The 144179-nt window shown below is 34.2% G+C and overlaps 2 protein-coding genes across 2 annotated transcripts; both read right to left on the minus strand.

The window, feature by feature from the left end:
• Positions 1-10710: 10710 nt before the first annotated feature.
• LOC137402488 (monocarboxylate transporter 3-like) lies at positions 10711-27027 on the minus strand. The gene is made up of 6 exons (XM_068088989.1): positions 26950-27027; positions 20281-20407; positions 15448-15591; positions 14881-15066; positions 12376-12942; positions 10711-10982 (listed from the first exon to the last, which is right to left on the minus strand). Exons 2-6 carry the CDS (start codon positions 20405-20407, stop codon positions 10711-10713), a joined length of 1296 nt encoding a protein of 431 aa, XP_067945090.1. The 5' UTR covers positions 26950-27027.
• A 7086-nt stretch (positions 27028-34113) lies between these two features.
• Positions 34114-78431, minus strand: LOC137402202 (heat shock protein 75 kDa, mitochondrial-like). The gene is made up of 16 exons (XM_068088698.1): positions 78263-78431; positions 70375-70521; positions 67313-67448; positions 65784-65880; positions 58687-58816; positions 57714-57866; positions 56947-57012; positions 56605-56678; positions 55863-56025; positions 50928-51108; positions 48384-48531; positions 46617-46744; positions 43028-43221; positions 42438-42523; positions 40155-40300; positions 34114-34557 (listed from the first exon to the last, which is right to left on the minus strand). The coding sequence occupies exons 1-16, from the start codon at positions 78417-78419 to the stop codon at positions 34383-34385; spliced, it is 2181 nt and encodes a 726-aa protein (XP_067944799.1). The 5' UTR covers positions 78420-78431; the 3' UTR covers positions 34114-34382.
• Positions 78432-144179: the final 65748 nt, after the last annotated feature.

Below are 144179 nucleotides of genomic sequence, written 5' to 3' on the forward strand. Positions count from 1 at the left end.
TGATCGCCTTGTCATATTTATGCGCGGCTACCTATTCTCTGTTTTGTCGACATATTTATCATGGCAAACCAAAATGTTGTGGAAGTTGTATATATAATATATACAACGCTACATGCTCATAATTTTTTCTCTCAATCAAAAGCGTGGCAATATATATATATATAAATATGGTGTATATATATTATATACATGTATATAATACATGTATATATAATATATATTATATATATTATGTATAATATACACTATCAATATACAATATCACATATACAATATCTTTAACACATATTATGTGTTATTATATATATTATATATAATATGCATTATATATAATATATGTTATATATAATATATATTATATATAATATATAGATTACACCTTTGGAGTTTTGTAGCTAATTGTTGTAAAGTTTTCTAAAACAAGCAATGGTAAAAAGACATGAAAATTACAAATTCTCTTTTCACAAGCTTTTCCTGCTCCCACATCTAACCTAAGATGGAGGTTTTAAAGAATAATTCAATCTCATTACACCAGAACGTGAAAACACACCTTTAGATATGGTTTCAAATATAATTTGGTATAATATATCAAATTATATTTGAAACCATATCTAAAGGTGTGTTTTCACGTTCTGGTGTAATGAAATTGAATTATTATTACAGCTACAACCACGAGCTACTGAACTGAACTGGTATAATATACCAGTGAAGGTGTCTGTATCTGAATGCTAATCTAATTTGGTTGAATATTTAACATATTTCTGACTTTTTACACAAGCACCAAATATCTTTAATAATAATTGTATGTTTTGCTTTTGTTTTTACTACAGTTCAGTTCAGTAGCTCGTGGTTGTAGTTTATTTCAACTAACATGTAAAAAGAACCAAATCTGCTGTATTCAGGTTTAAACTAAAAATACTAAACGGACTACTGTTTTACTTGCAAATATCACTAAATGAAGTGAGATCAGAGTTTACCCAAAGTTTTTTGCACCATCAGCATGTCAATTTGGTGCTCCGTCAAGCAAGTTTGGCTGAGCACACCCTAGTTCTGTGTCTGGCAGACAGTTGACTGGCTGGCTACCATGGTAGGACATTGCTACAGGAAAACAGTATTTGTGCTTTGGCTATCCTGAGAGAACCAAGACTAACAGAGTGACCACTCAGAAGAAATAGTCCCTAACCGCATCTACATAAAAAGAGAAGCTAGCCTCGTCTTTCTATTTCTTATACATTAAATTCTGTCGTTTACACATAGTGTAATGTTAGATTTTACTTTGCTTGTGGTTTGTTTGAGATCTGATGTCTGAGTCACCCCTAATCAATCTATGTAAATATGGTAAATTTTATTACTCCTTTAATCATATTTCAAAAATTCCCAAGTTCAAATTCCCCAGTTTTTTTAAGTTGAGTTTAGGCTTTAAGCAGCTCATTAATATTTTTGCTTATCTACTGGTAGTGCCACGTAGAAATTGTTTATTAGGAAATCAAAATTGTTGCTGCATTAGCCTGAATATTTACATAATGTACACGTTGAGGTATTCATTAACATACGGTTTTAAAGTTGCCAAAATTCCATGAATTAATACTGTAATGACTATTTTACCAAAGATCAATGTAGACCTCCTTTCTGTGGAACAAACAGTGTTCTGTTCAATTTATTTTGTAACAACATTTGGAGCAAACTAATGAATTGCTTTTAATATGACCATAATAAATGCTACTTCCTCTATAAACATCCCAACCAAACCACCATGAGAACCACAATCTATTTCATCACTTCATCCACATTCTTACCAACATTATTACCAATGACACCACCCATACTAACACCCTATCACAATGACCACCGCTACCACTACCTGGTGGTAGTAGTAGCGGTGGTCATTGTGATAGTGTGTACATATGATACCTGAGTTTGAAGAACTAGTTTTTGGACCATTTTTAAGGATTTGTACAATTTTAAGGTTAAAAATTGGAACTGGGGGCAGATATTTTTACCCAAATCATCACCAAGGAAATCTAGGTATTTGATGTTAGAGTCAATGACACCAACATGACTCTAAGTCAATGACTCAATGGCGAGTCTCTCAACTAATATTTAACAATATAATACAAAATTAGTATTCAATACTATAATACAAAAGTTAATATTTAATACACTCCTAATTACTACCCCACCCCTACTGTGAAGATGGCCACCAACCCTGTCACCATTATTACTACCACCATCATTACCATTACTAGCTCAAAGAAATCAACTTCATTACCCCATACCAAGTCAAAAATAATCTCCGTTTTTCTGGCCAGAATGTTTTTAGCAGATATAACAACCATAGCAAAGGTTAGATGGCCTGTTAAATGTTTGAAGCTGAAGCAAACACTATTTATAGTTTTCAACTCTTGTTTTAACAATTTAGCTTAATTTACTAGCAGCTAAAAGGCTGCAGCTTTTTCTTTTTGTCTGTGTTTCTGAAGAATATTCTAATTTCAAGAACTTAGTCAGCTCAAAAACTTCATAGTTTTGCCGCTCTCCAAAAAACTGGGTTTGTAATCTGATAACATTGGTGTAAGACAAACAGAGTAGCCTTTATAATAAGATATGATGACTTTACAATGCGTCACCGGAATACTGAAAACAAAATATTCAAAACAAAAGTTTGAAACTAGATAGTCACTAAAAATGTTTTGTTTATCTGTAACATGAAAATTTGCAAGTTTTTGCTAAAAGGAATAACAGTTTAATTTCATAAACATGATCCAATATTTCCTAATTTCATAAATTGTATATGAAAATAATCTAAAATTGTCTATAACATGTTGAATTGCAATACACTGCTAGCTGTGAAAGGTGGGCATTTTGATGATCTGATTGGTTAGCCAGTTTACGGAGTAAACCAATAGGTGATTAGAGAATTGATTTTGAAACTAGTTACTATTTAAAATTATTTGTCAACAGGAAATAAATTTGGAGAATGACTCCGAGCAAGCCACTCGTGTTACCAATCCTGACCATGGGTCATTGTTAGGTTTAAATACCAAGAGTTTCATCCCTTCTTTACCATGTTAAAATATGTAACTGTTAAATAAGATGAGATAGCAATAGATATTAGAATGTATTTTCTACATAAGCAGGAAGAAATTTTAAAGTGAATTTAATTTTATTGGGCTCAAGACACCGTTTTAAATTTTATTTTCTAGTTGTTTATAGCTATTATTCTGTTGTTAAGTTTTATATTTATGAAAAATGGCAAAGATTTATAGCAAAGCAGGTGTAAGAATTCAATAATACGCCATCAAAATTTCAAATATGCTGGCAAGCTGTCAAATATACAACCAAACGGTCAAATATACAACCAAAAAGTCAAATATACTGTCAAACTGTCAAATATACGGACAAACTGAGGAATCAAAAACATTTGAATGTGTCACACTAGATAAACTGGAACATTTTTAGTTAGTTGTTTTGCCATTGCTACATTTTTTTCAGTTAAGTCAGCATCAAAGTCATGACAGCTGTTCATGTAGATTTGCAAGGAAAAATGCTTGTAAACTACTACCCAAATGTTGTTTTTGCACCAAAAATTCTTTATAATTCTTATAATGCAAAAACACCAGATAGTACATGTAAACTCAATTAAAAACTTTAGAATTATCTTAAGAGTAACCTTGTTAATTAAATGCTTAAAAACAGCCAGTTTTGATAAAATTTTGAGCAAAGCTAAGAACGTAAATTTGCCAACTTTGCAGCAAATACATTTTTGAATATACTCTTATTACATCAACTATTATAGACCCGGTGAACAAAAAATTATAACAGTTTTGCGTAATTAAATTTAACAACTCTGAATTTTTCCTAATTACTTTAGTCAGAGAAATGTGAGTATATTTGAATAAAGAAATATAGCAGTGCTGTGGAATATAGTTTAGAAAGAAACTTTAAAAATGCTAAGTACATCCTACAGAAGTTGTAACATTTTTTTCTTTATACACCAAAGCTGGACTGAATAAAGTCTATATAAATAATGATCAAAACGCAAATGATATTAAAAATTTATCTAAGATGGCAGCCGTGGTTCAGTGGTTAGGACACTGGCTTATGACCTGTGGGTTGATGGTTGAGTCACATAAGCACCATTTGTAGGCTTAGGAAAACATGTAGCCACAAATCTCATGAGCAAATGGTCACAAATCCTACCTTTAATAGACCTTTAAAAGACCTTTAATATGTGACCATTAATGGCACACATTAGAAGTGACCTGACAATGGTAGAAACTTATTGATGGTGGGAGCCTGTAACGATGAAGACCCCGTAATAGAAAGTCGGAAGAAAAAGTTGACTTGCATTCACATTGTTTTTGTTCATTGTAAAGCTTCAACATTAAAGTTGAATAAATTTAGGTGTTAGCAACACTCCAAATCCAACCAGAAGAAATTGGGCTCAAACTAAAAGTCTGTTAAACGAGTTACTTGTGTTTTTAATACGCATATATACTAATGTTAACCCTTCTTCTGTTAGGTTACTGTGTACTTTTTCCAAACAGTTTCGCAGCTTTTGAGTATAAAAGGAACTAATGCATGTTTCAGAGAACATATTAACCTTTTAACTCTTAAATTACTGTTTCTAGTCCAACGGTATGTAATGTCAACCATGACAATACTGTTCTCTTTTTTGACATATCACTAGTGTGAGATGCAACCTGTTGCTTGCATAAATTATGCAAATTAGGCAAAGGCTTCATTTAGAAACATGCTATCATATTATGTAGTCACCAACCCGCATCTATGAGCTGTTCAGCTCCTTGTGTAGTGGTTATTATCAGGTGTCATGACACGCGTATAAAGCGTGTGGTCATAATCATCTTACAATAGCTTATTGTGTTTGGAGTGATGATCCACAACCAAGTTGTATGTCTGAGATGCTACCAGAAACAAACTGCTATAGTCTTCACAAAGATGTGCTTTTGATACAAGTCAAAATATTATGTTCTGTGGTTTTCACGGCATTAATATTTATACAGCTAAGCTATTACACAAAACCTATGTTTGAAAGATGTCTAAATGCATTAATTTTAATTTTTGATATATCTGTATGTACTAACTTATAGTTGTGTGTACTAACTTATAGTTGTGTGTAATAACTTATAGTTGTGTGTACTAACTTACAGTTGTGTGTACTAACTTACAGTTGTGTGTACTAACTAATAGTTGTGTGTACTAACTTAGAGCTGCATGTAACCACTTCAATATTTTGTTTATGAGCTTCTCTGTTATGGTATAAAATTTATGTAATGAATATGTAATGTTATCTAGAATTGGTTCTGTTGTCTGCCATTCAACTAAAATATTATAAGTCAAGCAAATTGTATCATCATTTTTCCGAGTAAAGCAGCGTATGTCTGATATACAGCTAAATGTAGTAACATTTTGCACACCTCTTACAACTGACTCAACTTGATTGTAATTAAAACAATTACGGTGACAGTAACATATGATGTCAAACTTACTGGAAGGTCATGCATATCATTTGGGTTAGCCATTGACTAAAACATGCATAACTGAAACTATACTTTATGTTGGCAAGTGAGCCAAGTAATAGCCATTGTTATTAGTGTGAATGCCCTTAGTGACAAGAGATTTGATCATTTTTCTTTGACTTATTTGGGTTTTAAATCTAAGAATACATTTCCTGTGTGTAAGCGAAGTCATGGTGGGGCATGAATAGGGTAAATGTTATTATCCCTTCAATGTGTTCAAACTGGTTATATGCAGAGCAATCATCAATTAAATATTTGGGTTCGATTTTCAATTAGTAATATTTGCTGTGAGAAATCGTAAGGCGATGATATATAAAAAAAGTTATTAGGTGAAAATATATTATTTGTTTAGTGATAGTTTTTGACTGAATAAATACTAGGCACAGAAATACAGTAACACAACATTTTACTACATTTCAATAGCGATTAAACTGTTCAGCGTTCAACTTTACAAATTGGTTTCATTAATACAATTATTCTTAAAGTTTTTTAATTTTACAAAAAAACTTTATAATATGAAGTAATGTTAAGAAAAAATATAAAAAGAGAAAATAAAAAGCAAATGACATTTAAGTTTTAAAGACCTGCATTTCATAGCATCAAACATATGGTCTACTATTATTTCTAAAGTGTTCACAAACAAACAAAATTACAAATGAATTGCGCTAATTGCTGGTAGCAACATAATCACCAAATGTTATTATTCATGAAATGCTAATATTTGGTTTGTGCTAGTCCATCAATCTGTTCAAGCTGGGTATATGCAGTGCAATCATCAATTACTTACATGTGTTATATCTTTCACTAGTATAGTTGTTTTTTAATATTACCCACTACCACCAATAATTTAATTTTCTGTAATAATGGTAAAAACATTATAAAAAGAGTTTCTAAAACTATTATGCCCAATTTATTGAATTTTTTTCAAAGTCAACCTACTGGTAGTAAAAATTATTGTTACCTAAATTGACATTTCAAAATAAGGTGACACTGATATACAAGTACTTATTTGACATGTCATAGTAACCTTTTCATAGCATCAGAGTTATCAGCACTCTGCAAAGAAAGCACAACTTCTACACATGGATTATTTTGATCGGTGTGTGCGTGTCAACTACCGATAATTGGAATTTTTGCTACGATACAAGTAAGAAGCCGTTTTTGTAAGTACTTGAAGTCATTTCAAATAAAATTTTATTCATTTTACTGCCGTAGCATTGCTGCATCATGGCTATCAAAAGAGATTGTAGTTTTACCTCCTTTGACAAAAGAACTTTACTACCTATCACTGGCCATTGGCAACAATCTCACTGCAGAGCCTAGCTATTTCTAGCTATTTATATTTAAATGTGCCTCAACTTGGCAGCATCAGTTTCAGTCAGCATGTGAACAAGGAGGAGTTTATGGATTTGTGTACACTCTTTGCATTGTGCAAAACTTTATTTAACACTTTTGTGATTGATATTTGTTAATCATGGATCTCCGCAAGGTTCAAGGTGATGGGATGTCAAAATGGAAGACAGATGCAGAAAGTTGAAGAAAGGCAATAATAGTGAAATTTAAAAATGGCATACCTTATATTCATTTTTTAAAGTGCTGTTAGTAGTTTATATTGTTGCTATGCATTAATTCATTAATTTTTCTAAAAACATATACATTATATTTATTTCTAGGAATGCATTTTTTGATATATTTTATTGTCTTACAGAGGAAATAGATACGGTATTAAAATAGTACGATCATTAAACAAAAGTCTGAAATGGAGTGTTTTAGAAACTGAGGTACAACTGTAGATCATCATTTTTCAGATAAATAGAGACAACGCAAAGTCTGAAAAAAGTTACGTAAATAATATTTTAAGAGTTTTGCAGCATTTTAAACTTCAGATTAAAATAAAAAATTAAGAAGTCAAGTTTGTTCAGTTTCATAAAGAATAATTTTTTACTGGTTAATTATGATTCAGAAAACAACAGCGTTTTTACATTACTGAAGGCCTATTATGGTTAATATACAGCAATTTTATTTTTTAAAAAATTAAAAGTAAATAAGTAAATTTTTTTGTATGTCAGAACTCCTAGCAGCAAAATGTTTAGTGGGTGTAAATAAATACTACAACAATAGCAGTATTCAGTTGATGTTGGTGAGTATGAAGAGAAACTAGATTCAAATGAATTAAATGATTTGCTAGCCCATTAATTCTGAAGTCCATAAATTAATTACCACATAAGTCTGTCTCTATTGATGGCGCTAGTTTACTGTAGTTAATCAAAAGCAATTACAGTCTCTGATAAAGAAACTGTAGTTGTTTGGTGACTATTGTTAACAAAATAAAACAGTATTTTACTTTGTAATGCAGCTTTGACTGGATAAATACTAATTATTGAAATACAGTAGTACAGCATTCTACTAAACCGTGTAAAAAACTAGAATATTTTAATTACAATTCAATAGCAATTAAACTGTTCAGCTTTCAACTTCACAAGTTGGTTACATCAATGCAATGATTCTGAATGAGTTATCTTACTCTTTAATAAAATATTTGTAATAAAAATTAACATAAAGAAGAAATATAAAACAAGAATGTAAAAAGAAAATAACTCTAAGCTCTTGGGTTTTAATGTCCTACATTTTATAATATCAAAAATATGGTTAGTATTGTTTCTATAATGTTCACAAACCAACACAATTTCAAACGCATGACACTTGACACGCATGGGAAGAAATAATCACCAATAATGGAAGTAGAACAAGTGGTACACTTGCTTATAATGGATGAGCTGAAATATTTTAGATTACTTGAAGTAAAGCAGTGAATTTAATAGTTCCCAGGGATACTTTTTGATAGTTTACAATCCTTTCCCAAAAAAGGATTTATAACAGCACAATATTTAGTCAAGTACAAGCTAAAATTTCTTGTTCCATGAGAATAGCGCGAATTAAAGTGCTTAGATTTCAGTGTTAAAAGGTGACAACTTCTTAACAAACTTTCTGATTGATTGCTCTTGACTCTCAAGGAGCAATTACACAAAAAACACTATTCTAAGTGCTTTCTAGATATGAACACATAAACTTGATAACACAAAAAATATTTTGTAGTATTATTTTAAAAACGTTTCCCTTTCACATCTGGATGCGACTAGCATACCAGATGTGAAAGGTATGCTAACTTCAAAAATGAAAAATTCGGTGTGCGATGGATTTGAACTTGAAACCTCCAGTTCTGCAGGCAGACACTTAATACACACTACTGTCAAAATAGCTATACTATGGAATAAACTGTGCATACTCATCACACATGCCAATGTTTCATGACTTTCATGGCAAAATGTTTTAGCTATTATGCTAAATATTATTATTAAATATCATTTATCTAAATGCTAGGGTCATGCTAGAATTGTTGGCCAGAAGGAAAATACTGATAGGTGAAAAGAAGAAAAAGTGGAACATGGCAGAAAGTTGAACAAGGATGAGTAAAATCATCAAGTGAAAAACCTACCTGGTAGCGCTGAGAAGTGATGGAGACAGAAAGTGTCTGGCAGCTCTGATAAGTGATATTAAGGAGGCAAAAAGTGTCTGGCAGCTCTGAGAAGTGATGAAGGAAACAAAAAGTGTCTGGCAGCTCTGAAAAGTGATTAAGGAGGCAGAAAGTGTCTGGCAGCTCTAAGAAGTGATGGAGACAGAAAGTGTCTGGCAGCTCTGAGAAGTGCTGAAGGAATCAGAATGTATCTGGCAGCTCTGAGAAGTTCTGAAGGATACATATTCTATCTGACAGCTCTGAGAAGTGCTGAAGGATACATATTCTCTCTGACAGCCCTGAGAAGTGCTGAAGGATACATATTCTATCTGGCAGCTCTGAGAAGTGCTGAAGGATACATATTCTATCTGGCAGCTCTGAGAAGTGCTGAAGGATACATATTCTATCTGGCAGCCCTGAGAAGTGCTGAAGGATACATATTCTATCTGGCAGCTCTGAGAAGTGCTGAAGGATACATATTCTATCTGGCAGCTCTGAGAAGTGCTGAAGGATACATATTCTATCTGGCAGCTCTGAGAAGTGCTGAAGGATACATATTCTATCTGGCAGCTCTGAGAAGTGCTGAAGGATACATATTCTCTCTGACAGCCCTGAGAAGTGCCGATAGAAACGGAAAGTATGTTGAAGGAAGTGCCCGAGAAGTGGCTGAAGTGTACATTGCAGAGATGGATGTGTAAGGGCACTATCATTATGGTTAAACTACAAAGAGGGAGAAAAGAGGTGGTGAAGGAGATGAGGAGTTGAAAATCAAGGCAGGAGAAAGAGAGATGCGAGCAGAGGTAAAAAGGGGCAGAGGAGAGAGTGTAAGAGCAGTGAACGAAATTAACCTAGAGCATTATAAGAGAAAAAGTAGCGAGAACGAGAGTGAGAAAGATGAAGAGAAAAGAGGAGATTTAAAAACAGACAGAAAGGGAGGAAAGAAGAACAAAGAGATGGTAAAAAGAGGAAAAAGAAAGCAAGGGAACAAAAAGCATGTGCTGGTATATTGACGGCGCCTTCATCCTGTTAGTAACAACAACGAATGTTCCATAAATCATAAAGCGTAATTAATTAAAATCGTGTAAAAAAAGATGAACCACTCGATATTTGAGAAAATCTCTACAAACTCAAAAGCTCCATTTAAAGAGCAGCATTAGTGACTTATTTGTATCTGTTTTTATGCCATAATATAGTGCTGCTTGCACTAAAGTCATATAACAAATATAACTAAAATACTTATCTATGATAATCAGATGCTTTCTATAACCATTTAAAAATAAGATAAATAATATATTTTATAACATGCCTGCAAACTTGATACTGCATAACGATGAAGCAGGATAGATTTACGCAGCCACATAAATTGCATAGCAAAATGATTGCAAATCTGGAATGAAATTAATAGTGAAATAGGTAAAAGTTATCTCCTCTTGCATGCTAGTCACTTTTGTATCACTCTAGCAAACTAAATAATAACATTGCAAATGAGAAAACAACTTCGGTACGCCTTAAATATGCACAAAAACTTCAAAAACCTATGTACATGAACTTGTGAGGACTTCAAGAATATACGTGTAGTTACTTCAAGTAAAATATTAATTGCATATTTTGAATGAATTTTAACAGCAAAATGATAACACCAATGATCTATTATCCAAATTATGAGTCGGGAAGAACACGATAACTAGCATATTTGCAAGGTATACTTGTCAGTGATCTATGGTAGAGCTCAATGGCACTGCGATGAATAGGAGGTGATTGCACTTCAAGTCTATTGAGGTCAGAAAGGGAGCCAATAGATGTCTTGGTCGAGCTTGCTGAGTTGTCTTGTCCAATCAGCATTGGCAATAGAATTAGACCGGCTAATATCACACTTCCTCCGGCTATATAGAAGGCAGGCTCGAATCGGCCATACACATTGTACATGAGACCTGCGTAGAAACTGCAGGTGATCATTGTATGCTAGCAAATATCATAAAATGAAATGACAGAATAGCTAACATGAAATTGATGAGATCAACGACATCTGAAGCTTATCACATTAACCCTAAGGCTTTGGAAGTCAGTAAAAAATGTGAGCATTATTATTAAATATGCAAGTATATTTTAAAACAATTTAACCTGCTTCCACACGATTCTAACAATATTTAGTCTAATAAGCAGTATTAACCCTGTTTGATGAAATTATATGAATACTAAAAACATAGAAGCTGAAACCGACTCTAAAACCATCTTGAAACACTTTAAATGTGTTTCAGGAAATTGTAGACATGCTTTCCTTTCTAAATGATGACTATTGACCTAGATTTTGTTTTTACAAGTATTTTTGGTGCTTACATCGTGCTTACTGTCGTGCTTGACATCGCACGACAGCGACTCTGACTAATGATCTTATTATATCAGTACAAATACTTGGTATTTCCCAGCATCTTACAGTTGAATCAGTTATTTTAGCATTTTCGCATTGAAAATTTTCCCATAACCTCCACGTATTGAGAAGTTCACAGCTATAACTTTGAAGCTGCGTTTATAAGCATCACCCACAACTTGTAAAATTTTTTTTTAGATTCACAGTTGCGGCATATACCAAAGGATTTACAGTAACTATAAATGAAAGCAGTACATGGAATAGAAGACAACTTCAATTGTGCAGTGCACTAGACTCCAGGATGATTCATGGTCTACTATCAGTGAATAGCCGACACTTGCTCATGCATACCATAGATGAGCGCATGTGAAGAATCTACAAAGCTTGCTGATATCTGCTTCAAAGATTTAAGGTACCTGTAGCAGGTACAACATACCTGCTACAGGAGTACAAGGTACATACCTGCTACAGAAGTGCAAGGTACATACCTGCTACAGGAGTACAAGGTACATACCTGCTACAGGAGTGCAAGGTACATACCTGCTACAGGAGTGCAAGGTACATACCTGCTACAGGAGTACAAGGTACATACCTGCTACAGGAGTGCAAGGTACATACCTGCTACAGGAGTGCAAGGTACATACCTGCTACAGGAGTGCAAGGTACATACCTGCTATAGGAGTGCAAGGTACATACCTGCTACAGGAGTACAAGGTACAAACCTGCTACAGGAGTGCAAGGTACATACCTGCTACAGGAGTGCAAGGTACATACCTGCTACAGGAGTGCAAGGTACATACCTGCTACAGGAGTACAAGGTACAAACCTGCTACAGGAGTGCAAGGTACATACCTGCTACAGGAGTACAAGGTACATACCTGCTACAGGAGTGCAAGGTTAATACCTGCTACAGGAGTGCAAGGTTAATACCTGCTACAGGAGTGCAAGGTTAATACCTGCTACAGGGGGTCCTGATATAGCTCCAACTCCATTCAGCAACATTGAAATTCCAAACGCAGAGTTAAGCCTTTCGACACCGGATATGATATCTGTCACTATAGCCTGGTTTCCTAGCTGTATGCCGAACAGCAAGCCATAAGCAGCGCAGGAAATCGCGAGGTTGAAGAAACACGGGTTAGGGCACGCTAACGGTAGGTTGATGAGGCAGATGCTAATTCCACTCAAGCTACAGGATATAATGTAGAGAATAGTTCTATTCCACGTAAATACACCTAAAAGGGAGTTAGTTGCCCTTCCTAAGCTATTGCTGATTCCAATTACTGAGATAAGACAACTCCCTTGTTTGCGGCTCAACCCTTGTAATTCAGCGAAGTCCGAGATGAAAACGAACAAAATCAGACTGCCAAAATTGAAAAGATAATTGTTAGCGAGAAATAAGTTGAATTTCCAATTGGTAAGGATGGAGAGGGGCTGGACTTTCTTCGAATTAGATGTAATTATGGGAGATGGTTTTGGTAGATCCACCATTATGACTCCACAGACGACCATCTGCAGCATCAAACCTATAATTAGTATCAGCTCAAAGATGAAGGCTGAACAAAATGAACTAGCAAAGACTAATCTTTATTGAGTAACTAAATGTAGGGCTGCATTATTTACATATTATAATATTAGGTATTATATATATTATGTATTACATATTATGTATGATATATTATGTATTATATATTATTTGTTATATATTATGTATTATATATTATTTCTTACATATCATGTATTGCATATTATGTATTATATATTATGTATTACATATTATGTATTATATATATTATGTATTACATATTATGTATTATATATTATGTATTATCTATATTATGTATTACATATTATGTATTATACATATATATATTATGTATTATTTGTGTTACATATAAATATATATATAAAACTTATATATTTTAGTTTCCTATATATTTATATACATAAATTCATATAATATAGGTATATTACTTTATTGGCAACAACTTGATTTCAAACAGAAGAGTTTTTTAAACTACGAGCCATACGAGCATCATGCAACAAAAATATATGTTATAAAACCTTTTATATTTCTTATAACAGATTTATATGAACTTTTGACAACTGATTTAAGAATTCTATTATTTACCGGCTGTACAAATCTCATTCTGATGTAGAGTGATTGGCTCTTTTATAAATGTAAAAATATTGTGGGGCATGATTGTGCTGGCAGCTGTCACAGTGTGTTATTTTTCTGTAAGATTACATGACATTTTCTGTAAGGTGTAACATATTTGTGACACCCTTCATTACGCTTCTCAGATATTCAAAACCCTCATAATCAACTAATGAAAATGAGACAAAGAGGAAAACGGAAAATGAAAGTGCGTACGATTAACAAAAAGTGACTTTAAAAATTCGTTTTTATTTCGCGTAGTTCACTTATTGTTACTTACTGTCATGCTAACTACTGTACAAAGTATGAATGCCTATAGGGACATTATAAACAAATGAATGCACTTTGCCTATGGCAAAGTGCATTCATTTGTTTATAATGTCTGACACATGCATCTTTTCATTGCATGAACAACATTGCATGCAATGCTATCTGTAGGCCAAGCTACAAAAAATCTGTCATCATGATGGGTAATCAATTATGTATCAGTTCTAAGCTATCACTAGTTTGGTTGATTGATTATCCTCTGAATCACAATCTATATGTAAATCTCCATGTTTGTATTTTGGTCATCTGTCTGTGTGTCCAGTTATTGCAACAAAGTTTTAGGAATAAAAAATTCGCTGCGCACGGGATTTGGACTTGGAATCTCCAGATATGCAGACAGAAATTCATCTAATAAATTCTTAGCTACGCTAAGAATAAATTGCGCACACTCATAACACATGCCAATTTTTTATGGCTTTCGTGGATAAATATTTTAGTTAGCATTATGCTAGAATTGTTAGCCCGAAGAAAAATGCTTAAACTCACTTGGGCAGCAAGACTATTGCAATCAGTATAGAGCTGTAGTAGCTGTAGCTGCAGCTGGTACAGCATGAATTACACAGAAACAAACACAGTACACAGAAATAAACCAACACCCTCATTTAAAATTTAGAATGGTGAAAATATGTTGGTTAAAATAAGATTTTCTGTGCAAAGCGTAGCTTATTACCCGTACAACTCCGGGCATTCAGTAGTCTCACTATAATATAAGCTGTGTCCATCTGTCTAAAGTCAAGGTCGAAGGTTAGGTAATAAGTTTCCATGGAACAGAATTTACACTCGCAGCTTTCAGCATTGTAGACCAACACTCTGACACTGCTTCAATTGACCACCCAATCCTTGGTGCTGTCAACTGATTGTAGGTATAGCTCTCACACCAACAATCTCTCACGGCACACTAAACTGCCGGGAAACTAGTCACCATCTCATATGAGTTCTACCACAAAATGAAACATCCTATTGTTAATATACTTTTTACCTCCAGTCAGTAAGTAAGCCCCTCTCCAGCCGTATTCCTCCAACAGCCATTCAATATATTGGGGCATAATCAGTGTGCCCACCCCAACTCCGGTAGATGCGATAGAGAAGGCTACATACTTCCATCTGTGAAAGTAGCTTCCCAGAAGGGTGACGGCTGGAATATAGGTGAAGCAAACGCCGATCCCTGCAGAGAACAACGGTAAATCTTTACTGTAATAAGAAAGACACGGCGGAAAAGCAAAGTTTTTGTATTCTGATAACTAATATATATAAACCTCAGTGTTTGTCTTTTTGTGAAACCCTGTGTCCACGGTTACAATCTAGCAATAAAACATCAGTGTTACAAAGCATTTTAACTGTAATCAAGTTTTGTCGATTTTAATCGTGAAACATCCTGGCAGCCAGATCACATCAAACATTAAAAAAACGTGAATGGTAGAAAATATCGATACTCTTAAATGGAATATAATAAAATTTTGAGCGAGTTCATCTTTTAGTCTTTGAAAAATTAAGTTTTCTCTACACTCTAAAACTACAAAACAGATCAGACAAGTTAGACACTGACCTCCCATGATTCCATATGTAATATAGAGCATCCACAACTTGGTAACACAGGCACTCAAGGCAACACCAGAGCTGGCCAGCACTCCTCCCAGTATGATTGTATTTCTGTATCCAAACCTGTCAGCAAGCACGCCAGACAGAGGCCCTGAAAGAAACCAACTATGAAACCTGTCAGCAAGCATGCCAGACAGAGGCCCTGAAAGAAACCAACTATGAAGCCTGTCAGCAAGCACGACAGACAGAGGCCTGAAAGAAACCAACTATGAAACCTGTCAGCAAGCATGCCGGACAGAGGCCCTGCAAGAAACCAACTATGAAACCTGTCAGCAAGCACGCCGGACAGAGGCCCTGAAAGAAACCAACTATGAAACCTGTCAGCAAGCACGCCGGACAGAGGCCCTGCAAGAAACCAACTATGAAACCTGTCAGCAAGCACGCCAGACAGAGGCCCTGAAAGAAACCAACTATGAAACCTGTCAGCAAGCATGCCGGACAGAGGCCCTGCAAGAAACCAACTATGAAACCTGTCAGCAAGCACGCCAGACAGAGGCCCTGAAAGAAACCAACTATGAAACCTGTCAGCAAGCACGCCAGACAGAGGCCCTGAAAGAAACCAACTATGAAACCTGTCAGCAAGCACGACAGACAGAGGCCCTGAAAGAAACCAACTATGAAACCTGTCAGCAAGCACGCCGGACAGAGGCCCTGCAAGAAACCAACTATAAAGCCTGTCAGCAAGCACGACAGACAGAGGCCCTGAAAGAAACCAACTATGAAACCTGTCAGCAAGCATGCCGGACAGAGGCCCTGCAAGAAACCAACTATGAAACCTGTCAGCAAGCACGCCAGACAGAGGCCCTGAAAGAAACCAACTATGAAACCTGTCAGCAAGCACGCCAGACAGAGGCCCTGAAAGAAACCAACTATGAAACCTGTCAGCAAGCACGCCAGACAGAGGCCCTGAAAGAAACCAACCATGAAACCTGTCAGCAAGCACGCCAGACAGAGGCCCTGAAAGAAACCAGCTATGAAACCTGTCAGCAAGCACGCCGGACAGAGGCCCTGCAAGAAACCAACTATGAAACCTGTCAGCAAGCACGCCAGACAGAGGCCCTGAAAGAAACCAACTATGAAACCTGTCAGCAAGCACGCCAGACAGAGACCCTGAAAGAAACCAACTATGAAACCTGTCAGCACGCACGCCGGACAGAGGCCCTGAAAGAAACCAACTATGAAACCTGTCAGCAAGCACGCCAGACAGAGGCCCTGCAAGAAACCAACTATAAAATATATAGCAAAGAGCAATATCTGTCTACCGCTGACTTTTGAGAATCAAAACTAAAGATAAACATATTTAGTAACCTGACTTCTACAAAAGTCAGGAATATGCTTCTCGCTCAAGCTGAACTCTTTAGCTGCCAAAATAATTTTCTTTAAAATAATGAAATATTTCGTAAAACCTAATATTTGACAAGTGCACACCTACGTTGCCATAACTTTTGAACCACAAGGGCTATGAAAAAGATATCGATACAAAATAGAACAGCATAAAATTTTACATCAGCTGGTGCCATAAAAATGATACAAATGTGTTGCGGAATAAGCTTGGACATTTTTTCGGGTCCCTTTCGCTACAACCGTGAGTAACAAGTTTAAAGCCTGGTTTCCATATGACAGCGCAAGGCGCGCAACAAGGCGCACAACGTCGTGCGTAGGCTGGCTGTGATATGGACACGCCGACACACGACGATCGGGCGACGTGCGTACGCTGATCGCAAAGATCCAACAGAATGGATCCTTGCGACAGGTGCGCCTGATGATGTATCCCACAATACACCGCTCGACCTTTTCAACCTATCCCACAATTCAAACGGGGGGCTGTTTTTCCGAAGAAATCGGTCTCTCCTTCGAAAAAGCAAGGAAATTACCCACCCTGTCCAATGCAAGCAAGGCGCCTACGCGTGATATGGAAACACTGCATCGTAGCCCAAGAAATGCATTGCGCACAATCACTGGGCCGTGCACGATCATTACGCCGTCATATGGAAACCAGGCTTTACATGTTTCGAGTGTATGAGTTATCACTATTACTATAGCTTACGGCATTACTAGTACTGCTGAAAATAATATAATCACTTTCAATAGTACCATTGCTCAATAGATAATCATCCGAAGTTTATTGATCTTCAATTGGTAAAACCTCTGTAGCTGTAATGCGTCTGACACGGTTAGTCATTGCGAAGAAGAAGTTGATATAAAAATTTAAGTTTTTCACAGTAAAGCTAAGCTCAGAGTGGGATGTAATCATGTTTTCCATTAACTCAGCGCAGGCAGATGATTGGCTCCTTTCATTTAAGTACAGACCTGATAGGCTGTACTAGTAACTACTCACTAATCAGACATGTCTGCACGAAGCCAGCTAAAGACGCATCACACGGTTTGTGGCACAGAGTGAGTTGAAATCAGTTCAATCTCCAAAGCTCTATTTTCTAAGCGTTTAGCAAACAGTAAGGTCAGGATCCATAATATATTAAAGTTATGTTACATTCATAATTACATGTTAAAAATATTCATAAAATAAAATAAAATTAGAAAAAATTTATTAAATTCATAAAATATAACTCATAACGGCCTCATGGAACACAAACACAATGAAAAGAAACTATTTAAAAAAGAAGCACTCCACACTCTGTAAAAGTTGTTACGGTCCATTAGGTAGGTCCATTGAGGTTCAATACGCTCATAGCGTTGATAAAACAAAAATGTCTCTCAAGGTAACAAAACTTAAATTTTTACAAAACTACTATTATTGCACTACATATATTGAGATACTAATATGAAAAAGTAACAGCTATAAGCAGGGTGTCTTATCACGTTTTTAACATGGTTAGAAAACCGATTATTCTGTGCATCTGTAATTGGCGCATCTATGATCTGTCCATTGACTAACTGGACCAACCAATGGATACTGTTGAACTATTCCGAGTTTTTGTGTGAATTGCAAATACTCGTAAATATGTCAGAAAACCAAGATTTCAGAGACTGTAACGGCAGAGCATCATGACCGGGGCCGGCTGGATTGACCGCATGACCGACATTGTGGCCGAGCCTCTGTGCGACGACAGAAGACTCGGCTGGTGGTGAGCCAGCTCGGTATGCAAAGATGGAACGAAAAGAGAAGGCAGGAAGCGATAAAAAGGAGGCGGAGCTTATCGCAAGAGCAAGTTAATATAAGGAGAGCGATACGATGGAGCCAGCAGAGCTTGCGCAGCCTCTCTGCTTGATTGTTCAGCGTAACCCACTAACTTTGTGTATACTTATATATATTTAGTAAATATATATTTTTACATTTGATACACTGGGTGTGTTTATCTTTGTTTTGTGGAGAGTAAATGAACAGGCTGTTGCCTTCAAAAGACAATGAACAAGACTAACAAACAGAGGAAGTAAAATAGACCACATTGTAAAATAAAAATGAAAGAACATCTTGATATCAAACATATCAAATGGTTGGCATAAATATCAAGAAAATTTCGTTTTTATCTCTTACGAACAGATACAACACCACTTCAGGTTTGGGAATCAAAGGCTATTTTGTACGTATAAAAAAACATAACATACAAAAGAATAGTTGTCTACTCATGTATGTGTAGAAGATGAGATGAGGAAAACTTTGTGGCACCGAATTTTTAACTGATCACAAAAGAGTGTTCGCTAGTATATATTAGCAGCAGGGAATAAAATATAGCTTTAAGTTTAAGACTTGACCTACAGCAGTGAGGTCATATTGCATTGAACATTCATCACTCTCCATAGGCCTATCATTTTAGTGGCAAACACTTCGTACCAAGTTTTTCCAATTTTTTCACATTATCTTATTAATGATCAATACTGGCCACCCACCTTGTTCATACAATATACTATTTTAGAACTTGCAACTAAATGCGTTGCACAATGTTTAAAAACACAAAACTTATTTATAGCAAAAACCTGACTAACCAGATCCATAAGCTAGAAATGATTAGACTCAAATATGCAGAATGGGTAAACTTAAAGGTCGACTAAAAGCCAACTGCGCAGAACTTCTAAAGTGTTGGTTAGAAGCAGCAGTCAGAGGAAATGCATCCCTAAAGGTTGCAACCTAATAGCTTGTCGTGATTAACTTGGTTTAGCTGAGCATAGCCGGTACTGCCATTTGTTAGGACAGCATTTTGCCGGCGAAGTAATATTTACCTGATTTCTTTACATTTCACAGATTATCAGTGATTCGAAATGCAGAAAATGGAATAGTGCGCCATGAAAACAGAAAAAAGCTTGAAAGAAATTTATTCTCAGAGTTTATATCAAAGTTATGTGAGCATTCTTTGCTAACTTTTGCTGTAACTACCGAGTTATGTGATTTATTAGCTGAAGTTCCGTAATTCCTAATTATAAAGTGAAACTACACTCTTTGAGTGTTGGGATTGAAATAAAACCTCACTGTTTAAGTGTTGAGGTAGAAATGAAACTACACTTTTCAAGTGTGGGAGTTGAAATAAAACCACTTTTTGTTTGTTCGAGTTAAAGTGAAACAACAATTTTTGGTTGTTTCAGAGTTGCTTTACTCAACCATCAAAACAAGTAATTACCTCTATATTGAGCACCATTAATTTTTCCAGAATTATTTTTGCAAATACATGTACTTTTTGAGCGAAATCTCGACAAGTTTACATAGTTTCAACTAAAAACCAAATCAATTCTGCAACACAGAGTAAAATAGTTCACCATTTGTATTAGGCAGAGTGTATGAAAATTATTCTGTAGAAAACTTTCGTAGTGACGATAGAAAACGTACCTGCCATAAAAGCGAGACCAGCGTGTAAGGAGCCGACCCAGGCCACCGCTTCTCTGCTGCCTTCAAATGTTCTTACTAGGGTTGGAGTGAAGGCACCTGCTGACAGTGCCGTGCCAGTCCCGAGCATCTGCATACACCAAAGATACAAAACTACCTTTGCTGCTCTTGTAGAACTGTTGATAAGCAAAGTGAACTCTAGGTAACTGAAGTGAACTCTGGGTAACTAAAGTGAACTCTGGGTAACTGAAGTGAGCTTATGGTAACTGAGGCTAACTTTGGGCAGCTAAAATGAACTCTAGGTAACTAAAGTGAACTCGGGGTAACTAAAGTGAACTCTGGGTAATTTAAGTGAACTCCGGGTATCTAAAGTGAATTCTGGGTAACTGAAGTGAACTCTGGGTAACTAAAGTGAACTCTGGGTAACTGAAGTGAACTCTGGGTAACTGAAGTGAGCTTATGGTAACTGAGGCTAACTTTGGGCAGCTAAAATGAACTCTAGGTAACTAAAGTGAACTCGGGGTAACTAAAGTGAACTCTGGGTAATTTAAGTGAACTCCGGGTATCTAAAGTGAATTCTGGGTAACTGAAGTGAACTCTGGGTAACTAAAGTGAATTCTGGGTAACTGAAGTGAACTCTGGGTAACTAAAGTGAACTCTGGGTAACTGAAGTGAACTCTGGGTAACTGAAGTGAGCTTATGGTAACTGAGGCTAACTTTGGGCAGCTAAAATGAACTCTAGGTAACTAAAGTGAACTCGGGGTAACTAAAGTGAACTCTGGGTAATTTAAGTGAACTCCGGGTATCTAAAGTGAATTCTGGGTAACTGAAGTGAACTCTGGGTAACTAAAGTGAATTCTGGGTAACTGAAGTGAACTCTGGGTAACTAAAGTGAACTCTGGGTAACTGAAGTGATTTTATGGTAACTGAGGCTAACTTTGGGCAGCTAAAATGAACTCTAGGTAACTAAAGTGAACTCGGGGTAACTAAAGTGAACTCTGGGTAATTTAAGTGAACTCCGGGTATCTAAAGTGAATTCTGGGTAACTGAAGTGAACTCTGGGTAACTAAAGTGAACTCTGGGTAACTGAAGTGATTTTATGGTAACTGAGGCTAACTTTGGGCAGCTAAAATGAACTCTAGGTAACTAAAGTGAACTCGGGGTAACTAAAGTGAACTCGGGGTAACTAAAGTGAACTCTGGGTAATTTAAGTGAACTCCGGGTATCTAAAGTGAATTCTGGGTAACTGAAGTAAACTCTGGGTAACTAAAATGAACTCTGGGTAACTAAAGTGAACTCTGGTAATTCAAGTGAACTCTGGGTAACTAAAGTGAACTCAGGGTAACTGAAGTAAACTCTGGGTAACTAAAGTGAACTCTGGGTAACTAAAATGAACTCTGGGTAACTAAAGTACACTCTGGGTAACTAAGGCTAACTGGTGAACTGAGGATAATTGCGGTGAACTGTAGGTGATTATGGTGGATTGTGAGGAACTAATGTAGATTGTGGGTAACCAAGCTGGACTGCAGACAACTAAGGCAAATCATGGGTAGCTACAGTAATCTCCATGAAACTAAGGAGAACTCTATAGAACTAAACATGTATCTATGGAACTAAGTAGAGCTCTATGGAAAGATGGTTAACAGCAGATATTTAAAGTCAACTGCAAGTAACTCCGAAGAAATCTGGGTAAATAATGAGGATTGTAGGCGCCTAAGTTACGCGCGGATTTCGATTTGAGTTTAAAATGATCGAGTTTTCTCATTTTCCCACGACCAAACGAGCGGATGCGAAGTTTGGGAGTTTTTATGATAAATGCATGTGCACACAACTTACGAAAAATATTAATCAACAATGAGACAAACCCTTGTATTAAAATTTCATCAACAAGTTTAACCATCGTTTTGTAGATTAGTTAAAGTATAATAACAATACAAAACACATATAAGCCTATTTAAATATGTTACCAAGTCTTTGTAAATTATCGAAATTCTCTAAAAACTTACCCATCTGATCGGATTATACACAAATAGACAGATTTATTTGGACGAAAATCGTCACAAAACGCTTGAAAAGTTTGTTTAATAAAAATTAAGACCGGAAATTGAAACGCCGGGCGACAGAGAATAGGATGATTAAATCGTGCGCATTTCGCGAAAAAATAACGTGCACATTTCACCAGTCTATGGCATTGTCGACGGTTTCTGTAATTAATGTAAGAGTAATAAAATCGTTTCATTTTTTCCAATTTCAAATTAACTGACATTTCAGACACATTTTAGTACTTTGGTGTTCTAACTGATGTCCAACGCAGTGTAAGTAAAGGAAATGACGATGATATTTTTTTCTAACGATTCTTATGAGATTATTACAATATTTAATTATAAGTTTGGATATTTTTCTTGATACTTATTGATATTGTTAGCTATGACGTTTTGAAATGTAAACCAAATTGCGCATTGGTTTTCTATTATTACTGTATTACTATTACTAAGTTTGGATATTCTTTTTGATACTTCTTAATATTGTTAACTATGACGTTTTTAAATGTAAACAAAATTGTTCATTGGTTTTCTGTTATTACTGTATTACTATATTAATAATATTGGTTATTCTAATAATAGCAGTGCATTTTACTTCTAATATTGCATTTCTCCTATTGCAGGGGGAGAGATATAAACATATAATCTTTTCCTGTCATTTTTGCTGTTTGTCATGACCAAACACTTTTTTAAATAGATTTTCTAAAAATCCATATAAATATCACTTATTGATATTGTTAGCTATGACGTTTTGAAATGTAAACAAAATTGTGCATTGGTTTTATATTATTACTATATTAATAATATTGGTTATTCTAATAATATCAGTGCATTTTACTTATAATATTGGCCAATATTGCGTTTCTCCTATATATATATATATATATATATATATATATATATATATATATATATATATATATATATATATATATATATAGTACTTTATTGGCAATAATTTCATTTCACAAATAGAAATGTTTTTCAAATTAGGCCATACAACAATAGTAAAACAAAACAAAAAAAAGGGAAAAAGCAACAGTTAGCCATTAAAATTGAATAAATAGTCTGACAAATAGTGTTTAAAATGCCTTTCTCTGCTAAGAGAACGGATATTTGGTGGAAGATTGTTATAGCAGCTGGCAATGACATTTTCAAAATGATTGTTAGTGATTGTATGCAATTTGTTCATATCACGTAAGTTGAAAATGTCCCTCCTATTGCAGGGGGAAAGATATAAACATATCTTTTTTTTCATTATTGCTGTTTGTTGCATGTAATAACACCCACACCCAGTACATTACAGCCACCATTGCAGTTACCCTATTGCACTGCAGTGTCATTTGACTGCTAATATTGCATTTCTCAACCATCAGTAAGCCTACCCTTTCTTTTTTCCAATATCACTTTGGTCGTGGGCTGTATGACAGTGGAATTTCTAGTAGTAGTATATATGCAAGACTAGTAGGAAACCCTATGGCTTGATGACCAAACACTCATATAAACAAGTTATTGGAACAATGACTTTTAGATAGGCATTACATCAGGTTAACAAACTGCCATAAGATTCAGCTCGACAAGTTGTCTGCTCTCATTCACAAAAATGGTTGGCATAACGAGATGACAACTCTTGATTCAATTTTTGATAAAATGCTATGCCATTTTTTGCGCACTCTTGTTCAAAATAATATCAAAATAATCATTAGGGTGGAATACTCAGGAATGGGTAAGGAATTGCTATATTATCCAAGTCCAAGATATGAGCAACTAAGACAGGAAAACGGTATTTATTCAGAGCAATCTGTTATAGCCATAAAATAAAACAATTGAGTCCAGCAATTAACACATCAGGTAAGAAAAATTGAAAGAAAACTGTTGTCAGCGTACATAGCTGAAACGATTGGTCAGCAACTGAAAAATACAAATGTTGGACGCTCTAACATGGTGTTGGCTACTTTTTAGAGGCTGTTAGCAAAATATAAACTCAACTCTTGCCACCAAATTAATTTTTCAACTAAGAAATAATTAAATAATCGGTAAAAACTATTATTTAACAAGGGGGCATATAAATTGTCATAGCCTTTGAACCACAAGGTCTGTAAAAAATGTTTTGATACCAAATTAAATTGGTGCATAAACTATTACATCAGCTGAAGCCATAAAGTGTTGCAGAATGAGCTCGGATACTTTTGTGACCCCTCTGTGACCTGAGCATGTCCCGAGTCAAACAAGTTCTCAATAGTATTACAGCTTATGACATTATTGCTGTTGAAAATGAAATAATCAGCCACAGTAGCACTATTGTTCATTAGATATTCATAACTTGTCCATTTATCTACAATTTGTGAAACCTCCATTGCTGTGATGTGTCGAATAGCCATAGCGACGAAGAAATTATAATAAAAACAAAGTTTTTGCAAAGTGAAACCCCGCTCAGAATGGGTTTTAATCATATTTTCTATTGGCTCAATTAAAGCAGATGATTGTTTCCTTTTATTTACATACTGACGCAGTGGGTCAATTAATAAACTACTCACCAATCAGAAACGTGTTATACAAAGCCTACATAACACAGCCTACGCAACTCTTGGCCATATGTAAATGCTGTACTGCAAGCCGTGTAGAGCCGCTGGGTCCTAGTGCGAAAAGTGATAATTATATGGCGACATGACTCTGATGATCGGAATAAAAGGAATTCCTCGACACACCTGCACCTCTATTCACAACTTCAAGTGCGCATCATAAGAAATCAACAAAAGAGTTGATTGTAGAATTATGATAAATACAAATAGCGAGCTCCCAGTTGGCATTTTTTGAAAAAAAAACAGCTTTGTAAAAAGTCACACTTATAACATTTTTGCAACTTTGTATTTGTCTTCTGTACTATTTCTATGTTCTTAAAAAATCAGCTAGCAGATCAGCAAATGCTTCATTAATTAATATTTATCCACAAACAGGGAAACCTGTTAAACTCAAGGATGCCTTAGAAAAAATATTCTACTAAGTAAAACAGTACAGTGCCTCTGAGCATTGAAGTTACACCAAGGCCCACTTGTATTACAAATTAGCAAACAAGCTATTGGTGTTCTCGGTTAGCCAGAAATACAATTATGTTAGTCTGGACTAGCGGACCCGTGAAAATTTCATGAAGTGTTTTCTCTGTTTAGTTAGCGCCCTTCAACACAGGAAATGAACAACATACGGCTTTCGTTTGACCATTTAAAAAGTTGAGAGAAACCCGTGTTGGCCTTTGAACAATTTTTTTATTTTCAGCCATGTTTATTTCTCTGCAAGCCGGTTGAACACGCGAAAATTTCACGGTTGAGTATTCTCTGTTTAATGACAACTCTTCAAAACTGGTATTTGACAGAGGATGTAGTTTTCATTTGACCATTAACAAAGCCGAGTGAAATCCATGTTGATTTTTCTCCATTCCGCCATGTTTACTTCAAGCAAGCAAGCTATTGATGTTCAACATGACCTGGATTTACAAATATACTAGTTTAGACAATATGGTAAAATCAATGTGAGCGAGGGCACAACTCACCCCAACCAAAACTAATTGATTTCCGTTATAATTGGATCAATAACTTGCAGGCCAAAACAAACAATATCTAAATGAAGGCGTATTTGATGACTGGAGAGCCCAGGCCCAAATTAGGACACACAAACTGGGAGGGCAGTTTATAGATTGCTACATGAGATTGCAAAATCAATCAAATACCAGAGCAAGTAGCGCAGAGAAAGTTCAGCCCTGTAGAAAAAAACAGTGATATCATTCTATAACACTATCAAGCTGACACTCCTGCACATTATTGTTTTCCTGAGATAATTATGTATTATAAAAAGGTTCACAATTATTACATTTTTCTGGAAGATGGTCCTGTGGTGTTGTTGGTAGAGTGCTTGATAAACTAATCTGAAGACTTGTGTTCGATTCCTGTGCGGTGACATCTTTTTCTTAATGCTCTTAGAATGGACACGGCTTTTATTATAGTAACAATTACAGCGACAAATGATTATAATTATGTTCATTGCTATGATCGAGTATCCAGCGCTTGTAGTATATTATCATGCACGCCAATTTGATGACACAAATTTATTGCGTACGATTTCCTTAACGTTAACATGCGAAGTGTGATGGAATGCGTCTGTCACGAGTGACAATGCTTGACATTTGTTTCCATCTTTTGGAGACTTCGTCGCCAACCCTTCAGGTTGGCTTCGGTATCATAAAGGTGACCAGCATGAAGTCTTGACCTCCTGTTGCCAAGAAATCTTGACCTCTTGTGTTTCTAGATGTTGAAGTCTTTGAGGGCACGCTTCGTAATATCGATACAATAGGAACAAGAAATAGGAACGAGCAATAGGAACGAGCAATAGGAACGTTTTTATTCTTAAATGATTTATCGTTCTAAAGTTTGTAAATAAGGAACATCGATGTATATAATGGGTAGGATGAGAACAAACTAGAGGAAAAACCATTACATTTAAAGCTTATCATAACATGAAGTGTCCTGCCAAAGCTGTAATAAGGCTAGTCCATTCTGTGCAGCTCCCCATATGACTTAACCTTGACATGCTTTGAGGCAGGTAAAGGATTTTAAATTAAGAAACCGACTATTCTTACCTGACAAAGGAAACTGGCAGCGAGGACAAGCCAAGCATATCCTTTATCCACCGAAGCCCTGCTGCCGTCACTCCAAGTTGTGGAAGAGTCTGCAGAGATGCAAGGTTAGTCTCAGCAAGAGAAAAAAAACAGTAACTATACAATGTGTTAAGTTTTGGTCCAGCCAGCCTCATGTATTTCATGGGCGCCTGTTTAGATTAAGTCTGTGTGTTTATCTGGGACTCTAGCTGATACAGTTGAAAATAAACTCGCACAAAGTTTTGGTAGATTTTATCACAAAATATTCGTATTTTTCTATCATTGCAATCGTTTTAGATGTTTGAGTTGATTTGACAGCCAAAATGTTTCAAAATTAAAATTGACAGAACTTTATGGCGGATAAATCACTCAGAGGAAAATACGAGTGAAAGGACGTCTCTAGTTCATATCATTGCTATAGTTCATATCATTGCTATAGTTCATATCATTGCTATAGTTCATATCAGCTGTTGCATTTATGTTTCAGCGTTACGCGCCTCTATTCCGTCAGGCTTCTTGCAGCTATTGATGTCACACTCGAACTTTCGCTCTCGATCTAAACGTTTCAACTGCAATGAAAATTGTAGATTTCAATCTGATCCTGATAGTCAGACCACCTCAAACATCAACAACAATCAAAAATGATAGAAAAACACCGATACTTTCTGATAAAATCCACAAAAATTTGCCCCAGTTCATCTCTAACTTAGTGATGTTTGCAGGTGCCAAGACGGTTACAAACAGATGTCCCTTCTGATGTACGTATATATATACACGATCAACTGCAACTGCCGATTGAAGACACCAACTTTGTTTAAAGGTAAGGCCACACGTATCGTGTAATTTCAACTAATCTGGGAAATTCCATTCGTACGAAATTTCTGACCTGCCACACGGAGTTTCCCCACCACGGATTCGTACGAAACTAACTTTTAACAAGCCAATCAGAACGCGGTGATAAATTAAAGCCGATTCCGTTTCAATCATTTGCTTCAGTACAAACACGCGCCAAAGAAAACGACCTTCAACATTCAACTAATCTTTTCAACCGACCAATCAAACAACGATTCGTAAAAATTTCTGACGTTTCGTCCAATTCAGGATTCGTTCATCGTGCGCAACCAACGATGGACGAATTTGTCCAAATGTCAATTCGTACGAATCATTTCGTCAAAATTTTGCCGATTTCGTGAGATTTTTGTCTCGTGTGGCCTTACCTTAAGAGTGTCAGAATTATGGTCAGGATTAGCAATGCTTATGAATATGATTCTATGAAATAGGATAAACATAAACACCGCAGCCATACCTGGATGCTGTTTAGTTTGAATTCGCAGGAGAACTACAGGGAAGTTAGTGATAAATTAGATTATTTTGCCTGTCAGACAGGCTAATCAGGTACACATGCAACATGTTGGTATCTTTTGCAAGGAATTTAGACAAAACAAGCAAATCCATAAGCTATATGCATGATCAGTGTCTAACCTAACATTAAATCTTAGGCAATTTGCCAAATCATTGCGCAGAATTCATCAAGGTTGCAATTTTGTATAGAATATAAATTATGTTAGCACAAATTTCCTGTTAGAAGTCAAGGCCATAACTAACGCCATGTCGACAAGGTGGAAATATCCTTTTTGTTTTTCATTGATCGATGTCCAGTCACAATGCTGGTCTTTACTCAATAGCACAAGTAGAGGCAACTTTCAAGCGAATCTTAATGCCTTCGAAATGCTTAAAGATAAACTTACAAAAATATGTTGTTGACTTTATCTGAAAGAATTGATATTTTGCTATCATTTGGGGTTGTGTTTGATGTTTGAGGTGATCTGATTGCCAGGTTATAGTTATAGTTAAGGAAAGTTATAGTTTGTTTTGCCGATTTTAACTTGTTCTGATTTTATCATTGAGAGCACTATGCTCGGATTTTACGCTTTTATTTATATATATAACATGTACATTTTTCAAACGAAGAAACCTGATGAGTGACACCATGAAACAGATTTGTAGTGAAAAGACCTTTTTCCAGATAGGTTTTAGTCTAAACCATTACTCCTTTTATTACTATTAGTGTGGAGTTCGTCTGCAGCTTTGAATTTTACTCTTTTTTTTCTTAATTTTATCTTATTTATGTTTAGTAGCAGAATTAATTTTGAACATAAACTTAAAATAATTAACCACTTATACCTATACACGTACTCAAATATATAAGTACATATATAAATACTTACCATTGCTCCAAGCTCTCTCGCTTACTGAGGAAGTTGAACTTTTTTCAGATGAACAGGACCCCATTATGTTGGCTAGTGTCTCTAAACCCTGCAATAAATCTCTCTGCTACCTGTCCCAGCGTGTCCAATAGCGATGTCATCTGCACAATTACTAGAGCTACCTGCTTACGGCTGTCACTGCGGGCTAGTGAACTTGTTTGATTTAAATCATTAGATAAGCCATCACCTGCATGTAATTGTTCAATCGGTTTACTATAAGAAAGGCGGCTGCTAACACAAGTGCAGAAGTAACACGATATGAGTCGAATAGGAACAAATCTATGGGCCGATGATTAGAGAAATTGGTCGAGCAGAAGCACTGGGCCCCTACAAACCCCAGAAACAATGCTATTTTTTTTAAATGCAGCCAAGTGACCTCCTTTTGCAACTTGTTAGTTAACCAGAAACATGTTAGCATGATATTCCTCTCAAATATATCCGTTAGCTTTGCACTTTTGGCAACCACAATGCAAGTGTGGGGAAGAAGCAGTTGTTACGAGACTATTTATTTAGCCTGAGCTCCCAACAATTTCAGTAACCGGGGCATATAAGAGCCTGTGAAATGTTCAACCAGCCATGAAAGCGAGTTGCCTGTGAAAGGTTTTGCCTGAAGAGGAATTCACACTAAATAGGAAGATTGCTTAGAGAGTCATCCTGTTAAATATGGTACGGGATTCACCCGTCTATGACAGCAATTTGTAGTGGTGATATGGGTTATGTTCTTGAGCTATCGGCAATTTGGCCTTTAGATAGTGATTTTGAAAGAAAACACCAGCTTTAAAAAAAACCTTTTCTGAATCAAAGCAGCAGAACATACAGCTTGGTTCCCTATATAGAGCAGCTCATTAAGTGAGCCACATGGAGACAAACCTTAAAAACCCTCACTTCCTTCCTACATGACATTTTCAGCCACTCACACCTGAGCAAGACGTGTAACAACAGTAAAGTTCTACAACAAAATCTGAACCAGAAAGCAACCAATTCGCTTTGTGGTAAAAACCGAGTTGGTCGATAATAATGCTAGGCAGCCCAAAATTAACACTTGTTTGAAAAGTTAATTTAATAAAACTGCCCTATAAACATGCAAGCAATGTTATAAGCCATAAAAATAGAAGCAGGCAGGTGCAACAGTCGAAGGAAAAGTATTTTGCTGGCGCTTTCTTCCTCTGACACTCATACTGGGCTGTCGGTCTCTGACACTAGTGCTGCAGGTCTCTGACACTAGTACTGTGTGCTGTCTGCCTCTGACATCAGTACAAACATCTTGCAATGTCTCCTAATTCGGCTCATTCCACAGCCTTAATAGTAATTTATTACAATACACTTGTGGATCATCTACTTATAAAATCAATGAAACTCAACAAAGCAGCAACAAAGGCCCGCAGGAAGCCAGTCCATCAGATACGCAACTTTGACGCCTCAGGGTGAGATATTTTTAAAAAACATGAATGAGTGTAAAGATGAATTCCATAGATGAGATAGCCAACAACTCCTCGTTCTTCATGTTGGGTAGATTAAATCAACATACACCTCATGTTAACTCACTGAATGTGAACATGACTTTAGTGTTACTGCTAGTGAGTTTTGTTTTCCAAATGTATAAAATTTGGTTAGATTTTTTATGAATGGAAATAAAAAGAAACACTTCATTTCAATTTTTGTTGCAAGATGGCTAACGAAATTTTATCTGCAGGGTCTATTTTCAAAACATTAAATTTTGATCTATTTTTAAATAATTTAAAAAATTTTTGATAGTAACTTTTTACCCAATGTGCTCATCAATAAACCTTTGTAAATCTGTCACTTAAGTGAATTCACTGTCCTAAAAGATTTAATTGAAAAATCATGAGCCACTGATCGACTAGTCCCACTAGACCGCTGTTTTAGTCAAACAGTAACAGTCTGTAGAAATGTTTGAAAACTACCAACCAACAGTCCACAGTAAATCATTACAAAACTCATGGAAAAACTGCATAAAGCCACTTTAGTAATCTTTTCTATTCATTTTGTGTATAACCATATATAATGTATAATTTCAAAAATGAATTTACACTTAATTTCAGTAGATTCTATCAGAAAGTACAAGTCCTATTTTATCATTTACAATTTTTGTTTGTTTAAGGCGATCTGACTGGCTGGATGTTTCAAGATTAAAATCGACGAAATTTGATTTTTCTTCTGAGCAGTTGAAACGCTCAGGAGAAAACTACGTGCAAAACCATGTCACCAGTTGTTATCATTGTTGTAGTTGATATCGACTAGTGCATTCAAGTTGCAGCATGCAACTATAGAGATCATAATACCTTATTTAACAAGATCTGAGCGTTTTAACTACGATCAAGTTTTCTCAATTTTAATCTTGAAACAACCTCAAACATCAAATACAATCGCAAATTATAGAATGCTGATAATTCTCATAAAATCTACTAATACAGTGAAACACGGATAACTCAAACTTCAAGGGACCTAGCAAAAGTGTTCGAGTTATTAGAACGTTCAAGTTATCAGGACAGTCATAAGTGCACGTATTTATCAGTAGATACATGTACATATACAAACTATATATCAATCAAAAGCATAGGTTGCTTGTTGCAAGTTAAAGGGTCTCTCGTGTGAAGTTTTAAATATTTTTAATCAGAAAGTATAGATATTTTTCTATCACTTGAGATTTGTTTGTTGCTTTAGGTGATGTGACTGCCAGGACGTTTTCAGATTAAAATTGGCAAAACTTGATCGCGGTTAAAACGCTCGGGAAAAAAACATACGTATTTTTCTACCGAGCGTTTTAACCAAGATCAATTTTGCAGTAAGTCGGTTATTACAAAACTGCTTTACTATTAAAAACCCATTATCAATTTTGCCGATATTACTTTAAAGTTATCCAAATTTTACCTCGCTTTTTTTGCTTTCGGAGGGCTTATCGCTAAGCGGATGTTTGGTAAAATTTGATTTTTGCAAACCTTTAGAAAAGTCGTTAATGAAAATATTTGCCGATGTTGGTAATAACGAGGCCTAAGAACTACTAAAAGTCGATGTTTATCTCTATGGCTTGGAATAAAGTGATATTCTAAAGCGATAGTAACAACCGTCTCGGTAGCCGTTTGGAAAAAAACTGTTTGAGTTAACGGAGTTTCGGTCGAGTTATCTAAAGCCATTTATCATTGCGTGGGAACGGACCAAGCAAATCCATTCGAGTTAACCATGTGTTCGATATATCCGAGGGCGATTTATCCTGAGTTTCACTGTATTTTGTGTAAGCTCATTTTTAAACGTAACAAGTTTTAACTCTTCGAAGAAGAAGAAGGGATAAAGACAGGAAGAAGGTGGCTTATATGATGAAAAGAAAGAAATACAAGTGCGCCCATTGAGGTGAGGTTGAAAGGTTGAAGAGGTTGATGAACTAAAAGTACTTGAGAGGATTATTCCTCCATTATCACTATTAGATAACCGACAATCAATGACTGCCCAGCAGCGGTGAGTGCGTGCAACTCTAACTCTGGACGCTGAGTGCATTTCACAATGAAACCCCACATTCCCTAGCCTGGGCTCCCTAATTTCAAATTTCTGCACTGAAGAATAGTCAATTTTGGTTTAGTTGAGTAACAAGTGATTTTCAGTGACATCACGAATTTTGGAGTTACAATATGAACTTATTGGTTAGACTAGATTACATTGTCAAAACTTCGTTATATTCCTGCATCTACAATTGGTGAGCAAATCTGAAGAAGTCATGTGATTTACACACAGAGGGCAACTATATATTATATAAACTTTTATAATTAACTCTCACTTTGTTATTGCGTCTTTTAGACTCGTAAACGCTATACATTTCCTTAAGTTTTGATTATTTCATAAAAATTTCGCAGACATGCTCCGTGCGTTCTGCCCGATCGCCAAAAATTTGTGGCTTAAAGAGTCGTCTGGTTTCTAACAATCGACCTGTTGGACATACCCTCGAGCTATCTGATTTAAAAAAAAGAGTTCTGGGCATCACTGGGCTTTCTGCTAGTATTATAAGCAAGTAGATCTAAAAAAGTGAGTTCAATTCTTGTGCTCTGCAGTTCTTTTTATGAGTGATAATCCATCGTTTTTTTTTACGTCATCAAGCCTTTTGCACATGTGCTCGTTCACGAAAAAGCCGCCAAATTTGTAGAAAACAATCGTTTTCTTTTATTTAATAGTACTTTTTGGTGTTGTTTTGACACTACAATAAAAAAATTGTAAACAAAAGCATCGTTTTCAAAAGTTCATTGCAAAAGCTTCGTGCTTTTAATGATAAAGTTGTCGATAAAGATGGCCGACAACGATAAAATGACGTCACGAAAAAATGAAGGATTGCAGTTAGCAAGAAAGTTAGCGTCTTGCAAGCTAGCATCACAAAAAATAATTACAGTAGATTGGAAAAATATTTCACAGCATAATATCCAGACAAATATAATAGTGTGTAAACAACTCCAATACTTATACAAGTAAAAACAACTAGCTCTGTGCATGCGCGTGTCGAAATCTCTCGAAACGCTATATTGTCGACCAATAAACAGAGTAATGACTCAGAAAGGAACAAGCTGTTTGACAACTGCACGAGCTAAATTATTTCTTCAGCAAGTCGCCCTGCCTGAAACTTTTGCATCATAAATCAGTGTACTCCAGTTTCAAAGCAAAGAGGTGTAATAGATATAGAAATGCTCGAGCAAACATTTTCGTCTGTATCAGACACCTTTGTGTGTCAATGGTGACCGATGTGAAGTAAGCTTTCAATCATATGTCACTAAAGACATCTAGGAAATATTTTCTAGTGATTTCCACAAAAGACTGACTTCCACTTATTTGTCACCAAAGCAATTTTTCGTGAAACAACATGAAACAACCTAGCCAAGTGTATCAATCATAATCTCGTTGTATATTTCATTTCATTGATAATATTACGACAAAAGCTTATGATGAATTCAATACAGATAGCGGATTAGAATTGCGAGTTATGTATAAAAAGTCCACAAGAACTTATCAGCAAAACAAAATCTACTGTACAAAGCAAACAAACTAATAAAATACTTCCACAGCTTCAATTAAGAAGTTTTCTATCAGAGAAAGACAACTTCCTGAAAAAATGTATGCAATCTCTTTAAGATCTCTTTAAACACTTCAAGTTCAATGTTTCTCGAGTACCTTAGCCAGCAGAGAATTCAGTCTATTCACCATAGAACGGGGGTCATCAAGAAGCCCCGCAGACACCATAGCATTGTCAAATAGCTGTTCGGCTAACAAAGATGCTAATTCGGAGTTTTCTGTTCTTAAGGCAGACAATTTCTTCATGATAGGGTGTCTGTAATGACAAGCGTAGAAAAATGTATACATTGAGTTCCACAAATAACGGCATGAGACTCGTTGAATTGTGCAATGAGCAGCTGAAAGAAAACCAAATTACTAACCATGAAATCGAAAGTCGTGTAGATGACTAAATATATTCTATATTCATCGATAAGACAATTCTAAAGAAGGTGCAATGGAATCTTATCTAGCAGGGGCAGTGTAGAAACATTGGATACAACAGTGTGTTAGAATGGAATTATCCTTTGCTTCTGTTAAAGATACTTCTTAAAGATATATATATACTTATATTATACATACTCATATAATATATATATGTATAAATAATGTAGACTATCGTCAACAGTATTTATATATAGCCTATATATACAATATATTTATATATATATATAAATACATGAATATATATTTATATATATATATATATATATAACCCCCTATAATGTACATTTTTCCGGAAAATCCAAAGAGGTCTGTTGTACTGCCTATTCTAAGCCATCTCAGTGTAGCGTAGCTTTTACTTCAAGCTCTGTTGGTATTTCTCAACTTTTTATGGGATTACTAGCACATGGATAGGATGTATAAATAGGAATTACATGTAGAATACCTTTGTATAAGTATAAACATATAATTTAAATTCTAAAACAAACAGAGATGAATGTTTACTTAATTACATGCACACTCAGAGGTGGGTAAAATAGATTTACAAAAAAATTTCACATGTCATGGAATGTCACTTGAATATGAATACAGTCGACTAGCGTGAGTAGCATCGATACCATCATAAATCATAGGTAATTTGTACAGGAAAATTTATCTTATTTTCCATAACAATGACATGAAATCATTATTATTCCTGGGTTATTAGTAACTTTAAACCCAATCTTTTAATGATATGGGCAAACAAAAATAGTTACTAGAGCGTGAATAAAAAAGCCTTCTAACCAAGCGAGCAGGGACACAAACTAATTCTCTTTGTTACATGGAATGAGCAACTTGTAGCTTGCCTATTTTGGCATCTACCATATGGCCACTGTTTACCATATAAGTTAATTTGTGGTTAAATATAGCAAGTGTAACCTCGATGCATGCAGATAGGACCGTACCCCTACTCAATAATAAATACTTATGCAATGTGTCATCCTGCATAACCCTCTAGGACAGTGGTTCTCTACCTAGGTTCAATTGACCCTATGGGGTTTGGTGAGTCAGTCCAGGGGTTCTATGGAGGTCCCTCAAAGGCAACAAAAAGTCACACTGATTTGCATGATGATGTCATCATGAGAAGATATGTAATTTGTTGCGAGTTCATGCATTGTATTGGGTTTGTTCTTTAAACACAGTGATGTACGGTTCATTTTGTGTACCAATAAAACATAATATTACGTCTTGAATGTAAAAATCATATAGTATTTTTTTAATAAGAAAGGTTCGATGAAAGCGTATATGAAGCTGGTGGGTTCAGTAAGACCGACAAGGTTTAGAAACACTCTTCTAGGATATATTAAAGGAATTCAGAAGAACCTTTACACACTGGTGACAAGCTAGCCAATCCAAATGTAGCCATAAACATACATGTATACCCTGTACTTTTTAACACACATGAAGACACTAGCCTTGAAATCTAGTGGTAAAGACAGTGTGAACATTTGCAAATTGGCTACAAAATTAACTAGATGTTTTTCCAGCGTGCTTCAGATTTTTCCTCCATGGCATGCGCAATGGCTGGCAACACGATGAGACAAAGCCAATAATATCCAATACAGTGAACCCTCGCCGCACGATTTTAATTTGATCAAGTGTTGCCATCGTAAAGCGAAAATTCTGTATAGAAGGGAATAGAAACCTATAGTAAACATCCAATAGAAACATTGGCCTCGTAAAAACATCAAAATTTTATATACTGTTAATTTATAGTACATGTTGAAAATTAGTTAAAAAAATAACTGTTAAGATTAGTAACTATAGTTACCTACAGTAACTATAGTGTATTTAGTGGTTGTGATCTGCAATAAAATGTAACATTACAATGTACTACATGCAGTACGCGCCGTAGGGAGTTTTTACTTTCGAGACAGACGTTTAACATCAACATTTAATTTAACTTTCGAGACAGACATATAGGCTAACATAAACGGTGAATTTAACTTAAATCGGTTTAGCTTACTAAACACATACTTCAAGCTAAATTTTAGTATGTATTCTTAATTATTTACCGAGCTTCCATCTTTTCATCGCTAAAATTTTATCACTTATCTGTTTCAGGTTTCGTTTTCACAATAACGAATAACACTGAACTGAGCCAGATCGAGCATCATATCTCTTTCATTCGTCGTTAGAGGGATTTTGGCGAATAGCACATCAGCGTATTTGTTATACCGACGTAACTAGCACACCGACTTCTGAGTTTAAATTTAAAGAGATATTTTTGTGGATTATGTATGGCGAAAAATATTGCATTTGGAGGGCGAAAAATCGTCAGGTTGAAAAATCGTATAGCAGGGTTATCGTAATGTGAGGGCGCACTGTAAGTAGTATTTTGAGTAACTATAGCAGGACTGGTTTTCATCCTCACAGCTAAGCGAATGCCCACAATACTGATCAGTAGCCAAGCAACACGAATGACAACTTGTGACAAGTGAACACGCAACAGATAGGAACTGGTGAATATCAAAACTTGGTCGACACGCAAAGATGTACATATACAATATTTACTATAGTGAGTGTGGTGGCAGTCTGCCCCAAGCCACGGTGAGATGTTAGGAGAAAATATTGTATCGTCTGAAGTTCGTACTCGGATATTTGTCTTAGCAGTCAAACACGCTACCCTCTGCGCCACTCCACCACCTTGCTGCACTTAGGAATAATTGTGCACATAGTCATTACACCCGATGATATCTCACAGTACACTAGACTACCAGGTACTAGTATTAATAATAACAACCATCTTGTTACATAGTGGAATAATTGTATACATAGTTATTACACATGATGATCTCTCACAGCACACTAGACTACCAGGTACTAGTTTTAATAATAACAACCATCTTGTTACATAGTGGAATAATTGTATAGATAGTTATTACACATGATGATCTCTCACAGCACACTAGACTACCAGGTACTAGTTTTAATAATAACAACCATCTTGTTACATAGTGGAATAATTGTATAGATAGTTAGTACACATGATGATCTCTCACAGTACACGAGACTACCAGTGTATTAGTATTAATAATAACAACCATCTTGTTACAAAGAGGAATAATTGTATGTATAGTTATTACACCCGATGATCTCTCACAGCACACTAGACTACCAGTGTATTAGTATTAATAATAACAACCATCTTGTTACAAAGAGGAATAATTGTATGTATAGTTATTACACATGATGATCTCTCACAGCACACTAGACTACCAGGTACTAGTATTAATAATAACAACCATCTTGTTACATAGTGGAATAATTGTATACATAGTTATTACACATGATGATCTCTCACAGTACACTAGACTACCAGGGTACTAGTATTAATAATAACATCCATCTTGTTACATAGTGGAATAATTGTATACATAGTTATTACACATGATGATCTCTCACAGTCCACTAAACTACCAGGGTACTAGTATTAATAATAACAGCCATCTTGTTACATTGTGGAATAATTGTATAGATAGTTATTACACATGATGATCTCTTACAGCACACTAGACTGCCAGGGTACTAGTATTAATAATAACAGCCATCTTGTTACATAGTGGAATAATTGTATATATAGTTATTACACATGATGACCTCTCACAGCACACTAGACTACCAGGGTACTAGTATTAATAATAACAGCCATCTTGTTACATAGTGGAATAATTGTATAGATAGTTATTACACATGATGATCTCTCACGGCACACTAGACTACCAGGGTATTAGTATTAATAATAACAACCATCTTGTTACATAGTGGAATAATTGTATAGATAGTTATTACACATGATGATCTCTCACGGCACACTAGACTACCAGGGTACTAGTATTAATAATAACAACCATCTTGTTACATAGTGGAATAATTGTATACATAGTTATTACACATGATGATCTCTCACAGCACACTAGACTACCAGTGTATTAGTATTAATAATAACAACCATCTTGTTACATAGTGGAATAATTGTATACATAGTTATTACACATGATGATCTCTCACAGCACACTAGACTACCAGGGTACTAGTATTAATAATAACAACCATCTTGTTACATAGTGGAACAATTGTATAGATAGTTATTACACATGATGATCTCTCACAGCACACTAGACTACCAGGGTACTAGTATTAATAATAACAACCATCTTGTTACAAAGAGGAATAATTGTATGTATAGTTATTACACATGATGATCTCTCACAGCACACTAGACTACCAGGTACTAGTTTTAATAATAACAACCATCTTGTTACATAGTGGAATAATTGTATAGATAGTTATTACACATGATGATCTCTCACAGTACACGAGACTACCAGTGTATTAGTATTAATAATAACAACCATCTAGTTACAAAGAGGAATAATTGTATGTATAGTTATTACACCCGATGATCTCTCACAGCACACTAGACTACCAGTGTATTAGTATTAATAATAACAACCATCTTGTTACAAAGAGGAATAATTGTATGTATAGTTATTACACCCGATGATCTCTCACAGCACACTAGACTACCAGTGTATTAGTATTAATAATAACAACCATCTTGTTACATAGTGGAATAATTGTATAGATAATTATTACACATGATGATCTCTCAAAGCACACGAGACTACCAGTGTACTAGTTTAGATCAACTTTGCTAGGCACAGCTGCCAGTTCTGTGTAAAACGCTTGTCTTCGACAATGAAGAGGGAGATACCACATGATTTTCAAGAGTCTATCTGTGAATAGACCAGATGTAACTATTATGAGGTATCTGATCAGATAGTTAAAGTAGATGTCACACAGGTCATCAAAACTGGCAATATTAATACTGATTGTTAGACCCACAAATTTGGGCAAATACTTCATTATCTACAATAAAAATCAAGCAGGGTAGCTCTTCGTTGAGAACATTGGTCTTACTCGACCTTGACGTGACCTCCTTTACAGATTTGACATGATAGCCAAATCGTCAGCAGGTTTGTCAAATATTTTTTCAAATGAGTAGGACAGAAAGCCTGAGTTTAGCAATGATTCAAGAAACGAGTAAAGTAATATTCATGGATTTCAGGCTATCTTTCTTGTAAACCCGCAAGTTTGCTTGCACTGCTAAGCAGTTGTATTAAAACAAATAAACTGGCAGCACCTACATGTCTCTATTAAATGACCTAGATATTTCAGAGCTACTGGCAGCACTTGTCAGTCTCCACCATATGACCTAGACATTTCAGAGCTACTGGCAGCACTGGCCAGTCTCCACCATATCACCTAGATATTTCAGAGCTACTGGCAGCACTTGTCAGTCTCCACCATATGACCTAGACATTTCAGAGCTACTGGCAGCACTTGTCAGTCTCCACCGTATGACCTAGACATTTCAGAGCTACTCACGTAGGGTTGATTTCAAGGGTGGCATTCAGCAATCGATACTTGTCCTCCATCTTTTGATCAGCTATATTTGTACGTAGGAAGTGACGCACGGCTCCCATCTCTGCCACTGTGATGACACACGGATGGCTAGCCAGTTTGTTGGTTACCTACAATACAAAACTAACTAGAGATACTGAGAAGAGAAGCAAATAAATTGCGAATATTTCTAAAAATAAGCTCAGACTAAGCTAAAGATGTGCATATTCTAATAGAGATGTCCAGATACCAAAAGTTGATCATTTCTATGAATTCAAACATGTAAGCAGCCTAAAACTTTTATTATTTATTAATATTCAGAAATAATATCCAAATTTATTTCATAATGTTACTAAATAGGACATTAAAGGCAGCAACTGGTTGTAATAAATTTAATTCTATAAATGGGAAATACAACACATTGAAATCTATACTGAAACTAAAAAAATATTCACAGATTTTCAGCTAGAGTACTCAAAGTAAAAATAAAAGTTATTAGATCTGCTATTCTGAGAGAAGTTACTACTATGACCAACGTTGAACTAGTAGGAGACTTCACATTTAATGATGAAAAGATGAGCCTATACTGACCAAGGTATTTAATCAATACCAAGATCGGACATCTCTAAATATAATTTTAATATATCCAATGCATCAAGTTAGATACAACATATAATGGTAATGTACAAAATAAGATACGTACTTCTACAAACCTTTTTACAAAACTATATATCTACCAACTGTCTGCACAAAGTTAAACTACCTCCAGTTTAAAATAGAGTAAGTTACACAACATATATCTGTATGACTTACTCTACCCCTGAATCTACATATTGCCAAGCTTACGCTTTTATTAGCCTCTCTAGGGTAAAGTAACAGAAATTATTTTTACTATTAAACCATAACAGCCACGAACAGCGTTTATTGTTTGTTCATAGGTAAATCAGACACGCGGATTCCGATTTTATCACAAGCTAGCATTGATATCGTGTTTTTTTGAGCTCAATGTTCTCGGCGTTCAGCCTGTTAAACATCATGTAACAAGCTACGAGCAATGTTAAACAGCTTATCCACATTTCAGAAAAGACTGAGATTATTTTGAAGGCTGAATTTAGAGAATAATGGGTTTTAAGACACCCATCACGATAATTCTAGATCGAACTAAACATCCCCAACTTCCATCTCTAAAAATGTAGGTTACGTCACATATTTATGGGCGGGGCTTGCAGTGTCGATTGTGACACCGATATTGAGTCGCTGTAGAAAAGCCTTCAAAAACAAAAACGGCTTTGAAAGTTAGTGGAACAATCTTTATTTTGAGTACAAAATCGGAATCAGCGTGTTCGATTTACCTGTGAACAAACATTGAAAAGATGTTCGCGGCAGTTATGGTTTAATTTATCTACTAATATAAATAATTAGACATACAAGGCACAAGTAATCTAGGTATAATGTAGGCATCAACATTTAGCTGGTTGCTTAGTTCTGCATGTATCCATTTTAACCTCCTAATGGACTGACTCGAAAGAATTCGACGGCGGCGCTCTCAAAATATTGGGCTACAGACGAGATATCTCATAATTGTTGCTAGGCGACAATTAAACTACTCACTTGTATCTTGGTAATTCATGCTACTAAGATGAAACTAACCTGAAATATCTTATAAAGGGGAACTGGACATACCTAGTTCCCCTTTACTAGCAACTCAAGAGAGTTATTATTTACCCTTGGAACAGCGAACTAGTTTTCTACTAAGGTTTATCATGTGTAAAATTTGCACGAAACACTTAATTTCTATTGTTTTATTCACTTTTGTTGACGATTCGCTTACAATACTATTATTACTGTTGTTCTGGTTTCATTATTGACTGCTTTTTACTTTTACAACTAATATGAGCATATTTTATTGTTTTATTCTCGATTAGTTTGAGTTACTGTTATTTATACTATAGTTTCATGACTTTTCTTTTTATAACTAATAAATAATTGCTGATTTTAGTTCAAATTAGCATATTGAAACTAATTAGAAACAATAACTGGGATCATTCTGAAACACTTCGCCAAAACATGGGTTCTTTAAAGGGTTAATGCTGTAGGTGGTTACATTAGGTATTCTTATTTTGTTGAAGGAGTTTAGAAAAACAAAAATGTATTATCTGAAGAACAAAAAAAAAAGATTGCTCTAAAAAAGATTGCTTCAAATATCACAACGAATCAACCTCATAGGTCAATAAAGAGGTAAAAGGATGAAAGGAAAAGTAAACATACCTTACACTCCTTGATCTTGAGCCCGAGTGTTGCTTGCAGCCAGTCAGTCAGTTTGGTTGCCTCCTCAGGGCTGAGGCTGTCAGGGTCTACATGCAGAGGAACATAAATGTAGGTGTTTAGACTGACTGGAAGGAGTGAACAGACATGCATATCACCCCCACGAAGCTGTATGCTGTTGCAGCACATGAATGATGTAGTTATAAACAGAAAAATAGCAATGATAGTCAGTAGTTGAAAGGAATTTGATGTCCGATGAGCTATTAGGAGCAAAGGAAGATGTCCTTGATATCTAGAGTTATAATCTTGGTATCAATGCAATAGAGGAAAAGTTCTTGCTTATGACTCTAAGTTGTGGACATGTGGACTTGTTAATTTCTACATAAGCCACGACTGAGAAATAAAGGAGAGATGAAACTACAAAAAGGTGAGAAAAAACCAATCAATGTATTTCAGTTTCACTTCATCACCGTGACTCTAGCAATTACAATACGGAACAAGACAGTCGAGGCACATTTATGTCACGTGAATAAACGCTACAGCGACCTCATAGACTTAGATGGAAGAACAAGACAAGACTGAAGAACACTCACTGTCGGGGTCTATTTTACTAGAGTCCTTCCCACTACTGCTCTGCAGCTCACTCTCTATAGATCGAAGGGTTTTCTTGTCAAACTGTTGGAGGTTGATGAGTACAAGTTCATCGTAGCCTTCATATGCAAACAACACTTCAACGTTTCTCTCAGCCATTGCCTCAAAGTACGGGGAGCTCTCAGCCAGCTCTCGACTACAACCATTCGGAAAATGTTAGACATGTCTTTTCTATAGCATTGCCTTGAATAAAAGATGAGTTCTCACTCAGAGATTATTAGTCAAATGCGTGATGTCATGAATGGCAGCGCTGACTGCTGACTTTGACAAGACGTGATGGAGAGTTCCGATCAATGGAGAAAAACATGAGATAGCCTCAGTACTGTTCAGCTTCGTTTATTGTCCTGATGACTATATCATGACCACGTGTAACATTTATGCAGCCAACATTCCAGTACATGTGTAACTAGTGCTGCACAATAAAATGATATAATTTGATGTGGCGATATGTTTCAGTGGATGATTTTATATTTGGTCAGTTTTCAAGTCGATATGAATATTGAAGCCAATATTTTATCGAAATATCGGCTTATTTTATTTTTCAAAACTGGAGTTGTCTATTCTCCTTATTGTAAAGAGGTGACAACTCCTGTTTTCAACCGATATCAACCAATACAGTCATACTTCAACTTACGAGCTTAATGCGTTCCGAGACTGAGCTCGTATGTCAATTTACTCGCATGTTGGTGCAATTCATTTATATATAGAACAATTAAATATATATTGATTGGTTTCCATACTCTAAAAAAAGCAAATAAAACACTCAAAACAAGATATTGTAACAGAAAGAACATGTTGGTTATTGTCCTTACGTACTACATGCTTTCAAAAAGCAACAAAGAAAAATAATGCAAGGAAATGTGATTAATTAAAATGTAAAATTAAATTCATACAATAGCAGTTAACACTCGCATTTGCCAGGGAAGGAGATATAAGTTATCCTTCGTTACAACAGTTGTCCTTGATAAATTTGGATTTTATCAAAGTGTTAAAAGACAAACTTAGAAGCAAAGCTAAAAGCAAACTTTCATTTTCAACTAAACGTAATTAAAATTTCTTCGGCGTTCATAGTTTGAAATTTCTCGCTAGTTAGCGAGATATTTTTCCTTTTTTCCGCTTTCACGACTAGCCGGCCGTTTTAAGATAAACCTATCTAAGGACGTTTGCCTTTGTCGCCCTTGCAACATGTTGCGATTAGGACGAACACAGGTGTCGTCATCACAAATGGTTAACGCACGACCACTAGCCAACTTGTCCAAATGTCTATTAAACAGTTTGGATAGATAGCGCCGGCCTTTACACATAGCATCGTTTCAGTTACGCTGTCACCGGCCAATTGTTTGTCCAATGCCATCAGCGGTCGTGAAGATAGCTGCACCGTTTAGAAACTATGGTTAGTCCTTTTGCGAACTAAATGCCCTGAATATAATCCTTCTGTTTGATAATTATGAATGTATTTCTGTCATATTGCCGAGCTAGCTGAATCCCGCATACACATTTCGCATATTTTTCAATATTTTTCCGTTTAATATCGACTGTTATCATTTGCTTTGAATTTGTATTATCGTTCATTTTACTGGCAAACTTTCGGTCTACGCACAGTACTTTTAATTCACATAATTCTGCACAGAAAATCGTGCACAAAAAACACGGTACAACAGTATAACCTGAGCAGTTGAAAAATACAGAGTGATGCTGTTCTCATAAAACACCTCCGGCATACTTGGCAACTGACTCAAGTGCTCGTATCTCAAACATGGCTCGTATGTTAGTGCTAAAACTTGCTTGAAAGCTGGCTCGTATCTCAAGTTTCTCGTACGTTGGAGCACTCGTAAGTTGAAGTATTACTGTACTTTTTCATATTGTTCATGTTAAAGCCTAACACTATATAACGAAAGAAGACAACTCCAATGTTCAATATCTTTCGATATTCAATATACAGTGAAACATGGATAACTCGCCCACGGATAGCTCGAACACATGGTTAATTCGAATGGTTTCTTTAGTCCGTTCCCACGTAATGATAAATTGCTATAGATAACTCGAACTCAACACTGTTAATTCGAACTGTTTTTTGCCCAACGGCTACCGAAACGGTTGTTATCGCTTTAGAAAATCACTTTATTCCAAGCCATAGAGGTAAACCTCAACTTTTCATAATTCATAAGCGTCGTTATTACCACCATCGGCAAAATATTTTTGTCAACGACTTTTTTAAAGGTTTGGTAAAATTTGATTTATACCAAACATCCGCGTAGCGGTCGCGCTTTGGAAGCGAGGTAAAGTGAGGTAATCTTTGCATAAACTTCAAGAAAAATTGGCAAAATTGATCGTGGGTAAAACGCTCAAAAGAAAAAGATGTCTTTTCTTTTGAGCATTTCAACAACGATCAAGTTTTGCCAATGTCAATCTAAAAAACGTCCTGGCAATAACATCACCTCAAACAACGAACCAATCTCAAGTGATAGAAAAATCTCTATACAGACGGTTCCCAACCTACGAACGAGTTACGTTCCGAACGATTGTTCGTAAGGTGAATTTGTTCGTAAGTTGCTTCAGTGCTATATTAGTAGGGTAACCAATAAAGTAAAGGCCGGCAAATTCCTTTACAATACGTACAGTAAAAATAAAAAAGTTCTTTGCGCACTGGAGATACGTTCACGCACTTATGCGCTGCAACGAACTGGGCAGAGAAAGGTGGATGCTGGATTGGGCTTCTGAGTAGTGCCTATTTCCGCCGCTAATACGTCGGTAATACCGTCGGACATACGCGCAGACCTGTTCGTATGTACGGGTTGTTCGTAACTCGAATGTTCGTAAGTAGGGAACCGTCTGTACTTTTTGATAAAAACGTTTTAAACTTTACTTTAGAAGCTTTTAATTTGAAACAAGCCATTTGTGCTTTTGCTTTATATAATAGTTTGTATATGTACTGATGTCTTCTCTTTTGAGCATTTCAACAACGATCAAGTTTTGCCAATGTCAATCTACAAAACGTCCTGGCAATAACATCACCTTAAACAACAAACCAATCTCAAGTGATAGAAAAATCTCTATACTTTTTGTTAAAAACGTTTTAAACTTTACATTAGAAGCATTTAATTTGAAACAAGCCATTTGTGCTTTTGATTTATATTATAGATTGTATATGTACATGTATCTACTAATAAATAAGTAAATACATGGACTTGTGACAGTACTCTGATAACTTGAACGCTCTGATAATTCGAACACTTTCGCTCGGTCCTGTGAAGTTCGAGTTATCCATGTTTGACTGTACTTAGAGACCAAATAATCAAATGTACATGCAAAGATATCGTGCAGCACTATGTGTAACCTTGCTTTGGCCTTATATATAAGTACATGTACAACCTTTCTTTAGCGTTATTTTCCAGAAATATCTCCAATCTTGCTGTAGCTTAATATCCAAAGAAATGGATCGACAGAACACAACACCTCACAATTCTCAAGTCTGCCTATTCAGCTTTCCACTAGTAGTTCATTGTACTCACATAACAGAACATTACGTACTTTGGAGCAGATAGATAGTAGATATTCCTATCCCCGGCTTTCATTCTGGTGGTATACTCAGAAAGGGATGTCACCTCACCAGCCGGCAACTTTGATGACTCAAACCGTAACAATTTAGCTATCTCTTCCTGAAAAATTGGCATACATCACCACAGATTTAATAGGAAATTGTCTCTTTACTTCCTGTAGAGCATAGTAGCGCTAGCAGTTTTTAACAGCAACACCTATCACACTCATATAGCTGATACAAGTAAGCAATTTGTGTTTTACATGTTGTGATAAACAAGACAACACAAGTATTTACCTAATACCATTGATTAATAAGGAATCAGTGAAGCCCGCTAAGTGACATTGAACTATGGGAAGTTTCAATTGATACTCCCATCAGTCAGTAAATTGAGTGACCTTCCCCCCACGCTTAGTACACAACTTGAGACTGAGTCAATACCATACAAACACAGAACCCATGCTAGTTTTAGTCTTGCAACAAACGCTTAACAAAGTACACGTTAAGTAAACACTTCCACTATATTTTATTTTTCGTTGTTATTTATTTTATTCTATGAACATCTTTTATTCTGAATGGCGCTATATTATTTTAGAGCGACACACTGCAAGTTAAACTATTTGATTTCAGATAACTTCTGGTCTACTTGAAAAACTAAGCATTTACAGATTCTGAAAGCGTAGAGGACACGCAATTTGGCTAATAATTTGGCTAATAATTTGGCTAAAAGTGAGGTTTTCAAATTTTACTTCAGTACTTTTCACAAATATAGAAAATGTGTGGAAGCTTTTGCATCAATCGGAGTACATCAGGGTACACTGACTATGAAAAAGTTCATGCCGGTCGGTAAACCATTAAAAACCATGACTCAAGATCTTTATAGAAAATTTCATATTTGTAGGGCATGATAATCAAACACTTGCATTAGAGGAAATATATTTAGCGTATTCTAAAATGTTGCGTTGGAATCGTGGGAGTTTATTGCCAGTGAATTCGGATGCTGGTCAAATATAACAAACATAACTCCCCAGGTTTACAGCGGCTCAGACTAAATGAAAGTCTATTGCGTACCATATTCAAAGTAAGACATTAATTCATTATTTTGCTCAATGTTCGATGAACAAACGGATTCTGGAAGAAGCCCGAAAGCTTACACACCAATTAAATCTAGCCAATAACAACATAACCATGAAAGTAAATATCATCTACTCCTAATACACACAATGAAACTAACCTTGAACTCTAGTGGGAAAGTCAACGTTCGTCGACCAATTCAGGCGATGTTTTTTGAACTTTCAGATTTTATTCAAAATTACGCTCAATATCGATAAGCAGACCTCCTTAGCCAAAAACCTCAACTAGGATATAGGAACGAACAACCTCCAAGTACAGGCTATGTTCATGATGGATCGAAGTTCTGTATTATAGAAACGATGAACGTATTTTATAAGATATGTAGATAAAAGTAAAGTGACCCCATCTCTGGTGTAATTTCTCTGACTCTCTACTCCAACTACATAGACAGACACAACAGCTTGTATGACAACTAGAAAACTGAGGACCGATGTGTCTGGAGTTGCATTTACCATCACCAGTTGGTACGATGTTTGTTCAGAGGACAGCAACAAGAACCTAACTATGGGAATCCAAGTTTGTGGAGGAGATGAAGATGCCATCAAACATAGTTAAACCTTGACAACCCTACTATCTATTTTATATGCGCATTTACATCCCTCAGTCAGGCTAGCCTATAAACTTACTCTCATCTCTTGTTCATGGGTGGTCACGATACCCTCTCGGAAGAACATACCATAGTCTTCATAAAACTGCATGTACTTTGCCGGCTCCTTCTTCGCCTTCTCATTAAGAAACTTGAGAAGACGGTTTGTTAGTACCCATGTGAGCTTCCTGTAACAGTGCATGATTGGAGATTGTTAACTTCCTGTAACAGTACATGATTGTGGATTGTTAGTTTCCTGTAAAAGGACATCATTGTGGATGGTTAACTTCCTGTAACAGCACATGATTGTGGATAGTGAACTTCCGGTAACAGGACATGATTGTGGATTGTTAACTTCCTGTAACAGGACATAATTGTGGATGGTTAACTTCCTGTAACAGTACATGATTGTGGATTGTTAACTTCCTGTAACAGTACATGATTGAGGATGGTTAACTTCCTGTAACAAAACATGATTGTGGATGGTTAACTTCCTGTAACAGTACATGATTGTGGATGGTTAACTTCCTGTAACAGTACATGATTGTGGATTGTTAGTTTCCTGTAAAAGGACATCATTGTGGATGGTTAACTTCCTGTAACAGGACATGATTGTGGATAGTGAACTTCCTGTAACAGGACATGATTGTGGATTGTTAACTTTCTGTAACAGGACATAATTGTGGATGGTTAACTTCCTGTAACAGTACATGATTGTGGATTGTTAACTTCCTGTAACAGGATATGATTGTGGATGGTTAACTTCCTTGACAGTACATGATTGTGGATGGTTAACTTCCTGTAACAGTACATGATTGTGGATTGTTAGTTTCCTGTAAAAGGACATCATTGTGGATGGTTAACTTCCTGTAACAGGACATGATTGTGGATAGTGAACTTCCTGTAACAGGACATGATTGTGGATTGTTAACTTTCTGTAACAGGACATAATTGTGGATGGTTAACTTCCTGTAACAGTACATAATTGTGGATGGTTAACTTCCTGTAACAGTACATGATTGTGGATTGTTAACTTCCTGTAACAGGATATGATTGTGGATGGTTAACTTCCTTGACAGTACATGATTGTGGATAGTGAACTTCCTGTAACAGGACATGATTGTGGATTGTTAACTTTCTGTAACAGGACATAATTGTGGATGGTTAACTTCCTGTAACAGTACATGATTGTGGATTGTTAACTTCCTGTAACAGGATATGATTGTGGATGGTTAACTTCCTTGACAGTACATGATTGTGGATGGTTAACTTCCTGTAACAGGACATGATTGTGGATGGTTAACTTCCTTGACAGTACATGATTGTGGATAGTGAACTTCCTGTAACAGGACATGATTGTGGATTGTTAACTTTCTGTAACAGGACATAATTGTGGATGGTTAACTTCCTGTAACAGTACATGATTGTGGATTGTTAACTTCCTGTAACAGGATATGATTGTGGATGGTTAACTTCCTTGACAGTACATGATTGTGGATGGTTAACTTCCTGTAACAGGACATGATTGTGGATAGTGAACTTCCTGTAACAGGACATGATTGTGGATTGTTAACTTTCTGTAACAGGACATAATTGTGGATGGTTAACTTCCTGTAACAGTACATAATTGTGGATGGTTAACTTCCTGTAACAGTACATGATTGTGGATTGTTAACTTCCTGTAACAGGATATGATTGTGGATGGTTAACTTCCTTGACAGTACATGATTGTGGATAGTGAACTTCCTGTAACAGGACATGATTGTGGATTGTTAACTTTCTGTAACAGGACATAATTGTGGATGGTTAACTTCCTGTAACAGTACATGATTGTGGATTGTTAACTTCCTGTAACAGGATATGATTGTGGATGGTTAACTTCCTTGACAGTACATGATTGTGGATTGTTAACTTCCTGTAACAGGATATGATTGTGGATGGTTAACTTCCTTGACAGTACATGATTGTGGATGGTTAACTTCCTGTAACAGTACATGATTGTGGATTGTTAGTTTCCTGTAAAAGGACATCATTGTGGATGGTTAACTTCCTGTAACAGGACATGATTGTGGATAGTGAACTTCCTGTAACAGGACATGATTGTGGATTGTTAACTTTCTGTAACAGGACATAATTGTGGATGGTTAACTTCCTGTAACAGTACATAATTGTGGATGGTTAACTTCCTGTAACAGTACATGATTGTGGATTGTTAACTTCCTGTAACAGGATATGATTGTGGATGGTTAACTTCCTTGACAGTACATGATTGTGGATGGTTAACTTCCTGTAACAGGACATGAGTGGGAATGGTTAGTTTCCCACAACTTGCAGTAACTGTAAATGACCAGGATCAAAAAAGTCATTAAAGTTCAATGTCTAGAGAGGAAAATAGCCAAATGTTGACAAATTTGAATCGAAAGAAACAAGCCGCTACAGTTGCAAAAAACTACAACAGCCATAGAAACTGTCATAACCAGCCAGTGAATTGATATAACCAATAAAAATTGAACAAATAAAATTCATCTAGCTTGGCACATTAAATTGAATAATGCATTGGTATTGGTAAAATCGTATTGGGTACCTAATTAGCTGATGGTCTTGCATGAATTCTCGACTAAGATTGAGAGGCACATCCTCCGAATCCACCACACCTTTAAGAAACCTCAGCCACTTTGGAAGAATTGGAGCATGTGGAGTTATCATCACCTTTCTTGAATATAGCGCAACTCCAGTCTCTGTCTCACGGGACATGTCAAACAATGCTGCAAAGAGTAATGTGAGATGCTAAATCGACATTTAGCAACAATTAGTATTGTGACATCTCAAACTGGGAAACATGTGACTGAGTACTGTATTAAAATTTATAAAATCAGTTAGTATAAAAAGCCAATAGTATACAAGCTGACAGGTGACATGTCAAATCGTGATATACCATACTTTTCAGACTATAAACCGCACTCCTAGTTTCGTATTAACCGTTGCTTTTTAACCTAGTGTCTAACGGAACAGTACCGTTAGGCATTGTTTCGTATTTTCTTTCACCGCTAGAGGCGCACTAACCGGAGATTCTGGTTAATGCGCCCTAGCAGTGAAAAAAAAGCCACAGAATAGCCAGACCCTTCTATAAACTGCATGGCTCATATCGTCAGAAAAAAGTAGTGGCTAATAGTCCGAAAAGTACGGTATGTATACAGGGGATATGTGAAATCGTGTTATGTGTATACAACTGACATGTCAAATCGTGATAGATGTATACAGGTGACTTGTCAAATTGTGATATATGTATACATATGACATGTGAAATCGTGACACATGTATACAGGTGACACGTCAAATCGTGATAGATGTAGGCAGGTGACGTGACATGACAAACTGAAAGATACAATGTGACACTTGCAATGTCAAATCGTCATACAATTTGAGAAGTGACAAGTCAAACAACCCTAGAAGTACAGTCTAACCACGATATATAAAGCTGATCAATTCCTAAACTTGCTTCGCATGTCAAAACCGTAAGTTTTGAAGAAAAGCCTTCTATAATACAGTACTCTGTATCTTGTTCAATTCACGGGGAGTAGATGTGGTCTATTGGTTAGTATGCTGGCTTATACTCAGTAGGTCGGTCATACGAGTCATACAAGGACCATTAGTGGTGTTAGGAAAGTCATTCAGCGCAGTTGCTTCTGTACCAAACCTCATGAGCCACTATTTCCATGACACACAAGTTTGTATCAATGCGCAAGTCATCCACAAGATGGAAGCAGCAAAAACCTGCAAGTCAAGTGAGTTTTGTTACTCCCGAAACTCTATCGAATGTTTCATGCTTGCAAATGATAGAAAAGAAAAGGCCATGTCAGCTAATCCATTCTAAACATTTTTACATCTCAGTCGTTTGTATTTCAATTTGAGCAGTTCTGAACGCGCATGCGCAAATGTTTCGAATGCTGCTTAGTATGACACATAATTATTGACCCAATATGGGTCAATAATTAGCGACGTAACCTTGTCACCTTCTTAAATTTTTAACAAAGGGCTGCATTAATAAGCATTATGTGAATTTCTATTAAAACACTTAACACTTAACTTAACACTTAACGCATGGAAATTCTTGAGTCTCATGGTAACTCAACGTGCGCACAACTCCAAATCTGCATCATCTGTGTCATGGAAACAGTGATGGTTAGCCTGTCTTGACAAACTGTTGTTTTTGCGGAGTTGTACCCCATCGAGCGGAGCGAGCAAAACAACAGCGTGTCACAATACGCACTGCACCTGGTGCATCAGCTGCACCGAAAGGGAGTTGTTCTCTTCCGTCTATGCAGCTTGGCTGCGATGTTATGGCAGTCGCTCCATTGATAATCATAACGGATTTAGCCTAAAAATTTATGTAAAAAATAAGATAAAAACATTTAACCGGAGACCAGTTAGAGACTTAAGTTCTACCAAAGTTTACCGCAGAGACTGGTCTCTGGTTAAACTTTTTTCTCTTATTTTTTTCACAAACATTTTTGGGCTAAATCCGTTATGATTATAAATGGAACAACCGACATAACATCGCAGCCGCATAGACGGGAGAGAACAACTCCCTTTTAGTGCAGTTGATGCACCAGGTGCAGTTCGTATTGTGACAAGCTGTTGTTTTGCTCGCTTCGCTCGACAACTCCGCAAAAACAACAGTTTGTCAAGACAGACTAAATGATGGTCACAATAAATCCTACCCTAGGAGAAAGACCATGTGCAGTGACAACACTAACGAGAAAAGTCGAAAGAAAAAGAAGCATGGGGACTAAGTCATAGATCACGTAGTCATGGATACCATGAAAACAATTGCACTGCATAAAACTATGTTAGCTAACATATTTGGAGAACTGTATCTATTGCCCAAAAAATCCATACCACGCTTTGATTGTAACTCGGTTTTTATGTTAAAGACATGCTAATTGATGTGTGGGTTTGGGGATACAAAAAACGGATGATATGCAGGTAAAGACGTTGCACATCTTCACTTGCATAGCCGATCTTTAAAGAATAGAGAAAGCATAATATTATTATGCTTTATTATTTATCTTGAGGTGTTGACTGATGTTCTAAAAAAAGAATCAAGGAGATTGACCAACTAGAAGCTGAGATATAGCCAGCCAAACACAGGTCTACCAAAAAAAATAAGTGTTTTGGTAATCATCAATATATGACGTATGAAATCGACTTGTGTGCCATTGGTCAATTAAGCCAACTAATGCGCTCTCCTATAACAATCACGGCGTTTTAATTGGTTTAATCCCTGGAAGTATAGAACAATCAAATTGGGCCTAACAATCATTGCTCTGAGAATTCCGAACCAGTCCCTCTGACGTGTAGATTAGTTTTAGAATAAAATAATTACACGCATCTATTATTTCGCAACATTCTGCTATCACTTTCTACAAATTATATTAGTTACATCATTTATTCTATACGCAGTTATATTATTATTTTGTATAATATGCATTATAATTATTATATTAATCATAAAAAATAATCATAGATAAGATAATAGATCAATAGAAAAATCAAATCAAAAGTTATCGTTTTCTTTTCTTACAGCAAGAGCAGCACGGTCAAGTTATTCTTTTTAAGATTATGGCTGTAGTGAACTTAAAGTCTGTTAATAGTGACGATAATCATGAAAATCAACTGAATGCTGCAGTAGATACACAGTAGAAAAATGATGAATGAACACAAATTCACATTCCCGTTTCTTATTCTAAACGAACTGCAATCGCGGATGTCGCATATAGACTATACACGCGCCGTTCGTTGAACAGAGGATCTTCGGAGCATATCCGTGGAGATCGAGTTAAAATTTGAAGCACAATAGTCAAAATCTGCTCTTCTCTTTTGAAAAATCACGGCGAGGGGTTGTGGGCAAATGCCTTTACCACACAATGTTTGCTTGATTTTCCTGAGAAACCAGAGCTAGTCTGTAAATTATTTACTATCGCGAGAAGCGTTTCACATCTCGTAGGCAAAACAATCATTATACGTAACGACGGTAAGCGTGCGCAACTCCGGCACATGACCAATAAGTCGATTTCATACGTCACAGTTTTCGGGATTTTCGAAGGGTTTTCCTCTGATTCTTTATTAGGTAGACCTGTGTTTGGCTGGCTATATCTCAGCTTCTAGTGGGTCAATCTCCTTGATTCTTTTTTAGAACATCAGTCAACACCTCAAGATAACTAATAAAGCATAATAATATTATGCTTTCTCTATTCTTTAAAGGCTGACTTGCAACAGAATTCACATTACAGTTATTTGGTATCAAAAGATTCACCATGTCTTACTCTGTTGTGTTGTAGGTGCAAAATATGTGGAAATGTGATTACAAGCCCTTAAAAGCTAAAAAACGAACAGTTAATCGCAGCCACACGAGACCGACGTAGTTTGGATTCCCTTTCCAAAACGGCTCAAATGGGACGTAGTTGTACAAGATGGCTTCTATTTACATTTTCACGCAACCTTATTCATCGAAATATTTTCACAAATATACTTCACGCATTCAATAAAACCATGTCTATTGTTCTTATGCGTCTATTTTATCATCATGGTAATGCTGTCACTTTCAGCACTGATATCCTATAACCTACCGTAAAAATTTGTTTAAATTTTTAACCTAAGCTCGAAGGGGTACATATCATTGTCTGATAATCATGACGAGCCTGTTGGTCACCTGTGATAATCAAAAAATGCTGCAGAAATTATTCTTTAAGTATTGGGTCACATGATCAGATTACGACTAGACGATTAGACCAAGCCAAACAAAACCATAAAGTAGGGAGCATCTATATTTGATACGGGATCTTCGGTAAAACCCAAAGTGTTGGTCATAAACTAGTGCTACGAGAAGTTTCATATTGAACCTTTTATTGGCCTTTCAATTCAGGTGAGCACATCACATGACAAAACAATAACCACATGTAATGACTACGTCAGAGAAATAAACTGATTCCAATCGATGGCAGCTTTTCGTTTTTGAGCTTTTAAGAGCTTGTAATCACATTTCCACATATTTTGCACCTACAACACAGCAGAGTAAGACATGGCGAATCTTTTGATACCAAATAACTGTAATGTGAATTTTGTTGCAAGTCAACCTTTAAGCTATCATAACATAATTAGTAACCTGGAAGCTTTGTGTGCTTCGAGCGATCATCTAATGTAACCGCTCAATCACGGTACAATCACGAGTGGAGCAGTCGTTATTGTCAGTCTAACATGATGAAGATTGAATACGACAGAACATGCCAATGCGATTCAAGTTGGGGTTTGACTGTAGCTGGAACCAGAAACATAAAACAATGATATGAGTACGCATATGGCATACCAACCAGTACATAAATTTAGCATGCAATGCGTCAAACAATGCCGCAAGTAATCACATGACATGTCAAACAGTGACACAAGTAGTCAGGTGGTAGCATACACAGACAGACAGTCTAGTAATCAGATCTACAACATGTAATATGACATTACATACTCGGCTTGTGTTCTGGCACATAGAATAGGGACCTAATGTTCAGCGGGGCGTCAGCTTTATACTGAAGAGAGAATCTAGGTCGATCCTGAGCATGAGCTATATAACGATAGAACTCTTCGTGCATGTCGTCTGTCACATTTTTGGGGTCTGCCATCCAAATAGCCTGAAAGTAAAGAGGAATCCTTCAGAACTTCCTAGTTAGATATGTAATGGAGTGGCTGACACAGAGCTATCATATCAAAAGCTGAAACATTAAGTGTTACAGCCAATCGTTGGTCCTTATGTTGAGTTGATAGATATAGGAAGATAAGTGACAAACAAAGCAGGAAGTTTGTAATTTTGTATAAAAATTGTCCAAGTTTAAAAAGTGATATTAACATCATAAGAATGAGTTACACAGCTTTGTTGACTTTAAAACTCGGCATCTCTATTTAAAGATATTTTCGATTATAAGTGGATGTATACATACACGCGACAATATATAGCTTCAAATGATGATGTATTATATCTGTATCTATATATATATAAATCTCAGTGTCTGTTTGTCCAAGTTAAAGCAATAACTTGAAGTTATACTTGCGGTTATTCGTTCACGAGACGACAATTGTTGTCAGCACCCTATAGTAATGAAAGAAATGGTTGTTTCACATAGATCTCAATATCAGAAAAGTAGGATAACAGGCTACAGTCGATGTTGCTGAATATTCTCAGCTAAAGAAGATGAAGAGTATGACAGTCTCACCTCAAGAGTGTTCACCTTCTTTCCGTTCAAGTAGATTGGAGAGCCAACAAAGTTACTGTATTTCTTTATGATATCTACATGGAAAGATCAGGCACTGTGACCATGGAATAGCTCAAAAAGAAGTAGATAAAGATTCAAAAGTAGCAAATGCTGAAAGTCATGAAGGATTATAAAGTCTGAATACCATGAAGAGAATGTGAAATGGTTAACAGCATGTCTTCCAAAACTGTCTTCCAATAGTTTTAACACATATACGACTTTATAGTACGATTGGCCATGCAATGGAAAGAGGAGATAACTCTGCAGGTAATTCTCTCAGTACGTTATAAAATGGACACTCACCAGTGATGATCTCATCTCTAGCAAAGTCGTAACAGTCCCCCTTGAGCTGAAGAATAATCTTTGTACCTGGAGAGACAATACACATATGTTTATTGCTCTTTCTAACAACCCTACCATCAAATAGAGAAGTGATTGGCCGAGAATGTGTGGTTAACTCCAGGAATTGTCAGTCCATCAATAAAACATTGAGAAAATAACTCCTATTCACACCATCCTAATGTCACAGGTAGATTTGTAGACGTATTGAATGTAGATGAGAGAGCGAGAGAGCAGACAATGCTAACCATATAAGTGGCATTGTATATGCTATATATCTAGAGTTTTCATTGCTGACACAGGGATTAATGGTTGATGCACAGAAAACTAACCATGAAAACGAGCTTCAGATGTACCATAATCAAGGTTAATACCTAACTAGACTACACAAAAACCAAAAAGTATTTTCACCACTTGGAAAAAAGACGTTCTCGATTCCATAGAAATATTTAAAAAAACACAAGAATAGGGTTTTCACAAAGATGACGGTTTTCAATAAATAGTTGAGGAATAGTGTGTAAAATGAGGGAGAAATCATGCTATCATTCTGGGCATCTTACGTGTATGTATTTGTCTCGACTGTGATGCTTGTCATCAAGAGGCAATACTGCTTGCTTAAAATAGGGAAAGGCATAGATGCAGCATGTGCTGACTGTCAACAAGTGACATATCATGACAGGCATGAGGCATGCACTAACTTGAGAATCTGACTATAGTCTAGTATTGCTGACCTCTCTGCACTCCATCAGCCTCTGCAATCTCATACTCTCCGCTGCCATCGCTGACCCACCGATGAGCAGGCTCATCCGATGTCGAAGTCTTGGAAAATACTTCCACCTTATCAGCCACCATGAAGGTGGAATAGAAACCAACTCCAAACTGGCCTGCAATACCATTACAGAAGATGATACTAACGGTTAGACTGTGATCAACACCGGCTATAATTATCTGAGCGTTTGCGATGTAACCTTAGCTCCTAAATAACTTAAGGATTTACGAGCAGGGCTAACCCTCCTCTTTGTTTGCAGCTGAAATCTATGCTTAGTGAAAAATTACAAAACGGTTTTGATACCGGAGAAAAGGATTTGCCAGTTTTAAGTAAACATGAGGGTATAACTCCACACAATGTCAATTGTATACCACCACTTAAACTTTTCTCTGCTTGACTCACTAATCATAGTTGCGAAAAACGATACTACATTGGTAATCAGAGCCATCTGGCTCTGATTACTAATTAAAGCCAAATGTGAATATTTCTATCAGATAAAGGACTAGAATGTGTGCAGCAAAATTTGTAGAAGCCTGCCAAAATTGCAGCATGATGCATTTGGAACAGTTGTGAACCACTATTCCAATAGCATTTAGAGAATAAAAACGTACAACCATTTCTCATAATTATTTGTCTATATGTATATGGGTTTCCATAAACTTAATAGGCTAATGTTCAGCTTGAAATGGCCAAACCCAAATCGTTATCTATTTGTTGAACCAAACCAAGGCAAGGATCATTAAAAACAGGAATGCAAAGAATGTTACCTCACACATGCGACCAACAATAGAATAATGACTACGTATAACACAGGCTGAGTATGGTACCTCCACCATCAGCTTTGCTATAGCCCGAGTACACACTTAATGACTAAATGTAACATAGGCTGCGTATAGTAACCCGCAAACCAGCACTGTTATAGCCTGAGTACATACCTATTATATTACTAGCTGCCATTTCTGAAGACTGCTGTGAGACCTCATCCATAAAGCTTTTAGAGCCAGACTTAGCTATGGTTCCGAGATGGTCGATCATCTGTGAGCGGGTCATTCCTACACCAGTATCCTAGACAATACATCAGACCAGAAGCTAAGAAGAATTGCAAAGTACAGACAATAGGGTCGTCTGAAGAATCGTTAAAAAAATGTTACATGGTAAAATTCCTCTAATATAATGCTGCAAAAAGTTTTAAATATAACGTAAAAAATCATAAAAATCAGGTTTACGATAGTGTGAACAATGTCATCACAATCAATCACCGATGTATTGTGGGATTAACAGCAACATACTGTGAGACCGTGTGTATCACCCCAAGGGTGACTGTCCTAGGAAATAGAGGGGTTTGATAAGATAATAATATTTAAAGGTGGACTTGCAGATCAACACACAGAAGATGAAAACTATGATATTGTCATATTCATGATGTAAAACCATGTTTAAAGGTGTGATAGCCCATAAATCATGTGAGCATGGGTATGAAGAACCAAACTTCACTTTAATTGGGAGTAATCTCCTCGGGAAATATTTTATAAATACAAGCTGACATCATGGGTCAAGTGGTCAATGGCAAACAGAGTCTTGATGTTACGGTTCTCTAGCTGACTATCTATTCGCTCACATAAATATTTTTTGCACCGGGGAATGCATTGCTGCAACAATTTTTTCTGCTGATTGAAGCATTTAAACAAAATTGTTTCTCAAGAACACACACTATGACTAATATGATTATGAGTAGGTTGTCAGTCCACATAATTTTTCACATGATTGCATTTTTCCTAAAGATTATTGAATTTATCCCGGGCAGTTGAGAAAAAATCGGTATTTACCAGTAAATACCGTGGGAAAAATGGGAAGAAGTTATAAAGTGTATTCCTATAGGAAAAACATGACAAACTTTAAAGTTTTACATGAAAAAATGGGCTTGTGTCGTTTAGCAACCTTTCAAAAAATTAAAACTATAAACAATGAACCAGTTGATGCACTTTTGTCAAGTCTATCTCACCAACACAGGTTTTACAACTTAGAACAACCAAAAAACCTACACCCTTAATGTGCGGAAGTCATACACTCATACTGTATTTGGAGATTTAGCTACTTCCATCCAGGGTTGGCTTGGTTTAAACCAAGCCAACCCTGGATGGGTTTAAAACGGGGTTTAAACCGCTCAGCTTAAACGGGGTTTAAACTGAGCGGTTTAAACCCCGTTTAAACCAGCCCGAAAAAACCGGTTTTTAAGGTTTTCCTTATTTTTTGTGAAAAACATAATATTTTAAGCTCCTAGTGGTTCATGTGCGGTAGAAATGCAATTATATGTAATTATCAGCTGTGGATGTTTATTTAGCGCACAGTAGCAAATTGATGGCAGAGCTCAAGTTGAAACTACATGAAATCCTAGCACAACAATGAATTAGTGAATTTCATTTTCAATTGGTTTTATCAAGTGATATGATGATCTCTTTACTGATGCAATATAAAAACCATGTGAAATATACTAATCCAATCATCGTCTCTAATAATGAATGAATACTTTCTCTAGTCTGGCCAGTGAGAAAGGATTACTTATAATTAGAAATTAAAACAATAAAATCCTTTTGGGCAAAAGCTTCAAGTTTGCAAACTAATATTTCATTTATTGGTCACAAGCCAAAGTCGTTGGATTGTTAGAAATCGGGTTATCAAGTTTGTTGTGTTTTGAAAAGTTTTGAAAGGCAAAGGTTTTAAGGCAAAAGGTAATAGGTGTGCTGTCGGAACGCGAGGTCAAGCAGATAGGCTTAAAGCTCACATAGCCAAATATCAAGCTGAAAACACCAATTTAGACAGTGATGCTAATATTCAGGTGATAGAAGTTGAGTCATCGGCCACAGCTCCAAACAATAGCAATGCATCTGCATTATGCTCTGCTCTACACTACCACATGACTAATCACTGGGATTAAAGTTCCTACTTACCCTAGGACACTTATATTTCGCTAGTATTTAGTTTCGTGAGTAGCTCACAGAGTAAAATTTCGAAGCAACTTAATTTCGCAGCTCTGATGAGTGCGAAAATATAGTGATGTGAAAATAAATGCAGTGGAACAAACATAATTATATTCCTCAGGTTCGGTTCACCGATAAAAAAATTCAATTTGCGACTAGTTTGTGATTGTGAACCGCAGGTAGAATGGTGTGGGCAAGGTCGATAATGCAATTTGATCGCTTGCTGCCATTTGTTTCTTGGACTATCAACAAGCAAGTTTTCACTGGGGCAGCTGGCCGGCTGAGCCGCCCCAACTTTTTGGGAATTTTTTACGATAAGTACAGTCCAACTCGAAAAACTCGCCCTCAGATAAAATGTAACATTTCATCTCAAACACAAGGTCAACTCAAACGGATTTGTTTGGTCAGTTCCAACGCAATGATAAATTCCTTCAGATAACTCGACCTCAACATCCTTTATTCGAAAAGTTATTTGCCATGGACGCGGTTTTTATCGCTGTAGAATGTCACTTCATTCCAAGCCATAGAGACAAACATCAACTTCTAGTAGTTCGTAGGCATCATTATTATCATCATCATCAGCAAAATATTTTTGTTAACGACTTTTATAAAGGTTTGCAAAAGATTCAGTTTTATCAATCACCCGCTTGGCCGAGTCCCATCGAAAGCGTAAAAGCCTCCGAATGAACTTAAAATAAAATCCGCAAAATTGATCTTTGTTAAAACGCTCAAAAGGAAAAGATGTTTTTTTTTCTGAGCGTATTAACTGCGGTCATTTTATGCCTATTTTAATTTAAAAACGTCTCGTCAGTCACATCACTTAAAACAAAACAAATCTAAAAAAATTACAAGTTATTGAAGAGGTGTCAGTGGTGAATCCAAACCTTTCCAGAGCCATGCTGCTTGTGTAGTACTGCGAGTGTCAGTGCATGTGTCTTATTTTCTTTCAACACACGGTGCTCACTGCATTGATTGATGTCCCCAGCAAACGATAACGCTAACTAATGCATGTGCATCGACATCAAATTCCTATCATTATAAATCATTCCTAATGGGAAAACAATCCTAAATAATTGCAAAATAATAACGTAATAAATTTTGACAGTCAAATTATTTTGTCGGTTTATATTTTAACGATGCTATAGTGGTCGTTAAAAACGTTAAAATAAATGTCGTTATAAAATTCAATTATACAGTATCAATGAACAAAGCTATTTAGTTTCGCTTTTTCGCTCGTTTGTTATGATAGTTTAGTTTCGCACATGAAACTTTCGCGAGAGGATGATGCCGCGAATACATAAGTGTCCTAGGGTATACATAGAGCTGTATGTAAAATATTCACTTTATGTGATAAGACTTCTGCTCTGTATTTCAACAATCATGTTTAAGACTCATTCTGAAATTTCTATGTTTTCTCTCTTTTTTCCCATAAAAACTCCCACAGTACCATCTTTAACAGATGATTCCACAAATGTAAGTTCAATACTCAATCATGCAGCTATAGTAAATGATGTTAATTTGACTTAAATTTGCAAAAACCTTGGGAAAATTATAAAAACAAAACATAAAAGCCGGTTTAAACCAAAAAAACCTGGTTTTTTCATAAAAACTGTGGTTTTTTCCAACCCTGCTCCCATTGACCTAAATAACAAGGATTGGATTTATTGTTACAATTAACCTGGATTTTACGAAAGCATTTCACTCAACTCAATTATTGGTTGAAAAGAATTCTACTCTAAAGGGGACTCCTACAATATAATGTTCACAGGCTGTCTAGTCCCGCTCTGTAATGAAGTGATAAATTTTTAATAGTACTATTTGCCAAAAACAGACAATAACTACCAAGTGTAATGTCCATAATTAGTTATTTTATTATTTACCTACAAACATACACAACTTAGCTATAAAAGTTTTGGAAAGAGGACGAAGTTCATGTCCCCTTTTGCTTAGAATTGCATCTTGTCTCACTATCACTTATAAAATGAGACTCAACTCGATTTGAAAAGTCTTTAGCTGTTAGTACTATGGTTAGTGTAACTGTGGAAGACCATTTGATAGCTGCCTGAAATGCTTTCAGTGCTTTTATTTACAGTAGAGATAGTTTAGTTAGACCATAGCGAGACAACAAGAAGCTTATAGTTATTGCCCCATTTCAACTTTTGATATTTTTCCCATTTATCCTAGGGTATTTAGGGCGGACGTAAAAACCATAGTTTTCCCAGCGGTATTCACCGCCTTGGGAAAATCCTTACAACCCTGATTCTTCGGTTATTTATAGCCAAGGAATGTAACCCAAAATACTATATATTTGAAACGAGGAAAAAATGATGATCGATCTATATATATATATATATATCTCAGTGTTTGTTATTTGTTTGTTGGTCATCTGTGTGTCCCGTTATAGCAGTAAAGTTATAGGAAAAAAAGTACTTTGCCAGGATTTGAACTCACGACCTCCATGTCTATAACAGGGGTGCTAAACCGCAAGGCCATGCAGCTACCTTGTTGTCAATGAAATAATTGTGCAAATCATACTTATTACACCTGCCAAACGTTGATGGCAATTGCTTAAAATACTCCCACTTCAGCAAGGACACTTAAAGGTCATGATTGCATGAACGATGATGACACAATTTTTCTTCTTAACGCTGGCTTAAGTTATAAGAATGGCTCTTATTACAGCAAAAATTTAGACTAGCTTAAGTTACTCATATCCATCGGGTAAAAAAACTTTACCAATTAAAAATAAATTTTCTATGCAAAAACATTTTTATCGTAACTTCTGTATTATAACTGAATGGCGGGTATTCACCTAGTTTAATATATAATTTATGGTTATTGACTAAATTCACAGAGTGACAACGCTGTAAATGAGAATTTTAGTTTTTCAGCAAAGTGGTCTAGTTTATTTTGCGCACCACTCTATATTGCTAGCTCTATATTCCACTCTATATTGCTAGCGTTGCACACCACTCTATATTGCTAGCTCTATATTCCACTCTATATTGCTAGCTCTATATTCCACTCTATATTGCTAGCTCTATATTCCACTCTATATTGCTAGCTCTATATTCCACTCTATATTGCTAGCTCTATATTCCACTCTATATTGCTAGCTCTATATTCCACTCTATATTGCTAGCTCTATATTCCAGTCTATATTGCTAGCTCTATATTCCACTCTATATTGCTAGCGTTGCACACCACTCTATATTGCTAGCTCTATATTCCACTCTATATTGCTAGCGTTGCACACCACTCTATATTGCTAGCTCTATATTCCACTCTATATTGCTAGCTCTATATTCCACTCTATATTGCTAGCTCTATATTCCACTCTATATTGCTAGCTCTATATTCCACTCTATATTGCTAGCGTTGCACACCACTCTATATTGCTAGCTCTATATTCCACTCTATATTGCTAGCGTTGCACACCACTCTATATTGCTAGCTCTATATTCCACTCTATATTGCTAGCTCTATATTCCACTCTATATTGCTAGCTCTATACACCACTCTATATTGCTAGCGTGAGAATTCAAACGCCAGCAACAATTAATATTAGTTGAAACTTGTTTTTTGTTATTAAACTTACACATTGCGGGAACGCGAAGTTCAGTAAATTACATTTTTCAGATTTAGCTCCAAAAACGAAGCCATAGCTTTTAATTGACAAGTAACTTTCATAGCTTAAACAAACAAAGAGTAAAATCTTTCCTATAATAAGTGGGTCCCCCCGAACCTACAGATGGATGTGAGGAGAAAGACTGCATCACCGAGGATTCGAACTTTCAACATTCTAGACCAACACTATAACAATCAATCACTTTACCACATTGTGGAATAGTTGTGCACTTAGTGATTACACCTGATGATTCCTCGCAGCCCTCGGGACTGCCACGGTGCTTGTTGAGATAATTTACACCCGAACATCCAATTACTATACAAAAACCTAATTTCCTGTTTATTCAGAGCTATAAAATCTACTTACAATACCGAACTGACTCATAGACACCAGTCTTCATCCTTCTTAGCACATTTACATGAATTTGCGTGCATTGAAATATCAACAGGGCTAAAGTGACTACATGAACATATAATTTATTATACTTTACAACTTCTCTCATTGGCTCCACAGATATTAGTGAAGATATGTTGACAATGAAACACGAAAGATACTAACACATGGAACCATGTTTGTAAAGTATTCAAATGCCTCTCTACATTTACTCATGTCAGTAGCCATGCATTACTATGAAGAAATGGGAGCCTCAGTGCATTATCAAGCATGACAATATAACAAAGGTGTTTGAGTGACTGCAGAAAAAAAATCATTATATTTTTGTAGTGAGCTCATCTTTTTACTTTATAATTAAGTAATAAAATTTGATCACACGTAGCACACCTAACACAGCGGTAATATGCGCATCTATGGCTTAGTTGTAGTGTCTCTTGTTAGTCATGTAAACGTATTAAACATTTGTGATGTGCTAAGTCCAGCATTACATGGAATTAAATTTTAATATTAGTTTATATACATAACCATATGAGTTGCTGTCTAGCTATTACTCTTGATAAATTACAGAAACATTGAAAATATATCAAAGCTCATCTGATCGAGTTCAACAGCTTTTGTAAGGCAACTGGTGAAGTTGTCTCATCTCTAATGTTCAAACAATCAGAAATTTTATCATTTCCAAAAATCGTTAGAACAGAGTTAAAATTGTTTTAAATCATAACAAAATTCAAATTCATTATTTTACGGCTATATAAATTTCACAATGTTGTTTAGAATTTCTACACTTTACTTTTCATCTACGTTTAGAATACATCAGTAGGGTACCACAGTGATGAGGAATTGATGCACATGGCAGCACCTGCTTGTAGTTGCCAAATCTAATCTGATAACTCGCCTCATAAACACATAACAAATCGATATGTCAATGCAATCAAAATGAGGTTCGTAAAGCGGTGAACTGTACAATAGTCATCATGCTGCCACCACAGAGTCAACAAGACCACTATAACATTGGCGGCAGCAAAGTCTGTACCTGAATAGTGAATGTTTTCTTGTTGTCATCAGTTGCGATGTGAATCTCTAAGGCTGTTCCTTTTCCCACGACATCACTTCCTGTCATCTCCAAATACCTATAAACAATTTGTGCTGATTGATGTGGATTATAAGGCACCTGACCTGTTTCATGAATCTGGCAGGCTGATAGTTTTTTCAATACTCAGCAACATAACAGAACTATAGGCTAGAGAAACTGTCATCCACTTAACAAGAAAGCACTTGCACCTACAGCTACAAAGAAGAGAGACATCGCTCACTGAATGTTAGCGGAACTTCTGGTTGTGTGCAAAAGACCAAAACATATACGATCAAACCAGTTTAGTTGAGTAACCAAGATATTACCTCTCAGGCTACACTAGGCTGGTTTGTTAGACTACGAAGAAAATAACAAATACGACAGCAAAAGAATAGAATGTATAAAAAGAGTAATGCGAGGAATTGTGTGCACTATGCATGTAGCACAACCTTAGCAAACAAATCTCACTAATCAGATTAGGTGGCTACAGTCAAGCCTTTGTTATGACAACTTGCAGTACTTATTGTAGGTTTTGGTAATTATGAAATTAATTAAAAGCACTACAGTTAAACATCAACTTATGGTCACCTTGAAATTTGTATGCTTCGACATAGTAAATGAAATATTTGAGACAAGATCTATATCTTTTATATATATATATGTATATATATATATACATTTCTCAAAGTTTGTCATATGTGTTTGTAGGATTGATTGTCCAGCTATAGATCTTAAAATCTTGGAATAAATATTCCGTACCAAAGAAGATTGGACCTCGGACCCTGCCGTTCACCAGTCTGACGCCTTACCCACTAGACTACAGAAATCAAATTGCTAGCTTGCCAATATAAGTCATTATATGAGAGCAAATACCTAACGGCTTTGCGTACGACGCGGGTCATCCCATAACGTTAAGAGAAGCTGTTCGCTCACATTATAAACGTACTGGCAAACGTACAGGCTAATAGCACGCTGGGTAATAGCGAGCAAGTCTCACTACTTCTCATCGTTTATAAAACAAAACACTTTTCTCATGATATGTACTGTAGTTTGAAAGTTAGAATAGCAAATGTTGTTATAAATTAAATACAAATCAATTTTCTGTCCAAAGACTTCTATTACCCGGGCAACGTCGGGTAGCACAGCTAGTCCTAAATAGTTTTCAACATATTGTCCAAAGTTTTTGTGAAACTGTGGTTTTGTAAATCAGTAGATGTGTACACTACATGTGTATACAGTCAGTATTACTAAAATGCTAACTAAAGATAACTGCGTACTGAGAAACAATTGCTGTGGAGTAAAATAATACGGGTGAAAAAAACATTTACATGTATGTACGTATATATACATAGCTTAACACACATCAACATATTAATAGACATCAAATGACACCATCAACTTGTGCCAACATAGTAATATATATAATGGTAATAAAAAAGCATTTGAACAATAAAAACTTGCAAACTTTGTCAAGTTGAACGAATACAAACCGTAGTTTTTCAAGAGCATCACTAGAGTTTGAAATTAGCTCCCTAATGAAGACTTCCTTCCCTGAATAGAGGGACTTAGCAACAATGTCCAACAGTTTCCTTGTCTCTGCTTGAAACTCATGCTTCTCACTGCTGCCTGGCAACAAGAAAACGAACAGCCGATGTAATGATTAGTACTTGAAAAAGACCTTAACATAACAACTTAACTCGACTGTATAGCGCAACCATATCGGATGCGGGGACTGACCAACTTTCTGATAGTGACAACATTTAAGTGACTTGAAAGTGCACTAGGGAAGGAATCTAACAGTCTATTTAGAGAGATATGGATGCTAACGAGGCTGAAAACAGAATTGAAAAAAATAACATCAAATCTCACATCAAAAACTAAAAGCTTTTAAAAAGAATAAGGTGGTATTTTCTGTTTCCTGTGTTCATTAAAAAGTCCTACGAACTAGTTTCACAACTGGCAAACACGCGCACACCTAATACTTCCCTTCTTTGACAGAATTTAGCTCTCTAGTCAGCCGCTACCTTGGAAAAGAATGCACATTCTTTATCCGCATTCGCCTTTACTTCAGTCAGGCGAATTCGCATCGCCGCTATGTAATTGGAATTAGCCTTTATTTATATCTTTACACAGTTTCGGGAAGGTTTATAACAAGAAATGTTTGCCTATTGCTAGCAACTACATTGTGATCTAACATCCCTTCTATTGTCACCCTCCATGTTTGCTCTCAGACTCCTACTAGTGCAATATTAAAGGTGTCCACTACTGAAATGAGGTACCAGATGAACAATGGTAATTGTACAGTAACAAAAGCTTGTTTAATATCAAGCTAAATCAGGAGAAAAACAGGCCTTGAATGACTTCAAGTATGCGGAGATTTCATCTTTAGTCTTAATAAAGGGGAATGAGCTGTTTTAGCTTTTTAGAAACAAAACTCCAGCATGAGGCGTATAACATGAAATACCATTTTTAGAACCTCGATTTGTGCAGCCCTAACGTGAGGTTTAATAAATCATGTCAGAAGTTACTTGCTCTTTTTTAATTAAATGATGATTAAATTGCAAAAAACAATTTCTAGTTCCAAGTTTTGATGTTATCTTAACTTCATTCCAATGCTGATAAAAACAAATTGCGCAGCGTAAAAATATTATGGCAAATCAAAAGTTTGTAAAAAAGAAATTCTTATGATATAAGGAGTTCTAGATATAGGATAGGCAGTATGCTTGTCTGATGCTGTTTGTGGGTGTAGCTATGAAGTGCGGATTAGATATATATATATATGATAGCATACCTAACCAATTATATGTAGGTATAGTCTGATACATCCATGTAGATGTAGGAATAAAGTGGGTCTGATTATATATGCATGACACATTCAATGAATTTAGTCAACTCAATGAAAGATTAGACAAGCATTTTGTAGCTGTGTCAATTTTACTGTGAATGCAGCTCGCCATCAACTTACGATTGTTTAGACAGTTGTGCGGCTGATGAATTCTTGACAACCGCCTGGTTGACTGTCTACACATCCAGAAATGGACACAAACCAGGAGGAAAAGTGGAAACCAGTCATTGTTTTTCCAGCACTGATAATGGGAGCATGCAAAAAGGTATGTATTTTTGTCAGTTTGAAACTCTTTATTTTTTGCGACCATTTTTTTCATTTTGTATGTTTCACACTTAAAGCATAACTTTCACGTACAACTTTTATCGTATAGACTAGGTAAATCAGACATGCTGATTCCGATTTTGTACTCAAAATAAAGATTGGTCCACTAACTTTCAGAGTAATGACGGCTTTTTACAGCGTTTGTATATCGGTCTCGAAAACAACACGATCAGCACAAGCTCCGCCCATAAATGCGTGACGTAACCTAGCTTGTGAGAACCGTAAGTTGGGGATGTTTAGTCCTATTTAGAATGACAGAGATCGGTGTCTTAAAACCCATTATAATCTAAATTCAGCCTTCAAAATAATCTCAGTCTTTTCTGAAAGGTAGATAAGCTATTTAACATTGCATATATAAAAATGAGCTCAAAGAAGCGCGATAACAACTTGTGATAAAATCGCGCTTTTTTGAGCTCATTTGTCTCGACGTTCAGCCAATTAAACATCATGTAATAAACTACGAGCAATTTTAAATAGTTTATCCACCTTTTATAAAAGACTGAGATTATTTTACAGGCTGGATTTAGATAATGAGTTTTAAGACACCCATCTCTATTATTCTAAATCGGACTAAACATTCCCAACTTCCGTTCCTGAAAAAGCTAGGCTTCATCACATATTTATGGGCGGAGCTTATTATGCCGATTGTGTTGTTTTCGAGATGGATATTGAAACGCTTTAAAAAAGCCTTAATGGCTTTGAAGGTTAGTGGACCAATCTTTAATTTGAATACAAATTCGGAATCACTGTGTCTGATTTACCAAGAAAACGCGCTGAAAGTTGTACGTGACAGTTATGGTTTAATGATCAATTTGCAATGTAGTATGCAGTGTTTGACATAAAAATAACTAACGCAAGCATAAAAAACTGAATAATGTGTAGTACATGTCGCAACTGGTATTAGAAAAATAAAATGGTGAAAATATTGCTGAAAACAATAAAAAATGGCTTGAGACACATGACTTTATGGCTGCAGTAAAATGATGTGCGATAAGATATTCAATTGGTTTGTAACCAGTATGTCGGATCCAAAAGGGGTCAAAAGTTAACAACTGCCAGTACTAATATTCTACAGGTGAATTTGAGTATTGTACCCTTTACTATTCACCAATAATAACTGCTAACAGTTAGCTTTGCATTTTGAACGCATCAGAATTGATGTTAAAATAGTTCAATTGGTCACTGAAGCAAGCGAAATTTACCTTTGGAATTTTGTACCCTCCACATTTACCTTCTGATGGAAACTTCAAAAGTCATTGTCTACATTGAGGGTGCAATAATCCAAGCAGCTAATTCAATTTAATTGACAGCAAAACTTGCTAAAAGCGGTAGCACAAAAACTGCCTGATTTAGAATAAGCAAGGTGATAATAGGCTAACTAACCTGTGCCTCTCTCATTGTCTTTAATAATTGTATGGTACTCAGGCTTTTCTGCTTCTAGATCTGGACTCGTGTCTTCAACTGCACCAGCAGAACTGGTAGACATTGACCTTGTTACAGGCCATTGCAGACTTCTTGAAGAATGAACACCTACCAAAATATAACCATCTTTAAAACATAGGAGAGCTTTCAAACTGCTTCCAACACGTTTTTCTCAGTGAAGGATCAATTCGATATGAATTTAGAATCTTCTCAACTGATATGATTTAATTACGAAAACAGTGCAGCCAGTCATCTCTTGTCTTTATCCTTTTAGGTTAGTCTGTAGTAAAAATTCTAAGTTATCCATGAACTATAAAAGGTTTTGAGGCATAGCCTGCATATATTCCATATATTCATATTCCTGCATATATTATTCCAACGAATGACTTTTCCAAATCGTTGCATCTTCTTACTCTGCCTTTGCTATATGTTTATTTTACTTCAGCTCAAGGTTTCAAGATTTTTCATGGTTTGTGTCCTCGTATTTTACATGACAGTTACAGGTTCTCAACTCATTTCAACTTATGTGATATGAACAAATTGCACACAATCACTAACAACTATTTTGAAAATATCATTGCCAGCTGCTGTAACAATCTTCCAACTAATATCCTTTTTCTTGGCAGAGAAAAGCATTTTAAACACTATTTGTCAGACTATATTCAACTTGAATGGCTAACTGCTGCTTTTCTATTTTACTATTGTTGTATGGCCTAATTTGAAAACATTTTTATTTGTGAAATGAAATTATTGCCAATAAAGTACTATATATATATATAAATATATACATATATATATTTATATATATATGTATAGCCTATGAGCTTGGTACTTACACAAATGCATTTGTGTAAAAATTCTAACTACAGTAATACTTCAACTTACGAGTGCTCCAATGTACGAGAAACTTGAGATACGAGCCAGCTTTTAAGCAAGTTTTAGCACTAACATACGAGCCATGTTTGAGATACGAGCACGTGAGTCAGTTGTCAAGTATGCCGGAGGTGTTTTATGAGAACAGCATCACTCTGTATTTTTCAACTGCTCAGGTTACACTATTGTACCACGTTATTTTTTTGCGATTTTCAGTGCAAAATTATGTGAATTAAAAGTACTCTGCGTTGACCGAAAGTTTGCCAGTAAAATGAAAGATAATGCAAAGAAAAAGCGAATAATAACAGTTGACATTAAACGGAAAATTATTAAAAAATATGCAAAATGTGTATGCGTGACTGAGCTAGCTCAGCAATATGACAGAAATACATCCACAATTATCAAACCGAAGGATTATATTCAGGGCATTTAGTTCGCAAAAGGACTGGCCATAGTTTCTAAACGGCGCAGCGATCTTCACGACCGCTGATGGAGAGACTGCTCAGGCATTGGATAAACAATTGGCCGGTGACAGCGTAACTGAAACGATGTTATATGAAAAGGCCGGTGCTATCTAGCAAAACTATAAAAATAGACATTCGGACAAGTTGGCTAATGGTCGCGCATTAACCTTTTGTGACGACACCTGCGTTCGTCCTAATCGCAACATGTCGAAAGGGCGACAAAGGCAAACGTCTTTAGATAGGATCATCTTAAAACAGCCGGCTAGTCTTGAAAGCGAAACAAAGGAAAAATTAGCTAACCAGCGAGAAACTTCAAACCACGAACGCCAAATAAATTTTAATTACGTCAAGTTGAAAATGAAAGTTTGCTTTTAGGTTTGCTTCTACGTTTGTCTTTTAAGACATTGATAAAATCCAAATTTATCAAAGTCAAGTGTTGTAATGAAGAATAACTTATATCTCCCTCTCTGGCAAATGCTAGCGTTAGCTGCTATTGTATGAGTTTAATTTTACATTTTAATTAATCACATTTCCTGGCATTATTTTTTAATTGTTGCTTTTTGAAAGCATTCGGTAAATTAGGACAATGTTGTTATGGACAATGTTATGACAACATGTTCTTTCGGTTACAATATCTTGTTTTGAGTGTTTGATTTGCATTTTCAGAGTATGGAAACCAATCAATATATATTTAATGGTTTTATATATAAATAAATTGCACCAACATGCGAGTAAATTAACATACGAGCTCAGTCTCGAAACGCATTAAGCTCGTAAGTCGAAGTATGACTGTACATCAGCAAGTCAAAGTATTGAGCGATGAATTGAAAATCCTCATGATAGCAACTCACTTTCAAGCCTGGGGCGCAACACTAAAAATATTATAAAATGGTCAACAGTTCAGAAATCTCTGCAATACCAAACTCTGTTTTGATGTACATTCAACCTAATCGATTGTCATCATAAAGGGAAAAAGAGAACCTTGGGTCATATCTATTATGAAGATAACTGATAAGGGGATTCCAGCTTCACTCATCTGTCTATGAAGTTTTAGTTATAAAATTCTATAACTTGAAATGTTTTTTGTCTTTTTAAAGGTTGACTTGCAACAAAATTTACATTACAGTTATTTAGTATCAAAAGATTCACCATTTCTTACTCTGCTGTGTTGCAGGTGCAAAATATGTTAAAATGTGATTACAAGCTCTTAAAAGGTAAAAAACGAAGAGTTAATTGCAGCCATCACCAAAACGCCGTAAATTGGAATCCCTTTCCAAAACGGATCAGATGGGACGTAGTTGAACACGATGGCTTCTGTTTACACTTTCATGCAACCTCATTCGTCAATATATTTTCACAAATATACTTGACGTATTCAATAAAACCATGTCTACTGTCATTACGCATCTATTTCATCATCATCGTAATGCTGTCACTTTGAGCACTGATATCTCAAAACCTACCGTAAAAACTCGTTTAATTTGTTAACCCTAAGTCAAAGGAGTGCACATCATCCTCTGATAAACATGACGAACTTGTTGGTCACCTGTGACAGTCGAAAATTGCTGCAGAAACTGTGCACGCTGTTTGGCAGAAAGTAGGGGTCACATGATCAGATTACGACTAGATGAGTAGACCAAGTCGAAACAAAACTGTAAAGCAGTGAGCGTCTATATTTGATACAGGCTTTTCAGTAAAACCCAAAGTGGTTGTCATAAACTAGTGCTACGAGACATTTTATATTGACCTTTAATTGGCCTTTCATTTCACATGATAACATCACGTTTCAAAACAATAACCACAATGTTTGAGCACGTCATCAAAATAAAGAAAGTCCAAACCACGGCCTTTTCGTGATGGCTACGATTAACTGTTCATTTGTGAGCTTTCGAGACCTTTTAATCACACTTCCACATATTTTGCACCTACAACACAGCAGAGTAAGACATGGTGAACCTTTTGATATCAAATAACTGTAATGTGAATTATGTTGCGAGTAAACCTTCAAGTATGCCAAAAAAATGGGGTTTTGCTTTTTATACAATGAGACCAATTAAGATTTGCTGAAGTTTATTTATAAGCTGAAAGATGCCTAGAAACTAAAATGCAAAGAGATGCTCAAATAAAATCCAGAACCATGTTGAATACAACAACATTCGCTGGGAACAATTGACAAGCAGCCGGAGAGTTTGAATCACGATAAAAAATTCCTCATTGCTTGGTATCAACATGGTCCAAAAGAGAGATATAGAACTGTTATTAACGTGTAAAAGGGAAATTCGATATAGAGAATAATGCTTGAGAAAATCCAAGTTTGTTTGGCCAAAAAACATACATAATTAAATTAAAAGAAATTAAAAGATTAAATTAAAATTAAATACATAATTAAATAAGAGTAAACAACTGTTTACAGGCCAAACAACTGGCCTACGCTTTGTACAGAAAAAGCGCAAATTTTTATCTTGAGTTTGTATTGGCTCCTTCGCTGTAGTAGATAAAATGTGCTACTTTCGGAGGTTTTGTATTTTTAATTTTCATGTTATACAGTTTGGTGAAAAACATATGCATGCTTTATACTCTTACAACATAATATTTTATGCTATTTTGCATTATATTATTAACCACATAATTAATTACAGCTACAACATTCATAAAAGATGTAACAAGGCATTTAGCAGCCAGTACTAAAATATGCAAGCAGTGTCTCTTAGTCGACCTTGTCTAAATTTGTTACTACATGCAGTTTATTAGATACAGCCATAACCAAAGTTATTCCAGCTGCCTACATCTATATTCAGCAATGCCTTAGAGTAACATGTATGCTTCAAACTCAGCCTAGTAGCAACAAAATGTGATTTTACATAAAATCCTCCATCCTACAACCAACCTAAGTTTAATTATACACCGATTATAGCTGTGCAAAGACTTCAAAGAACGATTAACTTTGAACCATTTAAAAGTTTTGCATGGAGATACTGCGAAAACAAACATACCAACAGGGAATGCAGCCAGACCACAAGATAAGCATATAATACGTACAAGTAGCAAGATGCCCAAAGACATCAGAAGATCCAATTAAAAATGTCAAAAGCAAATTAGAAACTTAAAAATTGGTGGAATTAATCATAGAAATTGTGTCAGCACTAGATGGTGAACATGCCAAAAGGATGACAAAGCGATTAAACCTACTAACCACCATCACCATAAAACCACCAGAAAAACATTAGAGACGAACCAAGTGAGTACACACAGATAGATCTGCCACCCCTGTCAAACATGACCTAGATAGGCCTACTAGGAGTAAATGACGAGCTCCTCCCTACATGCCGACATCATGTGTACCAGCTGAAAACTTACGCAAACAAAATATCTGCACACGCATAAAACATTGAACCTTAACAATCAACCTACACCCACAGGCTGGCCATCCTACATGCCAAACATCTATAAAATAGAGCATCTCCATTTATCAATGTTCTTCCCGAGGGCCTCCTTGGACGCTCTCTCATCTGCCTGCTGAGGAGCCTCTCTCTGTCCTGCCTATGGAGCCTCATTCTCCTCCATCAGCTGAGCCTCTTCTACATCACTATCTCAACTGCCAAAAATCTTTACCTATCGACTATCATGACTCTTGTTTGACTGTCGAGGCTCACAGCCGTATGAGACCGAGTAAACAAGCATGGACAACCGTTCGAGTAAGGATCTAACTTTTATTTGCTCTTCTAACCTTTTTTCATTAAAATTATTCATAGAATTTTGTGTGTGGTGTATTTTAGTTGTTGACTTATAGAATAAAGAAGTAACTTTTACTGGTAAATATCAGTAATGCTTACAATCACAGGTTTCCTTTATCGGGATATTGCTGAAGCCGAGGCCGAGCTGTAGTCTACACACACAAAAAAACAACATACGTCCACGTAGTTATGAGCAAAAACAAAAGTATCCACCCAAATAGCTCACCAATCCGATGAGCAGCACACACAAAAACTAAACCAATCGACAGAGCCATCCATCATGTCCAAATATTCCAAGTCATGTATTGCACAACTCACGGTATGGTTTCACAAAACTTGTCCCAAAGTCCCTGTTAATTTGAGACTGTCCGATTGCTGTTTTAAAAATGGTCGCCGCTAGCCTAATGTCCTGATTCAACATCTCACTAACTATCAGGGCACTGCTAAAAGAGGGAATCAAAAAGTTACGGAGCACTCAGCAATGCCCTGATAGTTACTGAGATGTTGAATTAGGACGTTAGGCTAGGCTAGCGGCGACCATTTCTAAAACAGCAATTGGACAGATCCAAATTAATAGGGACTTTGGGACAAGTTTTGTGAAACCATACGGTGAGTTGTGCAAGACATGACTTGAAACTTGGAATATCTTGACATGATGGGTGGCTCTGTCGATTGGTTTAGTTTTTGTGTGTGCTGCTCATCGGATTGGTGAGCTATTTGGGTGGATACTTTTGTTTTTTCTCATAACTACGTGGACCTTTGTTGTTTTTTTGTGTGTAGACTACGGCCCGGCCTCGGCAATAACCCGCTAAAGGAAACCTGTGCTTACAATAGCTTGTAATAAAAAAAGTGGACGACAAGTACGACACCGAGTTTCCACCATTGTCGTCGCAGAACAAAACCCTTAAAACGGAAATGATAGCCCTGAAAAGGGCTGAGGTGGTTGGTGAGACTACTGGCACTCAAAAATCGATTTTGACTGGTGAGTCCAGTAGCCCGAGAGGGTCACTGTCGTCCCCGATAGGATCTACCGATGGGCGAATGGTCTTGGACCCCACTTCATGCTGGTAAAAGCGAATGAGCTGTCAATCAGTGTGTACCCATATTTGTAGACGTCAGAATGCGTAAGAGTTGATGACGTCTTTTCTAAGCCTATAATCCGGCAGCTTCAAATTGCTAACTCAACGGATCTATATTACGTTCATCGCAATTAAGACAAATTTGAATAGTCATTTATAAGGCGCACGCTTAACACTTGTTCAATGTAGAGTGTATGTATGTGTGATACTAGCAATTTTTTTATGTTAACCATTTATTACCATATTGTTCTAAGATTTGCATGTTACTATACAAACACTAAAAAAATTATTAATACTCGAATTGCGTGATTAGTTAGTGACAAATGTTATCGTTTTTGTATTCGAAATATGTTATTGTGGAATTGGTTGACCTGATTACTGTGCAGCCAATCAATTGTGGATTTTTCTTGGGATTGCTATATAACCTGCCGGTTTGATCATTGTTGGTGTGTTACTGCTTGGTACTGAGAGATATAATACCAATAAAGATACTGCGTTCTTTACAAACAAGCTCTGCTTGAGTTTGAAAAGCAAATAGGTATAACATTCTTGTCACTGTTTCTGACTTTAGCATTGTGATATTAGCCAGCGTATCATAGCTGCATTCACTATAAGTGCTACTGACCGAACATCAAGAATTATTGCGCTTGGCTTGCTAGGGTGTAATAGTTGAGAAAAGACACCATCGAGTCTGTTCATCAGCTCACCCACGAGTCTGTTTATCGGCTCACTCTCGAGTCTGTTTATCGGCTCACCACCGAGTCTGTTTATCGGCTCACCATCGAGTCTGTTTATCGGCTCACCATCGAGTCTGTTTATCGGCTCACCATCGAGTCTGTTTATCGGCTCACCATCGAGTCTGTTTATCGGCTCACCATCGAGTCTGTTTATCGGCTCACCATCGAGTCTGTTTATCGGCTCACCATCGAGTCGTTTATCGGCTCACCATCGAGTCTGTTTATCGGCTCACCATCGAGTCTGTTTATCGGCTCACCATCGAGTCTGTTTATCGGCTCACCATCGAGTCTGTTATCGGCTCACCATCGAGTTTGTTTATCGGCTCACCATCGAGTCTGTTTATCGGCTCCCCATCGAGTCTGTTTATCGGCTCCCCATCGAGTCTGTTTATCGGCTCACCCGCGAGTCTGTTTATCGGCTCACCCGCGAGTCTGTTTATCGGCTCACCCTCGAGTCTGTTTATTGGCTCACCCACAAGTCTGTTTATTGACGCATCAAGTTTGTGTGAACTCACTCTTGAGTTGGGAGTTGTATATCCTTGTCGAGTAGAATTTACTTCAAGCTTAACACTTTCATTTGTACCTGAACCAGTAATAATCAGATTAGTTCCCACAAGCTAAGCAAAAATGCACAAACTAAACATAGTCATAATAGAATAAAATAACATGGCAATTTCAACGTCGATGTTGTGTGGATTCGGATTAGTTACGCACAACAAAATTTCTCCTAAACCACTCATAATAAAAGCAACTAAAACTCCCTCGCATTATGCAGAATGCTATCATCTTACATACGATTAAAAAATTTAAGCAACCACCAAATAACAAGGCCACGCTAAAATATTATGCAAGCATAAAATAATAAAGATAAGATATTAAATTACTAGGCAGTATGAAATAACTATAGATTTTTACTTCAGTATATGACCAAAGCTACCTTTGCCGAACATACCAAGCATTACCTTGCAATAGTTTGGAAGAGCATGTGGTGAGACTAGTATTTACAAAACATGACCTCGATATAGAATAAGTTAAATAACGATTAGGTTGGTGAGCTCGACAAAGAAAGGCGTTTGATTTATTAATAGCACGGCAGATTGAGAAAAAGTTGAGAGACATGCTTTCTTTAATTCTCCGTGCGTGTCACGGACAAAATAGCTCACATTTTATATTGATTTCTGGATGTGTAAGATACGGACCATAGATTTTGTTCTAATTTTAGAACTAAGGCTTTACAAGTCTTAACACCGAAGCGTTATAGCAATTATACGACGCGTTATTAATGCTTTTATCCGGTACCGCGGATTTGTGACCTTTACTTCCGAGTAGATAACTCTGTGCCGACAAAATTAGGGGACAACTCCGTCTCACCCTGCCAAACTAGCTATAATTTGTCAACTTTCAGTACTAAAGTATCACCGTTTCAGAAATAACTCCTAGCTTGTTATCTCTAACATACCCATAACTACATGACTTGTTCTAGTTGAAGTCCACAACCTTTGTACTAAAAAATAACAGGAGAAGTTGTATTTTGATGCCCTTCCTAACACGCTCAATGGTCCTTGTGTGGTGCAAAGAATAAAACCGCCATACTGAATTTAAGTCAACCCCCTAATCACTGAGGCTTTTGAAAGATAGTGCTGTTGACAATTTGAAATACTTTTGATACACATTCGGCAAACAAAAAAATATATATACATGTATATATATCAGAGATTGCTAAACATAATTATTATGAAAATGTTTACTTTTCGTTATCCATTTCTATAAACATAAATATTTCCATAATTTAATTGAAATGGATATGGAAATTTTATTTTAGAATAATGGAAATTTTATGGAAATGAAAACAATATGAAAATGAATAATGAAAATGTTATGAAAATGAAAATAATATGAAAATGAATTATGGAAATGTTATGGAAATAATCTGGAAATGAATTATAGAAATGTTATGGAAATAGAAATAATATGAAAATGAGTTACGGAAATGTTATGGAAATTGTGACATACACGTAATTCCTGATATATATATTTTACCGTATGCTTTCCACAAAGTACTACAGCAAGTAAACTAAATAGCGGTACGCAAGCAAAAAACCACTAATGATTAACTAACATAATAATTTGGAATTAAATGCATAAAATGGAAAAATAGCAAACTTTGATGATCTATATGAGTATCGTTTAAGCAAAAAGTGGTCCGGGATAAGTTCTGTGAGAATAATTATGCATATCTATTACAGCATACTTCCAGTTCTGAAAACAAAAATATAATGCAGCGAGGTTAAAATAGGCAAGGCTATATGGTGAATGCTACTCTTAGTCAAAAGATAGTAGGTGTAGTTTGGAGTTTTGTTTTAAAAGATTGCAGAGGAAGAGTTCTTAACAGAGTGCAGAGGTTATTAAATGTATTTAGTAGGTTACTGTTGAGTTGGATGCGGCTTACAGCCCTAGATAATCCAAATCTGGTACTAGTTTTGTGATCATAGCGTATGGTTTGTAAGATGTTACTGAAATATTTAAAGTGAGGCAAGTAAAGTACTGCAACCAACAGTTTAGGCAAAGAAAAAACACCAGTAGTGTTTGTTATTAAGTTGTCATGCTTACAGGCATTCCATACACACACAGCACACAGTTTACCACAACTGTAGTTAATGTTTAGAGAAACCATTCTACGTAGTCACAGAAATCGCTTGATGCCAACTGGTACTACTCCTTTTTTCTGGAACAGCGGTAGGACTAAAACAGTACTCTGATGCCTACTGCAATACATACTGCAGCACTTTCCCTTGTCCCCAATATGATACTGTGTCACCTACTGCGAAACCTACTGTCACACCTACTCTCACACCTACTGTCACACCAACTGTGACACTTACTGACACACCAACTGTGACACCCACTGCGCACCTACCGTAAAGCTTATTGTGACACCTATTGTGACACCTAGTGTGACTTTTTTGTGACACTTATAGGTGATATACCAGTTAAAAAAAAACTAAATGAAATCTGATTGACCGTGACATATAGTACTCAGCTTCCATCAACCCGCAACGGTTATGTCAAGAACCGATGAGAGGGACTCTAATTGTAATACATATACATGTATGCTCCACTTCACATCCTACAGTTTCTGCTTCATATTTTTAAGGCGAATAAAGCATGTTTTTTACACGTCAGCATTTTTTTATAAAGATGCAGTTGCTAGTTTGGATATACTGTCTCTGTAAGGATTTTGTACAAAAAAATGTCAACTCTTGTATGATTGGTTGTCAATCGTAATCATAGTATTACTCAAAATACTTCAATTGACCCAGGTGAGATCAATCCAAATTTTGTTGTTTAAAAATGAACGTGCATAAAGTTTTTGTAGATTTCCTCAAAAATTATTACTGTTTTTCTATCATTTGCAATTGTTTTTGATGTTCTATGTGATCCTATTGCCAAGATGTTTCAAGATTAAAATCGACAAAACTTGGTTGTAGTAACACTCAGCAAAAAATTGTGTGCGAAATGACACCACGAGTTGCTGTCATTGGGATAGTTGATAACAGCTTCCACGTTCAAGTTGCAGAGATACACATATATTTCTGTCAGTCTCTTTGCAACTACAGGCATCATAATCATACTTTATATGATCTGAGAGTTTTATTCGCAGTCAAATATTTTTTATTTTAACTTAATTGAAAAACTTTAGCATTTGGATCACCTATGACATAAAAACAATCTATGTTTTCCGATAAAGTTTACTAAAGTTTTGTGAAGTTCAACTTTAATGGAAAAAATTTTAAATGTTTTTTGTCACATCCTTGCTTGTCACATGTTTGCTTGTCACATGCTTGCTCGTCACATGCTTGCTTGTCACATCCTTGCTTGTCATGTCCTTGCTTGTCACATGTTTGCTTGTCACATGCTTGCTTGTCACATCCTTGCTTGTCACATCCTTGCTTGTCACATCCTCGCTTGTCACATGCTTGCTTGTTTACATCCTTGCTTGTCACATGCTTGCTTGTCACATCCTTGCTTGTCACATCCTTGTTTGTCACATGTTTGCTTGTCACATGTTTGCTTGTCACATGCTTGCTTGTCACATGTTTGCTTGTCACATGTTTGCATGTCACATGTTTGCTTGTCACATGCTTGCTTGTCACATCCTTGGTTGTCACATGCTTGCTCGTCCCATGCTTGCTTGTCACATCCTTGCTTGTCACATCCTTGCTTGTCACATGTTTGCTTGTCACATGCTTGCTTGTCACATCCTTGCTTGTCCCATCCTCGCTTGTCAGCCAGGCCCCAATCCTGAATACATCTACTTGATCCTAGAGTAAGCAGTGAACTACGAGAACAAAATACATCAGGTAATTACCAAAACTCCATTTTGTAATTAGTTATTGCTGCTTCTACCCGGCTTATGTGAATTTTTGATCCATTGTTTGTACTTTACGTAATCTAGCTTCAAGTAGCACTAAAAGTTATTACCTTTTCAGAAAGAAAAGGTGAAGGAGAACTTCAAAAGTTAGTTTTTTCCTCGATCGATATGTATTTCCTAGAAGGATCTATCATGATGGCATATAGATAATTATCTATGATTAAGGCTGAACATACAGGAGTGGATATACAGATACTTTGCAGACCTATTAGTTGTAGACCTTTAAATGACAAAAAGATCTATATAATCTTTGCCACATCATCCTTGTTGATTACATTGTAGACTTTTACACTGACAGTAAACCCTAGGATCCAAGGCTAAGTATATTATACATTATTTGTTCAATTCACCACTTAACTTACAAATAATAAAATCCATAGAAGCCTATGAGAGCTTTTTGGGTTCTTATAACGCTCTTTCCTTTGCCGGCCAGTCTGTCTGCGCCTTTCTAATTGGTTGCTAATACGCTACCAGTCTGTAACATGAGGTCACACTCCAGCAAAAGGCTTTTTGCGTTGCTTGCTTTTAGCTTGGTTATCCAGGTAGGTTTGTTATTTTTAGTTTAATTTTTTTAGATTTATGTGGTTTTACAGCCTAAGATCTTACTTTTTTGATAGTTACATATTGCATCATGACATCAAGTAAATAATCTGCAGTTAAACTCTCTGTATGAAGTTAAACCATTGCTACAAAAACTTATATGTTAAAACCATTGCAAGTTGAAACATATACTATTTACAAAAAAAAAGATTTAATTCATTTTATGCCCAAATATACAGAAGCACTAAACAATATAGAATGGCTTCAAAACATTATTATATTAAAGTACAGCACTATACTATAGATAGTATATTATAATATACTAGATGAATGTCTGAATACTACTAAAGGTTTATAACTAGCTTAAGTTACTAGCTTATCAGATGAGTTATATACACGTATATATTATAATAGTATTATCCAAAACTATTTGAGAATTGAATTTAAAAAACCTATTTATACTCTAAAAATTAGTGATACTAAATAATAAAACGCTTGCTAACATATCTTCATAACAGGAGCAAATATAGAGGCCTAACAAAGTGTAAACACGCAGGTAAAGTTAAAGATAGATATAGACTGGATCACTCACTCTAGCTTATATTAGATGAAGTTGAAGTAAGCTAGCTTACACATTGTTGATTATTCTTATAATTTTTTTGCATTTTGGGTTAATATTCAACAAGTTTTTGACTTTTGGTTACAAATCTGCCATGGTTCATAGCATTACACAAAATTTCATTTTGCTTTTTAAAACACACAAATGCACAAAACTTATGTAATAAAATCTTCTTTGTGGCTTTAGATTCATGGAAGAAGTGAAAAGTTGTATGCAAGAAGATTCTGCCAGCCGAGCTCTGATCCAATTATTCAGCACGGGGTGAAATCTATTATGAAATGCTCTGCTCTATGCCTCCTAACAAAGCATATCAATTGTCAAGCCTTTGAGTTTGATAAAGAAGAGAGCATCTGTCGGTTGTATGACTCACCTTTGATGGCTGCTCAGGATGCCTCTCAATCTTCTATGTTTTTCTCTGAAGGTGAGTGGGTACCACGGAGTAATACAGGAGCTGTATATATTCATGTGCAATAGCCTTTTTCTCAGTAAATGAAGTCATAGCTTTATGCAAATGTTTGAGAAGACAACTCTGGTGGTTTGAAGACATCTGCCTGCTTGAGAGATTAGCTTCTTTGTTTGCAGTTTTTTGCTTTTATTTTTTAATAATTCTCTGCTGAATCGATTTGAATATACTACGTGGCAATTAATTTAGACTAGCCGCTGAATGTCCGGTGTTGCACAGGTAACAAAATGATTAACCAATAAATTTGAGTAACTTACCTCGTAAACTAGCAGTTTAAATTTTTACTAAAACAATGGCGGTGTTTTAAGCTTGCTTAATAAATGTTAGGTTATGCGCAACGATTAATTGTGCTAGTCGATAACCCCCAGTGCTTCAAGTTTGAGTATTTCAACCAATGTAATTGATGTGGTCACAATCATTCTACGGTCAGTCGAACAATCAGTGTAGTGGTTTAGATTGCTTTTCTTCATACCTAAAAGTACCAATATCAGAATCTCTGTAAAGCTAACTTTTTATTGCTATATTTTAATTGCTAAAATAGGACAAAAAGATTATCAATGAAAAACAAACAAAAAGATCAACAAAAGACAAATACTGAAAATTATATCTATGTATAGAAATCTCAAAATTTGTGTGCGTGCGCTCGAGCACACCCACAAAATTTGATCACAATTTCAACATATTCAAAATTTTTATTTTATTTTTTCAGTTAGTATTAATTGTATCATGGCCAAATGATTTTGCATTGTAATTTTAGCAAAAACGACTTTATTTAGTGATTACTTTTCATTTAGTGATGACTTTATTTAAAGATTTACTTTTACAGTAGTGTCATTATTTATCTTAATTTATTTGACCTGCACTAAACCTCTTCTTCATGATATGAAGTTTGGAAGTTACAGTTGTTTGACAACAATTAATAAACTTACAGTAGTTTTTTTCTAATTTACTTAAACTGAACAAAATAGTTTTCTCATGGTATGAAGTTTGAAAGTTAGAACGGCAACTGTTGTCATTTGTTGAATAAAAATAAAGTTTGTGCGCAAAGACTTTTATATCGCCCGAGCAAGGCCGGGCGTTCAACTAGTACGTGTGAATAGATTGAGAAGTCTTCACTTCAGTAGATTTATAAATACGTTGCAGATCTACAAAATTTAAGTGTGACGCAATGGAAATTGTACCGAAATTTGCTCCTGGTTTGAGATTGTTTGATGTTAAATAAATTTTATATGCCTTTTCAACGATTTCAACTTGACTTTAATACAAGCTGCCTTTTGTTGCCTTTTAAATCCAAAAGCTATAATACATGTATCTCCATTTTGCTGGTGTTTTAGCTGCGGATTGCCCTCAAGGGTATTTTTTCAACCCTCACTCTCGGACCTGCCTTAGATATGTTAACCAGTTAGAAACCTGGGAGTTGGCTAGGAACTTCTGTCTGGCAAATGGCGCAGAGTTGGTGACACTGGATACCCTGAGCTCAGCTCAATGGCTATCTAACCTGATTTTGAGTACCCCAGGTGTAACCTTTCACTCCATGATTAAAGCGGTACACATACTGTGTAGAGATGGTATAGCTGTTACATACCTTTTTCTGTTTTTTGACTCTTGTGTAGCGTAAAGTATAAAAAACCTCTGCTTAGACTGAAATTATTGCCAATAAAGTATACTTACATATATATACATACATAGATACATACATAAATACATACATACATAGATACATAAATACATACATACATACATAGATAAGTACAAACGTATGTACGTACATACATACATACAAACGTACGTACATACATACGTACATACATATGTACATACATACGTACATACGTACATACATATGGACGTACGTACATACGTACATACGTACATACATATATACATATGTACGTGCATTCATACGTACATACACATGTACATACATACGTACGTACATACATACATACATACGTACATACATATGTACATACATACATACGTACATACATACATACGTATGTACATATGTACGTACATAAGTACGTACATATGTACTACTTGTGTACGTACAACCTACGTACATGTACGTACATAAGTACGTACATACACACGTACATATGTATGTACATACGTACATACATACGTACGTACATACATACATACATACGTACATACATATGTACATACATACATACGTACATACATACATACGTATGTACATACGTACATACATAAGTATGTACATACACACGTACATATGTATGTACATACGTACATACATACATACATATGTATGTACATACGTACGTACATAAGTACGTACATACACACGTACATATGTATGTACATACGTACATACATACGTACGTACATACGTACATACATATGTACGTACATACATACGTACGTACATATGTACGTACATACGTATGTACATACATACGTACGTACATACATACGTACATATATACGTACATACATACGTACATATGTACATACATACATACGTACATACATACATACGTACGTACATACTACGCACGTACATACATACATATATACATAGGTATGTACATACGTACATACGTACATACGCACATACGTACATACATACATACATACATATGTACATACGTACATACACACATACGTACATACATACGTACATACATACATAAATACATACATATGTACATACATGCATATGTAAATACATACATACGTACATACATACATACATACATATGTACATACATACGTACATCCATGCATACGTACATGCGTACATACATACGTACATACATACATACATACGTACATATATACACACATACGTACATACAGACGTACGTACATACATATGTACATATGTACATACATATGTACATACATACATCCATACGTACATACATACATACGCACATGCATATGTACATACATACGTACATACATACATACATACATACGAACATACATACGTACGTACCTACGTACATACATACGAACATACATACATACATAAATAAGTACATACATACGTACATACGTACAAACATACGTACAAACATACATACGTACATACGTGCATACGTACATACATACATACGTACATACGTACATACATACATACGTACATACGTGCATACGTACATACGTGCATACGTACATACGTACATACGTACATACATACATATGTACATACATACGTACATACGTGCATACGTACATACGTACATACATTCATACGTAAGTACATACATACATACGTACGTACATACGTACATACATACATACATACATACGTATGTACATACGTGCATACATATGTACATACATATGCACATACATACATTTGTACATACATATGTACGTATGTACATACATGCATATGTACATACGTACGTATGTACGTTCGTACATACGTACATATGTATGTACAAACATATGTACATACATACATACGTATGCACGTACCTACGTATGTACATACGTACATACCTACGTACATATGTACATACGTACATACATACGTATGTACATACGTACGTACCTACGTACGTACCTACGTACGTACATACATATGTATGTACCTATGTATGTACATCCGTACGTACATATGTGCGTACATACATTTGTACAAAAGCACGTACATACGTACGTACATACATATGTACATACGTACGTACATATGTACGTACATACGTACACACAAACGTATATACATGCGTACGTACATACGTACATACATACATACGTGTGTATTTACGTATGTACATACGTACATACGTACGTACATACATACGTACATACGTACGTACATTTGCACGTACATACGTACATAAGTACGTACATACCTATGTACATATGTACGTACATACATACGTACATACATACATTTGTACATACATACACACATACATATTTACATACATACGTACATACGTACATACATACTTACGGACATACATATGTATATTCATACATACGTACATACATACATACATCCATACGTACATACATACGTACATGTGTATGTATGCACATGCAGTAATACATACACATATACATGTACTTATGTATATACAAGCATACCTACGTACATACATACCTATGTATATACCTATGTACATTTATATGTACATCCGTATGTATGTACATATGTTCATAGCTCATACTTAGTTCATAATTATTGTATCATTACCAAATCATTTTTCATTGTAATCATAAAAAAACAGAGTTACTTTAAGTATTACTTGCTAATTATTTCAAATTTGCATCTAAACATTTTTGCAGTTGTTTCATTTTGTTTCTTGATTTATTTGAAGTGCACAAAATTTTTTTTCATAATATGAAGTTCAAGAGTTATAGTTGTTTGAAAAAGTTTAAAATGTTTCAGTTGCTTTTTATTTTTTCTTTCAATTTATTTAATCTGCACAAAACACTTTTTTCATGATATGTAGCTTGAAAGTTAAAACGGTAACTGTTGTTATAGGTTAAATAAACGTAAATTTTCCGTGCAAAGTCTTTTGTTACCGGGGCAATTCCGAACATTTAGGTGGTACATATATACATGTATATATATATATATATATATATATATATATATATATATATATATATATATATATATATATATATATATATATATATATATATATATAGATATATATATATACATTTGTATATATATTATATATATAGTGTATATCTAAATGTGTACATGTATACATATGCTTATATATAAATATAAATATATATATGTATTTATATATATAAAATATATTTATATATATTTAAATACATAAGTAAAAGCATAAGATCCGAACAGAGTGTTCATTGATAAAATCAGAGCAAGTTAAAATCAATAAAACAGACTATAAAATCATGAAACTAATAGTAATAAAGTGTTCTATATGAAGTTATAATCTGTTTTATTGATTTTATATATAATTATATATATATATTTATATTATATATATATAGTATATTATGTATCAATATATACATAGTATACATACATAGTATACATATTTTAGATATAGGCCTACTCACCACGTTCACATAAACATATATACAAACATAAATAAATATCTATATCTTTATTTTTGTAGATATTTTTACATGTGCAAATATACTAGATATACATATTAGGATATGCATATTTAGTATATATATGATTAATTTATGTATACACTGCAGCAATTTTTCTACAGCTTGAAATGACAATATTTTGTAATAAACTTCAGTAAGTTACTTTTATAGTATACTATTGACTAAACCTACATACATGTGTTAATATTTATACTTGAAATTGCTTTAACATACAAACTTTAAACATGTGTTATAATAATTTCCTAAAATATTTTACATGCAGCCAAAAAGTCTTTTAATATTATTCAAGTCTCTTGGAATATCACCATGATTTAAGTGAATGTAAAAAATCTACCAGGCATGGGCTCGACAGAACTATTCAAGAAGTCAAAACCGGACTGAATGATCAGAAGTTTGCTTTAAAAACAGTAAGGCCAACTTTCCCATGACCCAGGAATGTCAAACAGCAGGAATTCTAAGTGCTCACAAAACCAGGTGTCTACCAGTTAAGTGACTTGACTCTGCTACAATATGGAAAAAATCCTGATCTATCCCGGTGCAGTGAAGAAAACACAGCAATGGCACGAGCCTTTTGTCATCCTCACTGCACAAGTAACTTTTTTTCCAGAGACTTGCAGGGCTGGCTTGTCCGGTTCCTGCTGAAAACCGGCTGTACAATGAGCCTATTGACAAAACAAGTGTTTTACCGAGTACCAGGAGCTATGCAAAACATTCTGGAAGAAAGTGACATCTATATGTAGATTCTGTATCCGACTACTGTTTTTAAGCAAGAATCATTTTCCTTCTCTCAGATAGATAAGAGCTTGAACGCAATATCAAGCTTGAACGCAGTATCTATCATCTGAATTTTTGGTACACAACCTGGACAACAGACACTGGCAATGGAAAATGCCTTCGGATGCCGATGTTCAAGAAAGATACACTTTTGGCACTCACTCACGCTTCTGAAAGGCGAGGGTCTTGCCATTCGTACTTATTTTTGCTCCTACCACCTTTTAGAGGTGGTTTGGAAGCAAAAGTCATGCAGGAGCATGAACATACAATATTTATGCTACTTCAGTAAGATGGGTACACCAACGGAGTTTGTGTAGCACATGCAGGAGCATGTGCTACACGAACTCTATTGGTTTACCCATCCTACTGTATCTGGATGATATCATCTAATTGTTCCAGACTTTGAGATGCACCTGAGCAACAAGGAGGTCTTTCAGAAACTACAGAAAGCCGGACTGAAGCTGAAACTATTCAAGTGTGAACTGTTCTATCTTGAAGCCTGAGACCTCAAAAGCATCATCAGCAAGGTTGTAGTACTGACCGACTCAAACAAGCCAAAGTGGTGAGGAAGTGACCTGTTCTTTGGAGAATCAAGGAGCCACAAAAGTTCTTTTTTACTGTCGAGTACTGCAAGCATATTTTCAAGTTCCCCATAATAGATTGACCGCTGCATAAGCTGATGGCCAAGGGAGACTCCTGGAAGTGATCCATAAGAGGAGCAGATGGCCTTCAAATACCTCTAAGACAGCATCACCAATATGTACATATGTCTGGGGTTCATAAAATCTTTAAGGGCGGGATATCCTAGAGTTCGTTGCCAACAGACTTCAAACTGGTGTTTTTGAGGAAATAGAGATTGGTGCTGAAAATGAGGAGGTGGTAGTCGCTTACTATAGCAAAAATCTGACACCTCCAGAGTAAAACTACTATGTTATGGAAAAAGAGCTGAAAGTAATCAAAGCTGAATAACATTTTAGGCCATACTTGTATATCTTGAAACTGCTCTTACAATTGGATCACACCTTTCTTTGGTAGCTATGAAAAAAGAAGGGAGCCCTCCATCCAGCTGGTTCAAGGGCTAGAGATATTGGCCAAGTTCAAGTGTACATTAGGAAACAAGGCAAGCCAGAATTACAAGAATGCAGATAACCTAACTAAACAGACCTGCAAAGACTGTTGACAGTACTAACTCATTGGGTTGAGGGACAGAAGTCCGACATCCCATCAAGCCGGACCTAAAACAGTTGTCGGTTGGTCACTTAAAAGTGTATCCCACCTTAAAACAAATTGGGAGTGAGCCTGGACACTGACAATGGCTATGTATTGCTGAATTAGTCAGCTCTAAGACAAACTTTACTCTGAGACTCCCACGCAACACGGGTGGTAACTAGGGTGCCCGACAAAATGGCGAGCTTGCAAGGTTACAGGCCACAGGTTGCAGATTAGTGGCTATTATGTACCAAGCCTTTGTCAAACAAAAACGGGTACTCCCGAAACAGCTGAAAATTAATAGGGATCATGGAATTAGACATTTCACACGACAAGTGGGTTTCTCTCAGGGTTTAGTGAAATTAAATATTAGAAGCTCACGTAGCCCTTAGAGTCAGCTAAAGGGATGCTCGGCATGCTCTCCTGCCCTGTGAGAATCTGCCGTATGGCAGACACAAATCCTATTTTATTTTAAGGTGGAATAAATGAGGAGCATGCTCCAGCTCAGTTAGTACTGGCCTAGCTTAATGGCAACTGTCAAGAGGCAAACTGTGAGCCATGCTTAATAGCCCGTACCAGGCTGTTAACCAAGGTGGAACCAATATAGCTGACAAAAGGAAAACATTGTACGCATGCCAGCCTTGGTCAAAACTAGCTCTTGTCGGTTTGCTCTTTACTCGCAGTGAAGGAGAACTGGTGAGTTTTAGTGAACACAGATTACTTCACCAGATGGCAAAATGCCCATGCTTTGCCAGATACCATGACGCTAGAGACAGACAGCGCATGGGACAAGAGAGTGTTTTGCTACTTGGGACTGCTGCAGCAAATGCCCACCGACCAAGGACCTCAATTCAAAAGCCATCTTATGACTGAACTATACTACCAGAGCACCTCGACAAGACCTATCTCTACCACCATAAAGCATTACCTTACAAAAAAGAAGGAAATGAGTAACCGGTGGCTGGAAGATTTTCTTAGAGCCCTGCTGTTATTGAGGGACCAAAATGAGTAGGTCTTAATCTATATTTACTGATGAGAGCATATACAAGCATGGAACACTCCATAACTAGAGAAAGAGCAAATATACTCATGTTTGGCTAAGGACTATGACTACTGGCACAATTGAAGTTCTACACTACACCTAGCAAGTTTGTTTTGCCTCACAAGCATACAACCAACTGCCAGAATTTACAGAAGACTATGCTTGACACATTCGAACAGGCACAAATCGAAGTTAAAGAGGAAAATAAAAAAAGAAACAAACCTGTATAATACAGGAGTGTATTCGGTCGGACCAGGTATTGTCATAGTATTCTGGGTATGCTATTTTAATGAACGGTGAATAAAGTGTAACAACTAAAAGCTATGGGCAATGTTTATAGAGGTCATTCCAGGCTTTAAAATTTTAGGCCAACCACCACATGAATTTGATTGAGAGGCGTGAACAATTTTTCATTCATAGGGAGAACTGTCTAAAGTGGTATTATTCACACCAAGAGAAGTTGAGCCAAGCTTTGGCCATCCTGGCATCCAACAGAAGGCCAAACATGATAAGGGCTCAACCACTCCGGCTAAAAAAAGCAGCAGAAAATCTGGAAGAAGCCCAACCAATGCCACATTTACTGTATATGAAGCACTGGATGAGGAAAGTGAAGAACAAAAAAACTAAGGGGCTGACAACTCCCCATCTTCCCCAGCTAGAGATCTTGACAAACAAAAATTGACAAAATTGGCATTATTCTTTCTGGGTCCATCAGACACAATCTGAAGCTTGCGAGGGCCACCAAAAAGCCAGATTAGTATGGAAAAAATGTGTGTGAGACAGTCGTTAAAAAAATTATGGCGGAGTGATGCATGAAAAGCTGAAATCGTGGTAGAAGGGTGTAAAAAGAAGAGCCTTTTACAACTCCTCTCTGCAATTGTCAGCTTAATCTTCCTTGAACTTGTAATCAAACCAAGCCATATTACGTTTATACTTCAATTATTATCAGGCCAAATGGGTACTAAAAACTAGGAATCTTTGCTACAGACCTTGCTGAGTCAGCTAGAAAACCTCAGGAAAAGCGAGGCATCTACCATTATTAGAGGAAACAGCGATACAGAGGTAGGGCCAGTCAGCGAGTTGAGGCTGCCTTAAAAATAGAAAGCATAACTAAACTTCTGCAGCATCAAATCAACCTCTAACGGCCCAAAATTTTGTCTAATAATGGATAGAACTTGATAAGGATTTATTTTGTGGAGACACGCTGTTAGAACTTCGTTACAAGCTTGAGGTTTTGGAAGAAGTACCAGCAGGTTTACGTGTTTTAAAAACATCAGAAATTGCTTCTATTGGTGGTATATACCTGCCATTTAAGATGTTTTCTTAATAGCTGCCATAAAAGCTTATTTGACCAGCAGGTCGGGTCTCCCTTCACTAAATCGGGCACCCTTATGAAAGGCACTGAATATCACGGTACCATGTTTGTCTATTCTTCCAGCAGTATGAGGTCAATCAAAAAAGGAGGATGTTCGTGCAATCAGGCAGAGTTTTGGATAAAAAATGGAAGGGGTAGTGGCTGCCATAGAAGGTAGAAATGACTGGTATAGCATTGGCGAACTTTCGACCAGCCATTGGAGAGCCTGGCATCATGAACTGCAGCAATGTACTGTTTTTGTGTGTACACGGTAACAGGTCTCATGAGATCAAAAACTCCAACACCAAGAAAAGCATAAAAGAACAGAGCTTAGACCTGGTTGTCCACTTAATGAAGCTGCTAGAGTTCAGCCAGTTTTTGGCTGAAGAGTGTTGGAAACTTTAAATGGAAATGACTTTATGCCACCCTATGCTGACTTTGGAGGGCCTACTTTGGCAGACCCTGCAAAAAGAGAAAGAGGAGGAGAGCTGAGCTTAGAGACTAGCCAATTCTGTATTGCAACTGGCTAGTCCATCTTGGAGACCAGCCAGTCTGACACAAAGACCAGCCAGCTCGACTTGAAGACAAGCCATAATGGCAAAAAACCGACAAGTTTAACCTGAAGACCAAAAACCAGCCTGACTTAGGAACTGGCCAACAAACCCAGCTGACCCAAAATGAACCAGCTCATCCTCCGGGGTGACCATCTTACGTATGTAGGGCAGAGGATGAGGGAGAGAAAAAGAAGGAAGTATCACACCACCTAGTGGTGACTCTAGAGCCAGGGCTGAACTCAGCTGGCTTCCCACCAATGTTCTGATCTCAATGCAATAGAGGAACTTGATGGGAGCCAGCCGGACTTGTGTCTAAACCACCCTATCGACTAGACTCAGCTCCTCTTCACTCAGCTCAAATTTATTTAGCTCAACTCAACCAGGATACCAACAAAGAACCAGACACAAAGTAGCAGAACCTGCCTATATAAAGGGACAGAAAGCAAAAAGCATAAGATCACTGTTGCGCCTTATTTATGTATGAGCTTTGTTCTACTCACTACTATATGCAAATATATATATATTTTATTCTTGACTACACAAACACAGTTGACCGATATTGGTGTGGCGTGCTGTCAAAGAGTCTTGTAGGCTTTTTCACAACATCTTTTTCTATTAAGAGAACGTATATGAAGTAGAACATTGAAGATAGCATAAATGATGTATTTTTACAAAACTATATTTACATGTACTTTATTAGCTGCTTAAACATAATAATGAGAAATAAATTTTTTTTAGGTTTATGAATAAATAAATATGATGAAGTGACATATAAATCTTCATCACAATATTACCTGTTAGCAGTTTTTGTTAAAAAAATACTAATCATACTGAAAATATACTTGCTGAGTTGTTATTTGTTATCATTTGAAACAAGTGATAACGACATTTAAAGCTTGTTCTGTACACTTTCAGAAATTCATCAAACAAGAGTTTGGATAGGAGGAAAAAAAGAAGGCAACACTTGGCTTTGGAAGGGAAAGATAATGGATCCTATTGACTTGGACTACTGGGGAAGGAATGAACCAAATGGAGATGGTGACTGTGTAAACTTGTTGAGCACGCGCAATTTCAAGTTGAATGATGCACCTTGCAATATTACCAGCCAATTCTTTTGTGAGAGAGTCAGATGTGACAACATTTAGTACAAGCAGAAATTTTATAATGGGTGTCCGGTATAAACATTCACCCTTGTATTGGTTCCTAGTTTGTTAGGGGTTTCTGTTATGTTAAAATTGTTTTACATTGTACATCATTCTCTGATAGACAGTCTTTTAAGGTTACCTACTAACCTAAAAAAACCCAAAATGTTCAGACTTGCAAAGTCAATCGACAGCATAGTGAAGAGGATCAAAGGAAATGTTTCTGGTTGATTGACAATATTATTAACTAATTACAATTCTCTTCTAATCTGTTAATTAAACTATTAATCTATTCCTGAAAAGAAATCTTTACTATGTTTTATATTGTCAGTGGTAAACATACCTGTACAAATAAAGTGGTAAGTGTAGTCTCTACATCTCTAAGTTTTCTTTTGGACTCTTACAAACACAGATAAGCTGAGCTTACTAGAAAGCAAACCAAACTAGCAGCAGGTCTAAAGTGGTCAAATTTGTTCAAACAATACACATATGATAGTTTCCAATATTTTTTTATTTATCCATGAGTTGTAGAGATTTAGCACTGAAATAGAAAATACTTCAAACTGTAATTGTACACATCTGCTAATTGCACACATCTGCTAACTGTGCACATCTGCCAACTGTGCATACCTGCTAACTGCCTGCATCTGCTAACTACACCTTTCTGTTAACTGTACACATGTGCTAACTGCACCCTTCTGCTAACTGTACACATATGCTAACTGCACACATCTGCGAACTGTACACATCTGCTAACAGCACACATCTGCTAACTGTACACATCTGCCAACTGTACACATCTGCTAACTGCACACATATGCTAACTGTACACATCTGCCAACTGTACACATCTGCTAACTGTACACATCTGCTAACTGTACACATCTGTTAACTGTACACATCTTTTAACTGTACACATCTGTCAACTGTACGCATATGTTAACTATACACATCTGCTAAATGTACACATCTGTAAATTTAAAAGTCAATGTAAGAGAAAAAGAGAAACACCACATTGTTCGAGGTGTAACGAAAATGATGAAATGATGTCATACATTTTGAGTGAGTGTAAAAAACTTCATTACCATGGATTTTGTGTAAGTAAATGAAAACCATGGTGATGAAAGCAAACAAAAGAGTTGAAGAGACATGGTACTGCTGCAAAACTTGTACACTAGAACTTATGAGGAATGTATGAGCTATCTTATGCTAGGAGCTAGTATGATCATGTAGCAAAAAAGTGACAGAAAACTCAAAAGCACCAGTACTGATTACATAATGTTGGTACTAATTACATAATGTTGGTACTGATTACATAATGTTGGTACTGATTACATAATGTTGGTACTGATTACATAATGTTGGTACTGATTACATAATGTTGGTACTGATTACACAATGTTGGTACTGATTACATAATGTTGGTACTGATTACATAATGTTGGTACTGATTACATAATGTTGGTACTGATTACATAATGTTGGTACTGATTACATAATGTTGGTACTGATTACATAATGTTGGTACTGATTACATAATGTTGGTACTGAGTACATAATGTTGGTACTAATTGCATAATGTTGGTACTGATTACATAATGTTGGTACTGATTACATAATGTTGGTACTGATTACATAATGTTGAAAGAAAATATTCTGGTTCGCTGATCATATAATACTATTAAATAGAGCAGACATATTCGACTGGAGAATAAAATGAAATGTGCTTGGCTTATAAATATTGTAATACGTCAGTTGAACATTAAAGTTGGGCATTCTATAGTTGTGAGTTGATGTGATAACTTTTCTGCTAGTAAATATACATTACCTAGTTGACACTAGCAGCTGAAAGGTTGTGAAAGAATTCATAATAAAATATTAAAAATAATAATAACAGCAATATATATATATATATATATATATATATATATATATATATTTATTAATGGATTAATTTAATAATCAATTGGTAAGCAACATGAAACACAATAAATAGTAGCTTTGTTGTAGAGCTCATAATTCAATTTTGCCATGCTGAATTCTTTAGTATTAAGTTAATAGTCTAGCTGTATTGTCAGCATATTTACCCCAATTTTTTAGTGTATTTAAGCTTGTAAATTGTTGTCGGTAATTTGATTAATTAACCTGATAATTTAATTAGATAGTTAAATTATCAAGTTAATTAATTTTAAAGGACAAAATTAGATAATTCAACCTGATTGAAAAGGTTTAAACTTTCAAGATATTAATAAAATTGGTTTGTGGTATTTTAATATACTGAACATACAATGAAAGTATTGAGCTCAGACATATTGAAGCTAGGATGTAAACTAAAGTGTTTGCAGGTGATGAAATAAAACACAAATTATGAAAAAGCGACGACATAAACATACAAGGATATAAAAATAAGGAAACTGTGGATCATATTAGTAAATATGGTGCCTGTTTGATTGCAGCACAAGATAAAAATACTGAAGTAGAACATTTAAAAGTATTGAACAACCAGATAAAATGTTTCTTTCAAGGTCAAATCTATGTGTTCTGTTAAAGATGCTAAATAACTTTGATGTAAGAGATTATGGAGTACCAGTGTACTACTAGTTCAAGATATGTATAAACAGTTGGTGGAAATAATAACAAAGTCAAATTGTCATATGTACATTTGGAGCAGGATTTGTGAACCAGCCATATAATACAAACACACATGCACGCACACACGCACGCACACGCATGCACGCATGCAGGCACACACACGCATACACACACCTGCATGCACACACACACACATGCACACACGCGCACACACGCGCACACACGCGCACACACGCATGCACACACATACACACACGCACACACACGCACGCGCTCACACACATACGCACACACGCACGCACACACACGCGTGCACACACACGCGCGCACACACACTGTAATTAGAAGCAAAGTTGAGAGAGTGAGAAAGGAAAGCTTACCATTGTAGAATGGTCAATATGGAGCTACTTCTGATTCTTCCATGCTGCAGTCATATTTGTCTTTAAAAGCTATCTGACACAGACCTGGTAAGTACAGTCTCTTATTTAATTAAGTTTGCCCTCTTGGCAGTAAGTCATCTTTTTATTAAGAACTAAGTTAGTATTAGAACTCAAGGCAAGGCAGGAAATGACATCATTGCCGTAAATACATAGATAGTGACTGTTTTAATTTGAGACATAGTATGTACCCAATGCCAGAACCAATAAAAATATTAAAATTTCATCAATTCAATGTCAGCGTGCTGCCTTATTTAGGTCATATGCCCAAAATACATATAATCCACTTATGTGATTTCTAACACAACAGCATATTTATCTTGCTTGTAATGTTAAACTGCTATGTTTTTCACAAGCACAGGCTTATGCCTAAAGCTGTGTCGAGAAATACAGAAATATGAAATCGTGGTATGTGATTAATAGTAACTTATGACAATTGTCATGTGTAGCCATGTGTAAAAGATGAGCCTGGTCCAGATAATATCTATAGGATTTATGTTATCATTTTACTTGTCTTTCAATAAGTGTGGAATGTCCGAGTTCTACATTGTACTAGATGTTGGTCATGTACACCATTCTTCAGTAGCTTACTTTTTGTTTGAAATAAACCAAGATTTAAGGGGGTGGCAGAGATGCCTCTATCTAGCAATCTAAAAATGTTTAAATATTAGCCTATTATTTGATGATCATAACCAGATGTCTGAGGACATGCTTCTGACTAATAGCATCTTGATTTCCTAACAATAGTGACAGCTAATAACTTTAACCTTTATATTAGCTGATCTGTCTTTTAAAAATACAAGTCTCTGTCTAAAGCTGTGTGTTGCCATACAGAAGTATATGACATAGTGTGTCGTTAAAAATCACTTATGACAACTGGCATGTGAGGTCATGCGTATAAGATGAGCCTGGTCCAGATAATATCTGTAATAATTCTGGTGTTATTATTTTACTTGTTTGTCTATATTAATGGCTTTGAAATGTCTGAGTTCTAATTTGTACTGAATATTGGTCACATACACCATTCTGTAGCAGTTCTTGTCTTAAAACAGCCAAAGCTTAATGGAATGGAAGAAAGCTCCTATGTAACATTATGAGCTTTGATAAAGATTTGATACAATAAGTATTTTGATTATAACAAATTGTACAAAAATTACAATCTAGTATTTTGATGAATATAGCAATAGAGCCCAGACATATACAAAGTGTTATTTTATAGCTCGAACCCTATCCTTGGCTCTGTAAATGTATACCCTTGCATCATATATGGTATAATATGTAACATATGCCTATAATCATACATGAGAAAATTTTCAACAACTGAAATTCTTATTAAAAGATGTCACATATGTCACTTGGACTTAGTGAAAGAACTTTGGACACTGTGATACAAACTGCCATATCTGGTTAGCTGCTGGATCAGAAAAAATCAGAACACTTTATGTAGTTTGAGTAGAGCTTAAGTACAGTATATTTATAGTTTAAATTTCTAATAGAATTTTGACTAATATGTTACCAGTAATCAGACACATACTGAATGTAATATTACAGTCCAATTTTCATAAATGTAAACATATAAACTTTGTGTACATTGTAGTCAACTCTTTATCTCACATTTATCATATTTTACAGTAGTTACAATGTCACGTGCAATATGTGCTCTTGCTACTATACAATGATCCTCTACAGCTGTACAGCTGACAATATCTGATGATCCACATTCAAGTAATTAAATGCGATTGATTTATAAATTCACAAGTGAAAACAAGTTTCAAATATTTTCTTAGATATAAAAACAATAGATGATTATTTTATATACAGCGGAAATATAGCGAGCTTTGAATTAGTTCATTTATTTTATTAAAAAACTCGGATAAGTTAAAAAGCAGATCTTCGATATTTTGAGTAACGTGGTTGTAAACAGTTTTCTATTTTGCAAATTTTTTTTTGCAACTGTGTAGGTAATCATAAAAAAATAATATCATACCATAAAAACATACACTTGCCGTTACTAACACATTTTCACCTATTTTCGCACATACTTCAGTGTACTTGCTATCACATGACATTTGGAAGCAATGATCTAATTTTACATCTAATGTAGCATGCTTGTGTGGTTTTAAAATGCCACAAATATCTTGTGTTATTGTATTTATTATTTACTGCATGTGTATTTTAAGTGACTCAACTATTATCTTTTTGTTGCGTTGTCATTATTCTTATCTCAGAAGTAACTAAGTTGCTAAAACCACATATTTTCCATAGTTTTCTTTTTCAAAAACAATATACCGATACTGATTACTTTGTAAGGTAAATCATATTTAGCAATGTAAATGCAATTCAATAAATTAGAGTATTGCATTGATGCACCATGAACTGTGGAAAATCATTTTTGCTCATACAATGGACATCAAATGTCTAATAAAATGCTAAAATAGAGTTTAAATGTTATAAATTATGTTATATAATATAAATCTTTAAGTTATATAGACAGTGGTTTAAAAGGACCAGTTATGGTGTTGGAATTTTTCATTTGTTGAAAAATATGATGTTTGTACAGACTTCACACTATAATATTCTACACATAAAGATATTTTTATTTTATACATATTCTATTTCTTACACATTTGACACAACATGTTGCCTGCACAGACTTTACACGCATAATATGTTATATATCTATATATTTTACATATAGAATATGTTACATATATAGACTTTATACAGATAATATGTTGCATATACATGCTTTACACATATAATGTTAAATAAACACAAAATTTATACAAATACCTTTCTGCATATACAGAGTTTGATATTTTAGGCAGTCTCCCAGAAATTTCTAAATGTGACACCAAACCACAGACAAGAACGTGACCAGATGTCATGCAGACGATTTTATGAAAAATATATCATTACCTACATTCTGGTATGTTAAGAACTAAGTAGAAAAAATGTAGGCTAGACCAAGTGATTAATCAAATTATTATTTATATATTTTACATATAGAATATGTTATATATATAGACTTTATACAGATAATATGTTGCACTTGCATCTACATGCTTTACACATATAATGTTAAATAAACACAAAATCTATACAAATACCTTTCTGCATATACAGAGTTTGATATTTTAGGCAATCTCCCAGAAATTTCTAAATGTGACACCAAACCACAGACGTGAACGTGACCAGATGTCATGCAGACGATTTTATGAAAAATATATCATTACCTACATTCTGGTATGTTAAGAACTAAGTAGAAAAAATGTAGGCTAGACCAAGTGATTAAGAAAATTATTATTTATATATTTTACATATAGAATATGTTATATATATAGACTTTATACAGATAATGTTGCATCTACATGCTTTACACATATAATGTTAAATAAACACAAAATTTATACAAATACCTTTCTGCATATACAGAGTTTGATATTTTAGGCAATCTCCCAGAAATTTCTAAATGTGACACCAAACCACAGATGTGAACGTGACCAGATGTCATGCAGACGATTCTATGAAAAATATATCATTACCTACATTCTGGTATGTTAAGAACTAACTAGGAAAAATGTAGGCTAGACCAAGTGATTAATCAAATTATTATTTATATATTTTAGGTCATGTCAAACTAGAAACAACATAAGTAACAATGATATTATACAAGTATGGATAGGTCAAGTATCTTATCTATCAGATAGGTCAAGGTCTTACAAGTTATCTAGTAAAGCGCAAGTTTAAACAGTAGCAGTGCACTAAACAGTCACAATTGAATCTTTTGCCCAACAGCTATCTAACAGTTGTAATCTGAAATAAATAAACAATTTTTTTGAATAAACATCATAAATAATATATCAGCCTAGATAAGCCATCTTAAGTATTTTAATATCTTAGGTTTGTATTTTAGGTTGAGAGAGAGAGTTAACATAATCCAGAGAGTTAACATAACCCAAAGAGTTAACATAATCAAATTAAATTTTATTTGAACAAGAATTTTATCCGAACAAGGATTTATTTACACTCTTTGGAATGAAAAGATTAAATTGTGTCAAAAAGTACACAATATAGCGTTGATATATGTTAATAAAAACTAATCTAGTCATCCTTGTAATAGCTAGTTTTTTTAAATGTTTTCTATTATATCACTTAAGATGTTAAGTGAACTAGTCTAGTTTGTATTGTTAATCAGAGTCATAAACTTGACAAGTTATTAAAGTTATCAGTCTGTATAAGTTTAGTTCAAACATAATAATGTTAGCTGCCTGTCCTGAGAACTTAGTAAATAATCTTTTAATCTGATCTCTTTTGCTAATTTATATACACCAAAAGCTAAGTTATATACACCACCTTTGCTAAATTTTAATGACTACAAATTCTTGCAGGTCCATATATTTCTAATTATAAAATCCGATAGTTGAAGTCATAACAACTTTTGATTTTCACGACACACAACGAAATACACAAAAGAATACACAAATCTACACAAAAAGAAATAAAAGTTTCTATAACATGATAATATGATATAATCATACAGTTTAAAACATTTTGTGTAGATGAAGCAAGTAAAATACTGCTAATATTTTTTGCAAGGTGATTACTTAATATTTCAACAACACTGAAGCTTTGATCAAAAGTTGGGTATTTCAAGCTTCCTTTTTCATTTATAATAACTTATCAATAGAACTGCTTGTGAATGGGTTAATGATAAAACAATCTTACTATAAATATTGACAGTATCATATTACAAAAACAATTGAATGTCAAGCTAAAGAGTATTAAAATGCAAAGATGAAATAAAATTTCTAATTCTCCTCATTGACAAGCTACTTCTATCATGCAAGTTCTGCTGTGATTGTTGTTATGCAAAGTCTTTAGATACAACATTTTTGCCAGACTGTAAAATAAATCAACTATCATGCAGTACAATTCAAGGCAATCAAATCATGATCATCATCAACATCAAATAAATGCAGTTGATAAAACAAGGAAATCATTCATCTTTTAAAAATATGTGTCACCTGATATCCTGACACTAGTTTCTCCTAAGTAAGTTCTGTTGCTATGACAAACTGAAATATCTCAATAGCATGATCATCATTAAGGTTTATGAGCAACACATGCTACCTAGTAATAGCGATGAGAGACTGATCTCTTAGTATAAACAAGACAACTGAATCAAGGATTGGCACTATCAGGCATTTGATGAGCTGGATCAGCTTCAAATACTTACAGTTTAGTTAGGGTTTTAGATAAATATAGTTTATTGATCTCGTATAAACTACATGATAGGAATGTCTATCATTTTAACCTCCTAAACTCCCTCTATATCTAAGAGTTGACTAGTCTTTTATCTATCATATATTTATACTGGACAAACCATCAAACTAACACTGTAATTATTGCTAGTATATGGTAAACATGAGTCATACACTGTTAAACAATAGCGTTGGTTATTTCAAGGAGATAAAATTTGTAACATTTATAATGATCGGTTCAATAACTTTAGCCTCACTAACTTTTTCCATCAAATATATATCCTATATCACATGTATTGCTGCATTCACTTAAGGAAAATTAAGTTTGCTTTCATTTTTCCGCTCTGTGGTAACAAAAAATTGTTGGTAGCAGGCAGTGTTTCAATTGTTGCGAAGTATGGAATATAAACTGCTAGCTATATTACAGGTATACTGTACTATGTAAACACTAAATTTTATATTTATAAGTAAACATTAGAGCTATAATATGCTGCTATAGTCTGCTATAGTCTATAGACGCTGAATAGTCTATCAGTGTTTGTTGACTGAGAGGACTATTTATTCATTTGAATATGCAAATGTTCATTTGACAGAAATTACATTTAAAAAATTGAAATAAAACTATAAACATTTGTAATGTTTATAGTTTTTAATATTTCTATGCCTCTATTCAGTCAACACGTGTTATTTGGAAGGCTTATAAAAAGTATTTGACATAAAAACATGTGGAAGATTATTAACACTTTTGAGTAAAGGCTCATTATCTTACTTTAAATTGCATTACTTTCAAATCTCAAATTTTATTTTAAAAAACTTGATGGTTCCTATAATATGGTATTTTAAACTCCAGCGTTTACCACGATTAAATGTCAGATACTGTTCAATTTTGTAACTTTAGTTGAAAAAGAAGAAGATGCAAACTCAGCTAAGTTCAGATTCAGTACTAAAAATGTGTTTGATGGTTGATGTTAATAACACTTCACTATTTTTTGGCATTTCAAGCAGAGTATAAAAACTACTGTGTGGGACACAAACAGCCTTTAAAGTAACTCTTAAAAATTTGATTAAATGGTGTGATGTTGCAGATATTAGGCTATATGTATTAATGATGATAAATTGATACAATAATCAACAGATAGTGAAATTATGTCTGACGTTACTTCATATGTGTACTACCACTTATTTTGGTGATTCTCTTAAGAAATTTTGAGAAAAGAAAGTTCCATGTACAACCTAAAGTGACTTCATATAATTTTGCATTATAAGCTATACGTCTTTCTAGAAAATTAACATGTGATCAATTAGGTTTATGTTGCCATAGTTGTGGCTAAAAATCATCAAATAACAGTCTAAGATATTCAAAAAAGACAGAAGCTGATTGTATACGGGCTCCATATTTTCCGCCCTAAAAGCCTGAGAGTCTGAAGGAAAAAAAACAAACTATTGTGCGTGTGAGAATTGTGTATGTGAAAAATATCTCATGCATTTTTTTAGTTTGAACGTGCATATTAAGGACGTGCCAAAATGACATAGACAGCGTGACAAATTATTATCTAGTTATTGTTCAGGATATGCATACTGTTTCCTATATTAGTTGTCAACAGTTGCAATCAATAAATTAACATGCCATCTTTATTGTTGTAATAGTTTGAGGATGTTTCTAATCTCGCAACTTTTTTGCAACCGTTGTAAACAAAAGCATTGGATAAACAAAATAAAACATGACTACACACACAGCTTCAAGCCTATCAACCATGAATATTAGCCTTAGGTGAAAAGTCAACCTAAAATGTTTTAAACAGTATTAGTTCCAATGAAATAAAGTCACCAAACTTTCAAAAACTTTGAAAGTAGATTGTTTGCAAAAGCTCAACAACATCTAGCATGACTCAGTAAAAAGTCAATAATCAACCTTTTGTCATGTAAGACAGTCCGGAACAATCAAATTTTTTATATTATCAAATAGGTGCTCAACTGAGAGATCAGAGAGTCCTAAATACAGTTTATAAAATAAAGGAATCATTTATCTTTTAAAATATGTGTCAAATGATATGATGACATCAGTTCCTCGTGAATAAGCTCTATTTCTGTAGCAAACTGATATATCTCAACAGTATCATCAATAAGGTTTATGAACAACTCAAGCTGTCAAGTAGTAGCGGTGGCAAACAGCTCTGCTTGAACAACCAAAACACTGGAATACACATTGTCACCAACTGGTTATTGACCAGCTGGTCTAGAATCAAATGTTTATAGTTTAGCTAAGGTTTTAGAAATATCTAGTTTATTGTTTTTATATAAAATACATGATGATGATGTTTAGTCTTTGAATTTCTAACTATTGGACTTCCTAACTTTTTAACTCAATGCAGCCTCTACAGAGTCTCATCATTAGTTATACAGCCTGCTCTATAGAAACCCTTTACATAATTAGCAGGAACCTCAGAATTTCCTAGGATTTTTTTCATTGTTAATAAGAAACCGTACAGCATATGCATAGACATTGAATATAAACCGCCTTTGCGACATCAATGTACAAACATATTTTTGGAAGAAAACTGTTTGTGCCAGTTGAGTTTGGCATTGTTCGAATTGTACCTGCCTTTTACATTAAGTTACACAACCTTTGCTGGTCTCGCAGTCTGCTTTTATATTTGAACTTTTTCAAAATCAGTTTTTAACATTATGAAACATCCCTTTTATCACAATAAAAATATTTGCAAAGCTGGAAAGTATTTACAGCTATAAAACATGGATCTCTCCTTATATTGTCCCTCTAGTGTGACAAGACTATAATTACACAGCTTGGTAAATATGTAGATCTTTTTGCATAAAATGCCAGCTCATACCAATAGCTTAGTAGATCAACCCTCTGTTGAATGATCTGATTGATTACCTTCCAATTTACTGCAGAGCTTGCAGTAAATTGGATGAAGCTAGAAACTGCAGACTACCAGAAAGACACAAACACCAAAACGTGCATACGTACACAGACACGCACACACGCACTCACACACACACAGACACACACACACACAGGCACGCACGCATGCATGCACGCACGCACACACATGCATGCACGCACACAGACACACACACGCATGCACACACACATACACACGCACGCACGCACATACATGCGCCCGCACACACATGCATGCATGCATGCACACGCATCCCACAAACAGGCACCTATGCACACACATGCATGCACACACATCCCGCAAACAGACCCCATGCACACACATACATGCACACACATGCGTTCACTCAATAGCAAGTTTACCTTCACATTATGAAATGGAGGAGTTCAATATTTTAAACTGTTGATATCTTAGAGAGAATATCAATAGATGACCTGACTTAGTAATATAAACTATACACATGTTGTACAGCTGCTGTGTTCTAAGCGATGAGATGTTGAACCTAAGCAAGATTAGCTATAGTGAGTAACTCATCTCCTGCAGACTTCTTGTACTTTAAAAAGTTTGACTGTCAGTAATCTATTATTACACATTCACTCTGAGGGAGTCAAGCAACAATATTATCTTAGCTAGTTCAGGGTAAACCTGAGCCATGGAATATTAAAGTAAGCCATTAGTTATTTCTAAGAGACAAAAACTTGAAATATTCTTCAGGAATTTGTTCTATTTTCTTACACAGTCTGACAAAACTCTGTAACTACAAAAAGTACAGTTTTATCTCTGCAATGTTATGTTGCTTATATCCTTCTATCTTTGATCTGGTCTGCTTCTCTCTCCCAAAAACTACACTATTGCATTATGAACTAGATAAGTTGAACATGTTAGACTGGTGATATCTTAGAGAGAATATAATTAGATAACCTGAGTTAGTAATATGAGATCTGGTCTGCTTCTCTCTCCCATTCCTCGAATTCTTCAGCTGGCTTGAAAAACTATGCGGACTTTTCTTATATTAGACGAGGTTACCATTGTTTAACCATGCAAAGTTTCAATGTTTGCATTGTTCAATAAGTTCCAATTGGCTACTTTAGCTAAAATCAGGAATTTAAAAGTTTTGTAAAATTTATAACACTTTTTACGACTGTCTTAATCTTCCTCACTTATGTCACTCTAATCTTCGCATTCCCTCAAATAGAATTAAGTCACTTGTATCCAACTATTTTTGCTTCTGTCTGCTTCATTTTCTTTCAATTTTAACTTACAGAAACATGCTGGTTCTTAGTAAAATAAACAGGGACATCAGTCACTGTGTTGAATGAAATAAAATGTCAAATATGGTTGGATTTTGGTTTAGTTGGATTTTAGTTTAAAAACCGGAGATGCAAATGTAGCCAAGTAAAGACTTATAAAAACAGGATCTCGGGTGAGTCATTGTCAACGTCATTATATTCATGACACACTGTCCTTTGACATGTCATAACTTACGAAGGGTTTATTGCTATTACTGATAAGATTTTACAGCAGTTTAGTATGAGCAAAAGTCAAAAATTACCATCCGCTTATTTAAAAATGTATTAAGGTTACCAAGATATTATCAGCCTGCGTCTAATGCGATTAGTATGAGTCACTCAGTTATCTCTCGGCAATACGAAAAAACAACCACTGTTATTTTAAATTCATTCAAAAAACCAGTTGAAAACATTGAAACTGCTTTTTCATTTTTTGTGTTTAGAGTTTACAGAAAAAAAGTAGAAGCTACAAAAAATTAAATTATTTTGGTGTATTTTAAACAAAAAGATTAGAAATGTTTAATATTCTGCAAGTGGTGACGTACATGTTTACCATGGTTAAAATGTTAACCATGGTTATCATGTTAACCATGGTTAACATGTTAACCATGGTTAACATGGTTATCCTGTTAACCATGAGTCATACAATGTTAAATATTACAGCTGATTATTTTTATACAATTATTATATTATATCATAATATAATATAATTATGTTACATTATAATATAATATTATATTTCTGAATATATTTCAATAAAATTTATAACACGCTTGATGGCTAGTCTTATTCTCATAAGAACCTCACTGAATTGTTCATTGAAGATGAATATTATCTATCTCTCTGTAATTACTGAAATAAAATTAAGTTTTACTGATGCTCTTAATCAGAATTAGCAACAAACCCTTTGTAGCAATGAATGTTTAGAGTGTTATTAAATAAGGATTGAATAGGAATTAATAAAACAGGAAATTAAGACTTATGATTCTATATTACGACAGCTCCAGTATTATACAAATGTATGTAATACTATGTAAATATATTAGCATAAATTATGTAATATAAAGCTATTGTATGTGTTTTATGCTTGTTGACTGAGTAAAATATTTACTTGTTTAGATAAGACGAAGGGTTATGTTAAAAAAAACTCTTGAATGATTAAAAGGAATTACAATTTTATATAGCACCTAAAAGTGACACCATATAGATTTGCCACCATAAACAGTCAGTTTTCTTGATCAAATTAAGATGTGATTAATTAGAAGTATGTACTGCTGGTTCTTGCAATAATTACAGTAAAGTAGGCTGAAATAGTAAACAGCGTCAGACCGTATTATATGGGCACTCCATATTTGCATCCTTACGAACTTTGAGTGTCCGAGAGAAAAAACAAGCTAGTCTGACTGAGAAGGGTGGGTCTACGTGACAAATATCTTGTGCAGTGTATGCTATGGATGTGCCTAAAAATGACATTAACAGAGTGGCAAATAATTATATCGGTATGCTGATGATATTCACACTATTTTCTATGTTTTTTATCCCAATTCGCTGTCAATGAATTAACATGTAATTTGTCTCTGACTCCATAGGTTTGAATAAACTTATAATTGGGAAAGTATATGGTAGCAGTTGCTGACAAAAACCAGATAAACAAAACAAAACTTGGATACACAACATCAACCCTACAAACCATAGTCATTAACTTTTGGTATACACCTAAAATGCTGTCAAAAGTATCAGCTCCGACTACATAAAATAACCAATTTGTCAAACCGATTAAAAGTAAATTTTGTTGAGAATTCACTTTTAATCTGTTTAATGTATATGTATAATTTTATATATGTACATATACATATATGTGTACATATACTTATATGTATACAGATATGTATACATATCTGTATACATATACATATGTGTATGTATACATATGTATATGTATACAGTTGTACATATACCTATGTATATGTATACATATGTATACTCACATGTATATGTATATATATATGCATATGTATAAATATATACATATATGTATACATGTACATATAAATTTGTATGTATACATATGTATACATATGTATACATATGTATACGAATGCATACATATGTATATATACATGTATATACATATAAACATGTATATACATGGTAATATTGTATATAAATGTTGCATATACAATATTGTATATATTGTATGTTAACATGTATATACACGTTAATATGTATAAAAATGTGTATACATGTATATACATATTTACAAATATATGTATATATATGTACATGTATATGTATACATACATTTTTTTTTAAAAACTTTATTACAATGTGTTATGTGACAAATATTGGGCTGTTTTAAACTGCAATAAGTAGATGTGATAATCAACAGATGATAAGGCTGCAACCTGATGTGTGCTCACATGATTGTTTCTGTCACAATACTCTAAATTTAATTAATGCATTTGGCCATACTATTGAAATATTTATAGCAAAGTTTTACATTAAAAATATAACTGACACTCTAGAATTTTGTCATTATAAGGTGTCAGTCTTTTTAACAAATTAAAATGTGATCAATTAGAGTTATGTCATCATAGTTGTTGTTGTTACAAAATAGTAGATTAGGTTATTTCAATTGTTAAATCCGTATTGTATAAAGGCTCCTTAGGTACTTCCCCTTGGTTATCTGAAGTCATAGAAAGCCAGCTAGTGTAAGTGCGAATTGTACATGTGACATTTATGTTGTGCAGTTTTAGTTTTGACATGCATGATAAGAAGCTGATAAAATAGCATGAACAGATTGACAAATAATTCTCTCGATACTGTTATTAATATGCACACTATTTTCTATGTCAGTTGTCACAAATTGCTATCAACAAGTTAACATGTCATTATTCTTTGACTGTAACGGTTTGAATAGACTTTTAATCAGAGAAGTTTATGGCAGCAGTGGATGAAAAAAACATCAGTTAAACAAACACATATACTCAACTTCAACCGTACAAACCATGAATATTAATTTATGATACACCCTGTGTACAGCCTAACAAAGCTGTGGGCAGCATTACCTCTAAAAAATTAAGCTCCTGATCTGTTAAAAATTTTTCAAGTAGACTTTAAATAAGAATTTTCCAACTTCTAGCCTGACCCAGTCATGTTGTATTCTGTCAGCTGTAGTGTTAGAATCATCAGCTAGTTTTGCAGGTAATTCAACTGAAAGCTTATCAATATGTAAGCATTTTTAACAAAGACATATACATAGTCTAAAATAAAGGAGCAAAGGCTGAAATCATCATATTCTTTAGTTTAGGAAATAATGATTTGATATGCTGAAAAACTACACCTTTGCATTATGAACTAGATAAGTTGAACATGTTAGACTGGTGATATCTTAGAGAGAATATAATTAGATAACCTGAGTGAGTAATATGAGATCTGGTCTGCTTCTCTCTCCCATTCCTCAAATTCTTCAGATGGCTTGAAAAACTATGCAGACTTTTATTATGTTAGACGAGGTTACCATTGTTTAACCATGCAAAGTTTCAATGTTTGAATTGTTCAATAAGTTCCAATCGGCTACTTTAGCTAAAATCAGGAATTGAAAAAGTTTTGTAAAATTTATAAAACTTTTTACGACTGTCTTAATCTTCCTCACTTATGTCATTCTAATCTTTGCATTCCCTCAAATAAAATTAAGTCACTTGTATCCAACTATTTTTGCTTTAGTCTGCTTCATTTTCTTTCAATTTTAACTTACGGAAACATGCTGGTTCTTAGTAAAATAAACAGGGACATCAGTGTTGAATGGTATAAAATTTCAAGTATGGTTTGATTTTGCTATTTTAGTTTAAACACCGGAGATGCAAAAGTAGCCAAGTTAAGACTTATAAAAACAGGATCTCTGGTGAGTCATTGTCAACGTTGTTATATTTATGACATATTCAACTCTGACATGTCATAACTTACGAAGGATTTATTGCTATCACTGATAAAATTTCACAGCGGTTTATTACAAGAACAGTCAAAATTGACCAACTGCTTATTTAAAAAAGTGATAAGGTTACCAAAATATTACCAGCCTGCGTCAAATGCCATAGGTATGAATGAGTCACTCAGTTATCTTTCAGCAATAGACAAAAACTAACCACTGTTATTTTAAATTCATTCGAACAACCATTTAGAAACATTAAAACTGCCTTTTCATTTTTTGTGTTTAGAGTTTACGGAAAGAAATATGAACTACAAAAACTTAAGATTGTTTTGATGTATTTTAAACAAAGAGATTAAAAATGTTTAATATTTTGTAAGTGGTGACCTGGTGAATAGCTCCATGTGTGCTCTGTAAATCTGTGTATGCTACTGGTTCTTAACTTCGTGGTTAATTTTGGTAAATTGTGTCTTTACAATACCATACCTATATATAGCATATATAAGGTACGACTATCCAGTTACCTTTGCAGAGTGAACTAGGGGAGATTGTTAGTTCAAACTGATAATATTTTAAAGAAAATATCAATAGACAACCTGAGCTAGTAATATGAGTTATGCGTCTGTTGTAAAGTTGTTCTGTGACAATCAGATGAGATGTTGAACCTAAACAACAAGACTTAGTAATATGAATAACTCATCTACTGCAGACTTCTTGTACTTTGAGAAGTTGAACATTGTTTTATCTATTATATATTCATACTGAGTAAGTCAATCAAAACTATTATCTTTGCTAGTGCATGTTAACCATGGTTAACATGTTAACAATGGTTAACATGTTAATCATGAGTCATACAATCTTAAATATTATAGTTGATTGGTTTTATAAAATTATTATATTATAATATAATTATTAGAATAATTAATTAGATTATAATAATATTATATTATATTTATATAATATAATATATTTCATATTTATTGAAGTATAATCAGAAATATAATATAATATTAAAATATAATAATATTATAATATAATACAAAATTATTACAATATAATATTATATTATAATCTTATTATACTATAATATATTATTATATTTCTGATTATATTTCAATAAAATTTATAACACGCTTGATGGTTAGTTTTATTCTCATAGAGAACCTCACTGATTTGTCCATTGAAGATGAATAGTATCTATATCTCTGTAATTACTTAAATAAAATTGAGTTTCACTGATGCTCTTAATCAGAATTAGCAACAAACCCTTAGTAGCAATTAATGTTTAGAGTGTTATTAAATAAGTATTGGATAGGATTTAATAAAACAGGAAATAAAGGCCTATGATTCTATATAACGACAGCTCCAATACCTATATTATGCAAATGTTTGTAATACTATGAAAATATATTAGTATAAATTATGTATTATATAGCTATTGTATGTTTTTTATGCTTGTTGACTGAGTAAAATATTTACTTGTTTAGATAAGACAAAGGGTTACGTTAAAATCTCTTGAATGATTAAAAGGAAATACAATTTTATATAGCACCTAAAAGTGACACCAAAGAGTTTTGCCACCATAAACGGTCAGTTTTCTTGAACAAATAGGATGTGATTAACTAGAATTATGTCCTGCTGGTTCTTGCAATGATTACAGTAAAGTAGGCTGAGATAGTAAACAGAGTCAGACCGTATTATATGAGCACTCCATATTTACATCCTTACAAACTTTGAGTGTCCGAGGGAAAAAACAAGCTAGTCTGACTGAAAAGAGTCTACGTGACAAATATCTTGTGCGGTTTATACTATGGATGTGCTTAAAAATGACGTGAAAATATCTTTAACAGAGTGGCAATTAATTATATCGGTATGCTGATGATATTCACACTATTTTCTATGTTTTTTATCCAAATTCGCTATCAATGAATTAACATGTAACTTGTCTCTGACTCCAATGGTTTGAATAAACTTATAATTGAGGAAGTCTATGGTAGCAGTTGCTGACAAAAACCAGATAAACGTATATAAGCCAGATATGTATACATATACATATGTATACATATCTGTATACATTTACATATGAATATGTATACAGTTGTACATATACCAATGTATATGTATACATGTGTATACGCACATGTATGTGTATATACATATATGCATATGTATAAATATATACATACATATATATATATACATATGTACATGTACATTTGTACGTATACATATGTATACGTATACATATTTATACGAATCCATACATATATATATATACATATATATATATATATATATGTATATATATATATACACATATATATGTATATATATATATATATGTATGGATTTGTATAAATATATATATATATATATGTATATATATATATATATATATATATATATATATATATATATATATATATATATATATATATATATATATAACAAGGCTTCAAGCAATTCCATCCTGGCAGCTGAGGCTACAAAATAAGATCAAGGACTTGCGCAAGAAAGTTAGTAGGCTCAGTGAGAGATCTAACCACAGTTTGGAGCGTCCAAAAAGGGAAGCCACAATAGAAGCTCTAGAATCTGCCAAACAGCAGCTAGTAGCACTCTCGGCACGACTGAAGCGGTACACCAAAGAGCGGGATAACAAGAGAATGAACAAACTGTTCATCACTAATCTCATCTAGAGTGTAGGAAACACATACACTGAGCGGCATATTCATGTCGCAGGTGTTGTGTATAGAAGTCTATGTGATGAGTATGGCCTTAATAAACTACAACACCGGTGGGAAGCTCCTGGTAAGGTCAATGAAAATGACCGCGCTAAGATCCTCTGGGACTTCTACATCCAAACTGACAAGCATGTCCTAGCAAACCAACCAGACATAGTGGTGGTAGACAAGGAGAGCAAGAGGGCTACTATAATAGATATAGCAGTACCCAATGACTACAATATAGCTAGCAAAGAAAAAGAAAAGGTAGAGAAATATCTCCCTCTTGGAGAAGAAATTGAAAAATGCTGGAATGTAAGAACAACTGTAATCCCAGTAGTCATTGGGGCACTGGGCACAATAACACCGACGCATAAAATGTGGCTTGCCCAATTACCAACAGCAATCAACTCAGGTGAGTTGCAGAAAAGTGCGCTATTGGGAACAGCTAAGATCTTGAGGCGAGTGCTCAAACTCCCAGGTCTTTGGTAGGAGACCCAAGTTAGAGCAGAATTTACCACCCATACGGGGTATCTGGGATGAGGAAACAATTTATATATATATGTATATACATATAAACATGTATATATATTGTAATATTGTATATAAATGCTGTATATACAATATTGTATATATTGTATGTTAACATGTATATACATGTTAAGATGTATCAAAATGTGTATACATGTATATACACATATACATATATACAAATATATTATATTTATATATATATATATATATATATATATATATATATATATATATATATATATATATATATACATACATATATGTATACATATACTTTTTTTTTAAAAACTCTATTACAATATGTTATGTGACAAATATTGGGCTGTTTTAAACAGCAATAAGTAGATGTGATAATCAACAGATGATAAGGCTGCAACCTGATGTGTGCTCACAAGCTTGTTTCTGTCACAATACTCTAAATTTAATTAATTCATTTGGTCATACTATTGAAATATTTATAGAAAAAGTTTTACATTAAAAATATAACTGACACTCTAGAATTTTGTCATTATAAGATGTCAGTCTTTTTAACAAATTAAAATGTGATCAATTAGAGTTATGTCATCATAGTGGTTGTTGTTACAAAATAGTAGACCAGGATATTTCAATTGGTAAATCCGTATTGTATAAAGGCTCCTTAGGTACTTCCCCTTGGTTATCTGAAGTCATGGAAAGCAAGCTAGTGTAAGTGCAAATGGTACATGTGACATTTATGCTATGCAGTTTGTAGTTTTGACCTGCATAATAAGAAGCTGATCAAATAGCATGAACAGAGTGCCAAACAATTCTCTCATAACCGCTATTAATTTGCACACTATTTTCTATGTCCGTTGTCACAAATTGCTATCAACAAGTTAACATGTCATTATTCTTTGACTGTAACAGTTTGAATAGACTTGTAATCAAAAAAGCTTATGGCAGCAGTGGATGAAAAAAACAAAGTTAAACAAACACATATATATATATACTTAACTTCAACCGCGCAAACCATGAATATTAATCATTGATACACCCCGTGTACAGTCTAACAAAGCTTTGAGCAGCATTACCTCTAATAAAATTAAGCCCCTGATCCGTTAAAAATTTTCAAGTAGACTTTAAATAAGAATTTGCCAACCTCTAGCCTGACACAGTCAAGTTTTATTCTGTCAGCTGTAGTATTAGAACCATCAGCTAGTTTCGAAAGCCATCAACTGAAAGCTTATCAATATGTGAGCATTTTTAAGATAGACATATACATAGTCCAAAATAAAGGAGCAAAGGCTGAAATCATCATATTCTTTAGTTTTTGGAAATAATGATTTGATATGCTGAAAACTACACCTTTGCACTATGAACTAGATAAGTTGAACATGTTAGACTGGTGATATCTTAGAGAGAATATAATAAGATAACCTTAGTGAGTAATATGAGTTATACATCTGTTGTAGAACTGCTCTGTTGTAAAGAAATAAAAGGTTAGACACGAACAGCAAGACCTGGTAATGTGAATGACTCATCTATTGCAAACTTCTTATACTTCAAACACTTCAACAGTCTTTCATCTATCATATGTTCATACAAAGTAAGTCAATCAGCATGAAAAATTGAATAAAAAGCAAGGTAGATAGATTACCAACAAGACCCACAATTTTGTAAATTTTGCACCATGATTATTATTTAACAAAAGCCATAAAAAGGTAACCGTTAATTAATTAATAATCAGTTATAACCTAATCTTCTTTACAAAAACATTGGATTTGCCCTGTAAACATCTAACAATGACTAACCTACATAAAAAACCTTTCAAAGGCACTTGCTGTCACTTTCCACTTGCTGTCACAACTATTATTTACAGTTTGTCTAATTCTACCATCTGTGTTACTTATACAGGCAATGCAGAAACACAATTTTAGCCCACCTTAGTTTGATATGGTTAATAATATGTTATACATGACTTACTTAAAGCTGTTTAATGAAGCAATGAACATTCTACAATCTCCAGTGAGTGATATATGTATTTTCAAACTTTGCATGATAGACATAAATATGCATTTTGAATCAAAAAGGTGGACTCCAGTAGTGATGAAAAGGTTGGAAAATTCTTGCCTGGTTGAATGGTGATGACAGACCTTTGGTGAAATAACCACAAATAGATTCGATTCAAAATTGTAAAATACAGTGACATTAAAAATAGAAATGTTGAAATAAAAAAAAGAAATATCATACGAAGAAAAAGTTTACACTCCAATGAGCTTTGAATGAAAAGTTTAAAATCAAAACTATCAGCCTACCTCAATAGGATGCTCTCAATTCCTTAGCTTAAATGCAAAGATAGACTATGAAAAAACTCAAAGGATTAAATATGTAGGCAAATAGGTGACTACAACTAGAACAGTCTAATTTGAATCAAATATTAAACTGTCACAACTGTCAAGGAATAAAAAAAATAAAAAACTGAAATCTGCAGTGTTGACAGCCCAATGTAGTTGACAAAGCTTGTTGGACTACATTGAAAATAAAATAAGAGATATGGCACATTGATGAAGGTATTACACTTACAGGACAACAGTAAAAGATAGTAAAAGACTACAAAAGGTTATAGTAATGTTGCATCTTTTGTATACTATAAGTTAAGAACGATGTACATATACTGTATGTATGAAGATGTAAAACTGTGTTAGCTGCCTCATGTAAAAAGCTGGTGGGATCATATAGCAAACAATATAGTAAAAAACTCAAAGTACACTGTGTAGTATTACAGTATGCTGATCAAATAATACAAAAATATATATATTGAGGTTAGACAATAAACCAAAGTGTGTTTGAGTTTTGGATATTGAAATATAATAGTTAAATATTAACATTTCAAATTTTATAGTATTTATAGCAGTATGTTGATACGCAAGCTTTATTGCTAGCATATTTACAACAACTAGTTTATGAACTGTGGTTAGTTTAAAGCGACTGGTTAGATTACAAATCATGAATGAATAAAAATAATGAAATAATTTTAGCTTTTAAAATAATAGAGTAACTAAAAATATACATGTATTATTATGTTTGATGTGTATATTAGGCTGCTTTGTCTTTCTCTTTCAAAAGCTTTTTCTATCTATGCAGAAACATGCTGTGACATGTTAATAACATTAATTTATAATCACTGACATGTGAAGTCATGTGTATAAATTAATCCTGATACAAAAAATATTTGTTGGAAGGTCTGATGTTATTATTTTACCTGTCTATCTATGCGTGTAGAATGTCTCAGTTCTAAATGGTACTAAATATCGGTCATGTACATCATTCTGTAGCGGCTTATCCCTTGTTTCAAAATAGCTACAATTTATGGGAATACAGAGATGCCTGTTAGTCTGATTTTAAATGCCTTTCTACTACTTGGTAATTATAGATATAGAGTTTAGAAGACATACTCCAGGTCAACAGGATTTTGATTTCTCAGTAAAAGTGGCCTCATATATGACAGCAGTATTTTAGGACAAGACTTCCTGCTGATAATACTATTCTAAAACTTTTTAATAGTAGTTTAACACTGACACACATCAATATACTACTACCTTTCATCCAAAAGCAGTTAGAACTATAGTCATTTGGAGCTGCTATATTGTAGTCCACTAGCTATCCTTCTCCAACAATGCAATATCTGACTGGTTTGCCAAGACAGTCTATAAGTCCAAACATACAAGTTCTAGAGAAGTTTATTACTGTTGTTCTTATTGACCTTATCAACAGTTTCGTACCAATTTGACATTTATTGAGGTCAGTTTCTTTGCATAGACTTCTGGACACTACAAATGCAACGTGATTATGCCAATTAGTGTATGTATTTTTGGCTAACACTATTTCTAGTGTTATATATCTGTGTTTGAAGTTGTGTAGTTTAAAGCACAGCTTCAATGCTGCCATGATTACAGTCTCATTAATGTTACACTCTTATGTACGTTGTAGTAATTATTGCTACATTATTTGTCATGCTTATGTCTGTTTATTATGTCATATGATTTTAAACTTCACCATCTGCATTTGTCAAAAGTCTTTTTACCACACTTGTTTTAATGCTGTAAAAAGGAAGGCTTACATGTAGAAAGCTTTCATTCAAAGCTCTGATCAGAATTAGTTAGAATTACCGTGTATTGATTAATGCCAAAATAAAAATATATCAGTTTTTATGAGTTCAAAAACACATTTGTTCTGACAGTGATGGTTGCCAAAAACACCAGCTTTCACTTTGAGCCATGCTATAAATTTGTCATTTTCTCTCGGCGAGCGTATTGGTCCAGCCATTTTGTTTGGCTGGGCGGTTTTTGAGCGTCATCGGCTAAGAAAATAGAAAGGAAGAAAACAGTTACAGCTCATTTAACAACATCGATAGCTGCAGCTGACAATGAAGATATCTTTGTGTCTACATACAGCAGGTAGTAAAATTTGTTTACAAAATCTCAAATGTTAACTTTCTATGAAGCTTCCTATGCATTGTACAGCTGATTATCACAGAGACTAAAATTCTATATTTAGAGAAACCTAGTTTAACCATGGTACTACTTTCTAGTTTGATTCAACTACACTGCGGTAATTAAAACTTTTTTGAATTAAAATAAATTAAAATTCAAAGTATTTGATTAAATTCCAAACTTATTTGATGCCAAAGATGAAAGCTAAAGGAATTTGCAGTTCAAATAACTTTTTGTTTTTTCTAGAAATATTCACAAACAAATGTTTTTTGAGTTTATATGATTTGATTGTGACTTTTTAAGTGCTTTGGTTTTATGTTTTAAGTATGGTTTTGTTTGTTTGATTTCTGAGATCGCTTCTTTAATTAACTAAACGCATTCTTAACAATTTTAACATTATGAAACTTTAGTTTACCTGTATAATTTATAAAAATGCTTGAAAAAAACTACAAGTACGTGGTAGACAAACTAAAATTCTTAAGCAAATTTTAGTGTAAAATTTTGAAAAGATAACTGAATGTAAGAAAATTCTAACATTATTAAATGTAATCATTTTTTTCTTTATATTCAGAAACATCAACTGTTGTTGTAGTATTTGCACTACTGGTCTCCGTTCTCACACATTTCTTAGTGCAAGGAATAGCTACCAGAAGATTCTTCTCTGAGCGAAGAACTACATCATACTATGAGAGTCTGGTTCTTTTTAGCTACATTGATAGCTGGTTGGTGAGTAGTCATGCACGTAGATGTACAACACAAAGCTAATAACATTAAAATCTTTGTCTGTAATTGATAATGAAGGATTATCGGTTCGTTTGTAAAACTGGCAAACAATGTTAAATACTGAAACGTATTGACTAAATTGACTAAAAAATTGATAAAATCGACTAAATAACTGTCAATTATATATTTTGAAAAACTAAATTTGAGCTCCATTAAAGTAGTTTAGCATGTTAAATTTATATTTAACAAAACAGAACCAGTCAAACATAGGTTTAAACTTAAAGCAAGATGATTTGACATGTCACGCTGCTGTAACTGTTTCCTTTTGTGTCCAGTTGTCAATTATAAGTTAAATTTTATAGTCAAGTAAATTTCAAGCAAGTTTTACTAGGTCTATTTTTGGTGATGCAATGTTAAAAGTATTAATCATAAAGAAAAAAGCTTAGGCATATACATGTGTGTTGTGGGACTAGCCGGTTTTCGTTTCCAGATTTGTTTACAAGAAGGATTAGCTTTATGTAAAATGATACCATGCTGTTAAAGTTTTTTTGATGATGTCACTACAAAAGTTTTCGTCAATTAAGTACAACTCCAGCAATACATAAAATATTTTTTTCATAGATTTTGCTCTGTTTGTATAGGCTAAAATGTAATGAACTAAATTGAATCTATGGTATTTTCTTTCACCTTCTTTAAAGTAGATTTACTTACAGAATCATTTCTTGTTGCAATAAAAGAAATACATGGTGACTACAACTAAAAAGGCAGCTTATCTCAATATCATAAAAATAAACATGTAATAATCAAACTTCTAAAGTTTTATTGTAAATCTTTAAAAACTAAATTAAAGTGAAGCAAACTGATCTCTTTATCTCTGTCACATATTTAACTGCTTTTACCTTAGCTGATTATACTTTAGATATATGTTTCGACTTGTTAGTTTTAAAGTTAGATGTACATCAGTAAATTACCGTAAAATCTACGGGTTATTATATATATATGTACATGCGTACATATTATTTATCTATGAAGTTAGTATATTCTATTTAGGAAGGAAGTGTTCATATATTTCAGTTTGGCTATTTTTGTAGGGAGATGAGTTGCAAGCTGGTGTGGCTTCTTTTATAAAATCCTGCAAATCTTGCAATTGTACAGTTTTTCTGGAGGCCCCAACATCACAGGTAAAAGTAAAGTATCTTATCACTTATAACTTTGGCTTTTTTACTAGCAAAACTTGAGTAGCTGTTATTAAAGTTGACAATACATGTAGTTTTCAACTGCAGCTAATTAATTAACAAGATGTTTATATCAAACTTGAAGTTTTTGATTCTTCGACTTAGTGACTACAAAAGTTAATATTTTTATAGACGTTATGATATATATTTATTAGTAACTTCGTCTTTTATCAGTTTACCTTTTTTATTTTTTACTACAAACATTATATTATAGTACATGCAATTTTTCATATTAAGACACATAAGACTTTTTTGTGTGTTCTGATTAACATCTTGATTACAATTGATAAACTAAAAATGTTACTTTGAAGCATTAGTAGTTCTAGTTAGTAGATTAAATTGCAATCGCCAATGGATAGGTACAGCCAGTTGTGTTTTTGCTGGATTACACGGATAAATTAGGAGGTGCTGTAAATGAATACAGTGATAGCTGCTTGTTGGTTGTGATATTGCTCTAAAACAACCTCATCATATACAGTTCTGGACATATTGTAAACCATATTTTCATATTACCTAAAGCTACACATTACACTTGAGTATACCATTTGTTTGTAGACAGCCGAAGTCTTGGCTCAAGAACACTATAAATTTTCAAATTGTCTTCACACATATGGTATCTTGGACACTGATGATAGACGTGACTTTCTAATATACAATGTACATATGATCTCTAGCCTTGGAGGATATGTACGATATTACAACATAAGTGGAGGAGGGCTATTAAACAACCCTCATGGGCAGACTTGCCAAGGTAAGAACTCTGTCAGTGACAATGATTAATCATTGTTTCATCGATGTAGTAGACTGTGGTGAACAAGTCATATATAAGTAATTTTCCTACTACTGAAATTCCTGTTGTACGATTTCACAAAAACAGCTTGTATATTTTTAAAGAAATTTGCACAATGTGATAGAAGCTAATATATCAGGTCAACTGCTTGGGATAAAACCAGCTGAAACTTTGTCTAGCTAAGGTAAATATCTAAGTAAAGTAGAGATGTATACCTATAGTTTAAATCCATAGTAAAATAATAAATTTTAAATGTTTTAATATAGATTAAAGTACCACAAATACTGAGTACCGCATTTTATCTCAAATCTTATCAGAGCTACTGTGAACATATACACTCTGTGCATATTGTGGTCAACTTTCTTTATCAGCTTTATCATTTTACAGGAATCACCATGGCACATGCGCTTTGCGCTCTTGCCACTACAATGAACCTTTACAGCTGTATCATTGACAATGTCTGACTATCCGTGTTCAGTACTATTAAATTGATAAAATATTATTTATAAGTTAATTACTAAAAGGAAAAATCTGTTAAGTTATTTTTCAGATTTAGGAAAAATAGATTTTGTTAAATGTTTTTTGAAAAGATCCACTTTTATGGTTTTTTGTTAATTCTTGTTATATGCACTAAGACAAACTGTAGAAAAACTCTAATTCATAATTCTAGTGAGGAAGCTTTTTCTAACCTGTTCCCAACTTCATAGCAGAGATTTGCTACTGTAATAAACAGTTGATAACCATTGATGTAGTTTTGCGTTGTTTTATTTTGCTTAAGTAATTCAGCTCTGCAAGGCAGATATTCTGTATTCTTTTAAAATTTGTATGCTTCATGTAAATATATTACAAACGTATTATATATTATTTTTTAACTTTCATCTTGAGGCTTGTATTTATCAAATTATTAAATTATTTATACAAAGTAATTTTGCTATTTATATATATTTTTGTCTGTAAACAAGATTTACTTACATGTAAATAAAGTGTGACCAAAACATATATTGTTTTTAGTCCAAAGCTATAGAGGTTTCTGTTTTTATTGGCTCCGTTTAATTTCTATAAGTACTGTGGTTTTAGTAGAGTCTCTGGTTGTATTTGCTAAAGATGATTGAGAGTCAATGTGTAGCAATAGATGTGTCAATCTAAACAATTGACAAAAACATTACTCCAAAAAGACAAATCATGAAAGTAAAGAGGTTACAGGTAATTAAATATTTTAATAGTTGATTTTAGAAATCTGAATTTTTAACAGGCATTCTTGATTTTAATGAGTCCATCAGACTGAATGTGGAATGTAGGCTCTGAATGTGTGAATGTTCCATGTAGGCTCAAAGGATATATTTTTCTTCAAATTATCGTTTTCTATCTCATAATAGTTGTCAGATACTTAGTTTTTAGATAACACATGTACCCATAGAGTACTCAGCTAAAGAAACTTCAAATATGTTATAATTTAACTTGAGCTCAAATTTAAATGAAATATTGCTGGTGTTTTAATGTAGAATATATATCAGTTTCTTTTGCTAAAATTTCAGTGTAATTGATTATAGTGAGCAGAGTAATAGCAAGTTATCCACACAATATGTTACACAAACAGGCTACATTGAACATGTTACATACTGTAAATGTATATAGACTTTGCACACATACTATGTTACATAGACAGAGTTTTCATACATAATGCGTTACGGAAAAAGAGTTTACATATATAATATTTTACAAATACAATCTTTACATAACTAATAATTAACATATAAGACTTTTACGCACATTATATATTACACATACATGTTTCCACCACATAATATGTTAGACTCCTACAAAAAACTAAAGTATAAATTGTTTGCCTGATAAAAGTACAATGATGAGTTTACCAAAAGTTTGGTAACTAAATGTTTGCACAACATTAATTATTTAATCAGATGGTCAGAGGCGTGCTAACTTTTCATTTATTTTAATGACTACCAAATCATAACAGTCCATATAGATTCAGTTCAAGTGTGAGAATTTCTCTCCTCAAACACCTTGTGAACATTTAAATAATCATATTCTGTTTAATGGCTAACATTAAAGTGCATGTCTTTTAAAAATTTGGTTCAAATTTAGATGCTAATTTTTATCATGAAAAGCTGAAAAGTGAAGCAGTTTTTATAAATTTGGCTTTTTGTTAACCCTAAAAACATGTTGCAGCCAAAACTAATTACAGTAATTGCTATCACCTACAGTTCTACCTCTTTTTCTTATGCAATTCTAATGCAACCTGTATAATGAGTGTAAACAATAAGTTGCTTAGCTCAGATTTGAGGCAATCTTACTGAAAGAACGTGCTTGCTGAAGTTTTATAAAAAAAGTTTGACGATGGTTATTGACAACTTTTACAGTCATGTTTGACAAGACATGAGCCATCCAAATCACCACCTAGCAAGCAAAAAACTGTTACAAAGCCTTAATAACAATAATGCAATTATTTGTAGATTATAGTCTATAGAATAAAAAACCTTCTTGTTAGGAGAACAACAACATCTGTATTGATGAAAAAAACTGATGATGAAGGAAAAAATGAGCTAGTCTATAGAAGCGTTCCAAATACCTGCAGAATTTATTATAACTTTTTAGATTACAACATGTATAGAAGTACTTAAATCACACTTTATTATCAATCAAAAACATGCAAACAGTTTTACGGTAAAATGAAAAATTAGGTTTAAAAACCTACAGTTTATTAAGAATGGGCAAAAAATTGAGCTGCTAACATGGTATACAAAAAGGCCTTTTCTGAAAGACATCAAAAACCATCGTCCAAAAAATCTTCGTTCAGCTTGATTGTTTTACTTCAATTATTAATAACAATACTATGACTAGCTGGTAACCAATCACCTTGCCTCTTTAACTTAAAGGTCAAGTTGAGGTTATAAAGTCTTACTTTCTTCAAACTGGCATAAGCCTATGTGGTGACTTTACCATTCATTATAAATAAAATAGTTCTGAAGAAGATGTCTCTGCAGAATCTGCGATAGCTGACATTGTAAAAAGGAAAAAATTGTAGGCTTCATATTTGTTTGTACTTAAATCGAATGCGAATGCTTGGAAAACTATTTTGCTAGTTAGTATACAAAAAGTCTAAAATTTATAAAATTATAATAAAATGATCTTTAGTACTTGTATATTAGAATCACAGAAACGTATCAAAACGCAGAAACTAGATCGTACCAAATTTCGCTTGTGACTCAAATGCCCATAAGAATTAGAAAATGATAGCTGTTCTTATCAATAGGATTTTCATCATAGCAAAGAAGTTTCTCATTATAAAACCTATAATCAATAACTAGGCTTGTATTATAAAGATTTCTAGCATTTTATTGCTTGCTGAATAATGCTTGGGCTTGGGTACGTTTTGTCAAAATCATACGCGTGTGAAAAATTGACAACAACTTTTGCTGTTTATTTTCATAAATGTTCTCAAATTTTCAATTTAAATCTTCAAAGAATTCAAGTTCTTACTGAACTAAATAAAATAAATGATAAAACATGTCTTTAAAATTTTAGGTTTCAACGGTTGGTTTCTGTAGGTAAAACCCTCTTGCTAGTCCGCCATTGCTTGTTGATAGTTTTATAGTTTATATTTTATATTTATAGGTTTATACTTTAGGTTTAACAATCAGGCAGTCAAAACCTTTTTGTACGCACTAATGACTCTGCTTGTAAACTTAATTGTAGACTGCTAGTACAAAGTTAATGCTTTTGTTGATAATAGAACATAAATATTACCAGTGGGATGGTTGAAAAACCGTTGTTTTATATTTCAATAGTATTTCTTTGCACTCCAGCTATAACAATTAGCTGCATGGTTTGAAAAGTTAACAACCTAAAAGGTTAAATGTTAAAAACCGTCCATTTTAACAAAACTAGGCTTCACAGTCAAGTCATGGGTTTATGTGATAAAAAATAACCAGGTTGCTTTTTGCTTGTTTAATCAGGTTTGTCTCCCAGTGCTAATACTTCAGAGCATTGGCTGTTCACAAACCTTCTTGATGATCCTGTATCATAGAGAGTTAAGCTTGTCACAGAACTAGAGTTATTTATAAGGAACTAGTGACATCGTGACAGTTGACACATATTCCTTAAAGATAAATGATTTCCTTGTTTTACAAGCTGTATTCACGACTCTCTGCTTCTTTCATGCGTCAGTCAGTTGATAATGTGTATGATTTAATTACCTTGGATAGCGTTACATGACAGTTGTGAAATGAAAGTGAATTGGAATGACAAATAACACAACAAAATCTGTATCATGATAAGAGTTCTTAGTCAAGTATATGGAATAGCTATTTAATCTTATCTTAACTTTTTATTACTTTTAAGGTTGACTTATAATACTTCTTGAAGGATAATACTGCAAACAGTTCTAGTATGATATCTTCAATTTCAATCTATTCACACATATTTTATCAATAAGTTGTGATAAAAGAAAACAAACCGGAAATACAGAGCCTATGTTAAAACATAAAATGTTTTGTTAAGTAGTCATTTTACAAAATATTTTATCGATATCCTACTTAACATAAATATTATATTGTAGTTCCACAGCGTAAAGTCTATCTAGTTAAATTGCATTACCATACATGTACATGATTATATCATGAAAGTTTTTATTCAGTTTTATCTTACCTAAAGATAATCTAAGAATCTAAAGGTTTAGATAACTTAAACTATCTGTTGATGTAATTAAAGATACAAAGAGCTGCATAACTTACTGCAGTCATTAAAAAAGTAGTAACAACATTTGCGCTGTATGAATCAGCTAAAGAAGAAATTTGTATAAAATCTATATGATAATGTTACAAAGACGGGGAATGTTACAAAGAATGTTACAACAACCTTTAAGTTATTATAATTCAACTGAATTTGGACGGATTTTTGATTCTGATAACTTATACAGTTTATGACTTTTATTAATAACGCTTAGTAAACTAATGCTTTTATCATTTCACACCAAAATCTACACCAGAGACATCTATAAAAGAGTTAAATCTTTATTAAATAAACTTTTTTTTTATTCATAATATAAACTTTCAAGTACAAACTTTCAAAACCAGTTTTTATTTCAGATAACCACCCAGTTATGATAAGTACAAACTACTTTTTAATACCCAGTCAATACGGAAAGTTGTTATTTTATAAAATATATTCTATTTTCTTTAAAAATACTGCCCCGAGTATTGAGAGTTGGTAATAATAGTGACTGCTATAGAAATTTTGACAACTTGTTTAGCATTAATAATTAGTATATTAAACTACTGTTGCCATCAATTGAGAAGAAAGCAATTATTTAATGTTTATAAGAAGTTAATTTTAAAAATAAACAAAAAAATATATATTGCTGAAAAAGCTACAATTAAATCAAATAAGTTATAAAAAGGTATGTGAAACTTAGAGCAAAAACAAAAAGTTATAATTAAATTACTGATTCACTATGAAAGTCTACATTTTTCAAGCAAAACTAGAATTTAATAAAATATTTTGTAGTTTATATTTTGTTAAAATTTGCTAAAACAATCGTAGCTGTAAAACAAACAGTGTGGTTGAAGCAAACTACAATAGATAAACATGATTGAAATATGTTACTCTAAAATATATATTCTTGTATATATAAATAAATTGTAGAACACAGAGAATGTTTCATAGAAAGTAATTTGTTAGCATTATATACCAAATGTATATTCATTGATAGCTACCGCTACCGATGCTTGCAGATGAAGTATTATTATGAAAAATTTATATTTTCTTAAATGATGACATTCAAAAACTATCTAGTCAGACAAAATGACAGAACCAATGCACTTTCAGAATGAAAACTATCAATTTAAAGCGTGGCTCGTTGGGAAGGCCATTGTTTTTTGGCAACTATCACTGTCAAAACTAATGTGTTTTTTTTGCAACTGATGAAAGTTAAAACCTTTTTTTTTAATAATCACTACAGTCTTGCTATATTTGGTCAGAGTTTCGAATAAAAAACTTTACCCGAGCAAATGTCCTCTGTAAAAGGTATTAAACACGTATGGCATAGTAAGTATTTTAGCAGATAGTGTAGTCTGAGATTGTAGGCCCTAATGAATCAATGTGAAGAATAGCATTAGGCTAATTACTATCATGTAGATAAAAATATAGCACTGCATAGTCGCTAATCATACTTAGACAACTCCAAAAACAGATCCATCTCACTATAAACAGTCCTAGATGCAGACTATGCAAAGTGGCATCTGTGAAAATTCAATACAGCACTCAAACAGCTAGTTGAGAACGGATACAGTGAGCAGTCTTATTTTACAATCAAGTGACAGGTTTAGTGTACAGAATTATTTGTGATGAACGCATACAGTAAGCAGTCTTATTGTACAATCATGTGACAGGTTTAGTGTACAGAATTATTTGTGATCAACGCATACAGTGAGCAGTCTTATTGTACAATCATGTGACAGGTTTAGTGTACAGAATTATTTGTGATCAACGCATACAGTGAGCAGTCTTATTGTACAATCATGTGACAGGTTTAGTGTGCAGAATTATTTGTGATGAACAAAAAAACTGGTGAGAAGCTTTGGATAAGATCAATGAAAACACTGCCAAGCTACTCTGGGAATGCTATATTCAAACTGACAAGTGTGTCTTAGCAAACAAGTCAGGTATTTTAGTAGTGGAAAAAGACAGCAAGAGAGCTACTGCCATAAATATAGCTGATGAACAAATGTTGGCAGCAGAGAAAAAGAAGAAGGGAAAGATGCCCCCCTATGATGAGGACATTAAACATGCTGACATTTGAGAACAGCTGCAATTCTGTTAGCCATTGGAGCATTGAGTGCAAAAACACAAGCGTAACAAATGTGGCTTTTTTCGATACCAACAACAATTAACACACCTGAGTTGCAACAAAGAGTGCTAATGGAAATGGTTACGGTTACGGCAAATGCTCAAACTCCCAGGTTCTTAGTACAAGAACAAAGCGGGAATAGACATTAACAGCTACAGAAAATAATTGGGGCAAGGAAACAATTATATATGTATACATGTATATGATATAAGTAGTATATATAATATTGATATTATATATAAGGTAATATATTTATATTTACGTGCATGCATATATAATGCATACTTATATATGTATATATACTGAAACTTACCTGAAATGCGGAATTATTCAAATTATAGCATTGCTGCAAATCTGTTTCATGGTGTCACTTGTCAGGTGGTTTTGTTCACACTGAATTTGGTTCTAATTTTTGTCTCTGACACATTCCTTGTCAAATCTTGGGTATATATATATATGTATATATATATATATACATATATATATATATATATATATGTATATATGAGAGACATATACATAACAAGACATAGACAGCAACATAACAGTTGCTGTCTGCATCTTTTGCATAACAGCAAAAGATAGTTTACTTATCTTTCAGCTACTGTCAGTTTCCTGCTGGCGCATTCTTCAGGCTGTAAGCTTCAACAATCAAGTTGAAGCTTACAGCCTGAAGAATGCGCCAGCAGGAAACTGACAGTAGCTGAAAGATAAGTAAACAATTTGACTTTCCAATTTATATATATATATATATATATATATATATATATATATATATATATATATATATATACATATATATATACATACATATATATATATACATATATACATATATGTATATATATATCTACAAATAGCCATTGGATCAAATGTACAGTTATATCGGTATATTGAAGTGTTGAGCAACTGTTAACAGGTTTTAAGATAATGTTAGCAGCTAAAACTGTTGTTATAAAAGGCTGATGTTATAACATGTGACTTTTGTTAAAAAATATCAAGATCCAGTCTACTGGAAGTATGTCCTGCAAATAGCCACCAAGTAATATACAGATAGTTCGAAATTTCTCTCTCTGTCACCCATTCAATCCCAAACATTTTTGGACAATAGTTAAATTGCTACAGAAATGTGTACGTGACCAATATCCAGTACAATTTAAAGCTCAGACATTCCAAAGCCTTTAATATAGACAAAGAAACAAAATAATAAGATCAGAATTCTTACAGATACTATCTGGAATAGGCTCATCATAAACATATGACTCTACATGCCAGTTGTCATAAGTTGCTTTTAATGACACATGCCATATTTCTTTATGACAAAGCTTGCAACAGCGGCTTGAATTGGCAAAATACTTCATTGCTTATTATAAAAATCTAGCACAATACAAGATTTTTTATGTGACACGAATATTTTGAAAGCTGAAGCTATTTCAATAACGCTAGACTATGTAACTTTGTTGGTTATGAAAAGCTTAAAGGACTAGCTCTCAACTCAAAAGCTAATTGTATGTAGAAATTTTAACATATCAACTCACAGGTATAAAATCTACATTGGTAGTTTCCAAGTGAGATATTACTATAAAGGCTAAATTCACTTCTATTTATTGTCCAGCAACAATATGTCGGGTCTTTTTTCCTGTATTACTTCATATAATCAGTGTACTAAAATGTCACACAACGTACTTTTTCATTTGACTTGTCTATCATTTAATAAAATAATCATACTAGCTCCTTGTATTTTTATGTATTTGGCACACTCTCAGATTGTACACTCTAGTTTTATTTCTCCCATTTACCTCGAAAACGTTGTTATTTCTCTTTTTTTTACACAGAGTTTATGGCATCTTACTACAAACCTCTTGATCCTTTGTGCTATTATCAGTTCCTCAGTATTCTTTACAACTTTGTTTTTACGTGTAATTTCCTTTTACCCTGTTTTTCTCGCTAATGTTTTTCCATCAGCTTCCAGATATTTTTTTTACAGCTTTTATTTCTTAGCCTTTAACCGGTTGTTCAATTCACTTATTTTATGGTTTTAATACTATATTTTACTGTTATTTCTTATGTAATGCTTTCAACAATCTATCATGTCTCTTACCTTTATTGCTAGTGTAGTCTAAAAACCTTTTCTTCTCCCATTTGTATTTCAAAGCTACATATTTTAGCCCTCTTTTATGTATTCCTTGGCAGCTACAGTGGTCCAGTTACAAAAGTCTAGTTTGGAATATCTGTTGAAGGCTTAGAAACAGTCCATGGTTTTGTGCAAAACATTTGAATCTTAAACCCTTTATTCAAATGTGATTGTAATATCAGCTTTTTTTTCCTATATTACTTTGTTATCTCTTTTAAATTATTGATTTTAATGTCATCTATTAAAATTAAATTTCTGAATGCAATGTATTTGCGCTTATTTTTTACCAAAGTTTTACGTTCCCATTCAACTTGGCAAGCACTTCTCAACATTGTCATCATAACTGTAGCCTTATTTCTGAAATCTAAAAGGTATCAATTTATTTAATATGTATACATGTATTTTACCACCACCAATGAAGATTCTGGAATGTTTTTTTACTTCATAAAATAGCTTCATTTAGTTTATCTAGAACAGATCATTAATCATAATTAACTATGGTGTGCTAAAACTTTACCTCTGTTTTGCCTGTCTGAGTAGTACAGAGAATAGAATAAGACAAATTGTAAATAGTAGAAGTGACAGGGAGTGTCAAGCGACAGCAGGTTTTTCTCTGAAAAGTTTTCTTATAAATATTAGTTGCCACTAGATTTTGGTCTGGCAATTCCAAGACTGTTTTTCAATTAAATCCGACTTTATTAGCTTTTTTCCTTTGGCAACTTGATCCTTGCTACCGTTTTTGTAAATCGTAAACATTTCGCAACATCATGAGTCATTTTGGTGATATATTGACCCTTGTTATTGTTTTGCCATTCATTCTTTTACAATACTTTGAAACTATTTTGGTCCACATCGAATAGTTTTAGTTTATTATTTTGTCTTTCGGATTGCGATTTGAACCTCTACTGGTTTATTTGCAGAAGTCCGTCAGCTATATTATGATATTAGATAAATCTCAATATATTTTTGTAATATGATGAGTATTGTTCAAATTCCTGAAAGGTTGACAAAGAGAAGTTTTTTATATTGCTAACAGCAATTTTTTAGGCACATTATTAGCTAATATAACATGCTAACTGTCTTTCTACAATCGGAAATTGACAATAAAGTTTTTTATAGTTTGGCTTGTAAAACTTCCCTCTGCATGTCTAGTAAAAAATCATAGAGTTATATTATCACTACTTTTCATCGCGATTATATTGATTTTAATAAAATATTAAAACAGAGTTATTGCTTTGAAGGTATCTTTTCCAAATAATGGGAGGAAAAAAAAAAGATTAATGCTTTTTTGACGCTAATGTGTCACACATTATTGTGAAGCTGTTTCAAGTTTATTCGAAAAGCTGCAACAAAGTAGGCTTTAGTGAAAACTCTAGTTTAGATAAACTTGTTATGTTGCTGTCTATGTCTTGTTATGTTGCTGTCTATGTCTTGCTATGTTGCTGTCTATGTCTTGTTATGTTGCTGTCTATGTCTTGTTATGTTGCTGTCTATGTCTTGTTATGTTGCTGTCTATGTCTTGTTATGTTGCTGTCTATGTCTTGTTATGTTGCTGTCTATGTCTTGTTATGTTGTTGTCTATGTCTTGTTATGTTGCTGTCTATGTCTTGTTATGTTGCTGTCTATGTCTTGTTATGTTGCTGTCTATGTAAAAGTTTTAAAACTGTTTGAACTTTAATAAAAAGAGTAAATATAATCCTAAAAGAATTGAAAAATATGTGAAACAAGAAAAAATAACCACCTGCTAACAGTAAATTTTTAGTATAATTTACAGCAATTTAACAATGTGAAATTTTAAATAGAAAGGTTTTTCTTTCCAGTCAGCATATATTTCGCTTTTTATACTTTAAATAAAAATTGCTGAGCAATCTGCTTATAGAATGCCAATATAAAATCTAATATAAATAGAATATAACAAAAAACAATATGAAATAATAAGGATAGCAATCAATATTAAAAGCATGTGAAACATATTACAGTCAAACAGTCAAAAATGTATTGACAAAAGTATTTACTGAAATAATCAAACTTCCTGCTTTGTTAAACACAATTAAATTTATCGACAAAGTCGGGAATACTGGTAAAATTGAATGTTTTACTCCTAGTAAATAGAACACACACAATACATATTCTTGCTTAAGACTCCATCTGTCAACATCGTGTCTAGTTCTTTAATGATTAGATTCATGTTCAATTTGAAAACACAATCGTTTAGATTTTTAACCTGTATTATATTAATTTGTAAACAAAGGCTTTCAAGTATTGCAAACATGTTTCAAATGATTGCTTTTATTTAAATTTTAGCCATTTAAAAAAAATAAAAATAGAAAAGTTCCATGATTACATGGGTCATGATCTCAGAAAGTGGGGTCAAGTTAGAAAATATCAAAATTTACAAAAATGATCAGCTTAAAAAATCAAAATTTAATAGTTACTCTGCAAAACAATTTTTGTTTTTACTTTGGTTAGAACCGATTTTATAGTCAAAAGTCTACATGTATCTTTTTACAACGATTGAAACGTGAACACAATAAAATCGCTTTTGAAGTTTCGAGTAACGTAACTGTTTATTTACAGTTAGAATCCCTTTAGCAACCATTATTAAATGTAGCCATAACTCCACGAACACACAGGTTCTAGAACAAAATTTTATTTTGAATCTGAATATTTAAATTACAAACTTTTAATTTTTATATGACTATAGATAATACTAGCTACAAGTCGATAGCCAAATTTTGTAGACTGCAAAAAAATTGTTTGTTATTGCACAAGAACACGGTAACAACTAACATAAAATACCGTTCACTTCATTAGCAATTCTAATTTCTACATCTAATTTGTTAAATTAAAATTTTTTCATTAGTAAAGATTCATATTAGTAAAGATCCATATTGAGTCAAAATCAATGGACAAAATATGTTGCTGGTTTTGGCTACTTCACTGTTAATTTTTTAGTCCTCTTTCCAGCACAGACCTGACATAAATAAGACTTGAAAGAAAAAGAAATAGATGCTGCTACAAAAAAAGAAAAGATAGATGGATAAAAACCATTCAATTTTATTTGAGTAGATGCAAAGGTAAACATGGTATTGGTTGACAGCGTTTTACTGCAGGTTCACCCGAGCTAATAAGGATACTAATGTTGATTGACTAACTCAGTATGAGTATACGCTTGATAACAAACTCAAACTGTTTGAAGAAAAATTAAATCTGCAGCAGATGAACCATTCCCATTAATAAGTCTTATTGGTGAAGTTTAACGTTTTATCTGTTGATAACGCAACAGAATTACAAACTATGTTACTAACTAATAATATCTAAAATTGTTTTCTTTATGATATAAGCAGTTTTACCTATTAAACTCTTCAGTTGATAAAATGAAGGTGTACTTCTGGCTGTATTAGGCATATTCAAAGCAATTGTTTTACTGAAATAAAAAACAGGAATTGTCAAACTTATATTTTTTATTTTAGGCTATTTATGCTTTTATTGAGCATAGCTCACATTCTAATAACCCTCTATTTAAATAACATAAAATAATTGCATTGATGTTAAGACTATAGATGCAAAAATAAAATTTTATGAACTAATCTCGATGCTGGTGAACTACTACATGAAATCTAATTTTCAGGTTTTTGACAAATTGGCGACTTTTTGCAGTCAGACAGAGCTGCAGATCTCCACAGTAGTTTTAGGTACACCGTGTGTACCAAAGACTTATACTTATGGCTCGTAAAGTTGAATCAGTGTATCCACATTTTATTTTTTTTATCAGATACTTTTTCAGCACCTCCTCACAAAAGCTCTTCCGATTAAAAGTTTTTTTTTCAAACCACTATCCACAGACAGAAACAAAATGATAGCTAGATGATAACAACTTGTATCAAATAACATAGGAAACAGTATGCGTATTATTAATAGTATCTAGACAATTATTTGCCACTTTGTTCATGCCATTTTATCACATCCTGTACCTGCATGTTAAAACTATAAACTGCATAACATAATTGTCAAGCAGACCATTGTCAATCACACTAGCTTGTTTTTGTTCCTCTAGCGACTCAAGCTTTTAGGTAGATAAATAAAGCGTCCCCAAACTATCAGGCTGTAATATATTGAGTATATTAGCCTAATACTTTTAATCTCAGCAACAACTATGAAAACATAACTGTAATTGACTTTTTAAAGTTACAGAAAAAGCCACTTTCTGGTTGTGGCAAAACTAATTTAGATCACTGGAAATAGAAAGAAAGACTGTATGCTCTGAATTAAAGATAAACATGCCATCTTACAAAAATACTAGTAATGCTAAAAATTAAAGAAGCCAACACAATATTAGCTAACAGAATGAAAAACTACTACAGAACTAAAACTGAAATACAGAAACAATTATTTAATGCTTTTATAATTTTAGTAATAATTAATATTTTTTTTTGAAACGTTAAAATAGGTTTAAATTATTCAAGTTGCTAGAGTGATTAATTATGTTTAAAGTTAGTTGTTGTGAAATTAACTTATATCAATGATGGGAGAGAGATACCAGATGCTATAGACTAAAGGTCAACATGTCACCTTACAACAGTAGAAATATTAAAGAATGTATGCTTAACTGGTCCAATTTTAGCAAGTTTTAGATGGTTGTACAAATCTTTTGTGAAAATAAAACCACAACATTAGAAAACCAACTCATGAGTGCACACACACATGCATGCGCACACACCCGGGCACACACATGCACACACGCACACACGCATGCACACGTACGCACACACACACACATGCACACACACACGCACACGCATGCGCACCCAAGCGCGCACACACGCGCACACGGACACACACATGCACACACATGGACACATACGGACACACACGGACACACACGTACACACACACACGTACACACACGCACACACACGCACACGCACACATGCACACATGCACACACACACGCATTCACTCACACACGCACATGCACACACACATGCACGCACACACAAACACAGAATATGGTAGTTTCCACCACTTTTAGGAAACCGTAAAAACTACAATAATAAAAGTTGTTTGATAAAATGCCATTATAAGAGAACCACATATTTCATAACTAAATTTTTGTATAACAATCTGATACTTACTATTTGATAAAACGAAAATATGTATTATTGATTTTTTTCTGAAGCCATTATTTTCTTCTCTGTGCAGCTTTCAAAATACTTGAACTAACGTTTTATTCAGGTAAATTTATTTGTATACTAAAGTTTAATTTAGTCATGCTCTTTTAAGGTTTACTTGCAACAAAACTCACGTTACAGTTATTTGGTATCAAAAGGTTAACCATGTTTTACCCCGCCATGTTGTATGCGCAAAATATGTGGGAATGTGATTAAAAGCTCTTAAAAGCTCAAAAACGAACAGCTAATCGCAGCCATCATGAAAACGCTGTAGATTAGAATCCCATTCCAAAAGGACTCAAATGGGACGTAGCTGAAAATGATGGGTTCTGTTTACACTTTCATGCCACTTCATTCGTCGAAATATTTTCCCAAACTTTCTCAAATTATAGAAAAGGATGTGCTGAGAATTTTATTGGAAACAAGATGCATGGCCTTCTCACACCTACCACAAAGAGTGTAGAAGGTGCATCAGATCACAACTGTATATGAGACCAGCTTTTCATAGAGACGTGGTCAACAATAACAAATAACAAAACACGCTCATATATCATATATCCTATGCTTGATATCATTGTGTGTTAAGGATTGGTTTAAAATAATCTAGGTCATCCCGAGTGATTTATTATCTTATAATTTATGCATATTTTATAGCTCGTGCCAAAGTATAAGTTATGATAAATGACACATTTATTTTATTAATCTGGATAGGCCAGCTCTGACAGTTTATCTATTGAAGAGTTTTAAAAAGTAGTAGTGTACTAAACAGTTCCAGGTTTTAAGTTTTTGATCTATACAAATGTTCAGCTTTTTCTCTAAATTATTAACCAAATAGCCTTCAAAATTACTGGAGATGTTTACATATAAGTCTAAACTTGATAATGACAGAATATACTAGCGACATAACTTCCAAGAAATGTTAAAACTAAGTTCCAAAGAAATTTCGATTTTGGTTAAAACACAATAAATCTAAGCTAACTCTTTGTTTTGTTGTCTGAGCATATATCTAACAGTTACAATAATAACTAGCTGTAACTTCCTCTGTTCTTTTTTTAACCAGTCATATAACCAATAAAATCTATCATTTGCATGTTACATTTACTTTATTGGCAGTTATTTCATTTCAAATATAAATGTTTTTCAAATAAAACCTTACAACAGTAAAGAGCAACAGCTAGCCACTAAAATCAAATAAATAGTCTCACAATTAGTGTTTCAAAAACTTTTTTCTGCTAAGAGAACATATATTAGGTAAAAGATTGTTGAAGCAACTAGTAATGATATTTTCAAAATAGTTAATAGTGTTGGTATGCAATTTGTTTATACATTGAATTGATTTGAAAACCTATAATTGTTCTGTAGACCACGAGGACACAAACCATGAAAAATATTGAAACCAGTTTTGAAGTAAAATAAACATTAATCATGCACGTGGGTAAAGTAAGTAGATGCAAATATTTAGAACCATCATCCATTGGAATACGATATGCTGAAATGTGATGTAGCCTTGCTACTAGTCGAAATGCTCTTTTTTAACAAAAGTAAATCATTTGTGACATATCTTGGAACTAGATTATAGTAAATGTGTATAACATAAATACTGTGAGAGAACATACTGATAATAAAATTTAATAACAGATTGGTGGAATTTGAGTTAATGCATGGCCTTCAAAGCTGGAGCCGAGTCAATAACTTATAAACCTTATTACAAACAAAGTCGACATGATTACTCTAAGAGAGTCAATATGTAAAAAAAAATCCTAGCATTTCCGCCTCACGTCTACAAATGATAGATTGGCTGTTAAACTTAAGTGTAAAACTAATTCGAAAGATTTTGTTAATGTTATGGAGAAGAAAATTTGAGTTTTTGTAAATTGACAGTCGTGTGATTTGATGTGAACCAGTTGCTGATAGTTTGCATGATGAAATGGCGGGTTGCCTCAAGAAGTTACACATCTTTGTGATGACTTCTGAAGGCAGTATCATCGGAGTTTGCAAATCTTCTATGAGTAAGTCTGAGAAGATCATTTGTATATATTAACTAGAATTTCCACTGTCACGCAGCCAACGGCCAAAATGATATTGGAAAAAAAGAAAGGGTACTGATGGTTGAGAAATGCAATATTAGCAGTCAAATGGCACTGCAGCGCAATAGGATAACTGCAATAGTAGCTGCAATGTAATGGGTGTGGGTGTTATTATATTCAACAAATAGCAATAATGAAAGGAAAATATTATATGTTTATATCTCTCCTCCTGCGAAAAGAGAAATGCGATATTGACTAATATTAGAAGTAAAATGCACTGATATTATTAGAATAACCAATATTATTAATATAGTAATAATAGCAAACCATTGCACAATTCTGTTTACATTTCAAAACGTCATAGCTAACAATATCACAAAGTTGTGATATTTATATAGATTTTTATAAAAGCTGTACAACGTAGTCATTGTTCTGTAGTCATCGAAACTTATAATTAATTATTGTAATAATCTCATAAGAACCGTTAAAAAATATCATCGCCATTTCCTTTACATATTCTGCGTTGGACATCAGTTAGAATACGAAAGTACTCACATGTGTCGGCAAATGAAATTGAAAATGAAAAAATTGAAATCGGCAAAAATGAAACGATTTCTGTACTCCTATGTTAATTGCCCAAACCTTCGGTAATTCGACAATGCGATAGACTGGTGAAAAGTGCACATTTTTTTTGTGAAATGCGCAAGACTATTGTTCTATTCTCTGTCGCTCGGCGTTTCAATTTTCGGTCTTAAATTTTATTAAACCAGGTTTTCAAGCATTTTGTGGCGATTTTCATCCAAATTAATCTGTATATTTGTGTTTAATCCGATCATGTGGGTTAGTTTTAGCAATTTGCGGTAACCTTTCAAAGGCTTGCTAGCATATTTAAATAGGTTTATATGCATTTTGTATCATTATTATACTTCAACGACTTTACTGAAAAATAGTTAAATTTATTGATAGGATTTTGTTGCAAGGGTTTGGTGACGGCTATTAACAGATAATTTTTTGGGAGTTGTGTGCACATGAGCATTTATCATAAATCTCCCAATCAATCGCTTCACTCTTGTTTGGTCGTGGGATTAATATAGTAATAATATAAAACCAATGCACAATTTTGTTTACATTTCAAAACGTCATAGCAAACAATATCGAGAAGTTGTGATATTTATATAGTTTTTTGGAAAATCTATTTAAAGAGTGTTTGGTCATGACAAACAACAATAATAAAAGGAAAATATTATATGTTTATATCTCTCCCTGCAAAAGGAGAAATGCAATATTGGCCAATATTAGAAGTAAAATGTTCTGATATTATTAGAATAACCAATATTATTAATATAGTACTACAGTAATAATAGAAAACCAATGCACAATATTGTTTATATTTCAAAACGTCATAGCTAACAATATCAAGAAGTTGTCATATTTATATAGATTTTTAGAAAATCTATTTAACAAAACTATTTACAAAAAATAATAGCAGTAACATATTACCGATCATCGATGTTGTTAGTGTGACTATTACACTTCAATAGTCATCTAAACTTATAATTAAATATTGTAATAATCTCATAAAAATCGTTAGAAAAAATTATCAATGTCATTTTCTTTACTTTCACTGCTTTGGACATCAGTTAGAATGCCAAATTGTTCAAAAGTTTCCAAAATGTCAGTTACTTTGAAATCGGCAAAAAAGAAATGATTTCTGTATTTCTACATTAATTACAGAAACCTTCAGCAATTCGACAATGCTATAATAGACTGGTGAAATGTGCACGTTATGTTTTCTTCGTAAAATGCGCACGAATTAATGATTCTATTCGCTGTTGCTCAGCGTTTCAATTTCCGGTGTTAACTTTTATTAAACCAAGCTTGTCAAGTGTTTTGTAAAGAATTTCGGCCGAATTAATTTGTTTATTTGTGTATTATCCGATCAGATGGGTAAGTTTTAAGAGACTGTCGACAATTTACAAACACTTGGTAACATATTTAAATAGGTTTATATGTGTTTTGTATCGTTATTATACTTTAACAACTCTACAAAACGATGGTTAAATTTGTTGATGAGATTTTGAAACAAGGGTTTGGTTTATAGACATTGTTAATGAGTAACTTTCGTAAGTTGTGTGCACATGCATTTATCATAAAAACTCTCAAACTTCACTCCTGCTCGTTTGGTTGTGGGAAAATAATACTTCAGCAATTAGAGACCTCTTTAAAACACCGACCTCTATTTCAAGGATTTTTTGTCTTTCGAGACAAATTTTGGATGTCTTTTGTCAAAATAGGGTTGAAGTTCTTGAAAACATTTAGTTTTAAAACCAGCTAAATTCAGTTTATAAAATAATATTTTGGAATGGATAGTCAAAAGCTTTGCTGAAATCCAGAAATCTTAAGCAAACCATTTAATTTTCTGTTTTAAGATCTAAACAGTTTGCTATCAGTTTATGAACAGCATCAGTGCATGAGTGACCTTTTGGAACCGTAGTAATGTACTGAGATAGAGTGGAACCTCTATGAGTTGCTTTTATTCGCTTTTTAAGCAAAAGAGTAGCTCGTGCATGTTTCTATGTTAAAGGAAAACAACCATCAATCCTTATTCTGTTAAACATATCAGTGATAGTAGGTATAACAAAAGGAAGGGTTGCTTTTAATATTTTTATAGAAATGTTTCCCAAGCCTATCGGTAATGTATTGGGTATCCTACTGATGTATTTTAAAATATCCCAACGATTAAAATTTAAACACTCACTTAATGTGGTCTTGAAATCAGTGTTTTGACAAGGCAAATAAAGGTTAGATGACGGTCAAACTAAACTTGAAAAGTAACATGCAAAAGACAAAAAATTTGAGTTATGTTTTGAAGCTGCTAAACAAGTGTCATAGCTTTGACGTGTTTTTACATTCAAAGTTTGTCAAAGTTTTTGCTTAGCATCAATCTTTACCTGTTTAAGAAGTTCGTCAATGTATTTTAATTTTTTTACCGAAATCTGTTGCAAAAATTTGCTGTTTTTGCAGTAGTTCATTTTTTGCAGTTTTCTAGCTTTTCTCTGAACTCTATAATTTGCCGTACCTCTTTGTCAAGTTAGATAGGTAATTATTCTCGCTTGATTCTAATTTTAAAAAGTTCCAATTTATTGACACTTAAAGAAAATTGTAGAACAAAAAGATTGATCATTTATTAGTGTTCTATCCAATAAAAATATTCAATAACAGAATAATTGAAACTTTGACAGCTAAATTAGCAATAATAACTTGACAAAGTAAATTACTGATGCCATCAATTGAGAAAAAATGTTTATTTAATGTTTCCAAAAAACTCTTTTAGAAAATTAACAAGCAAAAATATATAACTCAAACAGCGACAATCAAATTAAATAAGCTATAAAAAAAGGTTCTCATTGTAAGTTTATGTGAAACTTGCAATGAAAACAAAAACGACAATTAAAAGACTGATTCTTTCTACATGATTTCTTCCAAATAATTTCCAAGTAATATACATATAGTTCAATGTATCTCTCTTTGTCACCCATTTAATCTTGGCTATTTTTTGACAAAAGCTAAGCTGCTACAGAATTGTGTACGTGACCAATATCTAGCACCATTTAAACCTTGGACATTCCAAAGCCATTAATGCAGAAAAAGAAGCGGACTGATAACATCAGAATTCCTACAGGTATTATCTGTATCAGGCTAATCATATACACATGACTTCCCATGCCAGTTGTCATGAGTTACTAATAATGACACATCATGTCATATGGCTAAACAAAGCTTGCAACAGTGGCTTAAATAGGTGAAATACTTAGCTGCCTATTATAAATCAAGCACTATAATAATTTTTTTGTAACAATCATATTTTGAAAGTAGAGCCTATTTCAATCATGCTAGATTATGTAACTTTGTTGGTTATAAAAAGCTTTTAGATTAACCCCAACTCAACAACTAGTTGGAGAAATGTTAACATATCAACTCACAGCTATAAAATCCACACTGGTAATGTTCAAGTGGGATATTACTATATATGAAAGCTAAATACACTTTAGTTTATTGGCTAGCATCAGTATGTTCGATCCTTCATTCTCCATTATATAATATGATCAGTGTACTAAAATACCACATTCACGCTACTTCTTCATTTTAAGTTCAAACCATTTTTAAAAAATAATCATACCAGCTCCTTTTTATATAGCTGAAGCTTGTAAATTTTCATTCTAATTCACCTCGAGATAGGTAACCAAGTGAATAACACTTGTGACATTTGACACAGCCTAGTAACATGTTGGTGAGCCTGTTCGGTTTAGGAACCCGTTAAGTCAGACTTGTAATGATAATCTGTTGTGAAATATTATGATGTTATGTATATAATGCAGTAAATCATTTTCAAGTGAAGTCATGTCAAAGTTGAATATGACATAAATAGAGTAATATTAAAACAAACCCTGTACAATCCTAGTTGTACCAAACACAGCTGTGTCACAATTTCTGTTTTTTGCTCCTCAAAATAAAAAGTAAACACTTGATGACGCTTGGCATGGCTATATATTGGCATCCTATTCTATATTATAAAATTGTATAAGAACAGAAAACTATTTTATAAATATCAGAGATATAATGGAAATTATAATTGCAGGAACAGAGAAATGAAGCATGTTGAAAATGACATATGCAACACCATTTTTAACTTAAAATGCAAAATTAAGCCGAATGTGACATTTCACATAGTTAATCATTGGTCTCCTCATTTATCTTTTATAGAAATAACTGTTTTTGAGTAAAAAAAGATTTGAAAGAAAAATAAAAAGAGGCTGCTACAAGAAAAGATAGATGGATACATAACACTTAAATTTTATTGGAGGAAATGCAAAGATATTGGTTGATAGCGTTTGACTCCTATAAAATAACCACAATTTTCTTAGTAAACTTATGTACAGCACTCTGATCTCTGTTATGTAGTGCACAAAAATATGTGGTATTGACTTTGTTCTGATGCTATTATTTTATTCTCTATACAGCTATTTAGAGTATTTAAAGCAAACGTTTAATTGAGGTAGATTTAATTGTATATAAAATGTAATTTAATAATGCCCTCTTAAGTATTCTATCAGTTCACCAGATTCTGTTACTTTATATGAAGGCTGCTGTTCAAAATACAGCAAACTTTCTCAAATTCCTGATTAGGATGCGCTAATACTTTTTATGAACAAAATGCATGGCCTTCTCACACCAACCACAAAAAGTGTAAAAGGTGCACCAGATTTCAAGTGTAGGTGCGATCAGCTTTTTATTAAGACGTGACGAATAATAACACAACACGCTCATATATCATTGTGTGTTAAGGATTGATTTGAAATAATTTAGGTCATTCTAAGTGATTTATGATGTAATTATTTATGCATGTTTTAGCTCGTGTCAAACTCTAAGTTTTAATAAATAACACATTTATTATATGAGTCTGGATAGGCTAGTAGTAGTAGACTAAACATTTCCAGGTTTTGTCTAAATTATGAACAAAACAGCTTTTAAAACTACTAAATATGCTTACACAAAAGTCTAAACTTGCTAATGACAAAAAATACTAGCTTATAAATATATAAAAAAAATATAAATATAAACACAAAAAAACACTGTCATATACAACTTACATGAAATGGTAAAACTAAGTTGAAAAGAAATGTTACTCTTTCTTAAAAGAAAACAAATTTAAATTCTCTCTTTATTTCCTTATTTCATCAAATACTTAATTGTTACAGTAATAACCGCCTGTAACTTTCTCTCTTTCTTTGCTAAGCGGTGATGTAACACTTGCATAATATTATATTACTTTATTGGAATACGACATGCTGAAAAATGATGTAGACTTGCTACTAGTAGAAATGTTCTTTTTTGTGACATATCTTGAAGGTTGATATAATGGATGCGTATACCATTGATAATATGACCAAAGATAAACTGATAATAAAATGAAATAGCAGATCGGTTGATTTGGAGTTCATGTATGGCATGCAAAACTGGAGCCGAGTCAATGACTTAGTGACCTTATTAAAAACAGTGTCAGCACGATTACTTCAAGAGAGACGATCTGTCACAACGAATCCTAGCAATTCTGTTTCACGTTTACAAATGATAGATTGGCTGTTAAACCTAAAAGTAAAGCTTTTTTGAAAGTTTTTGTTAGTTTTACAGATAAGAAAATTAGATTTTTGTAAATTTTTGATTTGATGTAATTCAGTTGCAGATTATTTGCATGAGAAAATGGCGGGTTGCCTCAAGAAGTTACACATCTTTGTGATGACTCTCAAAGACAGTATTATTGACGTATGCAAAGCTTCTTTGAGAAAGTCTGAGAAGATCATTTGTATATATTAAAAATAATACTTCAGTAACTACCGACCCTTGTGAAACACCAACGTCAATTTCTTTCATCAAGGATTCTTGTCTTTCGAGAAAACTTTTCGATGTTTTTTCTGTCAAAATAGGATTAAAATACTTGAAAATATTTAATTCTAAATTCAGCAAATTTCAGTTTGCAAAATAATATTATGTGATGGATAGTCAAATGC

The sequence above is a fragment of the Watersipora subatra genome, chromosome 8 (assembly GCF_963576615.1).
Source record: "Watersipora subatra chromosome 8, tzWatSuba1.1, whole genome shotgun sequence".
Classification (NCBI taxonomy): domain Eukaryota; kingdom Metazoa; phylum Bryozoa; class Gymnolaemata; order Cheilostomatida; family Watersiporidae; genus Watersipora; species Watersipora subatra.

What these genes read in the sequence shown, in the direction of transcription:
- LOC137402488 (XM_068088989.1), bottom strand. Translation starts at nt 20,407, where the DNA reads ATGCTCGGGACTGGCACGGCACTGTCAGCAGGTGCCTTCACTCCAACC. An exon ending in TGGTCTCGCTTTTATGGCAG is followed by an intron (nt 15,592 to 20,280) that starts GTACGTTTTCTA and finishes GGTTTCTTTCAG; the next exon opens with GGCCTCTGTCTGGCGTGCTT. An exon ending in ATCAGGACCCCCTGTAGCAG is followed by an intron (nt 10,983 to 12,375) that starts GTATTAACCTTG and finishes GTTTCTACGCAG; the next exon opens with GTCTCATGTACAATGTGTAT.
- LOC137402202 (XM_068088698.1), bottom strand. Translation starts at nt 78,419, where the DNA reads ATGTCTCTCAACTTTTTCTCAATCTGCCGTGCTATTAATAAATCAAAC. An exon ending in AGACAATGAGAGAGGCACAG is followed by an intron (nt 67,449 to 70,374) that starts GTTAGTTAGCCT and finishes TCTTGTTGCCAG; the next exon opens with GCAGCAGTGAGAAGCATGAG. An exon ending in CCCATGAACAAGAGATGAGA is followed by an intron (nt 46,745 to 48,383) that starts GTAAGTTTATAG and finishes CCAATTTTTCAG; the next exon opens with GAAGAGATAGCTAAATTGTT.